This window comes from Hetaerina americana, unplaced genomic scaffold, assembly GCF_022747635.1.
Source record: "Hetaerina americana unplaced genomic scaffold, ioHetAmer1.1.p SCAF_3, whole genome shotgun sequence".
NCBI classification, from domain to species: domain Eukaryota; kingdom Metazoa; phylum Arthropoda; class Insecta; order Odonata; family Calopterygidae; genus Hetaerina; species Hetaerina americana.
The window spans coordinates 67,057,719-67,178,475 of record NW_027286874.1 but is presented as its reverse complement, the minus strand read 5'-3'; the positions used below and the strand labels follow the sequence as shown (position 1 = coordinate 67,178,475).

Below are 120,757 nucleotides of genomic sequence, written 5' to 3'. Positions count from 1 at the left end.
TTCAATCTACAATTTGCAAATAAATGAAATTAGAATAATTACTGAGTATCTTCACGCAAAATCGATGTCCCTCAAAGTTGGGTGCATTTGAAAAGGCCTGGGAGTGCATAATTAGAAATGCTAGTCCATACTTTTGATAACCTACTTCTTGTTAATCTAAAATCCATAAACCCTTATAAAATCTGCAAGCATAAATAGTATCATAGAATAAGCAAGATCTGGGTCATAGTATAGTTGTAATCAATTTTGAGCATGGCATTGATCACAGGTTTCTGGGAGTGGTTTTTTATCAGGAGCAAATAAATTATTTTTACTGATGTGGGCCTTGATAATAAAAGCTTTTAGGGACCCCTGCTAAAGATGATATTTAAGAATGGCCAAAAACTCTATACAAATATTGCTAACTATGGAAAGAAAAACCTGAGCCTTTGGTTCAAAATAATTGCATTGAAAAAATATATTAATAATAATACATTTATTTGTCTGGAGATTTGTTGCATATTCATACATACACAAATATAGGACACGTCAAATATAAATTTCACAATTTTAGAAGAGATACTATATATATATATATATATATATATATATATATATATATATATATATATATATATATATATATATATATACAAACCAATACACTAGTATAATTACATATTAATTGTTTAAGCCGGAATTGACGCATAGCGACAATTCAAGGTATTCATTTACAGAATAGAACATATTATTTTTTAAAAGGTTAAACAGCTTTTTCTTGAAAACAGGTACTTTTGTTTCATATTTGATTTCATGGGGAAGTTTATTGAATAACCTTAAGCCCATTGCTTTGGGCCCATGGGCAGTATTGTGTGTCCTGACAAATGGTTGGTGCAGGTAATTGCAGGTCCTTGTGTAGTGACTATGGTAATTGTGGTTGGACTTGTACTGGGAAATATTACCCTTTGCATGTAAGATGACATTAAATATATAAATATATATATGCAAGGTACTGGTAATAAACCAAGTCTTTTGAAGAGAAGTTTACATGGTGCATCGCAAGGAGCATTGCTCATAATACGTATAATCCTCTTTTGGATTTAATCTACCTAAGAAAGAAATTATTTATTTAAGAAATGAAATCTTATATTCCAGAATAATGCAATGACTATGGTGACCATTATGAAAATGTAAAAAACACTCCTTTAGGACCTTATTCAAAATTTCTAACTTATGTGCCTCATGGTTCCTGATTTCAATATTATCCAGACTCTTTCTGATGGATGAACAGTCTCTCATACTGAGCTGGGAATAGTTGTTACCAGAAAAAATCTAACTAAAACATATTAAATAGTGAATCAGATTTTCTGAATGTTGATCATAAAACTAAACCATATTTCTTTCCTTAAGAAATAATGAGCCTTACCCAAAAGAACAATGTTTAATCTATTATTATGAGTATTATAAACTCTGCCAAACATGGTACTTTGGTCCATCTGAGATGAAAACCAGTATTTTTTAACCATTATACCTTTTGTTTATGTCCAGTAGGCTCAGAGTGATCAGGTTATCCATTGAAAACACCCGTATTGCCATTTTTTATAAGGAGAAAATTGTTTGGTTTGTGTATCAGTTGGTACCCTTAACGTGCTGGCAGCCATTTGCCCACACATGGCACCTGAGTGTATGAAGCCATACTTACTAAGAACATTGTAGGTCAGTGACATTGGGTATTTCTTAAGGCCTTTTCAATATGGGCAATGATAATAGAATGCTGTGATCCTCATCGTAGCCAACATTTTATTGAGAGAGGACACTAAGACTAAGGTATTGACTAAACCATCAAACAAATGTGAGAATAACTGCATTATAGCGTCATATTATTTTACAGCATTAAAATCAATGATATCATATTAGAGAATTCTTCTAATTTAACAAAAAAATAGTTGTAGAAAAGGATAAGAACTTTGACATTGATAGTTTGAATGTAATGCACGTGTATAAAGGGAAAATTGTTATATCCAGGCAAACAGTTAGGACATGGTCAACCATTTTATTTGTACGAATGACCTGAAGCCTTATGCTTATGGTGCGAAAGAAGTCATGTAACACACATGGTAAGTTGAAATATAATGAAGATTTAGAAAGTTGAGCAAATGGCCTTGCAGAAGGGTCATTTCCATTAGTCCATAAATGAAAATTTCTCAAACGTGGTCGCCAACATAATGGTGTAAAGTAACTGAATACACCAGCTGTGGAAACTGTATGGCTATCCTATTTAGGCAATTGTGCCCATCATAGGCATGCTTACTGGATTTAAACGGTTCTCCAATGATGGAAGTGAGTCATAATGAGAAACCTATCAAATGATGTAATTTCCCACCAGATGCATTACAAATAATGCTTTAAGTTGTAACATTAGGGCCTCATAGGGTAAAATTTCAATTGTAGGTTGCAATAAAAAATAAAACCTATTAGAATGCAATTTTTTACTGTAAACAACTTGGTTTGAACATAAATGTGGTGTAAAAAAGGGTGGCTTCGTTCCATACTTGCTAATAGTGTTGGAAAATTCAAATCCTATTTTTAGCTCCCTTAATATGGCTCATCCCCTTTCGATTTATTTGATAAATTACCCGTAGCATAGCAAAGGGGACCAGGAAAAAACTTTTCAAGTTGAGTCATTAGAAAACAAACCAATGACTTTAAACAGGTGAAGATTGTTCACTGATGCCCCCAGAAATCAATTGTTTGAATTATAGAATAATAATCAATCTGGGTTTCACTGCTGGAGGATCAAGTTCACTTTGAATATGCTTTGCACCACATGATATGCAGTTGAGTGCTTTCAATGCACTATTAACAGCTTCCCAAATAATTTGGTACCCCACACATAATGCAGTCTACGAGAAGTACTGTAGTTGTGCCAAGGTAACTCCTGGAACTCCATGGCCTTGATCTGAATTTTCAGCCTACCTGATCAGTATCTCTACAGTAGGATGGGCATGATGAGGCACCCATATGAGGTGTACATGAAATTTATTAAAATTTCTTTATATTTATTTTATTCTTAAAAAAAAACTAGCAGCATATGTTAATTTAGATAATCCTCTGTGGTTCATGGAAGAGTCACACTTGGAAATATCTGGGATGGGAGAATGAAAATACTTAGAAATCATTTGATATTTATTTTTATTGATATAGGAGTACGTTTCCAGGAAAGTTTGGAGGCTACTCACTCATTGAAAACCTACAAGTTTGCATGAGTTTAAAACACTTCTGAAGAATAAATGAAGAGGATGTTAAATCATAAAACTATATTTACTGTCATATGTATTAGTATTTCATGTATTGTCTCATTTCATAATTTTAGTCGGAGTGGAAGTACTGATTGCGCAGCCACACTTATAATTTACAATCTTATGTCATCTGAGATCTTAACAATACACTAACATGATTTAATTTTTAAACATAAGTATTTTTATGGGAACGGTGATGTAACTTTGCACGCGGGCCCTTCGAGTATATTCGTTTGTGGCTATACCAAGAAAGTTCCAACATGTTGAAAATTTTTACTTTAGCTTTTTCATAATATGACATCTTGTAGAAACAATACATTACGTGATTCAGTCATATGAATAACAAATAATCCCCTTCTGAACGCGCTGCTAGATGTCATCCGAGGATGTTTTATACTTTGAGTGAATTGACTAGGGTTTGAGACAAGTACAGAAGCTTAAAAAAGAAACATTAATTTTTCAGATAATAGTTTAATAAATATTTATACATTACTTGTAGGTCGACTCTCACAAATATGGGCTGAACTACACAGTGTTTTTGTCAACTCCTCATTCGATATGTCAATCTGTCTACCCTTTCCCATCAATTCACATAAATAGGCAACCAATACGTGCTTGCAGGTGACCCTGGATCTTTTTCCTAAAACATGAAAATTATAGGCTGGACAGGGGCAATAGTTAATTCCAGGGTATAGTGTATACGTAGAACCAGAACTCCCAGGAACTTGGACTACATAGCGTTGACTAGGTGATCGCAAAAATGCAACCGATGATGATGTGGAGTCCAATAAGTCCAAAGCTTTCTCAAATGAGTTTCCGAACACAGAATGCAGGGCTAATAAAAGATCGTCGCTCACTGGAGTGAAGGAAAGATTTCGAGGAACTATTAAACTCCTATGGATTCAATAAATCTAAATTCAATTAATTTCATGAGCACATACTTTCATCTTTTTCCCTGAACTGTGTTGCAACTTCTCTCAACAACTTTTTCCCGACTGCTGGCATAAGGGGATTAAAAACTTCTCTTTGGGAGGAATTCACTCTTTCTGAAACATGATTAGGTATTGTTCAAGTCACTACTGATATCTTAAAGTAAGCGCTAGCAAATTGCCCTTACTTACGTTCAATCACATCGTCAACGTCCATTGTACACTGAATACAATTTCTACGATTACTATTGGCTTTCAGTGATGTCAATGATATACACGATCTGCTGCCGATCATTTAATTAGTTTTCCCTCCAAAAAGGTTTCGCAATATGATAGTCATTTTTCTCACGCTTATCCAATGAAACGACAGATACTTTTCAAATGTTGTTTCCAGCTGTAAAGTAGTTGTCAATGATGGAAATTTGCTTTGCTGGTGAGTTTTTACTGCATTTATTTGAGATTTCAGGGAAAATTAATAATAGCTATTATCGTTGTGATACCATGACGGTCAAAATAAAACAGTAAACCCGAGTTAGGTATTTTATTAAAAAAATATAGTCAAATTAAATATTACATTACATGGCTCAGTTACATGAATATTAGAACGAAGTGAGTGGAGATGATGTGGTAGCTGAAAGAAAACGTATGTACTGTGAAAACTTTTTATATTTGGCAAAGAACTGTCTAATTAAGTAACTCAATGCCTTTAAATGAATTATTTTGGAAGAATAGTACTTACTTTAATTCCTTAACTTGCTATTTGAATCCGTAGTATAAATTCCACCCTTTATGGCGGTGGGCCGGTGGCTGTTTCACATAATAAGTGTGGACATAGTCGTGCCGAAATGGTACATCTATGATGTAATGATCACTGAAATATTAGAGAGGGTAGTTGTCAGTATAACAATTAATATTCCGAAGGATGCTCCATCAAGGGACGCCATTTTTAAATAGAATCAGTGCGGAAGAAAATTCCGAAAAACAAATAAATATCAGGTTTTCTCCGAATTCAGAATGTAATTATGGGACAATATTCGTTTCGATTATAAATTAACCAAATGCCAATATAATCCCACTTTTACTGCACAAATGGGTCTCGTACCAGCGTGTTTATCGAAGGCGTTGAAGTTGAATTGCGAAAATGTTCAAAAGTTTCAGAAGTATTACACTCTCATCTTTACTATGACAGAGTAATATAATTATGTATTGAATATAAAAAGGTAGGTATTTGGCTTTTTACTCTTACAATATAAAACCATACTACAATGGAACCAAAATTAGAAGTAGGTTATGTATACCTCTGTAATTGTTTGCATGCTTGTGTTATTATTAATTTAATTTCTTATTTAGGCATTTAAAATAAATAAACTATCTTTTCAATGAACATTGACCTTATAAAACCAAGACTTACTATTCTTTATGTGGGTCTGGAGTAGTAGTAGTACCTGCTGCCACTATGGCGATGCAAATAGCCATAAAAATCTAGAATAGTGAAATAAAACATAGCTAATTATAAAATAGTATAGTCTATTTTCTGATATTCAGAATATTAGTTCAAGATATATCATTGAATCAGCAGATAAGAGATTTGATTTCATTTTACAGATTTATCATTGAAGATTCAATCGCAACCATCATCGGCAGTTTTGACAAAAAATGGTTATCCCAAGAATTCCATGAGGACAGATGAGAAATTTGGTGAGTTGATACATTCAATTAAACTTCTATCGACTCTTAAACATTCTTTGCCCGTAATAATGAATGAATATGGAAAAGACATTCCTGCAACACAATTACCACTTCTAATATTTATTGGGCACTTTCTCAGTAATTTCTTTTATTCGGAAACTGCAATTAATGACAACTCGCGGCGCAGTCACAATGCAAAAATTTAATATCTTGGGCTGATTTTCATTTGATATTAATTGCTAAATGCATTGAAACGCATTATTCGACTCTAAATTTTATAATTTTTACAGACTCCTTATATTAAAATTCTGGCTGTAACACCGATGAAAATTAAAACTCCTCGCAAACAGACTTTCCTTTTTTGCCTATGGTACTTTTACAATAGTGAGATAGATAGATTTTTCGTTTTTTATGTCAGGCATCCATGGCCCATGAAAAAACGCATTCATGTTATTTTTTCTGCTCACCATAAACATAAATAAGTTTACGAAGGAAAATAAGGAAAAAATAAATATACAAACAATATGAAAAATAAATTACAAGGCTCATTAATAACTCATTTATAGTGACTATTACAGTATCCAAGAGCTATTACACCGAAGGAGAATTCAAGCTTATAAAGAATGAATCTTTGATTACGTGGTTTCATGTTTTGTCAACAGATGGCATGAAAACTGTGTTCGGTGATAGCGATGTTAAGGGTTATTTTCTTATTTTATTTTTACCCTATCGCTAGTGACTCTAGACTGAAACATCCCTCCGTGAATTTGGTAAATTCAACTCTTCATTTGCGGAATTGACTTTATTAATTTGGCTTTCAACAATGTTAGATCTCAGTCGGTATTTGATACCGTGTGAAAAATTTCCAGTGGATACAATGTACGAATGCTTCAAAATTGAGCGACGTTCAAATAGTAGAACTGCATATCGTCAGTTAAGATCAGTTTAGGTTAGAATCACTAACGGCGAGTTTATTATATGGGCGTAAGCTTTCAACATGTTGAATCTTCAATTTCACCTTGATATTTGAGGTTAAAAACGAAACGGTTTAACAGCTTAAAATTACGTGCACTCTCAAGTACCTGTCCACCCTACTACTACCCCTGCCCTACTCCTACCCTCGTACCTACCTTATCGCTAAGTATATCTTCCCCTAAGGAAGAGGTTTCTGAAATCCTTCCTCGTAGTTTGATTTTTTCGTTTAATATGCGGTTCGCAAGATATTAGATGGAATTTTTGTAACCAGGAGCTTGTTGATCGGGTCGCTTCAGAGCCGTAGACGCCAATGCTTTGATCAATAGCGAAATTGCACCGAATATAAATTGGCCAGTGACCATTAAAATTCTGGTATTCGATCAATTTGATCGATAGGTATTTTTGAAATATTGTGATTTTTAATCGACTGCTGACACATATTGAATTCCTAGCCACGCCGGTGTCTTGCGGTTCTTTGTGATTCTGATTTGCTATTTCATAAGCCGCTATGGGAGAGGTGAAAATGATTCGTTTTTTTGAAACTTTGAATTCGACACGTTATCTCCAGCGAGAGAATATTTAGGATTTATATATTAGGATATTTATGGTGTAACTGGGATACACAATTGGCAGTAGCGTGGCTGGAGTTGATGCCCAAGTCCGGGCGGTCCAAGTCATATGACAACTCACATTCCTAAAATTCGCACACAACATTTGTATCCAAAATTCGTATACAAAAATGCTGGTTTGTGAGATTTCAAAATTATTTCGCGTAAATACGGGGGAAAGGAGCAATTAGAATGACCTCGAAATGGTCGATTGTACCAACGTATTTAATATACACAATGAAGATGGCATTCAATTCATTTAAATTTTAGGCGAATAATATGCAAAATAAATTATCGGCACGTTACAAAGCATATATTAAACGACAGGAAAATGATGAATACAGCCTGAATTGAATTTGTATGCATAATTATTTTTATTTTTACATATATTGAGCCTTCCTTACACCTGGTATTTTCATTTTTACCCTATGTCGGGTAATGCACCTTATTCCCCGACCACTGCAGAATATCAAAAGTATCCTCCTGGGCGGAATGCCTTCATGCTATGGTGCTGTATGAGTGCGGATACGTATGCTGGCGATAATTGCTAGTATGATCTGGATGTCTCTCGAGGAACTTAGGCTTCAGTTCCACACTAAGGCGATTGCCAAGGTGTCTGGGCACTTGCAATTGGGTGTCCATTTAAGTGATGGTGTCGTGTTAAAAATACTTGATGAAATCAACCGCAAGCTACCTCATTTGATTTTCCATTGACAATAATATGGACTGCATAATCGACTGGATAATAATTCCTAGTACCTACAGAACCCAGTCCATTGAGGCAGGGGAGGCAAGGGACACCACACGAAATCATCTTTGAACTAAATCATTCCCAAGTATTTGACTGAAGTCGAAAAGAAGGCACTTAAATGAGTTGAATATGTTAACCACGAGAACTGGAATGTTAAGACGATATAGAGGATAGGTAAATAAGAGAAAATCAAGAGGGAAATGGAAAATGGAAGTACTTGTATTGTGTGAGGTGATATTGAGATTAGGGACTGGGGTGATAGCTACAGTGTAGATAATATATAGCAGGGAGGGGCAAGAAGAGTCGACGTGGAGTAGTCGGTAGCGTTAAATAGGAAACCTCAGAGAGAGGTGTTGATTATAGAGGACATAAAACTTTGTCAGAGATTAAAGCGATTCCGAGGATTCCAGAGGTAATCCAGGTGTAGATAAATGCCAACAAGTATTCACCACCTGGATAAAGAAGTAGATAGCTTTTATGATTAATTAAGAGTAATGTTTGGGAACGTGCCACGATGAAAATAAATTTTCGTGATGGGGGACTTAAACGTAGTTATAAGCGAAGGGAGAGATGGGAGAGGTATGAAAGCTCGTTTTAGGAATATGGAATGACCACTGAGTAAAATAATCGAGTTTTGAGAGAGTTATAATATTCACCAACTCTTCGGTCAAGCACCATCGCAGGTATACCTGTAGGTACACACAAAAAATATCGTGATAGTAATGTGCTAGTTAGATTTCATTCTGGTCCATTATATATTTAGGAACAGCGTCATCAAATCGCAATGATTTCCGGATGCGGTTGGGATTCGTACCATTAGAAATTTAACGAGCATTGCGAGTTTAATCTATTTAAGAAAAAACATTGGAGTTCACAATTATTATTTTCATTCACACTGTTTTTTTGGAAACCCTTTCCATTAATTTATTTTCAGATTACCTTATGTCTGTTTATTCACTGTGTGTGAAACTACTTATACACATGACCGGATCTACGCGAGCACAAGCAAAACAGGCAGCTTAGGGTCTCAGGCTCCTACGTGTTTTCCTCCTCTTCCATAAAGAAGAGTTCTGTGAAGTATCCATACGAATTAAATTCTCTTTTTAAGAGTACATACCTCTATAAGCCACTTATAATACAGAACTAATCAGCTTCCTGGCTTTTATAATTTCCCTTAAACTTTGTTACTTAACATTGAAAATCCTGCCCTGAAAATATATTAACCCTAAAAGCACCTTGAAAGTAATTAATTTCGTGAAGTTCCAAGGTATATGATCTCAGTTTATGGCTGAACAAACGAATTTGAAAAATTTACATTTAAAAAGGATTACCTTAATTGCCTGAGACATGCAAGTTAAATCAAAGATAAAATACTTGCTTTATACGTGTATTCTACCTATGGAATATGCATACCTGGGACTATATAAGTGTCATACCTAACTATAGATATATGCTAATGACATAATGATTCAATTTGCTAATGCAGTCACCATTTTAAATTCCCGAGCTATTCTAGATGTGCTTGCGAAGTGATAACCTATTTAAATATATTTTTACCATGGGGGACAGACATTTTTTCCGGCGATAGACTAATATTAAACGAGTATTAAAGGAATCATGCTATTGCCTTTGCTTTGTCGAACCTTTCATTCACTTCGTTTATCCAAAAACGAAAAAAAATGTTAACTTGTTGAAGGAAATGGTACTTACGAGCGTCTTAGTCACTGCCATCTCTTCACTCACTTATCTCAGCTTCGCCCAACCTTGTCGGCAGTATTGTCACTGTTCGACTGCTGATGCATGCCGGTCTCAGGATTTATAAACCCTTGATTGAAAATGCGATGCTCCTAATAAGGGACCTCCCCTCGTCTTGCTCTCTCTCTCTTTGGAAATCTCGCAAAACCTCGCGACATTGAACTTCTTTCCTCCAAGAAAGGGGTGGTTAAACCGTATTTAGGATTAGGAGAAAGCACCACACAGCTCTAGATTAGGAGATGTCAGCACATAGGCTTGACCTTGACTATGCATCATTTTTGGTTTGGTGAAACGTCGTGAAAACCTCCCATTGGTAGAGTGTGGGAAGGATGAATGAATGAATGAATGCCGTCAAGTTTTGATGCATAGAGCTAAAATATGGAAGGCTTTACTTGGTAACCCAGGGATGACATTTTGGGAATTATATTGCCTAAAATATTTGCGGTTAGCTTACCATTATAGGTAGATGGCATTAAAATTAAGAACAAAATTAACCGTTCCCAACATCTGCACAAATTTCCCTTACGGTCGAACCAAGATATCTTTTTCGGTGATCGGCGACCTGAATGAATGCGAATGCTCGAATGAAGTGAATACTATTGTACTCTATACATCACCTATGTCGCAGGCAAAAAGCTCTGATAGTCGGGAGGCTGTATAGCAGTAGCTAGTCTCCCTCTAAATTGAAATGATACGACATTATTTTCTTTAATCATTAAAGTATGTGCAAGGGCCCATGGATGTGAGTTAACTCTTGATTTTTAAACAATCTTTTAAGTAAAAAATTCATGTAATTCCACTTAATATATTTGTATTGATTGATTAACGTCACGTATTAATTATTTGGAGAGGAAATTAAAAGGATTTAACGGCAATGTTCACCTTTATTCAACATATTTTCTAATTGAGATTTAAAAAAGCTTGGTGAGTTTGTAGAATTTCAGCTCGAACTAAATTCATCGATTCTGCAGTAAGTCAATTTAGTATATTATTTTCATTGACATTCTCCATGCGTAGATAGTTAGTTGTGTGATTTTCGAGGTTTACGAGCATGATTTGTTAAATATATGTCGTTAGGTTTAGCCAATTGGTAAAAATGTTCATTTTTAATGATAAATTACATCGTATGCATTTATATATCAGCCATTTCAAAGGCATGACTGATAAATTGTTTCAATAACTTAAGAATGGAGAGAAACGAAGGGAAACAGGCAATGGAAAATGTCGGTGTCAGGAGCATTGAGGCAATGAAGAGACTGGCAGGGAACGGGATACTTTGGAGAGCTGAAACAAACCAATCCTTGGATTGATAACCCGTGATGATGACCTCAAGCAGGAGAGGCATGGAAGTTTAAGGGTCGGATACAGGTAGGAATATCTCGAGTTCAAACCCCGGGTTATGCCTTTATATGTACATCCCCATAGAAATATCTATTTGGTACGGTTTTCCGGTTAAAATGAGTTAAATTCGCCCGCCCATGCATTTATAGCAGAGGTCTACGCACTCTTACTTATCAGAATCACGTGCGGTTTGTGTGCTGTGGATGATGATGAATATTTTGCACAAGGATATGGATTTTGGACGTCTTTTCACTTGCTTGGTCATCAGAATCTCAGCGATGTCAGTGAATAGGAATTCACAATGCCAATATCTTGTTCGTAATCAACTTTCTTGGAACAGTTTCAATGCAATAATTTCAGAGTTTAAAAATCATTCGCTTTGACTGGGATCCGAACCCAGATCCCTCAATATCCGGTCGAGTGCTTTAGCCACTTAAGCTATTGAGGCGTCCTCTTAAACTCTGAACTTTTGGGGCTTTTAAAGGAATTAGATGTTGTGACGAAATGCCGTACATACAATGTCACAGGCATTTGTATTCGTGCGCGACGCGCCACAGTCCACGAGGTTAAAGCCAACTTTTAAACACATATGGTGTTTATACTTTGACAAATTCCAAAGAAACTGCGGGAGATGCCGCAACGGTAACTTTTAACGGAGTCATCCGCTAATGTGCATTTCAATGCAACAATTTCAGAGTTTAAAAATCATTCGCCTTGACTGGGATGATTTTTAAACTCTGAAAATGTTGCATTGAAATGCACATTAGGGGATGACTCCGTTAAAAGTTACTGTTGCGGCATCTCCCGCAGTTTCTGTGGAAAAAGATGCCCGGCCTTGATGCAGTTATTAGGAGGCTGTCAGGTGATCTAATTCGTCAAATAGCTACTGGGAATTTATCCGAGGAGAATAATTTAGTTTAACTTATTGTTAGAAGTACTAAAGTATTTATAGTATAATCACCTGATTTTGCTGAATGATATAGGGCTGAAGTGGTGAGTCTTCTCATCCTTTCATATTAATATCGACTAAAAAATTAATATGAATTAATTTACTCGCGTGCCAATAAGTGCTCAGTACTTTGATAACACCCCATTGCACGGAATAAAATCGGTTTTCTTGCCACCAAAAACGAAGCCTTCAGTAGAAAACCTCGAGAGCTTTTAATTTATTGATTTGTCTCGTGATTTGGTGGAAATAAACGCAGATTTCCAATATTTTACTTCTATGGAATGCCTGGTGAGACTTTCAGGCGTGGCAACGTAGCACTTGTGACTTGACATCAGTTTGACATTGACGAAAAGACGATTGGCCCAACTTACCTGGTCGATGCTAAATAGATCATCGCATGTTTGTTTTGAACTTTGTCGAGTTTGTTTCCCGGAAAAGCGAAAGCTGTTATTGCCATCAGAGCGCAGGCATTGCACATTCGCTCAGCCACTATCAATAAAATAAAAATAAATATCAGATCCATGCTCACCCCTTTTGAATGTATTATTTAAGTTTCAAACTACCTCCATATTAATGCATGAAAAAATTATCGACAAGAATGTCGCATGCTACATTTGAATGTCTTATCCTCTTAAAGGTGTACTTGTCGAGAGGATAGGGCATTTGATGGTGGCTAAATCGAATTGATGTATCCAGTCACCCTAAGGTAAACTCAAACCAATAGGGTATTTAAGGATAATAGTTCAATCTGCAGGTGTGTGAATATACGTTGCTAAGTACCAAGTGATTTTTGGCATGGTGTATCTTGACTTTCTGGTTGATAACTGTGATGGATTCCGTCGCCTTTGTGTACTTTCCAAACTTTCGCTCCCTCCTGATTTCATTGTTCCCATGCCCATCCTGCCATTATTATTTAGTTTTACTTTAGATTATATTTGGAAGATGCTCTTTAGACAACAATAGGGGAGGTTTTAGTGTTTTTGGCTCTTGTTTTTACTAGTACATTCCTGAAATACTTTACCCATTTCTCCCCGCAATGAACGCCTTAGATAATGATCTCCCCCTGTGGAAGGGAAAAGCAAGCGAAGAGGAGAAATCCAATGAAACTTGTTCTCGGTAGTCGTTAGGGTTGGAGGGAGGAGGCGTGTACTGCTTCGCTAGCACCTTAGCTCCGAATCGCCGTTCGCTTTCACGCACCGAGGGAGAAGTGATCCACATATCACTTAAAAAGCTGGAAGATGAGTACGCACGTCGATTGCCCTTCCCCGACACCTTTGTGGCCAGCATTGGCTCCGGAACGTTAAGTGCTTGATGCGTACCTGGTGATTTGTTCCAGACGTCAACCATGTCCTTTTATTTTTTTCAGCGCAAATAAACAAATAAATATTAAATCTTTGCTGGGTTCTTTTACGATGAGTATTGGCAACTTTTTTTCTTGTATTTTGAAACTTTTCAATTCAAATATGTATTGTATTTTCCATTTTAGGAAACGGAGAATTTTTAATCCAACCGAGGCATTAATTGCACATTGGACTATATTTTTTAATTAATTTCACATTCAATCACAGAGGATTACATCTGGGTTTCATGCGTTTTGCACTCTTGTTACCACTTAAATGAAAAATAAGATTCAAATGCTTGGCGATTTCAAGATTTTTTTTTCGGCACCTTCAAATTGCGACCCCATAAGAAATCAGAACTAGTGATTGAATATAGAAATTACGATGGTAAAATATCCAGAATGATTTACTTGACAGGAAAATCTTAAGTATTGTTTAAGTGCACATTTTTGTCATTAAATATGATTATGACACGAAACGGAAAGTTTAACGATAGTTAAGTTTTTCAAACGACTTGGGGCAGTCAAATTAAAACCGAACACTTACCATACCCCCCCCCCCCCCTACACACACTCCGCTATAAGCTAGAAGCTTGCTTTTTAGGTATCGATACTGCCATCGCCGAGGTAGGAGAACTGCGTAGTGATAACTCACAGGCGCACGCAGATATTAGGTCTTTGTTGGTGCACGGACTGGGTGTTGTAGCGGGTGTTCGGTTTTCATTTGACTGCCCCTCATACATGGTCGTCCTATTATAAATATCAACACATTTCTTTCTTCATTAGACCGTTGAAATTATAATCATTATTACTGGTATTCTACCGTTTAAGGTAGGTTTTGGATGGACACAGACTGGACAGCGATTCTTTGCCTCTCCTAACAAAATACAACGTGATGTCCGACTCTACAATAAGCTTTTATTTAATTTCGAATACTTCCTTCCTTCATATCGTCCAACCGTTCTTTCTAGCTTGCCTAACGTTCTCCCCACTTCCTAAATATTTAACATCCCATAACTAATCAAAATCTCTGCATCCACATTGCCTGCCTCCTTTCACTGTCTCCCAACAATTCTCTCTCCTCCCTCATCATGCCTAGGACTACCTGGTTTGTTTTCCTTTCTATCCGTTTTACCTTTTTCATCCTTCTTTACACCCACATCACAGAACCATTAAATATGCACCTATCTTCTTGCTCCAACGACAAAGTTTTCGAGCCATACAAAATCACTTTCCAAATCAAAGTTTTAATGGGTCTTTTCTTTAAATTTTTACTCAAAGTTCCTGTAATCAATTCCCTCCTCGAGAAAGCTTCTCTGTCTAGCGTCATCCTTCTTTAGATGTCCCTACTGCTTTGACCGTCTTGGTCTAAAACGCTTTTAAGATAGGTAAATTATCCCACCTGCAGTAATTTTGCCTATCTATTTTAACGTTTACATACAGTGAAACAGAATTTAGCATAACTCTATTACCTTCTCCCCTCGGCCATTCCTTGTCCCGAAACTGTAGACTCATACCTCAGTGCCATCTCTCACATCGCCTCCCCTCCCATTCCAAAGACACATCACTATGCAATGATAACTTCCAGGATCACCCGTAATTACTTCCTCTAATTGATCGCATACCATGTCGTCTTCAACCTCCTTATGATTGCTTGGTGGCGTGTAGACCTAAACAATGTCTGAATTCGTTCGCTCAGCTTTAAATTCTAATAATAATACTGTATCACTCACCTGCTCTAATTTACAGGGTTGAAATATAACTTGCGAATTTATCCTGACAGAGAAATTCACTTTTGCACCACCATATTCTAAGCAAAAGGAATTAATTAATAAAGGTCAGTTGATGAAAATTATTTGTCCATGGTACAAAATACAATTTTATTTAAGCCATGCCGGATTGATCTACAATTATATTTTATTTTAATAAATTAATTATTCAAAGTTTATACCTAGCGAACTAATGCTCCGCCAGACGTAGCCTGTTGACAGGAACTTTGAACATTTATATTACAAATATAGTTATAAAGATGAATAGAATTTAATGTAGCTCTGGCTCATGATCTTTAGGCAAAAAATGGACACAGATTAATGATATGTGTAATATTTTTGGAATAAATGCCACAGTTAACCTTTCATCATGATCATTATACAATATCATACTCAGAGTCTCTAAAGAAATTTCGTTTCGAGTAGTATTTAACGTCTAGCTCTCTTAGCGTAGTATTTAACGTCTAGCTCTTTAACGTCTCAGCTCTTATGAATACCTAACTATAGAAATATTTTCATGATATATTCTTGTAGACCAAATATTTTGGTGACAGTGCATAACAATTTTTAGACAAGCAGTTGGTATTGGACAATTTATTATTATCTATATCGTAGTTATTTACTAATTGACTTCAGTGGTTTACTTTGCATTTTTACAATTTTATTCACATAGCATCGCGACCCCAAATATCAATGCCATATTTTATACTAGACCCAATTATAGGGCAGTCAAGTGACCTTTTACACTTAAATGGGTGTAGAGACTTAATATTTTCCAATCTCATAAAAGCGTTACGAAGTTCATTGCATCATTTGTTTACATGAGAATCCCGCTTTAATTTGTTGTCTGCTCTCATACCCCAGTATTTGGTTACACATATTAGTAACACATTTTATTTTTTGGCATTGGAGGCTACAACTATTTCGCACTGAACAGTGGCAGTGGTGGCAACGAATATTAACTTCACGCGGAAAATTTAAATATGATGAATGAATATGTATCAAAACTTTTATATGTATTATTACAATTGTTTTATGTAATTTTTAGCACTTGAAATACATTTTCTTAGCCCGATTAATCTATTGATGAAAAGGCTAAAGAGAATATATATATATATATATATATATATATATATATATATATATATATATATATATATATATATATTTAAGTTTTGCCTGAATGAGATTTAACGCGGGAGACAAGAACCTAATGGTATTTCAAAATGTTAAAATTTTCAAGCCGGTGAAAAATATTTAAAATTTACTCAGTGCCCATAATTTAATAGAATGAATGGTTTCATTGAACGGCACTTGACAACCGGTTCGGTTAAGTTTAATGAATGAACATGATATATTCTTGCAAGAGCCTGGAGTGCAGGTTAATTCCTGTCTTTCTCAAAACGGAAAAAGGAAATCCGGAGAAAGTACAGCCGTTGCAACAAAGTTGATTCCTTGCGTCTTGTGTGCATTCACCTTTTTGGTCCACCTACCTGTATGTTGGATTTTCCTCGCTGTAAAACCGTGATTCAGTTTGCTAAAATTATATTAACGGTGCTTACAATATTTTAATTAATTTTGATGGAATGCTTTTACTGGCTAATTTGTACTTGTTTGGCGAGGATTTTGATGGTAAAAATTACGTCTATAATTAATTCATCATCTCATGAATATTTTCTATGATTAATACGTTCAAGATAAGGTTGAGTGGCCAAATTTTAATATTGCAAAAGGATAACGTAACACCAAACAGTCAATATATGTGTCGCCACTTTGCTTTTAACTTTTATTTGAGCGTAATCAGTTTTCGATTCAATCAAGTAATTACCTATTTTTTTCCTGTTTGAAGAAAATTTTTAAATGTAACTAGAAATCAATTTATGATACAGAAATGCTGTTGACAAATGTACAGTTTTAGATGCTTTCCTCTCTCGTGGGTAATCGTTAAATAAATACTCTTAGTTAAATGATTTACACTGTTTTATTGTTTTCGAAGTAACATTTTCAGGAATATACAATCATCAATTTAAAAAAGTGCGCTATATTTCATACCACACCCAAAAATATTAAAATATTACTGCAGTGATCATTCTTTGGTCCATGCGTAGAAAAATGATGTTTCCTCAAATGGGCCAATGAATGAATGTTCTCTTCCTTATGGTGCTGAATTGCTGGAGGAAATTTTTGCCAATTTTATGAGCAACCGTCGCGAATAATTATGTATGCGTAATTATTTTCGTATGTGAGTGCCACAATATAATAGAGCCTTCCCACATTAGCCTTTTTAATAGGCCAGTAGTAAATACTGATTGAGGATTAAAATGTTAATAGTTGCAAGGCAATGAGAGAAAACAGCTCCATCCATGCAATTGATATGGAAATGATTCCTTGGGAAAGTGACCGCGAATACAGTTGCAGTTCCAATGAATATGGAATATCTTTTAGGTCTTGCGTGAATTTCTCAGCTAAACGTGAACGATGGATTAAACATTACTGCTAAGGAAAAACCTTTGGAAACATCTGGACGGAGATAATCGAAGAGCACTCACGCGGGGATGAAATGAAATAATGAGATTGGTCCCTTGAATGCGACTTCTTTTTGCGTACAGGTAGTATAGGACGCCATAGCTTCTATTTTAACGGCTTCCCAGCACAAGATGAGGCAATAAAACAGGAAAATAATGAAGTATTATTTACAAACAGTCTTAAAATGAAATAACGTGACAACATAAAATAAACAGCAACAACAACAACGGGCTGAAGACACTGTGGTAGCGTGAATCAGAGAGAAACAAAATGTCGGACTAGTTTATTGACACGATGCGTCGATGGAGGAATGATGCCGGTGTGGGCTTTCAGAGATCGTGGCATATCAAGCGGCCACGTTCTTGTTAACAGGATGATGGAGTCGAGGTATTAGTAAGGTTGGATGTTCTCGATGAAGACGTGATGACTGGGCGCGAGGACGCGGGCATTGTGGCGGACTTGCCGCGAAGGCTAACGGTGGTAGTGGCTATCGTGGTGGTCGCCATCGTAGCTGCTCACGTAGTGGCTTGAGCCTCCGTAGCTGCCGAAGCCGCCGCCACCGCTGTGGCCTCCGCCGTAGCCTCCGCCGTAGCCTCCCCCGTAGCCGGAGGCGCCGTAGCCGGTAATACCCCCGTAGTGACCGTGGCCGTGGCCATGGTGGCCATGCCCGGCGTCTTCAACGATCACCGCGGCCCCTCCGGAGTGGCCGCCCTTGAGGTAGCCGTCGTAGCCTCCCCCGTGGCCCTCGTAGACGATGTGCTCGTGGTGGTGATGGTCCTCATGGGGTTGGTGGTGAACCAGAACGACTTTCTTCTCGTGGTGAAGTTCGTTGATGATGTGTGGAACGTGGACCTTAATGTGGACGCTGTAAAGATGAGATAGGTAAGCTGCTGAAATGATTCCGGAATGTAACTGTTTCATCCCGTTTTTGGCCAGGGATTCGTTTCTGAGATTGATGGTGGTAGTAATTAATAGTGCATAGGGGAAACAATCGTCAGCTGAAAGCTCTAATTTATAAGCAACTGGAAAATCGGGCTACTTTGTTGGAGAAGAGGGTAAACAGTATAGAAAATCCAGAGGGATCTGTCCTTGTGACAGAAGACACATAAGAAACCACAGGTTAACGTATTTTATAGTATTAGAGATTTATATTTATATATAGTATTAGAGATTTATATTTATATATAGTATTAGAGATAGAGATTTTTTTTGCTAAAGATACCTTCCACATGGTCACTGAAATCTAGATGGATAAATTAACTCGGTGAAAATTAGATCACTTGCGGGAGATTTCTTTAAATCCTGTCTCTCTTGCTATCATAATTTGATTCAAACGGTTTTTCTACAACGTGGATGATGCTTCAAGAAAATAAAACAATTACTGATGCAATCGATACGACCTAAATTTACGCTGGTGAAGATTCACTAACCTCATCGCTCTTCTTTGCTGGAGAGGTTAGGGCAGCCTAATTAGTTAAAATTTACCGACCTATGACTGGTAAACCGGCAACCATGATGGGCATATAGTACAAAAATAATGAAAGCTAAGCAAAAAATAATTGTCTGAACGAATAATTTTTTTCACCTGGTGAATCTCTTCTTCATGCCATCGTCCATGTTAGTGTGACCAGGTACGTTTACGTCCGGATCAGATTAACTTTGTAGGTATAACAAGTCGGCCCTGGCCCTTTTCTCAAGTGTTCAATTCATTTAGACAACTAGTAAACCAACAGTGCATGTTTTCTACTTCATATATAGCACTGTCATGAAAATCATGAGCAACTTCCCGTATGATGATCGACTGACCTAATCAGATATGACAAGAGCGAGAGGAAGAAGGCGCATTCGGAAGCTCTGATATCCCTCATTTCAAAGCATTTAATCGGTCCATGTAAAAACAGGTCGTTTGAGAGGGAAAGCAAACTGCTTTATAATTTATTTTTTGTTTCAGCTATACCGTTTATTTATTATCTTAGATTTATCATCTTTGTTATTTTACGTTTTTTTAATAAAAAACCTATGTGGAGAAAACTGTATTTGTTAAACAATATGAATGAAATTGTAGCGGGAGCCATATGCCTTGCCAATTAAATGCACGATTGCACATCTTCAATAAGATCCCAAGCAATACCTTTTTATGTCTCAGAGGGCCGCGTTTACTTCTGTTAACAAAATTCTGAGAGAGCATACCTCATAGCATTACATACCTCCCCGACGCCGGTTTCGAATCAGCAATCCTCAGACTAAGCAGTCAGTGCAGTGCCACCAAACTTTGTGACATTTTTGACGAATTGATAGATTTTTCTTTATAATAAATTTTAGGAAATAGGAAATGGGCATCTGATCTATAATAATAGTAAAGGCGTAAAGTAGAGCTCATGTGCATCTGCTCAAAATTTAACACGCTCAATATTTTAGCGCAATACATTCTGGAATGAAATATGAGCGAATGAATGACCTCAATTTTCTTTTAATATGTCTCGAGTGTACCTGCGCAGAGATGGAGTTCTGCATGCATTAAAAGGCAGCGTTTTCTCGCAAAGCTAAATCGAAGAAATGGCTAATAAATTAAAGTTGAATCATAATATTTGTATGTGATTAATACATTTTCATCAAAAAATTGGAAAAAAATCCAAAAATTAGAACTTGGAACGCTCAACTTTTAGAGTATCTTTAGATAGCTCACTCGATCAGTTGTTAATCATTGAAGGTGAAACCATATGATGAGCGAAAAATCGAAGATTGAAAAGTTAACATTGCTGCAATAGTTCTGCTACAGAAATTAATGTTTTATATTATTTATGTTGGATGTAGTTTTTAGATTATTAAAAAACGTTATGTCATCAATTCAGCCCTAAACCCAATATCCTTAGCGACGTTTTATAAGAAATAATGAGACCTAGAAAGTCATGGACAAACTTTACCAATGCGACCCTTAAGACAGGAACAGTTAGAAGCCTCTGGAAGAGAAGAGTATGTCTGAACAAATGCAAGCACACAATAGAGGGGAAAGAACCAGTATAACTAGAAAGCGGTGGTATGGAAGAAATTAGAAGAAGGGAGCGTTTTATCAAATAGCTTGACAACAGTCTTCTTTGTTGTTGACCTCCACGGAGTGAACGGCGTGAAATGTATGCACGCAACTTATTACAAATTCTCGTAACTTGTACTTGTAAAAATTAAGAATACAGTCATAAAGGTAGCAATAATTTTAATCAATTCTGTTAAATTCCAAGAAAATTTTGCGCAATACAATATAGAACTAATGAAATAAAAATAGCAAGACGGAAAAGTAGTGCAAAGCACGCATTTCGATTTATACTTAATTATTAACCGATACTTCACTTCAGTTTTCGAAACAAGTGCACTACAAGTAGAAAGATTTTAACGAACGTATAATACATTTTGCAATACACCGTATCTGTAAGACTTGGTAAATTGAAATTTGCATGTTTAATGAGTTATACATATTATTATTGTATTAATTGAAACTTGCGGTCAGTTTCATTTAAAAACGTTTTGGAGCATGTGCTAAATGCTATGAGTATAGTCATTATTCTGAGGGAATATAAATGCAAGTCTCCTGATTTTGATTAAAACTTGACTAAAATTCTATTTCGATGAAATTTTCCTACGAGTGCACTGAAGGGAAAAATTATAAATAGGAAGGCGAATTGAGAGTAGGCTTGAGTTTCATTCAACAAGATCATTTTGAGATTTAGTCAAAGAAGAAGTTGATGCCGGGTTTTTTCTTGATTCTTGGTATCTTACTTCAGATTTCTCTTATTTGTCTTGCTCTATTACTTGCTGCTGTTGTAGGTGTTATGAAGTGTTTTCAGTGCCGGATTAAGGCATGAGCTTAAGAGGTTGTAGCAGCATGTTGAATGGATTTCCGTACTGCTAGTACATTATTCTTACCTTGTTTACTTGACGATATATGTGATAGCTATATTGCTGAAGCCTTATACTATCGTTAATTGACTTCGGGAAAAATAAATTAACGGTTATGTAGGGATCGGTAGCCGTTTAACCTGACACAATAAGCTTTGCTTAGGTGTAATTGTTTTCATCGGGTGGTCATGAATAGGCATAGATAAAAATTGCGAATGTAATGTTTAAAAAATACCAAAGTTGAGAGTAATATTAAAATAGGATTATTTAGCTGAATGGAATACTAAAGGGCACTGTTTGATTTATACTTACTGTTCTTTCCCTCCAAATGATGCTGAAGTGGCTGAAAATAGCGCCGCTAGTACAACGATTCCCTGAAAATAAACGATTTACCATGTGAGATAAGATATGAAATGGATTTGAGAAGAAATAATTTTTTAAATTTGTTGACTTTCAATGTGAACCGATTGGCTGTAGACTATTTATGTATCACGAGGAATAATGAATTGGAGTTAAGTTGGTGATGCTCTTTTTGAGAATATTTTGAAACCATTACTTGTTCACCAATGAAATCATAAAATGATGAAAAATTTACGTGAGATTGCATTTAAAATTAATTTTTTTGTTACTGTCAGTAGGGATTTATTAAATGTGATAATTTCTAATTGAATGAATCATATCAATAGTCAAGCGAAATTGGAAGCGGAATCAAGTGGCATGAAATAAAGTAATAATTAAGAGAATAGATCACTCTGTTTAAAACATTTTTAATTGGAATGAGAGATAATGCAAACCTGTACTGCTGTCGTCTAAGGTTAATCCTGAATTATTCTCTTAAAAATCGATCTTAACTTACGCTAGAGGACAATAGGTATTATATTCTCCGTGTAACTTATACTTTATATTAATATTAGGAATTATAGTTATAGGAGGCTGCTCCATCCGGCAACCACAATAGTTAAAACGAAGGGAGATAAGGAAGATTGACTAATCAGAAAGACTGTTGGAAAAATAGAAATCATCCTTGGTCTGAATTCAAATATTTTACTTCACGATGTTGTTTTCAATAAATAACGGTTTTTTTAAGATCATAAAACGTTTAGGCTCAATTTTTGTTTTTCTTCATGGAATTTCTTTAGGGGGGGCGGCTTAGGGTATCGTCGTTTAATTGCTGTCGCGTCAAAAACTATAGCTTTACTGTCTCGTGGCGAGCCATTTTCTGACATTCCCTCTTTTCTCGATTTATGAACTGGCATGCCGAAAAACAGCGTTCACGAGTGCGTTTAAATTGTGAGGAGGCCCGCATAGGGAGTTGATGTCTCTTTCAAGAGAGAAGGTCTAGCGCGATAGGATTGTGTCGTGTCCCATGACGGATAGATGCCCACGCTTATGCTATGACTCAGTTAGGTTGGACCGCGATTTCACCCGGTCACCCCCCCTTAACAACACCCCGGGACATCTCCCACCACCCCTTCCTCTCTTTCCTCCCTTCCAGTCCCCCGACCGGTCTCGTGCACACGCTTCACAATCTAGGGCCCGCTCTTCCCCCCCCCAATCGTGAAATCTATGCTGCCCCCGATTCTGATCGAGAGTCTGCCTATGCACCCCCATCAACCCGTCCTCGCAGCCACCAACAGGACATCCTCTTCTCATGAATATCGAATTAACCGGACTTGCGTTGCCGGTTTTCGGCTTTTTTCTTCATCTGATGTGGCCTCTTGACAACGGATACGTAAACTCTGAGAGAATTGGGAAGAAATACGTAGATATCCTGGCATATATGAAGGAATTGAGTCTCGGGAAACCATTAAAGCTACAGAATTACAGTGAGTCCCGATTCCTAATCAAGACTATTTGCTCCGATGCCAATTTCCAGGAAAAGGAGCCGAGATGTGAAAGGTAAAGGATTACTTTTTTGGTGGAAACTCTAATGACTTTGAGGAAGTATCTTCTTATTTTTATCTTGTCGTGTTATTTTTACGATTATGCGAATATTACTTTCCTTGCTATTGCTTTAACTTCGATTTTAAGATTAAAAATACAAGTAAAATTTAACCACAGTGTTGGCTTAAATATACTTTATCATCAAAACAGACCAAAGGAAGGCAAAGTTATATTTTGAAGCAAGGGCATTGTTTTGGTTAAACTTCTCTTGTGCCAACAAAGTTTTTGGCTCAGGTACAATAATTTATTACAAAAAATCTTGTGTTGGTGCAATCTCCTAGTGAAAATGAATCTCCTAGTCTTTGCAGTTCAAAGAGAGATTCAAGGGATGAGTTATCATTAATGTATCCTTATATGAACCGTTATAATCATAGAAAATCTCATTGGTTAGTTACACGTGGTATGTTTAATAGCGGATTCGGAAGGTTAGAGCAAGTATCGACCATTATTTTCCCAAAATAGTTGTTTACTGAAATTTGTCTATTGCATCTCTATTTGAATGTTTTATTAGTGCATACCCGGATAAAATTTCTAGGCATATATCACGTACGTATATGAGTATCATCTTTGGTCGTGACCTCGTGAACACTTTCATGTGGAATTTCACTTTATGGATCGAGGACATGGGAAAATCAGATCGAAGTAGAATTGAAGCCTTCGAAACAAGGAATTGAAGATGGATAAGGAATATAAAATGACCAGACATAAGGTAGTTATAAACGAAGTATAAAAGAGAAAAATTATGCGTAGAGCACTTTAGGGAAAAGAAGAACCGGTTGATTTGTGGACATTTTTTCAATTTCAGTTAATGTAAGTTAAAACATAAGCTTAGTAAAAAAAACCGTTTTAAATTTAATTAGATTAAATTTTCCGTCTATAAATCGGTCATTTAAAGAAAGAAATGAAATGTTTGGCTACATAGGGAATGTCTCCTTACCCATTCCTTTTTACTCATTTTTAGTTTGATAGGTTTATCCAATAGGGTGTATCGTCCAAAAGTCGTTTCTCTCGGTGAAAATTAATTTTGGTAGCAGATGTAAATACTTAAATTACAGCGATGGGAAGCCTTTTGGTAGGCTTAGCATTCACCAAGAAATCAAAAAAGGACACCTATGATCGTCGAATTGCTTTCCAATGCCGTCCTTTTTGGCAAGCTATCAAGTTCTCCCGAAAGTCCTCTGATAAAATTATTTCGACGCGCATGAACGAGAGGGGAAAGCCTTACGGCTGCCTCTATGAAAGTCTCCTTGAATCACGAGGTTTCTTTCAGGAATAAATATTAATTTCACTGGTAGAATCTGGAGCATAAATGATTTGAATACAGTTTCACATTTCTGCGGCGCAAAAAATCTTGTGTAATTCATCAACAATTTTACAGAACTTGCATCGTCTGATGCAGACAAAAAAAAAGTCACAAAGGTGGTGCTCCTCCCCTTGCTTCTAATGGACAATTCTTTTAACTTTCCAAGCGATGTCCGTAACCCGTCAGTCCAGTGAAAGTCCACGCCTCAGTTTCGCTATCTTTCAGAGGCTGCTCTCAAGTGAAAGGGAGAATGTTCAGCTGGTTGCCGGACTTCAAGGACCCGCATGGAATTCGGATGTTATATGACTGCCTACTTACTATAGTTAGTTAGTGAAGACATTTAAAGTGCTGGATGCTTGACACACTCAGTAAGAGTAATATATGAATAATTGATGGAAGAGGCTATTATAGGATTATGTTTGATACATTTTCACCCAGCAGACATTAAGGATTGACATTTCCTAGCGGAATATTCCTTGAGTAGTGAGAATGAGGAATCATATCCTATTTAAATCGACTCTGCGGTCATCTATGTATCGCTAAATTGTTTGAATTGCCTTAGAATTACAGTTGGAACAAAGTTAGAGCAACAGCGAACCCAACTTGGTGATTGATTTTGTTTTGAAAGGTTTTTATTGATATCAATATTATTCCTGATTCACATGTGAGCACTCAGTAGATGAAAGCAACAATACCCGTTATAGGCCTGAGCCTCTTCAGATTAGAATTGACAGTAGTTTAAATGCAAGGTGCAGCAGCTATAATTTGCATACAGTAATATTTTCAACTTCATCGTCACCTGCCGAGGCCTAAGCAAACCTAAAATTTGTCCGAGGGGTGCATGAAACCGGCAAAAACCTTACCCAGGTCGTTTCAACTTGGTGGGGAATTCTCGGTTAATAATGGGAGGAGTGAATGAATAATATTCGTTTGTGGAAGATGTGGGAATTTTGCTGTTATTCTACCATGTGAACTTTTGAGCCCGTAGATTGAAATCCAAATATAACTTAAAGGAGAAAAGTGTGTGGAGTAATGGGAGCGCGAGTAATTTAAAAAGAGATCACAAATTGATCCAAATTTGCTCGCCAAATTCAAGAAATATTTAAAACTTTAATAAGCCACATAGTAACCTTGGAAGAAGTGGAATTATGAGAAAACCAGAATATTATGAGGAATTAATGAATGAAATAATAATCATAACACCGAAATAATGGGAGAAGAGAGGGGTTATATTATACACTTTGAGGTACGATAGCTTGCAGGCGAGAGTTGTGGCGGGAAAATTCATTGGAAAGGAGAAGGAAGACATTGAAAGTGATGATTGGAACAAATTAGTGGGACGTGAGAGCGAAGAAAATTGAAAGCATTATAAGATTAGGGGAAGGAACAAAGTGGTGAGCTTCCTTAAGCCAATCCCACTATTGTTTTTATCTAGAGGAAACTTTGTTAAAAATATCGTTTTACAAATTAAAATTGAAGCAGTTGAATTGTTTCGCTATAGTTTAAAAAAATCATTTTATGTAATTAATTAGTGGTGAATTTCATTAAATTGATCGTTGAAAATCACATAAAAGTTTCTTCTATAAAATACCGCGGATACCTGTGTGGTAATAGTTTGCTCGTCGAATTATTTTTGTCCTACTGGATTACATGCGTCTGGGCAGTATGGGCCATTTCTAAAAGTGCACATGCATTGCACTTAGGTTATATTCAATATTAATTTTTAAAATCAATTTTCCTTCATTCTAACATTTAAAATAGGATGCAAAAGAGAGACAACCATAATTATTGCATGCTACATTTTATGTCCCATATAAATCACATGTCCGATTCACATTACACGCAGTACAGAGAAGTATGACTTTTTAACGATAGTATAAAAGGAGCAATTACCTACCGCTCGTCGAAACGTGTATGCTTTCCTCTTTGAAATGCTCTCAGGGGAAAAAATTGTACCAACTGGGTTTGGAGAAACGGCTGTTTTACTTATGAAGCCACAGGTGTCGTTAGAAAAAGGAAATAGGTCTAGAAAATTTCTACAGAATTGATTCAAAGCTCAATTGATTTTGTAAGCTAAATAGTAGTTATATAGAGTAATAAATTGTAGATATAAATAGTAGAATAAAAAATCTAACCTCAAACTCATTCGAAATGATGGTGAAAGATATTTAAAGACGCCCGATCTGTGTTCAATAAAAATGTCTTGGTAGAATACAATCCCGTAATTTGTGTAGGAAAATATACTTCGTATATGCTCATCAAAAATCTCTGAAAAATTAACCAAATTGTAAGAATTTAGGATATTTTAGTTCATATTGAAATGTAATGAAATAATTGACTTTGTAATTCCACACACTTTATTTAAAAAACACACGACCCAGGTTTCGACGTTGAACGTCATCATCAGGTCAGATCAACGTCATCATCAGGGACCTGATGATGACGTTCAACGTCGAAACCTGGGTCGTGTGTTTTTTAAATAAAGTGTGTGGAATTACAAAGTCAATTATTTCATTACATTTCAATATGTTATGCAAATTCCACAAAGTTACGCCTGAGACAACAAATTTTAGTTCATGATGAATGTAATCATTTACGAATTCTTAGAGCTGAATGACATTAGAACTCTTCAGAATACTATAGTTTTGAGCAGTTCTCATATTCACGTCAGGAGTTCACTCTCGATTAATATATCAGTCGGGCATATTTGGTATAGCTGCGTAGAGAATAGTTCATCTCTTTAATGCCAGGAAATATTAAAAACCACTACAATAGCCTTATTAATGGCGGCTCTCATCATGGGTTTCGCATTTTTTCGTTTTTCGTGATATAAGAAAAAGCAAAAATATTTCTTTTCGGGAAATGTAATTTTTCGTCGCATATTGTTCCAATATTCCATTTTATCGAATATCTTAATCCTAAATTACATTGAAACCCGTATTCATTTATAGTTGGTTCCTGATGCACTTACGTTCGGAAATCACTCATTCTAAATACGAGCCCAGGTGATTTGATTCTTTAAATACCCCAGTTCAATGGAACGAAATTTTAAGTTCCTTAATCTGAAAGAATTTCACGTATTTGATTTGAAAAAAAATACTAAGCAATCAATCCCATCACTCTCCCGACTAATAATTGAGTTTGGCGTTCAGACTTAGAAGTCCCTTGATTCCACCCGCTAAGGAAACGTCTGAAATACTCTGTATTCGTGCACCCCGAATGATTGACGGCTCCTCTGCGGTGGAAACTCACCGTTAATCTGTAGTCCATTTCGAAGACCTCACTTACTCCCTGGAACCAAATCACTCCTCGTCCTCGGTCGCTCTTTTTGCACCCCAGCAGGATTTACCGCCAATGAGGAGGTGGTAGTCGACGGATCGCGATGCGTTCTTGTTCCTCGACTCAGAAACCGTCTCGTATCGTCCACCAATGTGTTGGATGTGCAGTGCGAACTGTGGAGTTGTGCCTGACACTTCAACCGGCGGTCCCCCTTTATATATACAAGCACACACACACGAGCGCGCGGCGTGTCCCCCAACCCCGCTCCCTTCCGGAAAGAGCTCGCGATTCCTCCGACGGATGCAGGGAAGCGAGAGAGAGGGGAGGAGAGAGAGAAGGGTGGGACGAAGAGGAAAGGGGAGACGTGTTTTCTTCATTTCCCCCCATCCCCCGGTCTGTCGAGACAACTCGGGAGCGTGCGAAGGGCTTGATGAACTCACGGACGTGTGTGTGGGATGGGAGAGGGCGGTCGGCCGAGGGGCCGGAAGGTAGGGGATGCTGCAAAATCGGGCTCTCCTCCGAAGGAGAGAGGTACGTTGAGAGGGAGGGGGTTGGAGGGTGCGTGGAGGGGGCCGATGAAGAGGTTTAAGGGAGAGTGGGGTAGTTGGAACGTATAATGAGTTTCCACGAGGGAGATGGGGGCGGGGGATGCGGAGAGGGAGGTGTGGCCGCCGCGCTCTGCCCGACCCTGACCCTGAGCAACGAGCCGCTCGTGAGAGTGAGTTTTCCCCTCGCGCTCTGGGGGAAGGTGGCAGAGAGGGAGAGCCGTTGCGTGATGGTGGGAGAGGGAATGAGGGGTGAGGTTAGGCGGAAGCGGGGGAAGGGAGGAAGTGAAGGAAAGAGAGATGGATGGTGGAAGTAAAGATGTGGGCTCAGGAGGCGGGATGCGAGGGGCGGAGACAAGGGATGGTGTGCGGCAGGCGTGGGCGGTGGGTTTTGGGCATGGGGGAAGTTGTATAGGGTGAGGTCGTGGAATCAGCAGGATTAAGGGAGCGAGGGGCCTCGTTTGGGCGCGTTTCCAGAGGTTTTATCAGTCTGAGAAAATTTACCTGCCTTGATGCGACGGGTTGGACGGATTAATGGTGGATAATGTGTACACTACAGCAATGGGGAGGATGAGGGAGGTTGTGAGGTTGAGGTAGCGGATCAACGTGGGAGATCTTGGTAGGCTCGAGACTGAATACAAGATTTGTATAAAAAGTATCGGTGACAATATTTTCCTGACGTGTGCGAGAGGTGCTGGATTCGGACCGTTATGTAAGTGTGCGCAGGTTCGCAGATCGTATTGGCATTGATAAGATGATACTGCAAACCATGGTCATTGAAAATTTGGTGTTGCGAAAGATCTGCGTTAAACTCATCCCGAAGGTCATGACGGACAACAAAAGCAAAGTCGAGTGTCCGCTAGCGAAGACCTGCAACGGTATCGCGACGATTCCCCAACCCCCTTAAAGTCTCGACTTGACACAAGCAGACTATTTCCTCTTTCCAAAAGTGAAATCCTCCCTCAAAGGGCAACACCATCGGCCCCTAAGTGCCGTCAAAGAAGCTTGCACGCGTGCGTACCTTAAGGACCTTCCGGAATCCGCCTATCGGGAAAAAGTCTGTCGACGCTCAAGGGATGTACTTAGAATAATTTTGAGGCATGTAGCAATATCTGAACTAAATCTATTTCACTGAAAATTTTCCCGATATGTTTTGTACAAACTATGTATAATATGTGTTTCTGTGAGTTCCCAAGACTTATTGTTTTCCGCTATTAAGCATAAATTAACAATTATAACGACATATTGAAGTAGGGAAAATAATGTTAATTTCTTCTGAATTTTACGAGGAGGCACTAGATTTTAAATATGCGTTCAATTATGAAAGTGACCATACGCTTTTTGTCATACAATAAAATTTATTTTTTTGATTAATATATATCAGTGGCAAAGAACTTTTACTATGCACTAAACTCTGTATGTTTGGAACATTCGGGAAGGTAAGAGTTTAGATGAAATGAGCTCTCAGAGCCCAATCAAACTGACTTTCTGGTTTCATACTGGTTTTATAAGGAACAAGTCTTTTAAACCGTGATAATTCAGTTTACGAACAACATTATTGGTTCATGCGAAGAGTTTCAATTCTATTTTTATGGCACTTTTAAGATAAACCTAACGTCTTGTGATGTAGGTGTCCTCTCTGCTACAAACAACCTTACATCCCGAACAGTTGTGTACATAAAAATAACCCCAAGTTGGTCATTCCTCTAATAACTATTCATCAAACCTTCACCTTATTTACTTTTAATGCCTCCCTGGTATTCAATTTTGAACGAATGACCCCGAATCAAGAGAATTTTGGTTGTTTTGACAGAAAATGTCGATAAACCTTTCGCATTAAAATCAATGTTATTCCCCTAAATGTTTCTACTGCCCTCCCTGCATGATCGTCTCTTGTTAAAGTTGACTGAAATGTTTTGGCTTTCGTTGTCCATTAAGCAAAACCAAAACGTAATTCTATCATTTGAGAGATTACCGCTAGATTTGGTGGATATTCATTCAAGTTACTCGCAGAACCTATTATCTTTTCGTTTTGTGGCCATGTTTTAGTTTTCACTTCGTTTTCCTAATATATAACTTAAAAAATCTCCTCACATTATAAGAATATTTTTGCTTTTTCCTGTTCACAAATCTCTCATCTCTTTAGGATGAATTCTTTCTTTAAATCAAATATGGGGACAGAGTGAGGGGAGGAGAAAGGGAGAGTTTTCGGAGCGTAGCATATATGTCGCTAGATTGCCGAGCAAGTTTATCTGGATTCTGAAAGAAGAACCTTAGGCGAAAGGGAGAGTGGAAGGCGGTGGTGGTAGGGCAAGGGGGCAACGCCCTGGAGACAAAGGGAAATGAGCGATAGACTACGTGAATGCGGCTACGCATTCAAGGGGCGAGAGTTTGGCGGCCAGGAAGGCAAGAAGGGTTTGTGTCGCGAGCCTTCGATCTTCCTCTTCTCCCCTGCCTCATCTCGCCTCACGCATCTCACATTCGCGCCACCCCACTTCACAGTCGAAGGAACTCGACGATTTGAATTTTGGCACGCGACCGAGGCGTCGATGAGAGTCGAGGAGGAGGCCGAGTTAGAAATGTCCGCCAGCGGATTGACCGGAGGTGGAAATCGTTACGGATTCTTGCGGATGCATTGGCCTGGGCCTTAATGGGATGGTGCACTTTTTATTCTTTTACGCCTTTGAACTCCATGCCAATTGATCGGTTTCGTCGAGGGGAAATTTCACCGTTGCCGTGCGAGGGCAATCAAATTTTCGTTTTTGTCGACGCCTTGGCTAGGGGAAGTTATCGAGTCGCATGGGGTTTGAATTTTTGCCTATTAAGTTGGTGTTTGCTCGTGGAATAGACGATTCGGCAGTAAATTCATTAATTATTTAACGTATTAACTGGGATACTATGTATTTGGTACTATTTTTTCAATCTTTTCGGACTAAATATTTAAACTGTTGTCGCATTTATTTTGATTTTTTGCCGTCGCAGTATTAATAGATTAGAGGAATTCGGAGCACATTTGGTAGTTATGGTCATAATTGATATTATGAGATTTCACAGCAAGTAAAATTTTGTAATCATCTAAATTTGCACGAATTTTGTTCTTATGCTAAAAGCGTAGAAATAATTATCTCGGTTATTTATCTACATGGGGTTTCAAAAAACCTATTTTAGGATCAATGTTAATCCCTCTTATGCTGCTAACATAATTTTAATAAATAAAAATTACATCATATTTATATCCTTATGATACATGATATTATTTTCATGACATAATTTCAATTGTTGTAACCTAATAGTAGTAATTATTTCCATTATAAATTTAGCCCAAGGTTTTTCAGTATCGTACGATTTCGCAGTGACAACTTTTCATTCATGGCCTATGGGATCTAATAACATCCACCTTATAGTCATAAAAACACTTCCAATTACTTTTTAAGTTAATGATATCTTTGGAACACATTTTTGTACAGTATAACTGAGGTAATTGCGTTTCACTTAGCTCCAGAGTTCAGAGAGAGATTCTCGAGGGAGCGGAAAGAATAGAATTCTCTGGTATTTCCGGCAATAATGAGGCATTGTTCCGCGCGCCTTCAATGAAAGTGTTTATTGCTTATTATCCAACTTTCAATTGGAGAAATTTTTCAGATATGAAACAACACTAATGATGAAGAAAGATTTCATCAGCTTTTTAAGACTTCATTAGCGAAATTTTTATATGCACATGGAAAGAGCCGTGGGTCACTTGATTCTTTCACCGGCGACCTTTGTCGGCGTTAAGTTTTCGTTTCCCTGGAGTTTTGATGTTTTTCTCATATGCGGGTGATACAGTGTACCCTATAGCAGTGATTTTAATACAGAATTGTTCTAGATTCATTCATTGAATGAAATCAACTTGATATGATATATGCGCCTTGGCCTTTGGTTCATATTCATAATTAGAATTAGACCCGCATATAAATTATTAGCTTAGAATAATATGATTATCACAACTGAAAACCTTAATTTCATCTTTAGTGTTTTTATGATTTCATACTTTTCATTGGATAATTGTTAAAAATCACTCAATGTAATATTTTAGGCATGTCGTCTTCGTTACCATTCATTTACAATTCAATAGTTTATTCATTCATTCATCGACGAAAAACCTTTGAAAGGTACCCATTAATTTATCAATAATGAAATGATTAGGATGAATGCATTAGACCTGAGTATTTTAATGTTGCGTATCATTACCAATGATGTACATTCAGTACATTAAGCCTCAAAGGTTTCATGGTGATTCAGAAAAATCCTCTGAAATAATATTTTGAGTTGGTGCTATCAGTTACAAAAGCTTAAATGACGCCCAACTTGGGAAGTTGCTTGAAGTATTTAATTTTAGCATTAATATCTTTAAGTTTTTCGCACCGCACATGGCTGTTACTGTATTTATTACGAGGATTCCCGGAAAGAGATGCCCTTAAGGGTTTGGAAGGGAGTAAGCGGTGTACGGTTATTAGCAGATGCATGTGGGAATGACCCTTGATGGGGGTGGCATGTTTCAACTTCTCTAACTCATTCTCCTCACTGACCCAGCTCTTTCTAAGCTTACGCGTCGAGAGATTTGTCTTTCGTTGTGAGAGCGAGCATCGTTTTGTATTTCACGTGATTCTTGTCTAATCAACACATTGCATCTGCACGATTGGATATTTATTTGTACCTGGGGTCAAGTGTATATATTGTCAAAGGTTCCGATCGCATGGATCAGTTGTTATTCAACATATCCTGAAGAAATGGGGTTTATTTCTCCTTTAATGCCCGGAATTGCAAGTACTCGACTCCGATTTCTAAATTCACTTGCTTGACTGGTATAGCTGACCAAGTAGGGCACTGTGTCGCTACTTCTATCACGAAGAAGCTTGTGGAAATGGATAATTTGCCTACATTTACTCATGTTGTAGGTTCCAGGAACGTGTTTAGGAAGGCAACGAGAAAAGGGAAGTGAAAATGTCTTTACTGGCAAGCAACCTCAGAATCCGATGTATATTTTCACTAAAGAGTGAATATAAACAAACGGAATCGAATTTGTTAAATTACTCACTCATCAGATGATTTGTATTGCATTTCCATAAAATTTTATTAAAAATCAGAACTATTGAATGAAATAATAAATTTATTATAAGACAATTTTGCATCAAGCTTAATATAGATCAGCGTTCGGAATTGAAAAATTTGTAATGGGTATTTTGGCCCAATATTAATTTCAATTCACTCTTACGCAATTGCGTTAAGCTAGCATGGTTTCTATTTAAGATTGAATTAATCGCTAGACATTATATAAATATTGTTTAGTTTATTTATAAGCGCTCGTAAAACCTACCCTAAAAGAGTGATCTTTAATTTTTATTATCTCAGACGAGGAATGAAATAAAATATTTTACATCATCTTCAAGGTAAATTAATGAAAATATAAAAAAAAATATTTGTGTAGGGTATAGTAGTGTTGCCAGATTTTGTGATAAATCGTTGAAAATTAGCCATTGGTTGAACTAAGGTTATGGAATAAATAAGGGAGTTCCTCTCGATGCAGATTTATTTTGAACGCATTTATTTTTTCAATGCTTTTAAACCATAAAACGTATTAAAACTAGCGCTCCCCTTCATTCATTCATATTAAATTGTACTTTAATTTTAAATTGTACTGGATACGCGTAATAATGAATTTTAAGGTCAATATGTCCCTTTTAAGTGAATTCATTTTAAGATGGAGTAGTTTTAATCGACGCTAGTGAATCTTTCTTTAAATGACTGTGTCTTCTAAGGAAGATGGCATAAAATGTAAGTTTTTAAGAATTAGGATGTCGTATTTTCTCATAGGTAATCACTTTTCAGCAAAACTTAAAGTTTATTTATATGCTATTTTGATGTCGTGTGAATGCAAAATGTACTGTACATGAAAAATGTTCTTAGCAGTTTTTTTACTGCTTCAAAAGCCGCTCAGTTCCAGTTTTGGTATTGTATACTGCAGTTAATTCTTGCTGTTATATAGAGGAGAGAAATTAATTTTTGTTCTATTTACGTTTCCAGCGTCGCCAATTTCATTAAATTGAATGAAATAGTAATTCTGCGAACGCCGAAAAGCAATTACTAGACAAAATTGCAGTTGGTATCCGTTTTATGTCAAAAATAGTAGTAATTGTGCGAGTGGTTTTTTCAAGTTTGCCGACGAATGAAATTATAAACGCCTTAACTCTATAACCACAGCTTTCTTCAGTGGAAAGCAGAAATAGAATCCGCGAGCAGGTAACCTTGACAATCGCGGCGGTCACTCTTGAATACAACACCGTCAAATGCGAAAAAAAATTATGCGTGAATGCAATGCTTTCTAAAATTCAACCCATTCAGGAGAGTCGGCGAGAGAAATAATATTTGTTGCCATTAATGTTTCCAGCGTTAAATATTATATTTGAGCCTTTTATTAATTATAAAGATAAAACAGAAGGTAAGGGTTTAGACCATTTTATGGTTTTTTTCTGGCAACTGATAGTTATTTAGATACAGTTTGATCGGAAGAAAGTCCTCGCTTCGTTTGGAGATTTGCACTTTGGATGCAAAATTGAGTTTTTTAATTTTGAATTGACAGATTAAATCATCAACCCTTGGGCAAAAAGTCGCAACATTTACAAAGGAGGTGGTTCCGTGATTTGGCTGATGAAAAAATAAAATATCTAAACTCTTGGTTCCTCATTTACCCATGTGGTAAATTTTCTCACTCTACCCAAACTGTGCATTTGGTGGGTGGGCCAAATATCTTTCACATGGAGTAAAATACTAAGAAGAAGGTTTCAAGTTTTTTGTTGGGATCAATTACTTGATGAAAAATTGAACGTATAAAGCAAGGAAATGATCAAGAGCATAGAAAAAGTAAAATTCCCGCCTCATCAGATAATCCTTTATCGTCTTATTTATCTTTATTCACTCATTTTCATTTGGTGTTGCATTATCACAATAAACACCATAAATTACATTACACTAAGACATGAGTTTGTTGATACTCTTACTTGGGTGCTCTAGGGCAAAGATGGAGGTAACGCCTGACGGGCAATACGCTGCATTGAAAGTTTGCTTTCGCCTGAACCAGCCATCAGGGGAGGCGCTTTGCCTAAGTAAACATTAAAACCGCTGCTGTCATCGCGCGAGAAGTTCGTCAAATTACGTTAAGATAACTACCAAAAATGCAGAAAATTTCATTGAATGTCACCCCCAAGTTTGGTAACAGAAAATTATTTCATGAGACGTGTTTATAGATGAAGGGATTTTTGCGTGAGTGTGTGCGCTGCTGTGGGTGTAATTTTGCATGTTGTTGTTTTGCATGTGGTATTGTTCCTTTTTACGGTTGGTGACCTAACATCCCCCGCCACACGCCCTTGCGGCGGCTTGCGGGTCATTATGTAGATGTAGGTGTATACACCGTGGGTTCCGACACTGCTCACAGCCGAGCAACAGGACGTTTGTGGGCCGGTTCGTTTGAGATTCAAGTGAATATTACATACATATGAGGAGATTGTTTTGAAGGTTTTGACTGCATATAATATTTTGATCTTGAGAGCAAACAGCCAAGCTTAGGGTGGAAATCTCCGACGTCATCAACATCAAGCAAGGCAAAGTGGTGGTTTGTGCCGGGAAAGTTATGGTCATATTTCGATATTCAGTGAAAGTAGTATCAGGTTAGGGTATATGAGGCATATTATTGAGATATACTGAAAATTTTTCAAAGCCATATGAATCGCAGAGGGATTGAAATTTCAAAGAAACATGCTGCTGCATAAGGCTTGGCCGCATATTGCAAAATATTCTGCTGAATATCTCGCAAAAATCAATGTGGAGTGTATTCCACACACATCTTACACTCCAGACCTTCCTGCATGAGACTTTTTTCCGTTTATTAATGTGAAGAATTTACCTTTGTGGAAAATCTTCAAGGAATAAATTTTCCTTCAGTAGAAGTGGTGAAGGTGAGGCAACTTTGAAAAGCCTAGTAGAAATGACTTCTATCATGTCTTTCAAGACTGGAAAAAAGTCGTAAAAGTGCATTGCATCCGATGGAAAGAAGAACCATTAAAATTTGGAGGATTAGTGTAGGCATGCTGGCAAAAATCGTGACCATTTTTTATTTAATTGCCCTCTTAGATTATAACACAATGATTACACTTCTCCTTTTCGGTCATTGTGTTCCAACTTCACCGAATCACGAATGACATTACGCAATTAGCCCTCATAGAACACCTCAAGTGCACATACAGTAATGTGATTGTCTCTTCAGGTTCCTGGGTGACAACTATTATAAAACTCACCCTCTATAATGATCGCATATTCCAAATATAATTGTATCCAGAGAACTACTCGCAGAAGTGTTCACATGCATAATCCTTGGAGGACAATACTTTATTCATAGGGAATTATTGATTCAAATGGTTTTCTTTGTGTTGCCAATGAAATTTCTCATTTTATTTTGATTTCACAAGAGTATATATAGCCTTCTTTTTAATGACTCTTTGTCTGTTTTATTACTCAAGGGAAGCAGCATGTTTGTTTGTTCACCTTAATGGTCAAATGAACCTCTTCACAGTCGGTGTTAAGTTGCCATCTTAAGTGGCAAAAGCGAATTGAGAGAAAGGGTTGTTATCGGCTTGCCACCTGGTTTTTTCAATGGTTCTTAGTTTTCCCTCCTACTTGGTTCCATGGCAATCAATCATTTTCTAATCATATCCTTCGATCCATATATATAGTTATTTTATAGTTAAAAGTGCTCGTTGTCCCGGTGGGCTAGACTGCCTGCAAGATAGTCAGTATATATCAGAAACCAAAAGAGATATAGCTGAAGAACATCGTTTGCAAGAAATGTTTCATGTTTGGACCTTCTCAATGATTGTTTCAAAAACATTCGTAGCTCTGTAAGAAATCTTTGCTAAATCAGTTCAGTTCTCAATCAAAAATCAGTTCTCTTTTTCTTGTTTTTTTATTGACTGTTTTGTGTTTATCTGTTATTCTTTCACCTATCATCTGATGTGTGTAAGAAGCAATTTGGGATCCAAAGATGCTTAACTTCACAGCGAGAAAAGTACATGATTCTCTATTACTTGCAGCGAAAGTAATTGATTTATAAAGCATCCCTCTGTGATCTTGATGCCACCCGCCGTGCTTGTTGTAAGAATAAGAGATTCATTTGTAGAGGCACGACACGGCGTTCGCCTGATGCATAATAGAGATCGAAATTGCAAAAATTTAGTCAGCGGCCCAAAATTAAACCTTTGCACAGGAGGAGCTAATCATTGATAATACGCGCATCCTTAAACGGGTAGTGGATTCAGGTTCCTCCTTTATGGTCCGAGAGGTCCGCTTAGTGACTCATGCAACCGAAAGGGTCAATTTAATTTCAGCGGAACCCCGCGCGTTTGAGCGGAACTTTGTGTGTTATCAGCCCATTAGCAGATAATTACAGTAATAAGTCGGAGGAGAAATGGACGAAGAAATGTTAGCTTCCTGCTTATGGGGAAAACAAGGCCATTCTGGGGTTGTTTGGAGTTCGAGGAGTTGGGAATAGTCTCAACTCGTCCTCACCCAAGGAATCTGGCCGCGTCCAGGCGTTCCCAATGCATCATTGAGATTGAAGCGGCTCAATATCTTCTTCCTCCGGCAAAAAATCCGTTTGAATGCCCGCGGTTATTTTCGGGTTCGACGCCTTGGCACGCTCGTAGGACGAGATCAGCGAATAATTCGGAAAATTATTGGCATCCCAACATCATGTGGCCAGCTGTTCGTCCGACTGATCCCATAACCTGTCCGACTCCCTGGTGATTTTCTCGTCCATATGCAGATCACGCTCATAGAATGGCGCATCGGATGTTGCTATCGAATCTAGATGCAAAAGCTACGCATTTATTTTCCACCTGAAACAATTTTCGTTATTTATCACATATTTTCTCAGAGTTACTATTGAAATCAATCTGTTTTTTTTTACTTTCCTCATTTCTAAGATTTTTGCAAGCTTCGATTTCATTTTATAAAATTTCACGGAAAGGTTGGTAATATTGCGCTCTATGGCTCGCTTATTTTTCGTTAATTTGCATACATGGCGGAATTCAAAGGGATGTGATATTACTCAACTTATGGGGCCCAAAACCCAGATAATTTTCATAAAATTCGTGAGCAATAGATGCTCAAACGTGAAAAATAATTCCATGGATATTAATTGGAACAATATGGAAAGTAATTATTTCATAAAGAAGCACCGACTTGGTAAAAGATCATCGGCGAGTTTCATTAAGGTTGCCACAGCTTTTTTATGGCTGTAAAATTATTTTCATTTTACTCTCTTCTTGATGAAATCCAAGCCAAGAATAATCTGTGGGCTGTGAAATTAACTAGTTTTTTTTTAAATTCAGGAATATGAACTGTATACTTGCGACCATTTTAACTATTGAAATGGCGCTTGCGTTTCTGAAATTTTTTATTCACTCATTCATATCAACGAGGGTATCTGGGAGACAGTGTATTAAATATTTGTACAATTTGTGCTCGCACAGTAATAAGAAGAAACAAATTTGGTTTAATAAGTAAGCCCGGAATGTTGCTACATGAGTTGAAATAAATACAAACACATTTTTTCGAACCTATCATATGCATTTTGTGGGCTAATGAGCGAAATCATGTGCATACATCTACATAATAGCCCGCAAGCCGCTGCAAGGGCGTATGGCGGGCGGGGGTACCATTTGGAGCACGCAATAGGAGCACGACGTTGTTTCTAAATGCTACGCCATCCTCCGGAAACAAGCGGTCTCCTGGGATTATGGGTAAGGGAAGATGGGAGTAGTGCTTGCCGACCTTAGGCAGCGTTAGGCGCACTCACGTACTTATCTCGCTCGTCAGGTGGAAAACTAGGGAGCGCGGAGGGTTTTATCATGGAATCGGTGGGAAGGAGGTCGGGAATGTTTGTTAGGGAGCGGCGCTTTGGGTGGGAGTAGTGGAATGGTAAGGAGGAGTTGTGGGGTTGGGCTGTCATTAACCACAAAAAGTATAGCATAAATAAACTTTGTGCGACCGAATGGGTGAAAGCTTTCCTTTCATTTTTCTCTTCGAAAGTCGTGCAAACGAACATGGCGTGGCAGTGTAGGTGAAGGTGTGCGTAGGCTGGCGATTCGGGTGGCACGGGGGGGGGTGAGGGGAGAGAGGGGAGAGAGGGGGAATGGAGGGAGGGAAGGGCAGATAGGTGGCGGAGGGTTGCGCTTCAAAAGGCCAAATGTTAAGGGCATCGGCTGTCTTTTTGTGTGCATCGGCGTGTGAAGAATGACCTTTTTTAGCGAGCACGAGGGTTGTTTACAGTCCTTGTGGAGGACGTGTAGACTTGAGTTTTTTTAGGTTTTATGTCCCGAAAAACCTCCTTGGTATTTTTGTGCAAGACATGTCACCTAGTATATAGTTTTCTTCTGCGTTTAGTGAAGGTAATGTGTCATTTAAGGAACTTCATCAGGGTTTGTTTTGAAATAAGAATTCGAAGGGTCTCTTTTTTAGCCTGATAGAGGCTGGCGCCAACCGGTATGTAATTGATAAATGAAATTTTTCGCTCGAGCAAAGTTTTGGCATAATGCGAATTATAATGTTATCATTTCGTTTCGACGTTTAATACAGAATATAGTATGTTCAGTGGGTTAATATACCAGCATACAATGTGTCATACGCTGTGTATGAACATATTTGACGGCAACGGTATTCCCAAGAGCCAGATGATCTCTCTTATATCAAGTCCAATCCCTCAACCACAAATGTAAATTTTTCTGACCATTACTTTGACAGGTTAAAAGGGACAGCTCAAATGGTGTTTGGGTCTTAAAAATGAATTACTTTAAAGATAAATCTCAATGATAATAACACCAATAATAAATTGGAATGTCTCAAGCTCTTTTATAACTTACACTAGACATTGGTGACTAAATGTACCGATCGATCCGTAATAATGGCGTTGGTTAAATAGGATTTATGGAGCTATCGTTTGTATGCGTAATTTGAAAATATTCATACCATATAAGGAAGGGAGGGTATAATATATATTCGGAGATGAAGAGGGGCTTGCTGTAGAGTAGAATATTGGCTTGTGTTTTGTTAGGAGAGACAAGAGAATTATTAGGGAAGTTGTGTCTATCCAAAACCTACCTTAACCGATAGATTACCACAAAAAAAGAAATGTCACACTGCCGGGAAGAGGCCATAGAAATACAATTGGGTAATAGAATGTACCATGAGTAAATTTGAGTTTGATGAAGCACTAGGGACATCAAGAGATCTAAGTGAAATAATGAAGTTGTTATTAAAAATTATACTTTTTTACATACTAAGAGTCAATTTTGTCATGACTATGAATTATTCGTTTTTAAGTAATTATGGTTTGAAAATATACTATCTAGTTCTCATAATAAATTACGCAGATTAATGCACATTAAAATAATGGAACAAGAGAAATGTAGGCAGCGATCACAAAATATTTGTTTCCTAAAAGGGTAGGTCCGAAGTGCCAATAGTCATTCTTTACAAATCATGACGTAGGATAAAAGATCTTTAAGCGCGCAAGCAGCAAGGTGAACCTTTCGAGAAGTCTGGCGAAAGCTAGCATCAATCTGAAGACAATGCTATATGCACTCACAATGCGCAAAATTCTATTCCATAGACATGCATGTTTGATGATTTATGTGGGATAAATGAAGATGGGGTGGGTGGAACTAGGTCAGATGAATCCCCCAGCCGTATTTTATGTTCATATTTTTTATTTTATGAAGTCTTTATGGATATTTATTCTTCTCTCATTTTTTATGTTGTCCATAAGTTTTGTTTTCTCCCTATTTGTCTTAATATGTTACCTTCAAGACATGTTTTCTTTGCTTAGTCGCGTGGCCATACATGTACATAAAAATGAATGAATAAAGACAGTAGAGGTGAAAAGTGCGTAGTATTATTGGTTTACAATCAATAAATCAAAACGAGGCCAATTAGAAACATCCTAGGGGCATCAGTATAGGAAATTCCATCGGAGATAATCGACCCCATCTGGTTGAGCATGCAAGGCCGGATCAATAACTAATTTTAAATTGCCTTAGTTTTAATTTCCGCATTTTCTCGTCGCAGAATTTTGGTAAGCAAACGTAAGAGTAGACAAAAATTTAAATTCATCTAAATTTTTTATGAATACATGCAGTAGGGGGTATCAAATCAAAAGAAAGTAAGGTAACTGGTCATTATTAGCATTTTGTATCATTTAATATTCGGGGAGTTCGGCTTTTGGTGCGTGAAATCTTCTGCTGTTGTGGCCATCAATTATTCAAGAGTACGAGAATTCCTCACATCGGTCAGTAAAGCAATTGCCGTTCCTCACATCTGACCTTGTGAGTTAATTGGTTTTATCTGTGGTTATAGCATGTTCATTTTATTTAACTATAAATACGGATATAACAAGTTTGGCTCAGTATAATACTTAGGTGTTAATTTTACTCACGATCCCTTTTGCGGAAGCATACAAGGGGAATGTGTGAAAAAATCAGCAGAAAATTTGAATTTGTTAAAGGAACACTGGGGAAATTCGATGAGAGGGTAAAACGAAGATGCCATCTTCAACAGTTATGCCTCATTTGGAATCTGCTGCTAGTATATGGGACTAACACGAGAACGTCTCGATTTCCATATTAAATCGTGTACAGTAAGAGGCGCTAGATTTTTTAAACATTGTTATAGTAAAATTAGAAGCGCCTTTATATTGTTAATACAGAGAAACTGTCAGGGACTCAGTCGAATTCCAATTGTTGAAATTGGATTAAATATATTGTATATTGAATAAAGAATCTCTTTTGCGATGTTTTTAAAAATGTATTGCTATTTCCGTCGAACTAAGACAGGAAAGTTCCTGAACATAACATTAGAGAGATCAATAGTAGAATTGACGGGTTTAAAATGCCATTTTTTCACGAGCAGTAAAGGATCCAAATAAATAAAAAATATGGTACTAGAAAACTATCTTTATAAATGTTAGCTAACCTGTGATTTGAGATCATAATTAGATATAATCATTATTTAATTGTTCTTGCTAGCAGCTCCTCGGACATGCGAAGGGAAGTATTTTACGCGTACACACCACTGCAAATAAGCTGCCGTAAAGTAGTTACATCATTTGAGTTATTCAACATTTTTATTAATAACTGGCATTCAGGCAACTTTTATTTTTGATGTTGCATGAGTAGTGTCAAGTCAACCCTTGCGACACACCCTATTGGCGTCTTTCGGGGTGTCATGTAGATGGAGAAACAGTTGAAGTGACCGTCATCATTCCTAGAATGCGGATAACTTAAACAAACACAAACGAGAAACTTAATATCGTTCGAATTTCTCTAAAGTATCCAATCAATCTCTGAAATGTATAGCATCAGGTTTGGCAATATTAGAACATTAACGGACCCCTTACCTTTGGTGTCGCCGGACTCCGAGGCCGGACTGCTGCTAGTGCATTTCCTTTGTTTGGGAAACGGATCGGTTCTGGAGCGGGCTTAATTTACTTCGGCGGTCACTTCCTTAAGTGACGAGGAGAGAACGGATTCAAAGATTCCATTCTAGTGAAAGTGTCATGGCCAAGTTTAAAGGGCCCCATGATTCGTGTGGCGGTTCTGGGGGGAGGGGGTGGAGAGGGGGCGCAGTGGAGAGCGGACGTGAACATAACAGGGGATGACGGAGCGTTTTCGGAGTAGAGGACGCGATGCCGAGGAAGCTGCCCTTACCATTTTTAATGATGAATCCTCGGCATCTTTCGCTTTCATTCCCATTTTCACTCTCATTCATTCGTCACTGGGATTTCACTCGCTTTCATCGCCCCGATACACCAGTTAATCCTTTTTTTTTAATTTGGTCAGGGCAGTGTTTTCCCCTTCTTCGGTCGCACCACGCAGGTGAGATTTTCCAGATCATATGAGCTTACTTATTTTTTCCCAGTTTTTTATCATTTTATTCACCTATGCCGGTCAGCCATTGCGAATCCTCATTCCGAACCTTCACTCAGATCTATTCCGGTCGTATTTATGTGAGTTCGCCAAGCTGAAATAATGACCGCGCTCTATCAATTTCACGGCTAATCTGTTCCGAGTGGTCAGCATTGATAGAATTCCGTACGCAATCCCGAGTTTCTATGTTTTTATTCCTATAGCTTTTCCGCTCTTTTACCTTGTATACTTTTCTCCCACGCACGATTGGAGAACCAACTGGAAACAAAAGAAGCAAAGGCACGTACGCTTTAGGAGGAACTTACTAACCCAGTACTAATGAACTCATGTAATTTTCCATGCCTTCCATATTTAATTCTCAAGAGTCGATCACTTCTTATCATCGCTCCTAAAGTTATCTATTGACTTAATTTCTTCTACGTGTACTTAAAGGTTAAATGAAGGACTTGCTAATTCAGAAAAATGGTGAAAAATGTTTTAAGATTAGGTCTTAATGGGTACATTATTTGCGCTGGATCAGTTCCGGTAAGCAAGAAAACTAATGCCTTACGGGCTAAATGACTTTCATCAGACCAATTATTCGCCTGAGTGGACATTAAGGTGCATTATCATAAGAGAGGGATGTAAGTTCAGGGTATCAAATGTAATTTCTAGGAAAACACATTGATTGGAAAGTGGCATTTACATTTTTGTCGAACGTATATTTTTGTCAAACATATATTTTTGTCAAAGATACATTTTTGTCTCGTGGTTATCGTAACTTAAAATCTAACAACCTCGTTATAACCGTATGTTGCATCACATTTGCTCTCCGTGGTGAAATTAAGAAAATATGTTATTAGTAAATATAAGTTCCTTTATATGTGATATTACGCCCTTTCCAAGCATGGACGACGAAGTTAATACTACCTGTCTCAAGGCCGTTGGTCACGAGGCGTTGAAAGCAATTCAAAAATCCATGCCCTCAATACCTATAATAAAATTGTAAATTTGTATTTTAAAGGATGTTTAAATAGCCTCATCAAACAAATTTCATGAAGAATGCCGCGTCGAAATCGAAGGTTGAAACAAAGGGACGAACCATAAAAGAATTCCTGAACGTGGGATATTTACTCAATGGAATTTTTTCTAAAATTATCTGGGAAAAAGGCGCCTACATTTTCTTGACTCTTTGCTTAGCTTACCAATATGCATTGTTGTTGAGTTTTTTTCGTTTTCAGGTGTGTGCATAGCAAAAAAGTGAGTCCAAGTATTAGGGAAATTGTCAAGAAAATCTCCATTTCTCGCTCCACATGCTTCAGTGAATGGGGTAGTTTTTAATTTAACAATTTTTGTGCCTTGTCAACATCAGAGTGTATAAAAGAATACTTATATAAAACTTAATTGACATGTGCTTACTTTAAATTTGAATGCTCTCCATTTATAGTAGCCATGATAAATGAAGTGGGGTTAAGCAAGGAGAGGAGGGTAATACATCTTTTTTTTGGTTTCCTTGAGCACGTACAACACACACCATCACTACTCATGGTAGTAACGAAGAATTTTATAAAACTCCCCTACCAGAAGTGTACATTGAAATGAGGGTTACATCCATGAAGTGAAATTATAATTCGTCATACATTTACCTAATGGAACATATAATCCTTTCTTCAGCTATCTACCATTGAATAAATGGTTAAACTTTCTCTTAATTATAATCGTCATCCAGTTGAAATTTTATTTTTAATTAAATTGGTGTATGTCATAGGATACTTCCTTTCCAAAGATCTGGGTCGTGAATAGTTTAAGAGGGATAAAAATAATGTTTCTACTGGTGGAAAAATGGGTTTCGAAATGGATGTGGTGGATTTACTAATTGGAACTAGCTTGCAGAAATGATTCGGTGATATTTTGCCAAAAAAGATCAAGGATATCCTTGGAATTCATATATTAACTAATCCATTAAAAATATGCGTATTAATACAATTTCTAAAAGGTAAAAATAAAAAGTAATATGTTCTTATAATTAACAGATGCAGTTAATCGCCAAATGGGCAACTTTACTCGAATTGCGTAACTAATTCTTACCGAGATACTACCTGACAGTGGACAATAATATGCTCCTAGTATTTCGTATGAATTTTTTGCGTATTGTAAAATTATGTCAGCTGTAGAAATAAACTAAGAAAATTAGTAGTATTGCGTATGATTAATATTGTTAAAAACAAGATCTCATATAGATTAATAGAAAGTCATCTATAAGCGTAGGAAAAGAACATATGTAAACATATTTTTAATTATACGTGGGCATATATAAATGAATTCAAATAATAGTTTAACATATTATAAATAGAAAGGAGAAAATTGATTTTTTCATGAGTTCTTTTTAGAAACTCGGCCGTTCAATTATCGAGTGTGCTCTATTTGGTATTATGGGAGGACAAGAATGCAGGATGTTTTTATATAATATTGAAAAAAACAAACTTAAATATGTATGCTTCTTTGGCCAATCTTCGGGCTTTGTTAATCACCCGATAATGTTTAGGCTAAGAGCGTAAACTCAGGATGAATCGGTTAGAAGTCGGGAATAGCTCAATTTATTCAAAACTTAGGGAAAAATCGGGACAAAGGCTCGATACTTTTTTATATCGGAAATCTGTTATGCTAATCGGATATATAATACGAAAATCGGTGGTACCCGATGAGAAATATGTTCCTTTTAGTTGTGAGATCAGTTCGTGCTCGCCGTAGGCCATCCCATGTGTGTCCCAAAAAAAAATAAAATTATGGTAGGATTCATTTCGGTGGTACCGTTGGCACGCGAAGAGATGAGAGATGATCCACGAAAATACCTTATCGGATTTCATGGTTTCGGGGGAGAGAGAACTCGGGAGCAAGATAGCGTACTCTTCAGGGAAACCGGGACAAAGTCGGGAATGGGAATCCATAAAACTAGTGGTCACACTGTAACCGCTTACCAATTAAGGGGGAAAATCATGTTTGAATTCCGCTTTGGTTCAGTTTTCTCCTTCAACAGATTCTGAGTCTTGCAAATAAACAGAATACTCAAGTATTACGTCGCCCGCTGTTTCAAAAGCTGCCATCCTGACATGAAGCTTCCTTCGACGCCGCTTGAGAAGTAAGTCAGGTATTAGATTGATGAGTGTGATGAAATCGGACTAGTTCCCCTTTATCGTAACGATCAGTGGACAACGCGAATTGGAAAGTTTAGGAGTTCGTGAAAAAAATGTACCAGCGAATTCCCTTACGAATTGGGAAGCTTGCCCGTGGCAAGTGTAACCAGCATCTTATAAACGACTCTTCAACAACATTCGAAAGAGCATACGTGCTGAGGCCAAGCTAGTGCAGAACTGAACAGGGAACTTTGCATTTCATGGTCCAAGATCAAGAATTGTTGTTCATCATGTAACGGAAAAAGTGAATGGCGTACTAGCGGTGTATGCACCTAAACTATTAATCATTAACTAGATTTGTAATATTATATTCACTCAAGCTCGAGAATCTACGGGTGTTAAATTTGATGTCTTAGGGAGATATTTTTTTGGGAAATGATGGAAGTAATTAAAAATTTTCAAATAGTTCCGATCATTCCGCGGAAACATTGAAATATTTCCTTTTTGTGGTATCTCATCAACAGATTTTCGTACGCACAGGCGTCGAGGTGATAACTCACAAATTTTTGGAATATTACATCCGATTTTGAGTGCATATTTTCAAATAAAACTCGACTCCTTTACTTATCTGAGACAGCGTAGGAATCCTTCGAACGCGCGCATGTGCTTCGAATTCAAGAGCGCCATCCGTGAATGCAGACTAAGAAAACTCGTCATGCAACTTCAACGCGTAGTAGGACAAGTTCACGGGCATGCACTTTCTCCGCGCCACCTCAAACTAGGTCTTACTCCCTATTTACACTTATTTTAAGTGGGTTTTTGTGTGCAAGCTTCTCTTATTCCCGAGCACAAGATTCATCATAGAAAGTGATATATTCAGATTCATTCCTGACGGCATACGCGTTTAGTGAAAAGTTCCCTTTCTCGTGACTGCATTCGTGATTTGCCAAAAACAATACGACACAATGGAAATGCTGCTGACGGTGACTGAGATGAATAGTCAAAAGACGTAAATCTGGCACCAATCCCTAGTTAAATGTGTATGATTTAGAAAGGGAAAATTTAAAAGTGATCATGGATTCGATACCACAGGGTTTCAAATATCAGATTGCGTTTAAATGCAAAGTTTAAAAATTTGAATCATTCTAGGGATGGTAAACACCAGTTGTGGCTCCAGATTCTTGGTATTACAAGGATGCAGCAAGGAAGCAGTGGTAGGAGATATCCTCAAATTTGAGCATTCAGACGAAGCATTCACAGATTTATTATTTCATATAGCATTTTATTTATTCATTAAGAGCGTACCCTGTTGTTTTTTGCACGCAGCTGTCCACGGGACATAAAAGTAAAATATACAAATAAACGATAGGTCTCTGATGATTGCATTCGTTGATTATCATTCTGATGATAAACCAATGATAAAATTCAGAAAAAAATGACTCAACATTACATCGCATTTATTCACTTGCCACTTCCGTTATTTTATCATGATAGTTCATTAATTCCTTGGGATAACTGAAAATCCGTTCTTATCGTCGTATCCCTCTCATATCAATCCTTATACTCTTCATTCAATCACTTTCTTCAACATACTAAAAGTGGCAAATATCATCGTGGCTAACTTTTGTTACCACTTCCATAATTCACCTTCATTTTGTCTCTCGTAAAATCTAGGGCCGTTCGCCTGTATTCTAAAACAAGTAATTTCTAATTTTCTCCAAATCCTCCGCGCAAAACATTCTAACGTGCTCTCCAAGCATCCTCCTGCCTGTGAATACAAGATTCTGAGCCAAAGAAACCCGTTACTAACTTACTTCATCTCTCTGCCTTAGTTTTAGTCATTGATGTTGTCATCATTATCGCTCACGTTAGTCTCATGTCAGGCTCAGATTAATGCTCAGGTCAGGCTCATCATGTCAGGTTAATCTGACTGTCTTCACTTTTCGGATTCAACGGATTTCACTTTCATGTGAAATCCTTTTCAAATCATAAAAAAATGTTCTGCATGTTCAAATTTTTTTATTTCCACTTTTATATTCAAATTGCATTGTTATTTTTTATGAATTATGTCTTATATCTCATGATCGTTCACAATTTAAGGGGTTTTCTCTTTGAGCATTGTCTTGTAGAAAAAACTCCCATTCCCTCACGAACGTAACTTGGCCAAAAGAGGAAACCGTCTTCTAACACTCCAGAAAAACTGAGAGCATGTTAAGTAGTTTACAAATGGAAGAGTTAATGGAGTAAATTATTAGTCCCAAAAAAATATACCCGGACACGAGTCTCATATTCATGTCAACGTTCATTTTAAGGAATTATTTTCATGCCAAGAAAAAAATCGTGGCTCATTATATTCGATTGTTTTACATTTTTATGCCACCTCTACGACATAATCCAATCTCTTACTGCGGACTAGACTCAACTTAAGTTGATTATGTTTTGTGAGAGAATAATTCGGGAAATGTGTAAGCTAATAAAATGCTTTGTTGATTAATTCATACATGAACATTTATCTAGATTGAACTAATTCGTATCAAGTTATGTTCACATGAAGGAAAAAATTAATTATTTTACTTGGATTTATGTTTAAATGAAGATAAAAGTAATTTTCAAAAGCTATTATGACGCATTGTATAAATGTTGACTGGAATTTCTTCTGCACGCTAAGAATGTTGTGGTAAAAGTTTACCTATTTTTTTTAGTTTCAACTGCGATAAAAAGTAGCCACTAACCTTTTGAGCCGGTCGCCAACAGGGTATTTGGGAACTTCTTAGCTTGATAGAATAGTTACAACAAAAAGGGAGATGTTGGAATACGTGAAAATTCGCAATAACACAACATTTGCATTCGGCATTCATTTCGATATTACAGAGATTTCTACTTCGTTCTAGTGAAGTGCTTGACTCATCGTCTTTTTCTTAAAAGGTCAAACATTGGCTTTTCCCTACTGAAATGGAACGAAAGTGATTTCTCTTGTACTCCTTCCTTAGTGATCGAGGGATTCTTTTACGCATGCAATAGACCGAAGCGAGGTTGAGAACCAGTCATTACTGCCTCCGCTCGCTTCAAAGTCGGCAATTATATGCATCCATGCGCCTCTTCCCGAGAAATCTCATAGACGTTCCCACTGGTGAATTGAAACGTCAAGGATTCACATGCAAGTTTCTCTACGTACATTTATTACCTCCTTTAAAAATTGAATCAGGACAGAAGAAATTCCATGCGAAAAAACCATTTCGGTCTCTTCGTTTCTCGTGTAATTTGATTCGAGACAAAAGTTCTTGAGTCACCTTCTTTCCGATCACTAAACGGAGAAAGGTCGAGCCGAGTTGGAAAGAATTTATAGGGTGCTGTCAAAATCTGTTGGAGTTTTTTCCATTTCAAGAACTCATTCTGTAAGGTGTATTTCTTGGAATAATTGAAACACTTATAGAACACAAAAAACTTTAATGGATGATCAAAGTTTAAGTTAAAAGGAATGCGGAGGAAAAAGGCCGGCACTGTTAACGTTAAAATTCACTTTTTAGAGACAGATCAGTGCTTTTATTTCATATTTCCACATATATGATAAATTTTATAGACATTTATTCAAATTTTAAAACTAAATGCATACCATCATGTATGTATTTCATAAATGAAACCATTCATTGATCAATCTCTGCGAAGGGTTGAGTTTTAGCTTATATATATATATAATATATATATATATATATATATATATATATATATATATATATATATATATATATATATATATATATATATATATATATACGAGGGTGGTCTGAAACGTTTCCGACCTAAGAAAATATCAGAAAATTTCGGAAAAAATGTCTTGTATCTTTGTTAGGTGGGAAAGTTTTCAGACCACCCTTGTCTATAGTATTATCATGATAATAAGTGGCTTTGTGTAAGAGGATAGCCATGCATACATTAGAAAATACTTATCATGAGGAAATGAGGCAGACCAGCAGATCGAGCCTTGACACCGGAACTTGCCGGAGGTTCGGCCGACCGTTGTCTCCCACCCGAAGACAATGGTCAACCCTTCCCGACACTCTCCCGAGAAGAGCCCGGCCTCGCATCCCTCCCCCCCACCTCCCTTCCACCCTCTTCCTCACTCCATCCCTTCACCCTCACCCACACTTCACCCCTACCCTCACCCGCCCGTGAGCGATTTTACTTTCCTTCCTCTCCCTCTTCATTTTCCTTTCTTCCCTTCCGGGGACACATTTCTGCAACAGGCCCCGACGCGGTCTTTTTTCTGCTCCCGGCGTGCACGCCGTTTCGAGAAAGCGCGAGTGGATCGGACTGGGTAAGGTTAGTAGGGCGGCCGGGTCGGGAGAGGGAGGACGAAAGCGGACTGCTCGGCGAAAGGGAGGGAGGGAGGGCGAGAGACGGTCGGCTGGGAGTGTGTGGTGGGAGGGTGCGGGATGAGCGAAGTAGGGGAGGACGCCGCATGCAGCTGCCTTGCGGGATTGCGGCGCGGTGCGGGGTCGCCACGATGAGAATCTCACGTGAGAGCTGGGGGAGAGGGAGTGACTCCGAAGGGTTGTCCGTGGTAGGGGGAGGCGGGAGGACTTGTTAAGACTGCGATGAAGGTCTCTCTTTCTCTCTCGATGATTCCAGGGATAGCCGTTCGCATGTCCGATAAGCTCTACAAAAAGGTCGGGAGAGAATTTTTCTGCTCTGCCCCGAGGAAGGGAGTGGCGGGCCGTTTCATGTGGTTATCACGCAGTTCCAGTCCGTGACAGGGCGTCCGCTCCGTACGTGTCGAGAACTAGACACTCGGAACCGAAACCTTCATCGTGATTGCGTGTCGGACTAGATGTGATAATGCAACAAGAGGTAATGGTATGAAATGGAACTAATAACGTGCCCATAAAAACAGCACTTACATAGGAATCATTCGTCATACCCGTTGGAATAAAAGCTTCGCGTGAGTTGGAAAACTGGAGTTTTGATCGATCCTTGCGATTAGGATTAAAATATTTCAAGGTGGCTCCACGAAGATTAACAGATGAAACTGAAGACAATAAACGGGACTCGAATCAGCATAGATCAGTCGCGGCATCAGCTTTTATAAGTTGGCGTAAGATACTCCGAGGGTTTGGCTCATGTCACCCCACCTAGTAATTCTCCAGGGAAAATTACATCATGACACAGATTCATACTCAAAGCTGAGCGCACCACTCGGGGTTTTCATTTTGGGTGAGGAAGGTACCGCAGTCTTATCGTAATTTTTGATTCGGATCGTCAATAAAAAGATGCAATCCAACCAAAAAGGTCTTATATTAAAACTGTTACCGAAGTTTTATAATTCAGATTCTAATGTCTACCTAATTCATATTTAAAGTTAACTTTAATAGAATTTAAAATTTAGAGACATGTGGTAGAACTTGACCTAGATTAGTTTGAACGAAAGAGCATTAGAGTAGGATTGCATTGTCATGAACAGGACTAAGAATGTACTGCAAAGAGTTATATGTTAGAATAAGTGTATAAGCATAATAATATTCAGCAGAATTCGAACTTACGGTAAAAAGTTTCTGTAAGTTAACTTACTGTAAACGTCATCACGTCGCTAATTCAGACAAAATTGAACGGTGGACAGTGGCTTTTTCTGATCAGATATTCATTATCTCAGTAAACTGTGGTCATGTTACCCATATAAGAGTGTTTCAGGGGCAGATGTTAGGATACTAGAATAACGATCGGGTTCAACTGAAGGGTTCATCTTAGTAGAGTTGAAAGGGTCGAAATATAAGTTTATCATTTTATTATGAAGCACTATTTACGACTTCTTACGAGTTTTCATAAATATATCATTCGTCTACCATGAGAAAACAGACGAATGAGAGAATGCACGCTAATATTTAGGCTGGCATGAAGGATTATCTCCAAGTTCTCGGGGTCTCTCAGTAGTCTCGATTATCAAGCACACATCCTAAAACATTCCCCGAGTTGAGATACGGGTCACAATGTCGTCCATGGGAAAATGAAAACAATTCTTTTTCCATGACATGAACGAGCCAGCAACAAAACGAGTTTGTCAGAATTCAGGGAGGAGCATGGGCGTTCTTTTATTTGGGCATCACTTCGGAATAAATGATTGAGGTCATTTTAATATTTAAATCTGATTTATGATGATCTTTACATTGGCTTTTGAATGATCAGGTTTTACCACTCTAAGCGTTTTATCTATGGGAGAAAATAATCTTTCCGCTCAGGAGCTGGTCACTGCTCTTCTTGTTTCTGGTTTTCGGATGGGTAGCTTGAAAAAAATTGGTGTGAGGTGCTCTTAGAGAAAGCGATGGATATTTTTATCTAAAATTCTGGTGCTCTTTTAGGGAGATGTTTGTTTTCCATCTGGTCGGTTAGCGGAAGTGGAATACGCGTCGTCATTTTTTTCCTTTTCAGGCGTAAATAAAAACTTATAAGGCAAAACTTCGGAAGAAATCGTAATTGATTGCATCGAGAGACATTGAAACTGGTTCATACGCGCAGAATAGTCGTCAATATATCATAATACAGCATTAGGTCAGGAAGAGAACGCATAGATTTATTTATCATTAGCTTTGTCGAAGAGGAATTCCATAGGAATTCCAATTTTTCGTACCATAAAGAGCTTATTTTTTCATACAGTATCAGCTTATTTTTCAAAACTTTATTTTCCCGGAAATAATCATGCAAAATATATATTGAGGGTGTAGTGATTGCATTGATGAGAGGGAAAGATAATGTAATTCCTTTTAAAAATAATTACTGGGTTGAGCAATTGGGAAATCTTTTTTTCTCAACATTTCTCAATTTTCTACGTAAAATAATCTTTTCATATGATTTTTTTTTAATTTTTAGTATTTGTTCCATAATGGAAACTTTAAGTGGGTGTACAGTAAACGTAGAGAGAGTGACGTAATGGCGTCTTCAATTTTTTATCTTTGCATACCAAGATATCATTTGTAAATGAGTAATTTTTCTACTTTCTAAGTCATTGTAAGCTGTCATGATCCCTTCTTTACTCAGTCAGCAGGGCGCTCACCGGCCAACTAAGAAATGATGCCATCTAGAGTTTCGGCTAGACATAAAATTATTGCTCTGACGCAGTTCTGTTTTCATCAGAAGGACGAAATGTAGCATTTTGAGTATCCCAGGGGAGATCCTCTGCAACTTCTTTCAGCCACGTTTTATTCATATGTAATATTATATTCATGTATAGTCTGTTATTTTAAAATCTGAAATAAGATTGCGGATTCACCACGAAAATCACAAGGTCTTGCTTTACGAGGTCCACCATGGGAAGCTGCTCATGATGCGTGAGTATCAAGTAGTCTTTCCGGATCCGGCGACCCCGTCTTACTCGCATGTTTCATCCACCTCCTCGTCGCATCTACGATTAGTGATTTTCTATTTTATATTGCTGGCTAATTAATACGGAAGTTGAACTACCGTAACAAATGTTTTAGCTTTGATATACCTAGTCCACCTAACCTAAATATTGCCGCATTTCTAGAGCGGAAAGTGCTAAATGGAGAAATAAACATTTCAGTCCGTTATGAAGGACTTTTTCGTTTTTTGCAACGTTTTTGGTAATAATTTTCTTATAATCATTCATATATTTTTTCCCATAAAAATATCGTTCTATACTAACGAAAGACATGATTCAGATAAGGGAAAAAATTGGCGATCGATTTTACATTTTAGGACAAAGTCCTAGCGTCTGACCGTCCAAATGTATCAAATTATGATTATACTTCTAGTATACCATTGAGATCGTACACTTGTCTTTGAACTTTATTCAATTAAGTGGTATTTTTATGGAAATATTTAACAAACAGAGTGAAGGGCTAGAAAAAAATAAACATTTAGATCTGCTGTATTTTCTGAACTACATATTTATCTAGAGTAAGGTTACCGTTACCTATAAGTCACTTTACGGCATTATGGTATCTGAGTGAATGGAGTATTCAACAACAAACGGGGGCTACTGATTTAGCCTGGGGTGATTTCTCAGGATATAACACGGCAAAAGGTAATCTAAGCGATGTAATTTTCTGGGCAAACACGAGATACCCCAATTGCCATAGGAAAAGGCTTTACCTTCCTAACTTCAACACAAGTTTCACGCGCCGTAGGTCATAGTATCGTAACATCACACTTCTTCTACACTAAGCCTCAGCCTATATATCAGCCACACATTTTTTTATCAATTATTAAGCCATAACGTCTTAATCAGAGGAGTGTGATTTTTTAACCACGGACTAATTTGTTAGTGTACCAACTTTTCGCCTACGCAACTTGGGTAAATTTGATAATAAAAGCTCTCTAAGACCTATCCATGCGATAAAATTAACCTTATGCTCTAGCTTTGAAAGTTTCGTCCGGGTTTTGGCGGGATCGGGATATTACGGTGACTAACATATTGACTTCTCACTCAGAGCGCCTTGGTTCGAATCCCGACGGTTACAGATATTTTTCAGTGGTATCCTGATCCCTACTTGAGGTGCTTTATGGAGGGTACTTCGAGTTAATACGCCGTCCGTCGGATGGGATACTAAGCTGCGGATCCCTTGGCGCCTTTCGTTAAGAGCAGTCTAATGTCGACCCCAGGCTTCTCTACAACCTTCCTATCCCACCCACCCCTAATGGCGAAAATGACCTCAGCTGACGGTCGCCTCATATAAAAACTACCGACTACGGGGTTTTTGATGTAATTTGATGCTGTCGATCCGGCGATGTAGGATAGAAAAACTGCACAGACCGATGTCAAGAGGTATCTCAAAGTGTTTCTGCGGTTCTTGTTACAAATATGATGGATGCGGATCCTTGCGGTCTCTGTGTTGTATTCCGAAGACTTGATTGCCGCCTTAAGAATTTATAGTAAATTTTTGAACGCTGGGCGTAGAGTGCGTGTCCATAAGACAGTCTCCTGCTTCGGGATTCAAAGAAAGATGACTTTTGTGAATTTTTTTGCAGTATTTTTAAAGATTTCCTTTGTATTAAAAAAAGACTATCATCATGAAGAAAGGCAATTTGCTGGATCATTCCTACAAAATGAGTAGAAATGGCTTGAATTCCCCATTGGCAGTCACCGCCGTCATGATCACATTTCTTCGAATATTGCTAAACCACTTCAAAATTTTGCGAAAAAAGCGTTCTTTTGGTTTTTCAAAGTATTCCCTTAGGTTCAAAAATTAAAAAAATTAATTTGCTAGGTTCATGCATCATACGCAACTTTCACCAAATCAAGACTAATAAATTGCATTCATTAATGCCTTAGGAGTTGTAAGAAATCGTTTTGATCGCTAAAAACCGCGTTTTTTATCATACTTATATGAATAAGTTAATAGAGTTATATTTTAATTTGATACTTTTGTGAAGATACCTTGGTATATTGCAATATTTTGAATTCCCCATTCATTAGATACCGACATATGTTGTAAAACTCGCACATTTTCGTAAAGGTGACTTTTTGTTTAAAATTTTACATACATTTAAGATGAACCTGAACTTTGGAATGTAACAGTATTTTATTTAAAAATTAATCACAAGTATTAAAAAAAACATTGAGAAGACGATGAAAAGTACTACTTTTCCTGATTATTTTAAGCACCTAATTTGCCTTACTATTTCGGTTGAGTACTATAGATGATCTTTCAACCTTGATCAATGCTTCTGCTATCAGGAAACACATTAAATTCTTGGGCGCTTGACAATTGATGGCACATCGTTCCGCCATGAGCAAGTGAAACGGCGGGCGGTATCTCTTGGAACTAAAATGTGTATTTGTTCTCAAGTTAGTTAAAGAAAATATTTTGAGATCCTCCATTAGCAATCTGTAGGCAAAAATGTGATGGAAATTATGAAAATAAATTAGATTAGAAGGCATGATAAATGATCAGATAAGAGTGCCTGCAGGAACTTGAGAGGGATTTCTAATTAAAACAGATATCCAATTACCCTTGGGAGCGAAAGGTACATTAATTCGAAAGCACGTTCAAAATAACATTTTCTGGGTAAAATGTGAATAAATGTATTTAGGGCAGGCATTATGACACTGTGTTGGTGTCACTGTTAAAATTTATTTCCCAGACTCGCTTAGAAAGTAGATTATGACTTTTCTAGTCCCTTAGATACTGTTAAATACCCAGTTTACTTAGTTTCAGAATGAAGCCAGATGGTAAAAATTTGATATTTCACCGTTTCGTATTCAACATTTGACCGATAAGTGCCCCGGGTTTGCTGCTAAAAATTTCCAAATTCCAATCTCTCCGCCACACGTTAAATTTGGGACGATGTAAAAAATTACGAAAAACCGGTTACTGAGGCAAAAAGTTCAACTCATCGTTTCCTCTCTTGAGTGATACCAGCAATACCAATATTTGACGAAAAAGTTTAAAAAATTATCGGTTGATTATATATGAAACCCCCTGTGAGGTGCCAAAATACATTTTAAAAATACTATAATAGAGATCCCTAGACCATCTCAAAGTATATTTCATTTAGAGTGATGGTTCAGAGCCAGGCTATGTTATTTCCCCCGGAATAAAAAATAATAAATACTGTGAACCTGCCTAAAGCGGAATCTCCCTGAGAAAGAACCTGTCAAAGCCAGGAGTATGGTTATCCTAAAGTATAATATGCGTTTCATTCTCAAATCCTCTCCGAAATGCAGAACCTGGAAAGGTGGATTGCAAACATTCAATATAACAATTATTGCATCTGCGAATCAGTTACGTTTAAGATGAAATCTGAGTATCCCGGAAGAAAAAACTTGATCTTTTGCGTATCCATCTTTTGCAGGATTTATCGTATATTATCTTTGTCTCACATATCACATATTTATCATTTCATGGCCCATTGATAACTAAACTAATTCAATATTTTAATTGTTTTTTCGAAGTCCTAATAATCACTTTCCTTAGTTTTATTCATGTACCTAAACCTAAAATAAGGGATGATGTGTAGCGATAAAAATAGTGATTTGGCGATTATGAATTCTTAGAAAGCAAGTGCAAACAGCAAACACTTTAAAAACAAAATTCTTTTACCACTGTCATGGTAGATGAAAGCGTACCACATCGACAGCAGTTGAAGCACTTACGTACACGTAGGCTGTAGAGCATTGTAAGAATAAAAATTAATATTTGTTTCACATTTGGAATATTTCCTCAGAAACACGGCCCCAATTCTCTCCACATCTATGCCAGATGAATTTGCGAATGCGCTGTAAGAATATTCGTTAAAAGAAAGTATGCAGGAAACTCATTAGTGATCAACTCTCCTTGTCGAAATAGTGCTTCCAAACTCACCAGGCAGAGAGTATATGCTCTTTGACGACTATAAGAATGCTCTTGCTTGGATCTTTAAACTTAAGAATCATTCCTTTCAACCCATTAGGACGTGAAAATATTTTATTTAGGAAATTTAGCCATTTAGGAATACATATATTTCGCGCATTCCCTATCGGGGTGCCGGAGGAACCGCCGTAGCTTTTTTGGTCCTCGGCCTAAACATAATATCGACTCGATTGAATAAAATCCATTTATTAGTGCAGATGTAGGGCATAATTTGTGTTACCGCACCACATCTTTTTATCGTGAATACAGATACTCATTTTAAAAACTGTCCATGCCTCTTACCTACTCGCTCTTTCCTGGAACACTTTTTCGGGGATCAGAATGGCTCGGAAGTTACGGTTGATATCTTCCATACCAGGACATTTGGGCCTTGTCCCTCCGATATTTCGGATTTTTCGGTAATGTTGTGATCCTTAATTGGATGTTAGTCGAAGGGTTACTAAAGAGTACCTTTCTGTCAATCTTGTTTGGCAGTAAACTGTTGAATCCTTCTAGTAGGTCAAGGTAAATTGACAGGCTGACCGATCAGTGGAATCATTTTTCCTTCCCTAAATTTATGATCACTATAGTATAAAACATGGCATACGACGATTCGAAAACTCCCCGAAATGTTGCCTAATTTCAATAGTCACCTCCTGCGCTAATGGCTGACTTATTACCACATGTCTTTATGGTGGCTGGACGGCTAAAATGTGGATTTAATTCTAGTTATGATTCGATGAATTCCGTCGGCGAACTTTTCTCCGAGAGTTCCTTCCACTACTCCAAATATTCCTACGTATCCCAATTACGCGCCCATCTAATGCCACAAGTGACCTCATTTGCCAATCACCTTCCTTTATAATTACTACAACTAGTACGACTTTCTCTTAATTAATCTCCTTTTATTGCACTAGATTTGGTTTTCCTCAATGACTTCAAAAAGGCATTGACGCGGAAACACAAATCTACTGTTTCCTTCGCGTGCCTACCGAGGCGCCCACTCCTATGGTGCAGATCCAATGCCACCGCAAATACTATCTGGGAATTGAACGAGAGGAAAGGGCAGAGAGAGAAAGAGAGGCGCGAGGAGAGTGAGAGGGAGTACCCCATTGAGTTCGAACGAGGGAGAGAGTGAGAAGAGTAGAGAGGGGATAGGGACGATTTTTAATGGCCATAAAACTCCGAGAGCTGGCGCCACAACTCGGATAGTTATTCGCGAACTACGTGAATAAGGTAGCGGTGTAGAACTTCTTTATCGGACATTTCAAAACAGCTGATATGAAGCGCTGAGTGTCACCGATTCCGAAGCTAACCTTTCCAAGTATAACCAAATTTTATCACACTGAAGGGTGTAAAAACTTGGTATATATAGTATATACACATATACTATATGTGTGTGTGTGTATATATATATATATATATATATATATATATATATATATATATATACACACACATACATATCAAATCCCGTTCTACGAGTGAAAATTCAATGAAAAATTTGCAAATAGTGGCACCTTTATGGCTCTTGTACACTTTTTCAGTGAAATCAAGGCTATACTTAAAAAGAATTAGTGCAATATAATGTATTTTAGAAAAATAAACATAAATGAACTGAAAACAAAAGCATTAAAGAGTTACAATTTGTTAAAACTTGCATTTAAAAAATTAATAAAAGACTGCCTAGGACAAAAAAAAACCCTCCGGTCGGTGAATGAGTGGTAATAGTCGGTAATTTTTCTATGTATCCCGCTTCCATTGAATGGCCGTGGCTTTGAGAGGTAACCTTATCTGGGAGTTGGGGTCACTGCCGCTCATCGTTCATTGCCACGTTTCTCCGTCGCCATCGCAATGTGCCGCAAAATCATCCGAGTTAAGTCGATTCGTGCAAACCATTCGCGTTAATTGAATAAAACTTCTTGGCCTAGCAGAGACTTTCACACCGGATAATCTAGAGGTGACATATGCTTTGTATTTCTAGATTCCTGGAAACTGTTTTATTACCGCAGTAGCATGCCCCGCTAATTACAAGCAACCACTTTTAGTTCAACGTATTTCCGACCCCGTACCATGCTGTCCATATTGTATTAGCTTCTCATACCTCGACCGCGTACATACTATGCACAAGAAATCGTTACAATAGGAGACCGTTTCAACAGACACTTCAACATCCCATTGGCTCTCAATGTCTCCTGAATCGTATTCTCATGCCTTCCAATTTCTCTATGTGGGAGCATTTTCCCTGGCATTTTCATTCCCAGCTCTCGTCGTTTGTTTTCCTTCACTCTATTTCATTTTCTTCATTCTTCCTCTCACGCTAATTTTAAAATCCTCCTATCAAGAAAAATTGTTTTCAGGGAGGAGTACAGAAAGGTACCTTCAGATGTTTTCACTCATGTCGTTTTTTCTCTTTTTGGAGACATCAATACGTATTTCGGTGTGCGATGGAATTTATTTCTGCGGGGAAATCGGTCGCATTGCGCCGCCTCACGGAACGATCGAGACGGAGGCACTCCGTCAAAGGTGAAGGCCGGAGGGTGTGCTTGAACCGCTCCGCTTAGCGGTCCCGTTGCATCTTTGCAACTCGAGTAACTGCGGAGTGCAACGTACGCTTCGCTCGGGGAGAATGAAACCTCCGTCCGAGATTCCTCGTTCCCGCCCGCCTCCCCATTCTCGCCAGTGGTCGACCTACTTATATGCCCCCCTCCGCCCATCTTCTCCCTTCCCTTCACATTCCGCAAACCCCTCGCCCGTCTCACGCTTCGCAGTTCGTTCCTCCCGCTTGCAGAGTCGGCGAGCCTTCGTGGACATTGGCCTTCAATCGGCCCGAGAGCGAGGTAGTCGATGCGTCCTCCTATCGAGCGGGCAAGAGCTGCAGTTGCACCGCAGTAGAATCGCATTCGCGGACGGAGACCAACCCGTCGCCGCCTGGATATCGCTTGTACAGGAAGTCGGAGGGTGCAAGGACTGCGCGATGTTAGAATTTGATGTCACGGTGCAATGCACATCGCGAAGGCGTCGAAGTATATCAACTGTGGGATATGGCGACCTTCGTGTCGCGAATCGAATCGCAAGGTTATACGAAGTCACGACATTATGCATTGTGTCGATTTGCACACCCAATCCTCTCTTTGTAAACGACGTCAATATAAGAGCTGTATCTACGTACGTATTTACATTTTTTGAAAGCGATGAGAACTACCTAAACGAGATGATCAGATTTATTCGGGAAACCCGTTGAGAAATAATGTCTCCTCTCTTACGGTGCTGCGAAAATGAGTTCGAATAAGATGTGCACATTTATTGTAAAATATTTTATACTTTCAGCTAAAAATGTGAACATAAAAGAATTAATCGGGGATTTCCCACACAATAATTAAGGCACTTTTGATTTTTCGTGCAAAAGGTGTAGCCTCAGGGTACCTGCATCGTTTATGAAAATCACAATAGGAGCCTCATTTAAAAGCAAAATTCTCATCTGAAAACTGAATTTTTGTGGGTTTTATCCACTAATCCATATTTTCAAAATTACCCAAAATGTGGTAAATCATCAAATAAATTAGCTGAGTCTTAGTTATGGCGTTTTTTTTTCAATTTTAAGGCCGAGGGAGGGAGGCGGGAGAACGTTTTTGCATTGTAGTTATAACGTCTTCAACAGAATTGTTGACGGATTTTAAAGCTAAAAGAACCCTTCGGTCAATAAAATGAAATTTCCCCGGGCTACCTGGGTGTTTTCAGGTTCAGCCGGTAGCCGAACGCCTCCGCTCGTGGTCGGACCTGTAATTACCTTCCGAGGGGGATAAACGAATTCAGCTCCGAGATCGTGATGTGACGTGGCATTAAAGCTGAAGGGAAAGTGGTAATTAGGCGCTTATTAGTTGGAGCCCATTCTATTTTCCCTCGTCGTATTTCTTTTGTTTTGGAAAGGTTTTTACGCAGTGCTCTAAGTGGAGGAACCTCCGAGACGGTTTTCCGGTTGTACTTCTTATCGGGTGACCGCCTGGGATCTGTGGAGAGGTTGTGTTATTCTTCCGATTAACATTTCTTCGTCGGGTATCGAAGACGATCCCACGCTCGCACAGTCTATCGTGATGGGGGAGAGTGGCGAGGGAAAGGTTTACGGGGTTAAAGGTTAGGGAAAGAGTGGGAAATTTAAGAGTGAGAGTATCTGCAGTTTGGGAGAGAGCGTATTGGAGTAGTTTGGAGTGAATGGGTTCACCAAAGTTGTCATGCTGTGAAATTGTTTTTTCAAAGACTCGTAGAAAATGGAATTTCAGGTGCGAGAAAACTTGGGAGATTCTAATAAAATTTTGATTTCACTTTCCGAGTCTTCTGCGAAGAATCATTACACGTAAGTGATATCCTTGAATAATAGTTCAATTGGGATTTGCCTACCTCAACATTCAAATTTATCTCATATCATAGGCGCTTTTCCTTGCCATAGTTTTTTTCCTGGGTTTACGTATGTCACACAAGTAAGATTATTTTAAATGGTGAGATAAAATTACAAGTATTTAGTGCTTAATTTTTATAGACATATTAACGTGAATAATATTTGAACGGTCAATGAAATTTCCAGGGAAAAAATATTCTTGAAATTAATGTATGAAAATAAGCGTGTTAAGCAGTAGTAGCCCTAGTAGCATTAGTTTATGAAAAAGATTTTCAAGATGTCAATTTTTTCTAATCATTTACCGGAAATAGGTGATAGAATGAAATGCTGAAAAATTATGACTGGGAATCTAGCGATGACGCCCAGTGTTCTTTATTGGCTGAAAGTTGAATGGGGCAATTGTATATTCTAGTTAAAATAAAAGAAATGCCTTAACTGAAATTCCTGGTAAGAGAATTAAGTACTTTTTCTTAATCTAAACAATTAAACGCTTAAATGACTTAATCCCTGATCCGCAAATTTGTGATGACTTTCATTAATTGAATAAAGAATGGCTCGTATTCGGAAACCCAGGTTACATCACTAGTGATGACGTCCAAATAATCAGGTTCATTTTCAATGCGTTGTAAAAGATCACTTATAATTTCCGCTCGGTTGGTCTTTCGTGACACGGTCGGCGTGCAGAGGTTTACAGTAACTGACGTCCTGCCGCTTCCACCGCTTTGAGAGCGGTACAGCTTAGCGTTCCCCCACCTACTTTAAGTGGTTTGATCCCACTCCGACCAATAAGAGCATATATGCATGCGTATATATATGTGTGTGTATACATATAGATGCAGTCACTAATATACATATATATATGTATGTATATATTATATATATGTATATATTATATATATATATATATATATCTATATATATATATATATATATATATATATATATATATATATATATATATATAGTATATACACACACACACACACACACATATTTTAGTGATATTGGGCGTGAAGAAAGTTTTATTGTGGCTGTGCTTTTATGAGCATTTTGTTTGAAGAACTATTTATCTATTAAATATCTATTTTTCTGTCGAGCCATTATTTAAAATTTTTTTTAATTCATTGCGAATATGATTGAATTGCAAATACTGAAAAACTACATTTTAATCAATATCAGAAGTGTTCATCTATGGCTGATTTATTGCAACTCCCCTCTCCTTTATCTTCTCTGTATACCTCTTTATTTATTCATAGGTTCCTTATCTGACTCATATCTTTTCATCTGAATGGAATGTTTTCACCTGTAGCAATTTCCATCTATCTATGATTATCCACAGGGGACTGTTTTTCCTTAGCGTATGTTTGATAAGTTTCTTCCTTTCTCGTTATAGCGTTTTCAAAAAATTCTTTTGCTTCATACTCCTTGTAAGACTTCTTTATTGGTGATTTACTGAGTTTATATACAGGTATGCTCCCAATGATTCCCTCAGTTAATTCAAAATTACAAAACCACATCTCCACCGCTTCCCATCTTCTCTTTTCTGCTGCTCTTAACGCATGAGTATAACTTATATGTATCGTATATGGCCCACCTAACAATAACAGCCTACTCCTTAAATATGTTTTCATTTTTTATTTTCTACCAAATTATGTTTATTTTGGCTGTAGGATTTTTTCCGAATGTGACTATTTTAGCATATTCTGTTTGCGCCTTTTTGCTTCTTTAATCACTTTTCAACATACTTCTTAGGTGGAAAGATTATTTTTGTACCAGGTTTGCTGTACACATCTCAAGATGCAATTGTCTTTTTCCATAATTTATTATTTTGACTATTTTTAGGGGATTTAAATGGCATGGTTTCATGTTTTCAGAACATATGGCTCCTGACCAGGGGGCCGTTAATCAAAATCTGGGGCAATTTATCTACAACACTTACTTTCAGATCTTCGTAGGAAACCGCATGCGACTCAGGGAAAGGGCGACCTCTTCCCTCTGCCCATTAGGATTTAATTTCACACGGTTTAGGGTATTGTTCAAAGTGAGTTCTATCCTCGTCTATCAGATTAAACTTTGGGATCGATTGCTGCGCAATACTAAATTAAATGACAATGTCATTAATTGTGTAATAATATCCGCGATCATTCGGCGCCAAATACTCAATATCTTTCTTGTTATTTGCTCTTCACTATTCTACACTGCAGCTGCATTTAATCATTTTAAAATTTTCTTTGTATGACTTAGTAATCACTATTTTGGCGCTGCAGATCATTCCTATTTACCTCAGAATAATCCACGTCCTATTTCAGTTTACATGATCAAAGATTTCTCTAGATTGATTAACGAAATTGAAGCTGACAACTCGCTTTGCATTCACATCTCTATTTTAACTCACAGGAATAGAATAGCTGCTCTCATTCATATGCTTTCCTTAAAGCCAAATGAATCTTAACCATGAAAATTGAAACCTTCTGAGCCCTTCTTTTTTAAATCATACGATCAAAAACTTTCAAAGCATGTGTAGTTTAGTTTAAGGCTAAAAGAAGTTTCAGCATTGACTGCTCTCTTAGTTTTTCGTATATTGAGACAATTAAGCTTTCCTGGAACTCGATTTCCATGCTTACTCCTTAATGATTTCCACAAGTCATTTTTTCAATACCCTCAGGGTGTTTTCCCCGCGTAATATGCATATATAATAAATCTGAGGGAAAATATAGAAGGGTGAGATACCTGTATTTTCACTCTTAGTTCACTAATGTGAATAAATCCGAGTACCAAGTACATGCAATCCTAAACGGCGTTATATTTCGGGGTAGGCAAGTTTAAAAGTCGAATGTCAGGTGTTCCAGAAAACGTATTCCCTTTCACTAAATTCTGCCATTTTAGCCGCACGCACTTCATTCTCCTCGGTCTCATTCCCGCATTGATTCACAGAGGTCCTTATTTTCCTGAGGCTGAAAATAAAAAAAATGCTTGTACTGAGATTATCTTCGATTGTTGTTGAAAAAATTACTTTGTGAAACTTCGAGCTGCATTTATTTTTGTTGCACAACCGGTTTCGCCCGTTACGCCATCATCAGATACAGTTTATAAATCAATTCTGTGTGCATGAGAATTTACCTCATGATGCCATAAAGGCAGAAACAGGTCGTGTAACTAACATAAAAGTCTAGCAATATTTTTCTAATTTTGATATATTTACGAATGCAGAATTTCTACCCATGCCATTATTACTTTACCCCTTCTCTAATCGATTTTTTCAACAAGAAGAGAAACAGCTCAGCACAATTTATGCTATTAATACTTGTCTGTTGTCTGCACATCCATCCATATTCTTTCAGAAACCACTAATTCCTCATCCTAACTCTCCTTATTTAACCACAAAAACTCCTCTAGTACACCATACTTAAACGTATATGGTACGATATACATTTCTACTTATCCTGGGATGCAGAAATTTCACTTCCAATGATTAAGTAGGTGGTAGCGATATACTATACAGTCATTTTTCGCAGTCTAAGCCAAACAATATTTTGATGCACATACTCCACCTGCTATCAACAATCTTTATGCAGGCGTTCGATTCCTCTTAATCTTTTCTCTTTTTTAATACCTTTCGCAAACATCCTACTAAAATATAAAAATTTCATAATAATAATAACATACGCTCTTATTCAATTACTTCACCGTTTACCCCCATGTGTAATCATTTTTCTCATACTCCATAAATAAAACAAATAGTGTCGTTTCGGAACAATTTATCATATTTTTAATTCTCTGTGATAAATTGTTAATATACCTGTGATAACTTATTAGTATATTAACTTGGACTCTCGGTGGTTTTTTCGGGATCTCAGCCAGCAATTCTAATTTTGTATAATATAAAATAATGGGAGAGTGATGAACATACACATATATGGCTTCAACGAAAAGTCAAACTTCCCTTTTCTCTACGCAGATAATTGGGATTAAAATACCATCATCATACCAATATCGTTTTATCTTACATTTGATTATATTAAATCACGGAAAGGTAATGCATACTTGTAATTGAGTTTTAAACCGTATATATGATGTGATTAGCATCCTTAATGAGGTTAAAATATATTAGTTTTGTTGCACTCGCTGTTAACTCGTTCTTTGTAAATTAGCTGCATTAGTTGCTTAATTAATTTTACATGTAGGTACTATTAAATTTTATTTTTATTTTGTGCCAATATCCCTTGTCCAAAAAGTAATACCTGCCACTGTGATTTTTGCCATTATATGATCTAAGATGGTGATGTCAGATAGAGGAATTAATACCCTATGGCGATTTTTTGGCAGTTATTTTTCTAAGGCTGTAATTTGAGTACTCCTAATTACTTAACTTTAAATATTCCGGAATTATCCTACTGAAATTACTCTAAGAGATGTTTAATAGATGTAATGCGGAATGAAAATTCACCATGTTATCTCCATATCCCTCGTTTCTTCTTACAAAATACTGATCTGACGAAGGAGTGGTAGCATTTCCCTTGGAATCTACGAGATCATTTGCAAAGGAGCTTATTCACCCATTGAATGATATCTACAATATGCATCAATCTCGTGGCCAAGCTGCGGGGAATATCGGAACTCATTTGGCAGTCAGCTCAACGGAAAGATCATTTGCGCAGACTAATGATCCCTCCAGATTCTTCGATGTTATTCCTATCCGCGGTGAGGGCGTTGTAATAAGTGCGCGAGGCGGAGCAAAGGCGACGAGAAAGAAAATATAGGGAAAATATGACGAATGAAGGAGCACAGGCTAGCGTTAACGTTAAGTATTGTAAGTAAGTTTGCTGGTATGTTGTCTGTTCTTTAAGGTAAAGTAAAGATAGCCGTCCGGTGAAAGTGGCTCACAGGGCGGCTAGTTGGTTAGTTGATTAGTCACGGACGACATAGCGTGGTTATGTGAAACTTGGGCGGGGGGGGGGGGCGAAGTTCCTCCGTGGCAACCCATTTTATCTACCATTACGCAAATTCATTATCTTGCTAGGATGTTTCTGCAAAATATTTTACCAAATAAAACACAAAATATCGCCATATGTTTCCCAATGTGTGGCTTTTTCCGAATCACCATGGTTTGTGCTTTTTTCTCGTAAATAGGGCAGAAAATTTATCGATATCGCCCCGGCGGCATAATGCCAGCATCAACAACCATCGAAAGATGTTTCTTTTTTCATTTCCGTGCTTTCCTTTTATGTAGATTCAGCTCGCTTATCTACTTCCTTCGAAAAGACGCGGCTGGCGTCGTTGCTCGGTCGGGGGGAAGGGGGGGGGGGCAAGCTGATGGAAGGATTATGTTTGTCGAGAATTCCTTCCTGCCCTCCTTCGTTTTCGTGGGCGAGGATGGATGTTCAAAATCCCGCTGCGAGGGACAGCGGAAGCGGATTGCGATCAGTAGGAAGGTGATGCGAACTAGGAGTGAGCAGAAGGACGCCCGGGCCACCCAGCGAAAGGCGTTGAACGGCCTTAATATTCCGATACCGATATGTCTCTCCACTCGAAGTGTTTACGGCAAATGGTTTGCCGAGGTAATTTGAAAGCCCATGTCACTCAGCATCTGCTCTAACCTTCCACCTTTTCTCTCTGATGGTATCCTTCGAACGAGAGTATAGTGACACGTCTTATTTCATGACCCATTTGACGGAGAAACCTCATGGTGAAAGAGGCAATTTGGTAAGGTGCATGTGGGAGGCGGTACGGTAGTGGGAGGGAATAAATAATTTGATACTAATATTCGGTTTCCAGCTGGGATGGAAGTTGGATAAAAACGGGGAAAGTGACTACTGCAACATTGAAACACTTTCATTACGAGTCATCCCAGGAATTTTTTCCTTGGGAAGCCCATGAACTTGCTTCTTTTATCTTCCTTCGGTTATTTCCTTATATATTCAGCTATAAGGTTTTTGCATATGTGTGTTGCATTTTTTATGTTAAGTATTTTTCGAATATTTATGAATAACACTGATAATAATTTTAAAAATATGATATTTCTAGTTTTTATTAACAAAAATGTCTCAATTCATGTTCAAGTGTGAGACACCATTTCAATTAAAACTTTTAATATGCTACGGACTTCATCAATTCAGATTGTTTATTGTTGATTCGAAAGAAAAGGCAGTGTTTAATAATTCCAATACTGAACGAAATAAACGAAAAAAGTGTTCTTTGGCTGTAGTTAAGGAGGCCTTAACTACAAGAAAAATGAATATTTATCTGCTTGATGCATTTTAAGCATGCTGTAAGTTGCATGATGCATCGCTGTCTCACTTTTTCAGTTCGGAGGATGATGTAGCCGAAAATATAGATAACCTAGGTTTAAATCGATAGTCAAGGCTACAAAAAAAGGTGGGATTCTATTGTCTTGTTTAATAATTGACGCACGCATTATTCTTGTTAAATCACGAAAAACTGACTTCATTTGTTAGATTATTTGGCAAAAATGTAATGAAAATTTTAAATATGTTAAAATTGAGCAAAAAGACATAATTCTCATTTTCCATCGTAATCTCTACTAATAAGTTTTATCGTGGTGGCATAGCGGGTAGTGTATCAATATGATGACCGGAGAGAAAATTCCGGCTCAATATCGAGGGTTGCCCCCGGGCATGGGTTTCATGAAATACTGTGAACGGATTCAACTACAGGTGGCGCAAGAAAAGACATTGGTTGCTATTCTGAATTCATGTTTTCACACACCTTTGCCTCGTTTATAAAACCAGTCCTCGAGCTGCTGTAATTTAACCAAAAATTGCTGGTAGTATTCCCAGAAAATAAGGTTCTCTCTTTGTGGTGAATTTCTCCCAAGCATAAAAAGTTCACAAACACTATTCACGCTATTCTCCCTGCGACATGAAATTCTTCTCCTGATTTTGCAATTGAGATTGATTGGCTGATTTTTCCATCGGAGTTTATGAAGATACCTCTTCGTTGGCCGATTAAATGTGTTTGGAGTTGGGAAGAGATGAGGAAAATTAGCTACCCTCCGGGTAATCCGGACGTCCACCGATTTCCCGGAACTCAAAAATACCCTATTGCGATATAAATTTATGATTCTGAGATGAATAACTGCCATTGTTAAATTACCATAAAAACCATAAACACAGTAATCAACCCGAATGTCGGTTTGGTAGGTAATGATAGAGTTCACCCAGTACTAAGCCCGACGGCGTGTGAAATACACGGGTTTTTGACATAGTTAGATAACATGAAACGTTTATGGTAAAATATATTTCTCGGAATTAAACTATCTGCAATTAACTTTTAAAATAACCTTTCATTTGATAAACTAATTTTATATGAAAAAATGCACATGCTCAACAATGCGCACAGAAATTCTGTCCTCGAAAATAATCTCCTAACCTTCATCTATTGTTTGTTCTCCACTACGATATACTTGGTGTTAGAAAATGGGGTTCTAATATTTGCTGTAGAAGGGCACGCTAATACTTGGCAATCCGCATTTATTATAACGCATGGTTAGAATAATTTAATGTGAATTAACGTGAAAAATGGATTGTATGCAATGGTTTTGTTATTAAACGTCAAAATCACGATAAAACAACTGATTTTTTTCGTTCTACCATTCATACTTATTCACCGTAGAGAGCTGTATTAAATCGAGGAGAGATTTCAATGACTAGAGTTATTTCAATTTTATACTCATAAAATGAAAATTAATTCTGAAAACAGAATGATCTCAATAACGAAGAACCTACTATATAAACGCCTCATTCAGATAATATCAATAAAAATAAAGGTAAAAATGATTTTTCGAATTGCAACTCATATCACAAACAGTTTAACGATGCTTTTTATAAAATGATATTACATGGCACCATTGAGAGCAAAATCAAAGCATTTATTTTTTCGTGGTATTTGATTGGATAGAACGTTTGATGATGAATGAATCTCTCTCCAAATACGGGTGACGCATATGAATAAGCCTATAAGCTTATGCTAAGGCTGATTAACCTAAATTTCTAGGAAGTCTCTGACAGAATAGAGAAAGAAACTGGCCACTCGAATGATTTTTACAAGCTATATCTTTAAATAGGTAGAAAGTGATTTCTACACTCCTCTGTTAAACTAAGCTTCGGGCCAACGACTGCGGCTGCTCTGTTGCTTATGTTCTCTAATAGCCATCAATCTTGGGATTGATTTGACACCGCTCTCAATTCTTCTCTCATCATTGCTAGTGGCTGCATGTGTTCATATTTTTTCGCTTTCATGCTTTCAACTTGCATGCATCTCATTCGGTGCCTTTCTTAAAGCTCTCTTTGTCACTTTGCCTTCCAATACCAATTTCCTTTTTCTATATGCCTGATGAATTTATACCTTCTTCTTCCTAGCACTTTCTGTTAATTTTATTATGTACCTGTTTTCCTTAGAACTCTCCGGCAGTACAAATTTTCCATCGTCCCCCGTTTTTTACCTTTGCTCGCATTTCTTCTAAAATCGTAGGGTAATCTTTTTTTAATGGTCTTATTTAAAGTCTTGAATATTAGTTGGCAGTTATGTGTTGCTAAATATCCTCGACTGTATCTGTTCCAAAGATAATTTTTATTGCATTTGACTTGATTCCTGAATTCCTGATTGCAGTACTATAGCTGCCTAAAAATGAATATGCACTAGTCGAAAGTATCGCGAGAAGAATTATGCCTTTAGTTTTTTTCATCTTTCCATTTTTACCATCCATATTTTGTAAATATTAATTTTTCTTGGGCGATTGCATTCCAATATATCAGGGTACAGATTTCTTCTTTCTTTATATTTTCATTACTCTCTCAGTATTCTCTTCCTCTACTGATACACTTATTCCACTACCAATACACCTCTTCCACTATACGCACACCTCTGTCACTCTCGATACACCTCTTCCATATTCGATACACCCCTTCCACTACCGATTCACCTCTCCCGCTGAGTCATCATCACACGTGTCTCGTATAGCTATTTTTTTTATCTATAATGGATATGGGCTACGTCGGTATTTTTGTCATTGCAGTCCTTTCATTGTACTATAGGAAGGTTTTCCCTCTCATCTCTGATATCATTAGAAGTACTACCAGCTTACATGGAAATCAGTTCGCAGATCCTGTGCATGGCATTTATTTAATACTTCAAATGGCTCCTTACTGGAACCATGTCATTTTATTATCACCAAATTATCTAGGCCCATTTTTCGTATTGCCACTAACAGACTTTCAGAAGTCTTCAGTTCCTAATTTATTTGAGCCTCAATCATGTTTCAACTTTTAAGGAGATGTTATGCATGTTATTTTATATGAAGTCGTATTTACTCTCTCCTGTGAATTCTACTCGAAAATTCGATTGAATAACTATTTTATATCTGATATACTCTCCGAAGTATCTAAGTCTCCATCACATCTTTCAACGTCCGTGTGGAAGAATAATGCAGGAGTTTCCTCTTTCCTTCCATCTTACAGTACTATAGCGACTGAATTAATTTCCACGTCTGCAGTGAAATGGATATTGCTATACGGCGGATCACCCCTCCACTTTCATTTTTGTGGAGGGTTGCTGCCAATTTCGCAGATAATTGCGAGTACATCGGTTGGCAACCCTCATTTGCATAGTCAAAGGCTTTCGCTTCATGTTTGCGTTTACCTTACCCAGGGACAAGTGTCTACGCTCTTCGAATACGGCTTATTATCGTCAAAAGTCATTTACTCGTCGAGTAGACTCCCATATTCCGCAGTAAATTATATATCCGGAGGCCAACTCACTAACCACAACTCGGTGTCATCTCCAAAGAGCCAAAATTACGAGTTTTGATGCTTAAATCAATCATTTGTTTTTTTTGGGTCATCTTTCAATAAAATTGTTCGTATTATTCTCGAGAAGTACATTTTTGTAACGCATGATCTGAAAAATTTTACGTCCTTTGGAAATGATCGCGATTTCGGGTATTTGATTACTCTTAACGATGCGTTGAAGAGTTCGTGGATTTTCTTATTATTAAGATATATTGACACTTAATATCACGGAACTTGCAATTTTCCAGCAATTCCAAAACAACTAGCTTCGAAAGCTTATCTCCAAATAACCCTTCTACGATCTCATTGAAATCTTTTTAGACAGACTTGCTATGATCTCGACTAAAATCTCGGAGAACTGGTAAATTCAAGAACAAAAACGAAAACGCATCAATTGTGTTCTCCATTCAAGATTGATGGTAAAAATGGGTTCACAAAATTGGAAATGAAGAAAGCTATTGAAGAAATTCATCATATTTATCTGATATCAATATTTACTGGTCAATATATAGTGCAAGGTGAAAAATAATAGCATGTTCACCCCGTTTAAAATAATTGTCATAGTCTTTTCTAATTTCATATACTAATAATGTCATTTACTAATTTTAATGTCAATAACTAATTTTCTACATTGGCGCTGGCTACAGCGTGTTCCCTACACGACAGTTTTGTCAGTCGAAATTTTCAGCCAGGACCGGAATTGATACACTGGTAAATTTTTCTTTGCAAGTTTCAAGAAATAAAGACTGAATTGTAGAATGAATGTTGTACTATATTGTGAATTATTGGTCGTGCGGGGTGAATAAGGTTGCTGGATCAGGTGACCTCGATTTGGGGTTCAAATTTCTATTTTATAATCGAATGCTGCAATTATTTTTCTCATACTACGCTAGGTGAAAGAGTACCCAGTAAATATTATTGGTTGACATTAATATTTACGTTTAATAAACTAAATTTACCTCCAAAAATGCACAGTATTTAAGATTAGTTAAGTATACCGACGCTTTTTTCAATATTTTCATGCCAAAATCCCCAATAAAATCATAAAACCCCTAATTTACCAAGTTAATTTGCCCAACTTGTGAGTTCCACCTCTGGAGTGGAGAGTTGCCTATGGGACGAATGACCGAATGGCACAAACTATGCGTGAACTTTCATTATCAGGAATAAATAGTAGTATGGATTATCTCTGGGTGTACCTACAACAAAATCAATAGGAATTTATCAAAGTACTATTGAAATATACGTATAGGTTAATCTTTAAATCATTTCTGTATTTCTTACAGTGGCGAGTGGATACGTTACCAAATTCCGTAGTTCAGTTCTAAATGGTGGATCAGATGGTGGATTCGTATTATTGGGATATCTGTTAGTTGTATTATGTACTGAGAGAGAGGAATCCAGATTGAAAGCGAAGGAGAATAGAAAAATCCAATTGTAACCGTGATATATCATTCTTACATATGAAATTCATGCTAATACCCAATACATGCAATTTCAATTGAATATAATTTACTGCTCATCATAAGGGTGTGGTGGAAATATGCACACACGAGTGAATAAGGGAAATAAGAGATAAAATGAACGTTCTCGGCCGTTCCGTGATTGAAACACTTTAAATTGAAAAGATAGTAAATTTAAGAAAAATGAATTGTGTATAATTTTACCAAGTGTTCTTTAACTTTTTAAAGGTAAAACTTACCGAATTATAAAATGGAAACTTTCCCAAATCGCATTTAATTTCCCATTTTCACAGATACGAGCAACTTCTACCTTATCTTGGCTAGCTTTGCTTGTTCTTGCGTGAGTTTCTAATATCTTGAACCTCCAAACGTTTGGAGGGGATTAATTTTTACGTTTTTTAATATCAACTGCCAAACTTTCACATTTTTGACGGATTAATATGTTTTTCATGAAAAAAGAAAAATTAAAGATATCATCACAAAAGATACACATTCATTCTCAAAACAAGTAACGGGCACTTTTACGGATTGCAGTAAATTCTACCCTTCGTCGCACTAGTTCATATTTACCAGCTGCTATTTTTATTTGTGATCAAAAATCGCACGAAGTAATATTGATTTCCGGTATTTATTTTAAAGCGTTCGATTTTCTCTTCATTTATGTCGTAGGTCAACCAAACAAATAGATGAGATATTTCTCCACGTTGCTCTATTAAATTTATCTGTCTCATATGACATATGTCATTACATCAATATTAAGTTTACAACCCATTGGACAACATAGCCAATCTATTTGGTAGCAGTACTCTAGAAGAATGAATTAATTAGCTATAGCTACCCCATACTCCATGTCATTCTGACGATTCCCACTGTGAAAAATGGGTAGACTATCCAAGAAATTAGTGAGATAACTCTTTTTCACTTAATTATAAATGGTGCACTTCGATGATATGGAAGGCATTTAACGCCGAGGATAACAAAATGGAATAAAAAATGTAGTTTTGGAACCTGTGGTAGATGGGAGAACATTAGGAACGGAAGTAGGGAGAGGAGAAGAATGGGTATATTGGACAGAATGAAGACAGGTAGAATGTCTATGGCATTGAAGAAGTATTTCTCATATTGTTAGACGTTACGTTGTCTTATTGAGCAAGGTTAAGATGTGTGGGGATATTAAGTTTTTGTCTTTTCAAAATCTACCTTAAATGATAGATTACCAAATTATCGTCGTATTTTAGCTATGGGACCTTTATCAAGTAACACAATGAAGGGAAATAGTACTTGTATGTACGAGCTTTTTTAGAATTTATTTGATATCTCGACTTTGATTTTACTTCAATAACTGGTGGGTGACTGATGATCGATGGTTAAGGAATTAGTACTCACCATTTCTTTAACAATCAATCTCAGTTGGTTAAAAACTAAACATTTTAGGTGGATCGTTATCATATTTGAATAGGGCTTGTTATAAATTTCTGTTTAAGTTTATAAAACTGCGTTGTATTTTATGTTGAAAATTTGTTATTAGATTGCCGTAATTTTCATTTAAGGGAAATTAGGAACACAGATTAAGACAATTTTAAGTTTTAAGAATCTCTCTCTCTCACTTAAATGAAACAGTCTCCCGATAGGTTTCAACTTCTTATCCTCCATCGGACTCGGTCTTGATCATCATCTTTAATTTACCGGCAACTTCTAATATTTCTTATCCCATCAAGCACCTTAAACCCTCTTCTTCCCCTTTCTCTCTTTCCTTCAATTTTTCCCTCTATGGTCCTTTTAAGCAAGAGATTTCGGTGACTTCTCAATATTCTCTTTTAATGTGTGCGCCTCTCTCTCTCTCAATGTGTTCGTCTCATTGAAATAGCAAATTTAATAGACAGGGGTAAATGAAACCGCGATCGTATGCGTGCAACGAAGGGTTTACTATGCCCACTCTCACCTAATCCATAAAAGTCATTGATAAAAGTGTTTAACATCATGCCTAAAAGATTTATTCTGGAGTGAAACATGATCCAAATTTCCTCTGTAAAAGCATGATAAATCTTTAACTACAATAAATATCCCCCACAAATTATGAACATCTTTGCAAATGGATGTATAACTATTAAAGTCAGTCAGAAAATCATTCATGCTAAAATTAAGATGAATAATTGTGTAGAAAATACCATTCTGGGCGAATAAAAATGATTTTATTTTCCATAATACCAAAGTAAAATCTGACTTCGATAATGATTGCATATGTTTCACGTTAATTTGATACACTTTTCAGCAAAATTAAATGTTTTGAATTAATAAGCTCCCCTCAGTTGAAGTTCTGCAATGTTCATACACGGAAGGTTTACCTCGAGGCATTTTTAATATATTATTTGACGAAAAAAATCAACACAATGAGTCATACTAATGCAGCTAGTGGGATAAAAAACAATGTCTGTTTTTCATGATTCGATTTTTCACTTTTTTGTGGAAGTGACAAGAGCAGGTTATATTTTGTCTGGAAATTATTCCGTAAAGTAGGTTCATACGATATATATTAACTGTAAACTTAGGTGTATAAAAGTGTGCAAAGGATTGATGCATGCGAAATTAATTAGTATGAAAAGTCATCTCAAATGCAGGAGAATGTCTTTAGCATGAGCGAAAATGTCGCTAATATTCAAACGCCGCGATAATTACGTAAATAAGGACAATTATTTACAAATATTACTCCTGTTGTTCCTACATAACCCATATTTACTTTAGCCCATATTTACTGGTCCTATACCTCTCAGCCGTTCCATTTCTGTTATAGCGAGACGGATTCACCTTCCTGCTGTTACGTTGACATTTAGTTATGCCTAAAAGAAGACGGCGCGGTAAAGTTACACTAAGCTTGACAATCTGTCAGAGGGTTCAAGGGAGGCGAGCATCTTTCCTAGGTGTACGGAGAAATACTAGAGAACTCCTGATCTAAGGTCATCATGAAGAGGTAGTGTGATGCCCAATAGTTCAGAGAACATTCCGAAATGTATAGAAAATCCATTTTCATGCTAGGAATAAAATAAAATAACTTATCACCGACGTAGTTCGCATCAAACTCATATCAGAAGATTAGTAAGAATAGGTTCTGTAAAAATGTGAATGGAATCGTTCTGTGGATATCACCTTATAATTATAGTGCAAAAACAGGGGAGCGCAATCCCTGCCTTTAGGCGAGTAGTGGTGTGTTGACGACCGGATGAGTCGTTTCTCATGGTTGTTACCTTCGATGTCCACCTTATCAAATCTTTTTATCCATCATAAATATAATATAAGATTTCATTGATATGCCAACTACTCCCAAAAAAAATAACAATAGACATTCATTAATAGTAATCCTTTTATTTGCATTTTCGTGTTCAACTTGATGTTGAACACGAAAATGCAATATTTTCTCAGTGCGAAATCTCTTATAATGATGAAAAATGCAATACCTTCATGACATTTATAAAGTATTTCTATAAAATATGAAGGAGAAAATTTAAGTCGAATATTTGAGTCGCTTTCCTGAGCAAAATAAAATATTCAGAGATAAATACCTGAATAATACTTTTCTTCTGGAATGAAAAATCATGAAAAGTTGGAAATTAGATTTATTGACCTTAATTACTAATTTAATTATGTAATATATAATGCTGTGTTTCCTGTTGTGAAATATAGAGAAAAGGCTGACATTTTTTATTTTTCTGAATTTTCCCCACCTATCGTAATAAAATTTTAAAAAAGTGCCCTCATATTCTGTCATTATACAATTTTAACTTCTTATTTCATTGGCGGACTCCAGAGGAACCCTCTGGGCGATTTTCTTTTTGAAATTTCGTCGGGAGAAAAGAAAGTCATATTACCACTATATACCTGTATCTTGTATTTTAGTCCCGTGAACTCTTAGATTATTTGCTAGCGACTTTTACTAACCATTTTAAATTTTAAAGTTGAAATAACATCAAAGGGAGCAAGTACGTATCACCGTTGAAATAATCACAGCTGAATTGGTATTGAAATGATAGTTGTATCCTATATTAACTGGTATAGGAATTGGGAATATTCTAGAATTTCTTTCAGTAGTAAACATACGGTTTTACTATGCATTCGTTTTCCATAAAATATTTTCAAACGTTGTTAGAGTAAACGTCTAATTTTCCGTTTCTATCGCGTCCCTGATTTAAATTTCCCTTAAATGTGGATGTTCATTCGATCTCCCTCCTATTTGGCATTCAGGGAAGAAGATTGATGAGAACAGAATGCAAACCTCGTAGGAGTATCTTCAGTCAATTACGTTTTAGAAGATAAAGCATGCGGTCTTAGCTCCTGCCAATCTGAAATTTTTTCAATTACATTACGTAAAACTAAAAATTTCTTGATATTTCATTGATGATTTTTCAGCTATTCAGCTTTTTATTTATAAGAAGTGTTATATACCATTAGATAATCCCATTTGTTTACCGGTCGGTTATTCAGGTGAATACATGCAAAAACTAAATTTCTTGGCTAGCTTATGATCTAAAACATACGTTAGTTGCCTCAATATTTTTTCCTTCATGGCAAGAGGCGGGCGTACACATTTTCTGGTAGGCATGCGGGGGAAACACTATTTATATATATATATATATATTTATATATATATATATATATATATATATATATATATATATATATATATATATATGCGTAATTTTGATGTTTCAACGGCACGACCGTTATATTTCTGCGTCACCGAAGAGCGTTCTTTTTGAAGATATATATATATATATATATATATATCTTATATATATATATATATATATATATATATATATATCTTCAAAAAGAACGCTCTTCGGTGACGCAGAAATATAACGGTCGTGCCGTTGAAACATCAAAATTACGCATGTGTGTCCTTTCTTTTGTTCTCTATGTTTTAAAAATCTATATACCCCGTATATATATATATATATATATATATATATATATATATATATATTGATATCCCACGCAGCTGAAGTTTTTCTCAGGATCACAAACAATAGGATAGAGAGTAGGGCAAATGGTTACTTAGGGGATGATCAGTTTGGGTTTAGGAAGGGGAGAGGTACGCGTGATGCCATTGCAGTAATGAGATTATTAATCGAGAGGAATATAGAACACAACCAGGAGGTATATGCCTGTTTCGTAGGTTTTGAAAGAGCGTTTGATAGAGTGAATTGGGAAAAACTAATGAGTATTCTGCAGAAAATAGGAATAGATTGGAGGGAAAGGAGGCTAATCCGCAACCTGTACATGTCTCAGACTGCTCAGGTGCGAGTGGGGAACGGGGAGTCGCGTTGGGCAGTGTTAGGAAGAGGTGTAAGGCAGGGTTGCCCATTATCACCGTTGCTGTTCAACCTGTATGCAGAGGAAATGATTAAAGAGGCATGGGAAGAACTGGAGGTAGGAATGAAGGTGGGCGGCGAATTCGTGAAATCAGTTAGGTTTGCTGATGACCAAGCTTTAGTTTGTCAGTCAGCCAAGGGGCTGCAAGCATTGCTGAGTGAATTGGAAATTCAGTGCGACAGGTATGGGATGAGAATCAATATTAATAAAACAAAGGTTATTGCGATTTTCTAGAAAGAAAAAGGCTAAGCTTAACATTAAAATAGGAGGGCAAAAACTAGAGCAGGTAGAACAGTTTACGTATCTCGGTAGTGTTTTGGACCAACACGGTCAAAGTAGTAAGGACGTAAGAAAAAGAATTGCGCTAGGCAAAGAGGCTTTCACAAGGAGGAGGGAGTTGATGACGGGGACCTTGAGAAAGGATATTAAGAAAAGACTCGTAAAAACTTTAATATGGAGCGTAGCTATGTACGGCGCGGAAACGTGGTCATTGAAGCAGGAGGATAGACGTAGACTGGAGGCTTTTGAAATGTTGGTGTGGAGAAGAATGGAGAAGGTGAAATGGACAGAGAAGAAAACAAACGAGGAAGTACTTGGTATGGTGGGCGAAGATAGGGGTTTGTTGGGAGCAATCCTATGGAGGCAGGAAAAGTGGCTGAAGGTGGTATTGACCGGTAGCGGGATGTTGAAGACTGTGATAGAGGGGAGAATGTTAGGCAAACGAGGAAAGGGAAGGAACAGGATAGGGATGTTAGACGGGATGAAGGGAGGAAGAAAGTACTCAGATCTGAAGAGAGACCTGATGTACAGTTGGATGTTGTGTTTTGCTAGGGGTCACAATTTATTTAATTAGTAATTACGTCCATCCAAAAACCTACCTTAACCGGTAGACCTCAAATGTTAACAAAAAACTTTCTGACGAAATGTGTACGCTTTTCCATCCCTTAATCAACCCTACAGTTTTAAGAAATCATTCTGCCAAATAGGGATGGATGGAAGAGGGGGAGCATGGCATTGGGGAATACTTTTGGCTTTAATAAAGTGTAAAATATTACCTCATATACTCCACTACTTTTGAGTACCTACTCTTTCCAAGCACACTATAGCTGTCTGTAGGGTTCGTTGGGATATTGAAATTTTATCGATCAACTGCTGCTTCCAATATAACCAAACGCATGCACGGTTTCAATTATTTTGCTGTTTAAACTGACTAATCCTTTTCATTCTTCCTAAAAAAAACCAAAATAATTTCGCTTTAACACTCCAAAAAACCTTTTTAACCTTAATTACTATTATCATTACTAATTTTAACTAACTTACCTATGTCGTTGAAGCAGGTTAATAGATGTAGATTTAGGTGGGATGCTTTTGAAATGTTGGTGTGGAGAAGGATGGAGAAGATTAAGGAGGCAGAAAAGAAATGAGGTAATGCTAGTTATGGTGTTGGAGGAGAGGGAATCGCTGGGAATAATCTCCAAATGAGAGAAAAAAATGAATGCAAAACATATTCATTGGCAATGGAATGTAGAAGATTTTGATAGAGGGGAGAATGGCAAACGAGGAAGGGGCGAGAATGGGATAGGGGTGTTGGACGGGATGGAGGAAGGAAGTATACGGAGATGAAGAGGGGCTTGTTGTTGAGTAGGATGTTGGATTGTGTTTATTTAGGAGAGACAAGATATCTATTTGGTGGCTGTGTCCATCCAAAACCTACCTAAATCGTTAGATTTCCCATAGTAAAAAAAGTAAAAATAATATTAATGATCCTCAATCGCTAGGAGGAACATTCATATATCTTCAGTCCTTACACCTACCATATACTCGTATGTTCCACTCGTACCCATAAAAAATCCAATAAATCCGTTAGACATCCTTGTTTCACACGGGTGCTTAATTTCAAACCAGTTTCTCAATGCCTTACTCCCTCTTACGCTTGCGGTATTATTTTTATTTTATGCATTAATATCATTCATTCCATTTCCTTTACATCCTCTGAAAACTTTCTATAAATTCCGTCGTTTGACGCTGTCGAACGCCATCTCTATATAAACAACCCAGAGTAAATATACTTACGCAGTATTTCTCAAGTAGCCGATCAAGAGAAAAAGCATGATCCTTGCATTCTCTACCAAGCATTGAACTACATTAAACTCTACAGATTTCGTTTTCTCTTATCATCCGTATACATTTATTTAACCCCTTACCAAATATTTTATCGGTGTAATCAAAAGACTGGTTATATATAATTGTCTCAAAAATTCCGTTAGACTCCACATTCTTCCATAAAAATCTACGAATATTGCATTTGTATACAAAATATATATGTCATCATTCCCACAGATATATGGGCAGTAAGTAACTTATTCATTTCTTCATCAATTCACTAGCTACATACGAGGGTCATCCGGAAAGTAGTACCCGTTCGTGCCGCATGAAGTGCTGACGACGCGAGTAGCCGCTGGACGAGGTCAGATAGCTTCAATGGCTTGTCTGCCTTCTCTGAGCCAAGTTGCGTGACGCTAGCATTGCCTGTGTTGTTTCTGTGATTGTTTACAATGTTTAAAAAAATTGAGAACGCCGCCAGTTGTGAAGTGAGGGCAGTGATTAAATTCCTCAATGCAAGAAACGTTCGCCCATGTGATATTCATCGCCAATTAAAGGAGGTGTATGGAGACAATGTAATGGACGAGTCGTCTGTTCGGCGGTGGTGTCGCAACTTGTACATGGGGAGGGGGAACACACACGACGATGAGCGTTCGGGGAGACCGTCTGTCATTACAGACCAACTGGTGAGCTCAGTTGACGAATTCGTGAGGAACGATCGGCGCGTCACAATTGATGACATCTGTGAGCATTTTCCCAATGTTTCTCGAACAATTGTTCATGAAATTGTTAAACACCATCTGCATTATGCAAAAATTTGTGCAAGATGGGTCCCTCGCGTATCTCAATGAGCTGGCGGCGAAGGACTATGCAGCAGGAATACAGAAACTTGTCACACGTTATGACAAATGCCTTAATTTGCTTGGAGATTATGTTGAGAAGTAGTTTAAAGTATCCTCTTTCAAAGAAAATTTTTTATGTTTGTTAATATTTACTTTTGTGTCTTTATTTCACGAACGGGTACTAATTTCCGGATGACCCTCGTAATTTACGCTTGCAGATTTTCCATAGTTCAAAGTTATTACTTCTGTGATAATTTTGAACAATGAAAACTAACTAAAATAATCTCATTTTCAATTACCGAAATCAATTTCCCCGTAGCCATTTTCAGCTTACTTTATGGCATAGTTCATATTGCCATAATTTATAGCATAAAGTATAATACGTATTTCTGTAATCAATCCGTATTTTTGAAGTGCCTACGTCATGAATCTTTTCAATTTAGATTAAAACTCTGTACTAAAATGAAAGTTAGTTAATCAATATGTTATTTCATACTGTCATATTTCTTCTTTGACCCAACCGCCTTCTCTCGCTCCCAGCTACTTTATTGTTTTTAGGTAATGTTTAATAAAATAAAAGTTCACTGCTAAAAATTAAATTGCCCGTGGCATGTATCTGTCTTTGTGCATCTTAGTCAAAATTAAATTTTGATTGATTGATTTAGCTCAGCTGCGATAGTATTTAATTTATCAATCTATTAAAAAAACCTCAAGCATAGGAATCTCAAATTATTTCAAGCGTAATGGCCCCCTGCCCCATATATCACTTCTAAATATTTTTGGAGAAAGCTTGAGTTTTTCGACTCCGGGTTCCCTTTTGCTCATGTGGCGTTCACTGGAAACCAGTTGCATATTAATTACAATGAGCACTCAATTTACCTTCTTCATTTCCTTTTACCACTCAATGCAATTCAGTTTTTATTCGCAATGCTGTAGGTGCTCTTGTGAAAGTTTTCGGTCGTGAGCCGTATCGTGATCCTTTCTATTTGCGTACAAACCGATTTTGGGAATGGGTCTTCAAAGCATTTTACTCAGTTTCGCCTTAAATATCTCTGGGTATCTCGTTCCATTGATTCGGAATTTTTCTTTCAATTTCCGCTATCTTTGCTAAAATCACTGACCTCTATTAGAATTCTAACATCGGGCTTATTTTCGCAGACCTGACGTCTAATTAATAAAAAGCATATTAGTGCAACTAATTGATATCTGCACACACTTGTTGAGAAGCATCAATTAAATTTATGCTGGGATTTAAGATATCGGAACCTTGCTCCCAGTCCAAGGGGTTGGGTCATTCATCCTTTATGGACAGAATTTGCAGGTGAAACATTGACCTAGGACGAATATTTCTGGAAGAAATCTACTTTACACCTACTAAATTATATCTAGGCCATGTATTCTGCTAGCCTTTTGGGTAATACACCTGGGACAGGACAAGAGTGGCTTCTTGGGATGCCAAGGAAAAACGGGCCACGAGAAAACGATAATGTCTAGTTTTAAGGCCATCGCATAGTTTTTTTTAATGCTGTTGCAGACTCTCCTTTGGGTATGAGACCTCTTAATCGTTACCAGGAGTACTATCTAAGGGTATAAAAATTAACATTGGTTACAGAAAGTACCATGGATAACGGAATGAACCTTGGGTGGTTTACAGTTTTGAATAACTGGTGGCGTGTAAGATCGTGAAGCAGGAGAGTAATTAAACTTCTACTTATGACCTTCTCACGCAGATGTGTACTTCCCATGATTTATTTTAATTACGGGGATGGTTTAATTGTTTTAGAGCTATCTAAAACTGCTCAAAACTTCTCACGCACTTAAAATTTCTTGAAGATAATAAAAAAAAAGAATAGATAACAAAGTTGCAGATTTGTCAAGTGAACTTTCTCTGGAGGTCAATTTATTTTTTTTTTGATATTATAACGATCGCGCCTGCAGATTCGCCTCATTCCAAATTTGGAGTCACGAAATCGTACTCATCCCGGTTCTACCTCGCATTCATTACCGCTCCCTAATTCTCTCATTATAATTAACTATCGCTCCTGTGAAGATTTCACTGTGCCCATGATGGCTGGTTAGAAATGCGGGTATGCGGCAATGGCGGGAAATGCTTGAGGCATCTCATAAATAATAAATTTCATTATTTAATTTAAATCGACATTTTTTCTTTAATTTATAATAAGATTACGTACATAAGGATGTGCATGAACTTCGTTGACGGTTATTCTCTCGTAAAAAGTTTTAGAAAGTGGAGTATTAAAATGTTTTCTCAGATCATACATAGTCAAAATGCTTTGTATTCAAAGTTGCATTTTTTGTGCCCGGAGACAGCGGTCGTCAGGTGAGATGGGTGAGCACATTATAACAACCATTTTAAAGTACGCTGACAATAATGTTGAAGCAGACAAGGCCGAGCTAAAAATTAAGCATATGCGATACAAATAGTCACAATGATGTTAAAAAAATCCTTGTTCCAAACATCATAAGGCACTTAATAGAGGGAGTTAACGGGTTTCATCCGATTATTATTCGTAAACTTATATACTAATTAGGAACGATATCAGGTGATGCTTCATAGCAAGGAAACAAGAAATTTTTTTGAAATTTCATAATGAAAAATATGTAAACGAATACTTAAAAAATATTGGTGACGGGATGCAATGTAGCCCCTCAGAATTTTGTGATTCTCACGGACATTAAGAGATCACCTTTTGGACCTCCATAGCCAACATTACGATCAGTAAGAGAGGTCCATTGGGGACTTAATATAGCCAATGCTACTAAAATCAGACGAATTGCGTTTGATTACGACTTTCAAGCCGTGCATCATCTACTTCCCGGCCGTAACGTATTTGAGAGGAACGCTTCTCCTCGAAGCGAGAGGTTCAAGCCACAACAAAGCTTCCGCCGGTGGGTGCACTGGCGCAAAAACTCACCCATTCAATCCCCCCTCACCGTGGCTAAACTTCCCACCCCCCACTTCGCGACCCCCAACGGCGGGCTCTTACTCTCTCTTTCTAGGCTCGCTCTGTGAGGGCGCGATGTTGCTCCCCTTCCGATACCGAGGCGAGCGGAAAAAAAGGTTTGCGACGACATAGCATCCTTTTATCTCACTTCTCACCTCAGAGGTTCTTTTGTGTGTGTGAGGGAAAGTGGGATGCTGCTCTGCTCGCAGGCAAGGTGGACACGAGGGAAGGAGGGGGCGAGGAAGAATGGAAGGGGCAGGAGGCTAGGGTTAATGGGAGAAGGTGTACGCGGAGAAAGGGGCGAAGGTCCCGTATCGACCCTCCGAATCGGGTTCACCTTGCAAGCGTGGAGGCTTTCGGGGAAAATACCGATAGTGTTTGGTGTATTGGTGTTCCTAATTCGGTCAACAAGTTTTTGGGCCAATGCCTTAAATTTATCGCAAATTGAACTTCGTTCTTTGATTTTTATGATAATTTCAGCTTAGAGTGAGAAAGTAGTCACTCAACAAAGATCACAGAAGAGGGCTTTGGTGAGCGACTAAAACTAGTCATACAAAGAAACAGTCATTTCTTGTCATTTCAATAGGAGAAAATTGAAATATTACGATCAAATAATTATTCCAGTGCAAGAATATCTTGAGGGCGCAATGCTGGTGGATTATATCTCAGTGAGATAAGAGAAGAGCAGAGTCTTTTTTTCTTATTGTAAGTCTAGAGCCATTACATGACCTTCTATACGATGCCGAAAAAACAGTTCTGTCCGCGTGAGGTTTTTCGTCTCGAGTCAATTTCATTTTTTGGAACAAACCTCTAGAAGAATATAATCAACGTATTTGAGTATTTTAATTTCTTATTTTTCCTTATATCTAAAAGTGTGAATAGGGAAGAAATGTTAATCTGGAAAACATATAATCCATATCAAACATATTTGTGGTTTTCATGATCATGATCGATTCCTATCGTGAATTCGATATAAAATGATTATGAATAGTCTGAGTGTGAATGTATGTAAATAATAAAATATATAATTATTGCAACTTTTGATTAATTATATTCTCTTGCCGAATGCTTGGAGATCGATGAGGGAATAAGCACCTGAATATTTGAAACGACCCATTGAAAACAGCTACCGTTTCGTGCAGCATTTTACTGCAACATCACAGCATATATTAAAAATGAAACTTACCTTTCAATCGATCAGTATTTAAAATCAGTGTACCACCTACAGATATTGAACCTTTTTTAATCCGGCTTTGAAACCAAAATCTATGGAACATCACTGCAAAAATATACATGATCTATAAAGAGAATTATCCCAATAAACTTGTCAATAGTGTTTTCAATTACCAATTCAAGTTCAATTTCAAATACCTTGAGCTGCAAATTCATTAGGACAAGGTAGGCACTTGTCCCTACCGTTCATATCCACGGAGGAAACACCGATATATTTTTCAGTGCCAAGGAACGAATTTTAAAGCACTTCGTGCCCGCACCGTGGGGCCCAGCCCCCCATTTTGCCTACTGTCGGCTCTCCTCTCCGCTGTATGAGGGACCTCTTCGAACCAAGGGCAAGGCTCCGAGCTCAAGAGCTTCCTCCTTGGGCCATTCCCGCAAAGCAAGCCTCCGACTCTTTTCCTTCCGGTCTTTTGACGGCGCGGCAAGCCTCCCGCCCCTCGCTGCCCGCACCCGCTCCCCCACACGCCCACTCGTTCCCGCGGATCATCCGCCGTCGTCGCCGAACCGTAGTGGCTCTCTGTGACCGTCGACTCGTGACGGGGTGATCTTCGCGAGGCCATCCTCCCGCGGCCCACATGTGAACGCGCGCCTGTGTGCATTTCCGAGAGAGACCCCTCCCCTTCCGTCTCCTCCATACGTGGCGAATTTTTCAGCGATGGGAAGGGCACATCCGCGGTCGGTAAATTGTGGTGTGGGGGGTACACCGGTCTGGGATGGCGAGAAAGAGAGAGTAAGGACTCGGGAAATAGTGGTTTTGAAGATCTTTACTTCCCAGGAGCCTCACACGGGTAAGGGAGAGGGTTGGTCGGTTTGTGTGTGTGTGTTGCTGTTGGTGAAAGGTTGACTCTCGGTGTCAGGGGTGAGTCAGGCTTTTGAAGATGGGTAAGGGCGAGTAAGTTGCGATGGGAAAGAGGTGGGAGTGGAGGGGAGAAACTTTTTCGAGAAGATCGGATTTTGTATGCGACCCAGTGGGAGAGGGGAGGGGAAGTTTGGGGATTGATGGACCATATTCGCCCTTCTCTCCACCTTCACTTCCCATCCGAGGTTCCCCTGTATATAAGTGGGGTAAGGATGGTCGAGAGAGCATACTCACTGTGCGCCTTCGGTCGAGGATAGTTGTATCTTGGAGAGTCACAGAGATGGTGTCGAAGGAAGCGGTATGTCACTTCCTCAAAGTTTTTCTTCCACGGCTTTTCCTCTCGCTGTGGATTACATCTGCGTTAAGTGTGATTAAAATGTACATTTGCGCTTCGTATTTGCTGTTGTGGTTTAGCTTAGAGTCGTGTTCAACGATTTTAGAGGAGTTACAATCTTACATACTTCGTTCGGCCTTTTAGACATTTTATTGTGGAATATAGCCCAATACTTCCGGCAAATTTGAAGCCCGTCGGGATCTACATTTTAAAAATACTGAAATAATCGGCTTCCATTTCGAATAACTTGCTTGTGCAGTTCTCTCTAAATCATTGCGCCCAGCTAAAAGCTGTGCCACTCAACAATTTACTTATTAGTCGAAAACTCAACCAATGGAAGGGCACTATTTTAAAAAATTCAGTTAATAATACTAACATTTATACCATAGGAAATGAAATGGTAGTTCACTATATTAGTTCATGATTTTTCCGATACCCCAGGATATGGGGTGCATTAGAAACATTTGCGAATAGAAAGCTGTGAACTGTGTAAAAATCAAAGATTATTTTGTTTAACTTTATCTTTGCTATTTTTAGTATTTATCATCTAGCATATATCTCGCGACCTTTAAACCCCATCGATAAAAATCGTTTTCTCTTTTCGTGTTTTTGATTTAATGCTGTCATCTTATTTTTTTAATCTCATAATCAAATTATTCTCTTTCAGTTGTTGTCTGTGATATTAGTCGTCTTATTGTCCAGTATTTGTGAAGCGGGCGGTGGTCATGGCCATGGAGGGTGAGTATTTCACATCACATTCATATAATATTAGGTTTTTATGCTTAGTAACCAGCTCTGATTTTGAATTTATTGTTATTATAGGTATTTTATGTTCTAGAATTAGGTTTCAAACGTTGTCCACTGAAAAATATTAAACGTACTTATGGGACTTATAAAACAGTCCTACCTTATGTAAAACTTCTCATCAATATTTTCTTCTTCAGCTCCTCAATACTTTCTACTCCCCTCCTCGTATCCTTCATGATTATCCTTGTTTATTTCGGTTGCTCTCATAGCTAAAATTATCCCTTCTAACTCAGCTTTTTCCCTAAATATTCTGCTATCACACATTGCTTCCTCATACAACTTTTTCTGTCATATTCGGATTTCCCCGACAACTTCCTCTCTTTCTTTACCACATTCTACACTTCGTATATTCAGCTTATTTTCCCGCTTTCCATGCTTACATTTGAAAAGCCGATCCGTTCGATTTACACTCATCCAGTTTCCTCAATAAATACTTATTGTTGCTGGGCATACGACCCACGGATAGACCGTTTTGGGTATATACAACGCTCTTCACCAAATTAATTTTAAAAAATTTTATTTCTTCACCTTTTCTGTTTTAAACTTATCTTTTTCAAATGTATTCATTCTCCTAATTATCTCATTACTTTTCCCTTCTTTTTCATTTTAAGTGTACTCTATTTCTGTACTATTTTACATTTCCCTTATTGTTTTTATAATTTGAAAAAGCATTTCAATAACATAAATAATATCCTCAGGGAATCTTGTCCCCACCATGTTCTATAGAATCATAATTTTCGAGTGGAAAATGAATGTCTAAAAATTCGATTTTTTACCTGACATTTACTAAACACAAAAATGTTGGAAACCTTAATCATTAGTGCTTAGTAACTATATAACTATAACTATTTTCTTAATTTACCTGTCGTAAAAATTTTGGAGATTAGAGTGCGTATGTGCCTGTCACTAAGGGACTTTATTTCAAGCTTATGATTTTCAAAACTCAAAGCATGAGGTGAAATCAACTGACCGCTTCGATTTTGTCGCATATGAAACGAATTATTCTTGTCCTCATGAAAATAACCAAAAACCTAAACTTTGGAATAGTATTCTTCTCACGGGAAATACGATTAGAGGATAATGAATTTGACCCCATTTTCAAATGATTAAAAGGCGGGCATTAAAGCAACGAAATTTCCCTCAGAATCGGGGCTAGGCCCTCGCGGTGGGGGGGCCGGCGGCGGTGGTCCAATGTCTCACGCCTTATAATCGGTGGCCGGATATTTTCCCAGGAAAAAGATCGTGATCCACGTACCGTACTTTATCAAGAACATCCACCACACCAAGACCATTGTGAAGCACGTGAAGGTCAAGGGGCATGGTGACGACGGGGGCGGGGGATACGGAGGTGGAGGCGGTGACTTCGGCGGAGGCGGCCACGACATTATTGCCTACGGAGGCGGGGGACACGGGGGCGGCTTCGGTGGAGGCGGAGGTCACGGGGGCGGCTTCGGTGGGGGCGGAGGTCACGGAGGTGGTTTCGGTGGGGGCGGAGGTCACGGAGGTGGTTTCGGTGGGGGCGGAGGACACGGTGGTGGCTTCGGCGGTGGCGGAGGTCACGGGGGCGGCCATGGCGGGGGCGGAGGCAAAGGTCACGGTGGTGGCGGCGGCGGCGGAGGTGGAGTAATCGTTGTGGGGCCTCCAGTTGAACAGGAACTTCACGTGGACCACGGGATCGTCCACCTCGATGGAGGTGGCGGGGGAGGCCACGGAGGGGGCGGCGGACACGGAGGCGGCGGCGGCGGACACGGAGGCGGCGGCGGCGGACACGGAGGGGGCTACGGTGGAGGTCACGGAGGCGGCGGTGGAGGCTATGGAGGAGGTAGTGGCAAGGGCTTCGGCGGCGGCGGCGGTGGGCACGGGGGTGGAGGCCACGATGATGGCGGTTACGGTGGTGGATTCGGCGATGGCGGTCATGGAGGCGGTGGACACGGCTTGTTGGATTTCATCACTGGAAGTGGTCACGGAGGCGGAGGAGGTGGCTATGGAGGCGGAGGAGGTGGATACGGAGGTGGAGGTCACGGAGGAGGTGGCTATGGGGGCGGAGGCCACGGAGGAGGTGGATATGGGGGCGGCTTTGGGGATGGTGGTCTCGGGGATGGTCATGGAGGAGGCGGCGGCTATGGGGGTGGAGGCCATGGGGGAGGATACGGAGGCGGGTTCGGAGGAGGCTTCGTAGGCAGTTACGGAGGGGGCGGTGGTCACGGAGGCGGGCACGGAGGAGGCGGTGGCTACGGAGGCGGCGGTGGTCACGGAGGTGGTTTCGGAGGAGGTCACGGAGGCGGTGGCGGTCACGGAGGCGGTGGCGGTCACGGAGGCGGCGGTGGGCATGGAAGCTACATAGTCGAGGGTCCCGGCGGTGGAGGAGGGCATGGCGGCGGTGGGGGAGGGCATGGCGGCGGAGGTTACGGCGGAGGAGGTGGCGGAGGCTACGGGTACGGGTCAAGTGGTTACAGTACAATTGATTGGGAGAGCGTAGGAGGCTATGGTGGAGGTGGTGGAGGAGGTGGCAGTGGGGGCGGACACGGAGGTTATCACTGAAAAAGAATAGGCAGCCGTTCGTCTTCATTGCTGGACAATTGACGTACCACAAGTGACATTCTTCTCAACTGTATTCAACCGACCGTGAGCGGTCAAGATCCACGGTCTTGTTTCCCTCCGCCGCGATTATTGTGCGTCCCATCATCAAACTGTTGGAGTAATGAGAAATTTATAGAGAGAAACATTCTCAGTTGCCGTGCGAGACATTATTTTGTGAATGTGCATATTGTTGTTACATATTTTTCCATGACGTTGTTTTTGTTTTTTTATTGTTGCATATTATCTTCTGTACATAACTCCCAATGCCGTTTTCTATTTTCAATGAAAATAAAGACCTTATTTTACAAGCACTGTAATAATTATACCCAAAAAGTGAGTGATACTTATCATTTCAACTTCTGTCAGGTTCAAATCCATTACTCTTCGATTTTTATGATATGAAAAAATGGCAGAACGTTTAACATGGTCGAAAGGGCTTTTAATTCACGACCATCTTTTTAATGAACTCAATAACCTAGATAAAGTGTTGTATATGTATCCTTTCAAGCTTTACTTGCTATTTAAAATGTAATTTACAAAACTTAGATAAAATCCGCGAATTTTAAGAAAATATATACGCTGCAAAGATTTAACTTGACCGTTTTTTGTCACCAAATACTTTCACCCAAATGGGTTAAATTGCATGCTATTTTCTAGACCAAAACGATAGTCTATTAAGTATAATTAGTTCGTTATTAATTAGACTATCTAGGAACACCCGCGATTATTTCCTCTACCTGATCGTATACCCTACCAACTTCTTCCACCCTATGATTGCTTGGTGGCATGTACATATACCATAGCGATGACCAAGTTCGTAGGTTCCGCTTTTAATTCTACTGATAATATTCTATCAGTCACTTGCTCTATGTTTACCACGCTTCCTCCTGCCTTTTGGTTTAATGTTATTTACACCCCTCGTTGGCTCTTTTCCCTTAAGATGTAGATTTCTCTATGAATTACACTCCAGTCATCCTCGATATTCTTCTATTTCACCTCGCACCGCCCTAAAACGTCTACGAGCTCTATGCTAAAAGTAGTTGGACTTATTTTCTCTTGGATAGACGGACGGACGGGCAGCGGTTTCTTTGGCTGGGTTCGAGAGAGGAGAGTCTCAGGAAAGGATGGAGGCTGGTGGCAGTTGGCTCCCAACCTTTGTGGAGCGCGGATCGTTCCCTTGCGAAACCTTTGTAACGTGACCTTGTTACACTCCGTCCTGAACCGGTTATCGGACCAGCGCTACGCCATCAAATTCTGCGTGAAACTGGGCAAAACCGGGAAAGAGACTCATCACTCATGGAGTTATCACCCTAAGCTGCTCAAGGTAGCTTATGGTGATAACGCCATGGGTAGCTCGGGTGTTTTTATAAGTGGCGCAAGTTTTTTTCGGGATGGTAGAGAATATTATTTTGCTCTCTCCATCACTCGTTTTATATATTCTATTTTTCCTGTCTTCAATATTGTCCTAACATTGCAATTTCCTTTTCTTAATAAGTCGGTTTTCTTCTACATATTCTGCGCTGCTGCTGTCGGTTTTGCTTTGCAAGGATTTCGTGGCGATTGCCACGCAAGGCGATTGAGTAGAGTGCCGTAGTTGCCAGGACTCATTTTCTCTCTACTGCCCATCACAAGCATCTTGGGATTAAAAATTGAGGTGATTTCCCGTTGCCTTCCTCAATAGTGCTTTATAATGACACTCAATGGCCAACCCACTAGGGTCAGACGCCTTTCCAACGGCCTCATGGAGGAACAGACGCGACGTGGACTGCCATTTGTCTGGCTCCTACTCTTTGACCTATCTGGCATGAGTGACCCTGCCAGGAGCAATTATCATTGCTCCCGCCAGCACAGCTTTAGGGGTCATCGGGACTACACAAACTCTTCTTCCACGTCAAGGTTGTGGTTCATGGGGAGTAGCTTACCCTATATACTTTGAGAAATAAGTGAAATCTCTATCATACTTCAAATGGCAATCTGCGAACCATGACTCCCTTAAAGGTACATTATTCGATTGGGGAAACAAATATTTTATTCGTAGAATAGTAATCGCTGCTATATTTATTTTCCATTATTCGAACCACGACTCCCTTAAAGGTACATTATTCGATTGGGGAAACAAAAAATTTATTCGTAGAATATTACTCGCTGCTATATTTATTTTCCATTATTTAAGGTATTCCAGAGGATTGTTTGTCCAAATTATTCTATATATTTATCAATCTTCCAGATTTTGTTTCGGCAATTTACTGAGTACTTTATGATTTAAATTAATATTTTCGTAAACAAATGAATAAAATATCATATTTATAAAATTTTTCCTTCTCCATTGAAATAATTCGTGATATTATTGATAAATGTCACCGTGACCTCTTTACTTGCAATCATTCCATATGTAACAGGATATTTTGAAATATCAAATAAATTAATGAATGGCAAAACCTAAATATAAATATTCTCTTGCTTTAGGTAAAACTACATTTGTTTATAAATGAACCAGCTAAACTCAATATACTTAGTCATACTCAGCGATTAAATATATATTTTAAAATCAAGTTGTAGTGAAAAATACTGTTTATGAGGTAAGTTAGGAATGTAATTAGGAAAATCGATACAAAGTTGTAAAAATTTGTTTCACACATGGGAACAATTTTTTGGCATAGGAAAAATGGAACACTCAAAATGCAAACATCAATGGTCCGAGGAGGGCTCAAATATATTGTACGCATGGATGTTCTTTGATTGCTAACGTTTTCATCCTTCCCAGCAGTTAGTAGAACCTTCAATCTTTGGATTAACCGCTGAGTTAATGAATTCACCCATCTATTCCGGACGTTAATGCAGCCACCTGCGATATTTCATTTTTGAAATCAATTGCACTTGTTATTCTAAAAGGAGACCTACACTCAGCAAAACCTGCCTGCCATTATGGCTAATATTCTTACCACCTAAATAAGCCCATGGGAACGCATCAATTTGAGCAGTGGAATAAAATAGGGAGATGCCGTTGAGTGATAAACAGGTTGGCCCACCATTAGAGCTCTTCCCATTTTCCAGGCTGTCTTTGTAATCTCTTCACTCCAACTCAAGAGCGTGTAATACTTGGCTGTGGATTCGAGACGGCGTAACACTCTCAATTCATGTCCATGTCTCGTCCCTCTTTCTTGAAATAACCGTAGGAGAGTACATGCAGCTTTTGAACCAACCTGTTCTCGCACTTTCTCTTGACAATTCTTCTGACTTCACGTGATAAATGGCCTCCAAACGCGATTATCCCAGAGTTCACTGCCGCTAATTTCACATCAGTCTCATATAGGCGTATATTTGCTGAGCCAGACGACTATGTGCAAAGAGATGGAATTTAAATTGAATGCGTCAGCATCCCCAAGCACAATGGAAGTCTTGCAACGACTATCTTTATTCACATCTGCCGCTTCATCTGGCTTTCGCCCGGTTTTCTTCGCACCCGATGGTTTCGTTTGTCAGGAGAGCAACCCGACGAATGGAAATGGAGCACTTCTGAAGATCCAAGGCACTGGCTATCTTGACTGTCGATTGGCAAATGTCGAGATTAGATGCGTATATTCTGAGATGAATCTTAAAATCGTGTTAAGCGAGAAATGGGTGATTGAAGCGAGGTTCTTGACAATTGGACATAACATTTAGTTAACACTTCTACAGTCCGTACTTACCAACAGAAAAACCGTCAAACAAATATTTTGAATGGGACTAATTCCCTTGTTGGGTGTTGAATGGTGATAGTGAAAGAATCTGATGAAATGGCGAAACAAAACTATTTGAAAACCTACTAAATGCATGCAAGTTAAGATTCTTTGAAGATTAAACCAAATAGTTGTGTATTAAATTTTAATGTATTGAATGAAGGGATCCGGACGAAAAATTGTCTCAGTTGGCTAAGCGATACGTGTGCATATTAAGTCACCATAATGTTCATTAATTCTACCCTAATCTTGAATTTGGAAGACATAATGCGATACATACTCCATACAGATCGCATTTAGCATGCATGAAATATAATCCATTTAAAATTTTGGGTAATGCAATCCTTAAAAAAATGTTTTCACGCGGAAAGTAATGACATTGAATTCATATTAGTGTTTTAAACCGAAATGAATGTGCATACTAGATCCGAGGAATAATCTGATTAATATGTAATTTTTGCAATTACAACATTTTCTGTATTTTTGGGGGGTAAGGTTATTATCTTAATTGACCCCAGTTTTCTCACTAAATCATCGCGGTTATTTTTGTCCGCATGAAGTGAACATTAGACAAAAATAAACGGTTAAAAGTTCAAATTAGTTGTAAGTCAAATTGTTTCGTTGAACTGTGAAGTAAAATCACAAGGAATCAAATTAATCAGAATGAGTTAGGAAAATACTGCATGAACATGAGATTCTTACTCTGTCAAATTAACTGAGAGTAAACTTAAAGTTTCGCTAACGGCAACTTGAATTCGCAATGTTAAGTGAAAATTTCATTTTCATATGACCGATAGTAAAATTTGAGTATTTAAATGGATAATTAGCTAGGTATGACCGTGACTGAGACCATCATGCTCACTCTTCCATTTAATTAATATTCCCGTATTTGATACAGCGTAATGCGTATGAAAGTATTATTAAAAGGACGTACCAAAGTCAAATAAATATGGTATGGCCAAAAGGAGATTAAAAACATCTACTAATTCACTTTTATGTCACCAGAAATGGATAATAGAATTAAAATGTGGTAGAATAAAATTAAATTATAATCGACGAAAATGAGGATTGCTGGAGACTAGTAAGAATAAAAAAATGGATTGAACGAGTGAATAATGGATGAGTCTTTTGAAGAGTGGGTGAAGAAAGGTGTCTATAAGTGTCACTGACAAGAAGAAGCGGAAAACTAATTGGATACTTTCTGAGGCACTGTAATTTACTTTATTGCATGATGATTGGGTGCGGGGAAAGGGATAACTCCACAGGAAGGGCAAGGGTGACTTGCGAGAAGTAGATGATGGAGGACATAAGTGCAAGAAGCTAAGAAGGAATGAAGAGATTGGCAGGTGATGGATTGGCTTGGAAGGCTACTCCGTGATAATCTTTGATGATGTCTAATATTATTATTGAAAAATATGAATATTCTGTGCTATAGAAAATAAAGAGAAAAATATATAGCTCGAAAAAATCTATATGCTTCAAGTACAGGACCATATTGACCTGTATGAGGAATTGTATTGGAACCCAGGTAGTCACGAAAAGACGTCAGATAAACCTGTAAATGCTCTACAGATGAAACCAACTAAATTTCAGGATGAAATGGAAAATGAGCTATTATTTGGGTGTAGGTTTAACGGTCACATTTTCATGACAAAAATTTTGCTTCAGTGAAAAAATTGAACATATATGAAATCAAAAACGTGTTTGAAAAACAAAAATATCAAGCAAGATATCAAGAAAAATATCAATATCATAACAAGCACTGCATTCTTTAATGGTAGTCCCATGCAGTCTTGCGGAAAGGGAAACCATTTATGCATTGTCTATTAAATATCAATATAACATGAAATTAAATTTTTGTACAGAAAGTAAAAAAATATGGGTTTTGTTTATTGAATAATCATCATTGAAGTTCTTAATTCCAGCTGGCTTAGCCTGATGGTTGAAGTGACTATCAGTCCGCAGTAAAACCTTTTGTTAACCCAAAAGCTGAAGAATTAAGGGATCTCTATTCGACGCACTACAAGGATATAGAGTAGCATAGAAAAAGTGACAAAGCGGCAGATTTTGATGCCAATTGGTAGGGAGTTACAAGGTCTACAGACTTACACGAAAGACTTTGCTTGCTGGAGCTGTCAGTTGTGGTATTAGGTAATGACATTTCCCTCTCATGTTGCCCTGGGTGCGTTTCGCATCTTTGTTGAGCATTATCGAGAGCAAATTTTACATTATTTTAGTTCGGAAAGAGATTTGAGCCCCTGCATTTTCTTAAGTCAAATATTAATAATGTAATTTACCCTCTAAATTATTCTACCAACTCTTATCCATTTCTGATGTCCTGACCTTTTTCGCTAGTCTTTTCTATAGACTTAAGATAACATTTTTCCCAGGAACAATAAGGGATTAGGATAACACTATCCAATTGTGCGAGGGGGGGAAAGTATTTTTCTTTTTTCATTCTCACTTAACACATCTCACTTAACTTTATTTGTCCTTTTTATTGCTTACAGCTCCTCAAGTTTTCGTATAGATGGTTCACTTTGATACCATAGGGAAAATACCTGTAGTAACCATGATTTTTATCATTTGAATAAATTAAATATTCGAGTATGTACACTAATAATTAAGAAAAACTTAATTTTTGATGTTCCATGTCTGGTGTGAAAACATCCCTTGCCACAAACCCTAGTGGCGGGTTGCAGGGTACCATGTAGACGTAGATCTTGATATCTCCTTTTATAACTGTTTTGTTCCATGTTTTTCTTCGTAAACAATTTCTCCACTTTTTTGGGTCGGCCTTTACTTAATTGACGTGGTAGTCTCAAGCTCATTTTGAGAAAAGTTATGGATTTCTCCATAGATTACATTATTAGAAATACTTTATCCGACTTCATATTAGTTTAAATATTTTCATTGTGCCATTAAAAGGACACGAAGGAAGAGATGACAGAAAGAAATAAAGCACAAAAATAAAAGTATTGAGAAGAAGTTGCTTGTGCATGGCGAACTTTGTCGCTCAAATTTTAGCACATCTCAATTAGAATGCTTATTATATTTATGGAGTTACTGCGATGATACCACACCGCCCGAAAACGTTTTAAATGACCAAAATAAGAACTAAATGTCCTGAACCCTTGACTGTATTTTTTAAAATGAACAATTAATTGACTGACTTTTAAGAACGGTCTAACTTAATTGAAAATGTTTCATATCCTTTCAATAGCCTTAAAAGATGTTTATTCTTCTGTATAATTTTGTCCTCTTAGTGAGATGATCGAAGCAAGAGTATTATCGACTAAGCATCGCTCTTTTAATATTTTGGATACATCATTTCTGGTTCCATGGAATAAATTAATGTATTTTCTTTCGCAATTTGCTTCAAAATAAATGTTTAACTTAGTAATACACTAAATTAAAATAAGTTTCCCAAACGCTCCTGGATAGCTGAACATTTAAGAGGCAGGGAAGTTGAATGAAAGGAAGAACGAGGCTCGTCACACTCACCGTCTCACTGCTTTTAAAGGTTAGAGGGTATGGCTCACTTCGTATTTTGAGGCGTACGCTGAGAGAAATTCTGAGCAGAAGATGCAAAGGGAAGGGAAGCTGCCCTTTCCCCGTGCTGCTTACGGTTTCCCAGAGAAATCTGGTACTCATAAAATCACAGCATGGCTTATTGTTACTTTCTCGAGATATACCCCTTGATTGAACGCATCGTCTTCTGATTAGTCACCATGGTCTCTTATCATTAAGGCTATCACACTACAGCATGAATCTAGAACTACTTATTATATAAAATTTGTGCGATAGCAATGTACTCTTTTAGGCAATACCTGAACATGAATTGTTGAACTATTCCAATGAAATTCATTTTCCAGTCATATTTCTCTATGAGTGCTGTTATTAGGAGACGGCACGTTTCATATCCATGGTTCACGCTTTTTCGAATAACTTTTTAATGTAATAATTTGCTCGATATAGGTGAATTCAAGATATTAGACTATAAGCTTCTCATTATTACGCGTAAAAACTTTAAAGCGTATTTTTTCTAAACTTTCCCGTGAGTAACTGCAAATAGATGTTATTTTACCTTATTTCAATAACAAAATACTTGATTTGAAACTTGGCTACTTCTAATTAATATAGACGTTTGTTGATGGCCACCTTTCTCAAGAAGTAGTTAAGGTAATAGCCATAAGATCTTACTCAAATTTTAACCTTATACCACGACATTCTCCTAGTATTAAAAATAGGATACGCCAATTTGAAGTCAGCAGTCAGCTAGTCTGATCACTTTCATTGTTCTATTCCGGCCATTCGCACGATAAGTAAAGGATGAGAGGTAACCATAAGAAATTGAAGGTAATACGATTCTCAAGAAATTGGATGTCTAAGATAGCCACTAAAGTTGGGGGACATAAACTAGAATAGGTAAAACAGTTCACTTATTTTCAAAAGTGTTTTAGATGAGAATGACCAGAGTGATTGGTAAATAAAAAAAATTGATAAAGTATAAAGTATTAATTATAAAGAGGCAGGAGCTGGCGATAGGTCTCTTAAGTAATGATGCATAGAAAAGACTGTTGAAAACTTTCATGAGTTTCGTATGGCTGGAACTTGATTGTTGAGACAGGGTTAAATTAGCCTTTGAGATGTGGGTATGGAGGAGAATGGGAGAGTGTGAGCCAAGGGAATGTTTAAAGCGTTAATAGAAGGAAGAATGCAGCGAAATTGAGGTAGAGGGTGGAAAAGAATAGGAAATTAGAATGGAATTAAGGAGGGTAGAAAATATGCAGTGTTGCAGAACGAGTTATTGCGAAATATAGTATGGGGTTTAAAGATATTTTATGTCATGTTGGTTTGGACTTATAATAACAGTTGTGTGTAGTCCCAGGGTCCAAAACAGACGTACCCTAAACTTGTATATGACTACAAGGGTTATTTTTTAAGTTAGGTCCATTTCGCTATAAAAAAATTTGTTCCTTAGAAAAGGCTGTTATTGACGGTTTTACTTTCTTGCATACTGACTACACCTTTCTACCCAAACGGCGGTCTTGGGTTCCTTGTATTCTTCAAACCGTTATCCACCAAGCCAAAGTTTCAAGTTCAAGAAGAGGTCTCCAGGTGCAAGGTCGAGACCAGGGATAGCGATCCAATGACGATGGTCCACTCAACGTTTTTTGGTCTTTGTACCGGTCGGTATTCATTTTTGGTACCCACGTTGCAAACAATTTGTAATATCCGAGCTTTCCATATCAATCTTGTAAAAAGTGGTCCATTCAATAAAAGGAAATGTATCCGCCAGAGCAATAATAGCCAATCATCAATCAGATCGCAGTTCTTGGTTTACTTGTTGAACGATTTAATCGGTCTGGATACTGGGCCTGCACTCCCCTCTTCATCGTACACATTTGCGCAGCCTTAATTGAAGTCTTGACACCATTACCTAGCCTTTCCTTCTCTCTTTACTGCAGGTCCTCAAATTAGCCACAACTTGCAATGAATTTGAAGAGTATATAATCCTCTTGCTCACAAAAATCGAATCACGGCACATACTTCGCAGCTAATGAAAGCAACGATTTTCGCGGACATTGCTGTATGCATTCAGCGACCGGCAAACGAATACCCAGTCAAAATCATTTCTTTGATGACTTTGGAAATTATCAATAGATGGCCCCGCTTGCGCACAACTCTGCTCTGACCCGCCAATATTTAAATAGAAGAAAACGGCCCTTACTGTTCGAAAATGTCTCGTAGTACTTATAATTATACTAATTTCGGCCACTTTAAGTTCTTCCTAGATCCTAATTTTTATATTGGATAATTGATACTACAACAGCAATGGGGAAAGTGACACGTACCTCAGTTGTAATTCGCTTGAAGAATGACACCAAATCAGAAATGAAACCGAATCAGAAATGAAACCAAATCAGAAAATGGTGAGATAATGAGAGCCAACCTATCAGGAAGATCGCGTCATGGTTCTCGAGCATGTTAATGCGGAATTTTTCTGCGACAGTTTATATTTTTATGGAGGAAGTTGCAATATTTCCATTAATTCCACCAAACGGCACATTCTGTCGAATAGGTTTGAGTCGAGGTAAAATTTCAAAACTCCTTTTGCCGTCACTGTCTCCCTGATTTCCAACAGCTCTGATGTTTGCGGGATACGGATAAAGAAAAACCATTGCGCCAATATATTTCGAGCTTTTAGTTTCAAGAATAAAATAGTCTTCTCTTTTTCCTGGCAGCTAACTAACATTTTTATTACTGTGTTTATTAAAAAATGCTTCTATTTCCTCCGCCACGTTAATTTAACTCTGTTGTTGTTTTACTATTTTGCTCCTTTGCCCAGAGTTAAAATTTTCTTTCTCCGCGCACAATTTTTGGCAATGCTAATATTCGACGATTACAAATTGTAGCTAATACATTCTATCCTGAGATTTCTCATTCTTGACCCAGTAAGTTGCCCATCATAGCGTTGAAACGTTGTTTTAATGCAATTGTGCCAACGAAAGTCGGTATTTGCTGATTTTTCACTCTCCGGTTGGCCACGAGGTAAATTTTATGATAACTGGCTAACTGAATATCAGACATCTTACCAGGCTAATGAAAGCTCTAAAAATTATTTAGAGTTTAATATGTAAACGAAACATTACATAACTCAGTTCTAAAAGCATACAGTTCTACAACATACCTGCATCTGTAGCATTAATTTTTAATTTATATTTTTTCTGGTTTTAAATGATGTTTCTTTCTTTATTTTTTGAAACTTTCTTTCTTTTTAATAACGGATTGTAGGTATACCATTCATATTATGTCTTTTGGTGTACTCGTGCTATGAGAATATTATTCAGCCTTTTAGTAATCACGAAAGGGTGAATAATCATGGGCTGGAGACTTACAAATACTAAAGACTCAATTTTTCAAGGCTGAAGAAATATAGAACAATTAATAAGTTGTTTTATGTATTGAATTAGGAAATATTTTCTGTTTTTTTTCTGGGCTTGACTTTTTATTGATTTTAATGATCTTCATTTTCATTTTTTGTTATTTTTTTCACCATTTTGATATTATTTATGCGATTCTCGTACGTATTCCGGGCAGAGGCAATAATGACAGCAGGGCGAGTTTTCCTTGTTTGCAATGAATATTTGAGGTTTTCTTTTATTTCTTCAAATGGGTTCCTCAATTAGGTCCTTCGTAGTTTTTCTAGCGCAACGCCTTACCACACAATCAACAATAATTACCGTCATACAAAAACCCAATTTCGAGAGGCCGACGGAGGCAGCCGCTAGTATTTCCCGATCTCATATTTTGAAATGAGTTCAGGCTGTACTTTTTGGAGCTCATGAGATGAGGAAAAGGTTTGGTTCTGCACGCGAGCTCATTCATTGGAGTTTCCAGTTTTTTGTTTTATCCAGCGAACATTTTAAGCTGCTTAAAAGAACGCCTTTGAAAAGAGACATACCCGTTTGACGTTCCTTTTTGCAAATCTTGAAAGGCCAAAGACCAAGAATGCATTTTATTGTGGAAGAAATTGTTTATTTGTCAGAGTGTATCTAGACGTATCACATATGCTTCCCAATTATGGGAGTCCTTCGAGGGAAGTCAATTCCTTCAAAGGCAAAATATTAATACTAAATCATGAATATGAAATTTTTATAAGACAAATGAAAAAACTAAAAGAAAGCCGCAGAACACATGCCATAAGAACGTATAAAAGTGGTTAATGAAATGAATTTTGTCTGGTTGGTGTTTTGTAAATTTTACAATGATGTGATGTATTGTACATACATATATACACATTGTGCAATATATATACAATGCATATGTATTGTACATACGTATGCCTCTTATCTCGCTTATTATTTCTTTGGTTATTTGCGAACCTATCTGAGATGTATATTGCAATAATAAGTGGGTATTTATTTTATCTGTTGCGAGAAAAAAGTTTTAAACAGCTTACGCTCGACAATAGTAATACTAAATAAAAAAATACTAACAAACAACATTGGCCATTGGCGTTTTTCTCGGAAATCTTAACCCTTTGAAAGGCTCCCTTCATACAAGTAACTTTCTCTCGGTCCTATTGTTCATTCCGAAGGACTTGTCATCAGAGATGGGTGGAAATGTCCAGTAATTTTGAATTAGCATACTATAGTAGAGCTTACTCTAGATATGTATTACGGTATCTATCATCGCAAGTTACAATATTTCTGGGTGACAAATATGCTCATGTGTCTTACTATTCATAATGTACTTTGTAATAGGTAATTATTTTGAACCAATTTATGACACGCTCGCCCAATTTTATTTTCGCGGACATTCGGTGAACACTTGAGTAATCGCCAACCCAAGAATTTAGAGCCGATGGCGGTACATGGTCAGTCTATCGGAGACCCACGGGTATCCGGAAACGTACAGGTATCTGTATCTCTCAGATACTGTGGTCCACAGACTTCCGCGACCAAAAAGGCGTGATCGGAAAAGAGAATTTTGGGCCGAGATGAATTAACCACAGGATTCGGGCGCTGCTCTCCGCACCTCCGAAAAAAAGAAGGATTTTATTCCGGAATCACAGGTTCGGAGCAAGGCGTGGTGGGCACCCTCCCTGCAACCGATCGGCCCTCCCTGCTTCAGTTCTCGGTCTCATCGTTCGAGTATTACCATCAAAGCCCGTCGACCCCGTGAAAACCTTTGCCAGAGCCGTCGCGCTCCCACGTCCGTCGCTTTACTGCACTTAACATCGCCCCGAGCTATAATTCATGCTTCGTAAACAACAAAGGAGAAGGGTTTGGGAGAGATTGAAAAAAAGAACAAAATGCCGGATAAAGACTCGTGCTGAAAGTATTTGCACACTCGCGATTTTCTTGAACTCTCGGGAGAGATTGGGAGACTACCAAACCCCCCCCCCCCCGCCGGTGTCCTCGCCGCCACCCCATCTCCAACCAGCTGGAGTCGACAAAAAAGTAAATATCCCGGCCCCGGATGTGCAATCTTCGCACGGGGTGGGGAAGGAACTTTCCAGCCTCGAACTACCACCGACTAAGTACTTCCTCTTCGCGGTGAACCCTCCAACCTTGCCCGTGACCATAGTTTTTTTTCTAAAAAAAAGGTGAGACAGCCCAGTATCCAAAGACCCGCGATTACCTGAACTTAACGATCTGGAGAGCGAGCGCGTTCCCCCATCCACGGCCCCGGAGATGTCGATCCATTTTCCTCGGTAGGTCGAGATATCCGATCTCTGTACCCACGTACCCGATGGCTTTGCGCGCAAATGTGTGTATGTGTGTGTGCGCGCGCGCGCTGCTATGTGAGCCTGTGGAGATTCCCTTCACTCGTTCGACGCCTCTCCATCCATCTCGATCCCATCTCGCCGAAGAGCGAAGACGCAGGGCGGGGATGTGACGGGGATGGCGAAAGACGTCAGGGTGGGGCGAGGGCAGCGGCGAGAGGGCGAAAGGGTGGGGGGTGGAGAGGGTTCGAGGAAAAAGTTGGGCGAAAATGGGGGAGCGTTTCGGTCCGAGGGCGGGGGTTGGTGGGGTGATTGAACGGAGGGTTGGGAGGACAATGCGTACGTCACGGCTTGTCCACGGCGAATGGAAAGGTGGTGAAAGGGTTTGCTTCTTCGCGGACGGGCGGCTGAGAGGGGAGGGGGCAGAACATTAGGGGACGAAAGGGTGAAGGGCGATTGTCCAGGGGGTAATTTTCGACGGGGAGCTCGGGCATCGCCCCACACCCTCTCGAGTCCCTTCTCCCTCGAGGGTGCTCTATATAAAGTGCCGCACGTCTACTAGGAAGCATCATTCGGGAAACCATTACCGCAGGTCGAGGATCTAGGATCTCCAAGCAAGAAGAAGTTTCTGTGCTGAATCCCTCGAATCATCCAAAGACCAGGATTATAAATTGGATTCGATATTTGCCAGTTTCTCTGGCAGGCAAGGATGGATCTGAAGGACGTGGTGCGTGGTTTGCATCAAAGAAAATCTGCAAAAAAAATCGACCGGAGGTTCTTGTAGAGTTACTCGTATTAAAATGTTTATTTCGGAAGCACTGCAGAGCCTAAGTGACCGAGGTTTTCGAATGTTTAACTTCTAGAAAGAGTAATTTCACGGCATGGAAATTTTCACGAATTAATATCTCTTCAATGGAGAAGCGCATTTCCCTTTCGTGCATTTAAAGAAGTTAATATCGGAATGATGGCAGATTATATTGCTGGTCACCACTCATCATTGACCCGTTTGATTGCCAGACGCGAAAACTTTCTACACTCGCCCCTTCTCTTCCCTTTTCTTGGTTGTCATACGGGAAAGATTCGAGTAATTAATTGCAAGGGAAATGGTAGGCGACATATTCATGTCCTTCAAATGAGTTGCTGGATGGTGTTAATTGTATAATTGTTTTTTTCTTTTTATTACGGCTAACTAGCACAAGGGTTCGTCTTACCAAACCTTGCCCCTTCACTCTTTTTCTAGTTTTTCTTTAGTTAGAATTTTTTTTTAATTGAATGCAGTAATAGTATTTGACTCCCAGTTTACTTATCATGAACGCCATTAAATGTTTCCTTATCCATTTTTCTAAAGTAATAATGTGCCAATATAGTTGATTTTCAAGAAATGTGAAGGTTATTTCAAACAATTAACTGTCTTTTTCTTATTTGCTCTAGGTTGTTTGGGCATTCTTCATTCTATGCGTGTCTAGCGTCGGCGATGCAGGTGGAGGGGGTGGAAAAGGTGGAAAGTAAGTCCTTGTATATTTACTCTTAATTCGATTTCTGTGCTGAATTTTAACAGAAATTGTTTATACATCTTAATTACGAGATATTTTGGCTAAGGAAACCTCCTAAGGTTGATTCTATTTATGTATCAATGGAGACGCTGAAATTAGAGATTCAGCGTTTTAATTAGGTCCCTCAAACAATTCACCAAGGCAAAATGTTCAATTTTTCTCCAAAAATTAAGTGCACAGATATGGTTACGAATGTAACCATTATGAGAGGAAACCTCTTTTAGGTAACACATCGAAAATCCAGGAAATATATAACGTTAGGCACTCTTATTTGTTGTGTCAGGCGTAACTTCATGGAATATATAAGTACACAACATATTCAGATAAAAGAAATGATATTGCAATTCCACACGAAATTTATTTTGACGTCATCATCGCATAACATCAAAGTATTATGACGTCTCTGATGATAACGTCCAACGTCGAAACTTAGGTTGTACTTTGATAAAGTTCGTGTGGAATAATAGCTTCTTCTTTCATTTCAATATGTTAGCCATATAATTTTAGGCATTTTTAAAATAACAATTTTATTTGAAACTCTTTTAAAAACCGGTAATTGATAAGCTGTGAAACTAAACTACGTCATAATAACTATGAATGCTGCAGATTCTCGCCAAGCACGTTTATTTGGACAGTTGTGGTCTATTTAAGACATTTATGTGAGTATTCATATTCGGCATTACTTGGCTCGTCTACCGGCAATTAAGTTGTATGCTTTATTGTTTTCAGGTTCAGTTGAATGTAGTACACACCCTTAAATATACATAAAACGAAGACTAAAAAATATTTGATTCATTTCCGTGCGACTGATGATTTTTTTCACTGGAAAGGAAGGTATTTCCAGAAGAAGGAATATTTTAAGTTTCAGTTCCAACGAGTGGAGCTTAGTTTTTGAATATAATATCTTGGAATACTTTGACGTCGCAAATCGTGTTTTATGTCTGACTAAGGCACGCTCACCATTATTTAATTGCAGAATAACTCATCCATGTTGTACTAAACAGGTGGAATGGCTATGGTGAAAAGCTTCTATTTCGTTACTCTAAATCTTTACCTCTCGTTCAACATTTCACTGTTAATCTAGAAAGGCGCGACGAACATGTGAAGTAATGTGGGCGAACCGTAACTTCGCGATGATATACGTGCATGTAATGATATCGCCAGATGTAAACCTGAAAAGTTTCTGCAAGAGGAAATAGATCGAATAATTCCTCATAGCGTGGACGGATTAATTTTCGACAGGCGGTCGCCTCGTGGGCGGATCCCCACATTCGAAAAATATCTGATTTCCTTCGAATCGACAGCGTGAATTTCCTGCATTGCAGGAAGAAGTTCGTGATCCACGTCCCGTACTTCATAAAGAACGTGCACCACACGCACACCATCGTCAAGCACGTTAAGGTGAAGGACCACGGCGGCGGCGGCCACGGAGGAGGCCACAGCGTCGGGATTGTCTACGGCCCTCCCATCCACGAAGATATCCACGTTGACCACGGCGCCATATCTGTGGGGGGAGGAGGTCACGGTGGTGGTGGAGGTGGCCACGGTGGTGGAGGATACGGTGGTGGAGGTGGTCACGGCGGAGGTGGTCACGGTGGAGGTAGTCACGGTGGAGGTGGGGGTCACAGTGGAGGAGGTTATATTATTGGAGGTGGTCATGGTGGAGGTCACGGCGGAGGTCACGGCGGAGGTTACGGAGGAGGAGGGGGTCACGGCGGCGGTCACATCGAACACCATGGAGGTGGAGGGTACGGAGGAGGAGGCGGAGGTCACAGTGGAGGAGGCGGAGGTCACAGTGGAGGAGGCGGAGGTCATGGTGGAGGTGGCGGAGGCCACAGTGGAGGTGGTCACGATTACGGGTGGAGCAGCTCTGGCTGGGACTCCAGCGGTGGCGGCGGGGGATACGGAGGCTGGCACCGATAAGGGGGGGTGTGCAACTTCTGAGAGGAGGGCTTCATTCCCACCTCGGACTCTTTCAGACATGTCTCTTTCTTCTAACCCCATTTCTTATGCCTGGTTGAACATGAACCCTCTCTGTGATTTCCCGCTTGTCGTTCAGTGATTGTGGTCCCAGGAATGACATCCTAGCCAAGGAAAGGTTGTGTGTTCCTGAGGAGTATCAAGTGAGCCGACATGCGGATAAGCGCCATATTGTGATATGAATTTTCAATTCTATTAGGTTGTATATTTATTTTCGAGGTTACAATTACGATTGATATTCTCTGCTCAGTGAAGCTGATTTTTTTATGCATCCAATAATTTGGAAGATTTTGTTTTTATCATTCTATTGTTTTTGTTTGTTACCGTTTTAAATAAATACTTTTACAAAATACTCCGAAATGATTTATTTTATGATAGTTCGTAAGTGGGTACTAATCCTTGAGACATGAGGGCCTAGCAAGTTAAGTTTTCTTCCGTAAGCCTCAATTTCATCCAAATAAAGACTTCTATCTATCTGCCTATAGGCCGAAGAATCATGGATGACTACCCACGCGATATCAATGGATAAGTGAAGCTTTACAGATGTTGCATGACTTCAAAGCTACTAGATATTCCCGAAAAGTCGCCAATTGTTTAAGAAATTCTCATGCATTTAAATTCGCGAGCCCCTATAGGAAATCAGGGGGCTGCTGGTGGTGGAGTGGGTAGGGCGCTTGGCTATTAATCGGAGGGAGCGGGTTCGATTCTGCGTGAAGCCTCTCAACACCCTCAGCTTAGCCATACCTGTGTGGTTGCTCAGGTTACCAGATCTTTTTGGAAACTACTGGTGGAACATGGAAAGGAACTGTCCCCATTTGAAAAACATGAATTCTGGACGCGGTACAGTAGACTTAGCAGGCAGTGAACTCGATCTGCATCGTAACAACCTCCGGGTATAGGGAATTGGCCAAATTCACTAATGCCTGATATGTGAAGTCTAGAAAAAGTATCAATCCACTTTGCCTTATTATTTGCCTTATTATATGCACAACCTTGAAGTTTAATCAGAGATTACCTCTGCTATCTCTTATTAAAATCTATCTCGTTTATAATAATTTCACTTAGAGGTTTTCGCCTTTCTTCATTGCGAAACCAAAATCTATCCCTTAATGCTCGTGACATATAGTTCCTTAGCTAGGGTAAAAATTAATATTTATAAATTGACTCCTCAAATGCGTTTAGATAGTTATCCTGCGCAATTAATACCCTAAGTTCGAGCTTCAAGTGTTAAACTAAAAGGGTTTGGAAAAATTGTTTTCACTAACTATTTATGTGAAGCATTAATGATGGCATACGAGATGTAATGACTGCTCGTAGATGTAATTCTTTATTCGATAATTCGTGCTCTGAAGATAATTTTCACGTGCTTTAATAAGCTACGTGGCGTCGAGAAAGACTTGTAGTTATTGTTTTAATGATATTAAGCCTACTAGATTTCATTAATGACATTGGAACGTTACGCATTCATATTTCTTAAAGTTGATATTTTTGATTGTTAATCCATCAAATATTAATCGGCACGACGCCATGTGTAGGGTAACTAGGACGAAGAGATTAGAAAGGTTGCACTTCTACTGATTGTGTGTTTCTTTATCATTGTGTTACCGTCTTACATTGTGATACGTAAAATGGAATCCTTGAGAATATACGTGTATCTGTCCGCCATTATGTTTCTCTTATTTTATCACCATGGTGCACATGCAAATACTGTGCATATTATGCCTCTAATGCCGATGATTAAATTTTAAGGATTTCCGAGATGGTTTGTAAACATCCGCAGAATTTTCTATGTGAAGTCCAACTAAAGAGGTTTACTCTATCTTCAAAATCCAGTTACAAAGTTTTCAGTTATGAGTTTCTAAAATCTTAACTTCTTCAAGGCAGCACCACGTGTTCTGTGCATGTGTCTAACCCCATTTAGAGTTAATATGATATTGACACCGTTATTTGTTACTCATGTGAACACCTCTACTATGTTGTGTATAGGTACTATATGTTCCCCTCTTCCCATTTAAATCTTCATTAAAGCAAATATTTTGTATTTAGTTAATTTCAGAACCGATTCTGTGGTCCATGTTTTTATTATGTGTATTCGACTTGATAGCATTTCACTTGCAATAAAATTACGGTATTTTAGTGAAGAGTCTAATACTTAAAAATTTAGAACCACGATGTATCTTTATTATGAATTAGAATCGGGACGGGTTTCGGCCAATTTATTTCGAAATTAACTACTGGTTTAATTCATATGTTATATTTTGAAATTTTGAAGATATTGACCACCTTCGGATGCGACCAAAAGGCATATTTGCAAATTTACGAAGGAGCCAATATTTTTATATCGACTGTTCAATGCAACCTGGCTTACCCATTAACTTTCATTAAAGAAACATGAAGGGTATCATTGGACATTGAATTAGTGCTTTTAAATATTTTCTTTTAAATTATTCTTAGTTAAATCACACTTGCTTGAAAATGTAATTATTTGACTTCATTTTATTCAATTTTAGAGATAACATTTTAGATAGAATTTTGGGCAAATTATTCAATCATTATTTTCATTGGAATAATTTGAGCTTTTGTTCTGGTTTTGCTCGCTTTCTGTTTATTGAGATGATATATATAACCATCACCTACTAAACCGACCTTCGGGTTGATTACTGTGTTTATGGTTATATATATATATATATATATATATATATATATATATATATATATATATATATATATATATATATATATATACCACACACTCAGCATAAATGATATTTGATGATCTTACCTTCGAATGCTGTAATTTAACCTCGTGTTGTTGACCAGACTTTCCACTCCTTTTCCTGAACTGATAATGCTATCTCTACATTATCTTTTCAGTCGCTTTTTCTCTTTACCTGAAACTCTCTAGCCAGCAATAAATTAGTTCCCAAAGCTTAATGTACTACACGCCCTTGCTTACCTGAATCGAGGCACGCCTTTTGAACGCTTTCATTATAACGGTTGTCCTGAGTTTTTTATTTAAGTTTCGAACTTCGGAGGCATTCTGTTGGACTGAATCGGATCCAAGTATTTTCTTTCCGTTTCTTTCACGGCTTTTCCTTTGGGATACGGCTACTGTCTTCTATGAAACTATTAGTATTGAACCTTCGTCCTTTCTTTCCATAGAGAAAGAGTATTTTTCTCAGACATTATTTAATTATTCTGCGTGGCTGAAGGATTTTCTATGGCCATTAACATATCATGACTTTATTTTAAGCGAAAAGCACAAAATTATAATTTCTATTTACAGATTATTCTCTTATTCCAAATATCAGCTTAGTTATTGGTATGCTCCGGAAAGTTACGAATTTGGTCTTTTAGAGTTAGTTAATAGATTTCATTACTGCTACCATCGTTGGTCGATTGCTTAAAGGGTTGGTAGAGAGTGAAAAAATCTTGTTTAGAATTTTGTTGCTGGCATTTTTTCATTGAATGGCTATTAAAATATCAGGAAAGTTGTCATCAAATGCTGCAAAGAATATACTTAATTTAAGAGTAATAGGAAATTTTAATTTTCACTTTCGCGGGTATTTAGTTGGGGTTATTAGCATACCTTCATCAGTCACCAGATGTATAAACTTTGTATATATTTTTCACTAGTAATTTTTCTTAATTTTTTGTACATTTTGTTAGAAATTCTCATATGGCTGTATTATAAAAATTGGTTAAATTGTTTCTCATACGATTTCAGTATTTATAGCATTTTCTTGCGTAAATACACCAGCGCAGTTGTAAGTCTTTCACCGTCATAAGTTAAAATAAACCACTAAGTTCAATTTTCTTCGCGGCTTCTAAAATATTTTACGCTCTCATTCCCTTGCTTAAGCCCTATTTTATTTTCCCTTGACTGTGAGAATGGAAATGCTTTCATTCTTTCGCCGAGCTCAGGAACAATTCAACACTGGGCGTTGTGTGAAGATACTTTCCCTTCGGGGTGATCGAACCTTCGAGCCAATGCTTCCAGCCCTGACCGACACAAAACTCCGCTGTTGAGGAACGGGGTGAATTTCAAATCGCTGATCAGATACGAGGCTCCACAAGATGATATCCAAAACCACGCGGAAATTAGGTGTGGGTACGTGTCCGCCTCAGCTCATTTAGAATGGGCACGTACTCATTTGATGCAAACGTTAAACTTTGCTTTTCATATTTTCCTTAACTTGCCTGGATTTTGATGAAAATTTGATTGCTTAAATTAAATTGGGTGAACCTTTCTAGAATTGCCCATCGAGCTCCAGAAAGACCTCAGCAAATTCGACCAAGTTGAGGCATTTCTCTAGCATTGGATATAAGTTTTTTCATCCATGTTAGGAATCTTTAAAATTTGAATTATCACTCATTTCTACTTTCCTCCAAGTGGTATCACATTAAACTCGCGAGAGACGCAAAATTTCGATTGGTGCAAGAATTATTTGGAGTGTAGAATAAACCTGGACTATTTCGTGATGGTGACGTAGACATAGGAATAAAGACGCTTAGTTACACTGCTAAGCTGCTCGAAGGATTCAAAATTATCCCAGCGCTATTTTATGTGAACTGATTCTGCTTCCAAGTAAAGTATTTGGGATTCTAAAAGTTGTGTTTTCCAGTTGAAGTTTTGGAAAGGGAGGAAGAGGTTAAGTAAGAGTGAGAGAAATATATAACTATTTATGAGCAATGCGATTTAATCATTTGCAATAGTTTAGTGAGTCACGAACATTGGCTATCAAAACACGTTTATGGTTGATCTTAAAGGACATGTTTGATTCATTAATCAATATATTCTAAATCAATTCCCCTGAAAAAATTATATCAAACAGTTAAACATATTTTTCTACTTAAGTGCTTTCAATATAGTTTATTTTTAATATCCACATTTAATTAATTGTTACTTATTTAAAGGTAAGTATTTCAGTAGTTTTGTTTGTGTAGCTGTACGTTCATAATGGTCCCTGGTATATATATGCTATTATTTTGAATGTTTAAATATTTAAATTATTAATATTTGCTAATGTCTTCTTCTTCAGAGAATGTATTTCACAATAAAATTGTTAAGTATTTGTCATGTCTTTAGTTTTTATGAGCCAGAATCTCTTACCTCGGAATGCCAAAATCATAATATTATATCATTCTTACTATTATCCCTACAAAAAATATTTTTTGCTACAGTAAATATTTTTTTTAATTGCCTGTTTAAATATGCTATCTGAACGATGAACAATATATGTATATTGCTTTCGAATTTATTTATTTTCGAAAAATGAAATCCCGTTAAACTATTTTCTTCTCTGAAGGTTTCCATGGAATCGCTGGGAGTCGACATGAGTTCGGGGAAGGCTTTCAAGGGATAGTGAACCATAGAACTTCCTTTTTACCCCATAGAACTTTCTACGAATGCCATCAGGTAAGACAATTATTTTCTCTGAATCATGCGTAAAATTATGTGGTGCAGTGTACATTTTTGTGGTCTATTGACTTTCAGCGGCTTTTACCTTAGGCCTCTACCAACCCATCATTCGGATAACACTATCTGCTGTAAAGTGAGGCAGTTATAGTGCAGATCATTAAGGAAAGGTCGTAAAGTTTGCATTATTTTTATTAAAATTTCCAGATATTTTTAATAACATTGAAGAACGCTTGCAAAAGATAATGAAAATGTACATTATGATGAAATTGACAGGTGACAATGGGAGGAAATGGGCAAAAAAGACTAGCATTTTCACTCGATGTACAGCGCCAAAACACTTTCGCCCGTTCCTGAAATGTAAAGCCATAATTCATCATTAGGAAAATGTCTCGAAATCGGACATGCATTAAGAAATTGGATTATTTGATCGTTCGATTTTTTTACGATTCTGATTTCGCTCTTTTAAAATTTTCCGATTTAAAGTAAATCTAGACAGATAGCAACGCCATTTGGATGGGATTAAGAAAATGGTGATAAAATCGGGAATCATTGGCAGTAAAATTAACTTTTTATAAATACTCTTAAAAACCTTTTGACACAGGTGAGCATAAAAATAGACCACGAATTCTAAAATAAGTCTTAGGGTGCTCGTAGAGAAAGATTAATACCATGAAAGGGTTTATTGTATCTGGCTTCAATTGGTGGAATTTTTAATGTTAAATAAGCTCAAAATTCTCTTAGTTTTCCACAGTAATTTAATTTTTTTATGGCCTGAGTTTCAGGTTTTACACGATTAATAGTACCGTGGAAAATCCAAGTGAGTATTGCGATAATTTACTATTAAAAGAAAATGTTTGTGCGAGAAGGCTTTTCTCATTGTGAGTCGGTTGGTCCATAGGGATTCAGAATTCTGAACGAGAATCATATCGTTATACTTAATTTATATGGGAGGACGATCAGTTTATTTTATCAATACATTTTTAGTTTAATAGTTATATTGATAATAGAATTAAATATTTTTGCAATGAAATTATCGATTCTTACATGTTAATTATGAGAGCTCTAACATTAGGATCATATTTTGGTTTGGACCGTAAACACTTCATAAAATTGTTTTATTAAACGATTTACAAAATTGAGATTTTTTATGAGATCAGTGCCAATATGTGGCTGTTGAATGAATACTTCATGTAAGCATCTTTAGTCAGGATATGATGATGATTATCCTGTTTCTCCGCACCCAAGACGGTCGCGTCACAAGAAAGCAAAGCAATTCCAGCCGATTTAATTATTAAAAAACATGTTATAATAACGATGCCTAGCCTCAAAATTACATTGTACTTTACAGTTTTGCATTCGGATTCAAGATTTCCGTAGCACTTATAGTGATAGACAACATTTTCTGAGAGGATACTTCACCATAAGTGCAGAACGTAATATCTATTCAAAGTAGGCTAAGTGCCCGGATGATGCCATCCAACCGTTTAAATTCTGAATACACACATTTAAGAGTCTAACGGAAATCTTTGTTCAGTTTTGTCCCCTCACCTAAGTGGCCCTCTTGGAGGATCAGGTACTGTTTCAGTAGTGGTGAACGTCCACCTCGTGTTGTCCGTGTTCTCCCTCGTGCTCGTCGTTCACCTTCTTGTGGCTCTGCTTCAAGTAATGGTGGGTTTGGTGGCCTCCAGTGGTGTACGTGTGATGGTGCGCCCATCCGTGTCCTCCGTGATCATCGTGATCTATACCGTGCTCGTCGTGACCCGATCCGTGACCATGTTCATCATGACCGTGACCATGTTCTTCAACGGCATAGCCATGTCCATCATGAGCTCCGTGACCTCCGCCGTGACCTCCCCCGTGACCTCCCCCGTGACCTCCCCCGTGACCTCCCCCGTGACCTCCCCCGTGACCTCCCCCGTGACCTCCCCCATGTCCGCCACCGTGACCCCCTACATGATGACTCACGACATGATGACTCATGCCGTGATGACCCATGCCGTGATGACCCCCACCATGATGACCCCCACCATGACCCCCACCATGGTGTGCCCCGCCGTGGTGTGCCCCGCCGTGGTGTGCCCCGCCGTGGTGGGCCCCGCCGTGGTGGGCCCCTCCCTGATGGCTTCCTCCGAAACCCTTAGCGTGGCTACCGTGAACGTGAACTACCGTTATCCCGTGACCACCGTGACCTCCTCCATAACCGTGTCCTCCCCCATGGCCTCCCCCATGACCTTTACCATGACCTCCCCCATGGCCTCCCTCATGACCTTTACCATGGCCTCCCCCATGGCCTCCGTGACCTCCTCCGTGATCTCCTCCATGGCCACCTCCGTGACCACCGTGACCATGTCCTCCATGATGGTGATGTATGTGATGCACAATAGTATGAGTATGGGTGTGTTTCTTAACGTGGTACGGAACGTAGAATATGAATTTCCTGGAATGAAAAAATGGTGTGACGTGGGTTGATCCATCCTCCCGAAAATCTTAGCACCGGATTCAATGACTTTTATGGCATTCCCCTACTCACTTGTGCTTACCCCCTCCGCCTCCCCCTCCGCCGTTACTCAGTTTTGCAACTGCAACCACGAGCAGGAGTACTGCCAGCTGTTGAGAGAACAGATACACACTTTACTCCCACGGGAAAAAAAGGAACTCGCGTTTCGGCCTGGGTAAACCGTATTTAGAAAGCTTAGCTCTTAAAGATCTGAAATAAACAATTGTTTTACTCAATGCTTGATATTTTTTTTATATGATGATTCGGGTTGACGATTGGTAATTGATCTACATTGAATTAGAATAGATTTCGGAGGAGTAAAATGCTTGTATTATTCATCATATTGCGAGCATATGAAAAGAACGATCGGCCTCGTTGAGAATCAGCACACCTAGTTCCGCACGCACTTGGAAGATTACCTATGCCAAGTCCTTACCAGACAGAGCACCCCGCTGGGAGTGGTCTGTAAAACCAGCATTTCAATGTGAATACCCTTGAGAACTCTGACCATTTAGGGTTCAGGAAAATCTTAGAACTTTTGGGGGGATCAGATTTGCGGGTTATGAGAGTGTTACTCTTCGCCGGAGCTATCGAGAAGATCAAATTGTGCCGCGCCTGGGCCGATGCTCCCCTATGTGTTGTACTAAATGGGTATGAGATAGCAATGCCACATCGGTGACAGGTACAAGGAGTGAACGTGAAAATCAAAGTTAAAATCTAAGGCACTTGAAATTTTTCGAAAAGGAAAAATCTTAGAAATTCAAAGAAATTACGGGGGATGCCGTGACAGTAACTTTAAACAGATTCATCCGCTAATACGCATTGCAACACAATAATTTCAAATTGAAAAAAGCATTCACCTTCACCGTGATCCTTTTCAAGGGGGATGAATTTTACATTGTGAAAGTATTACATTAAAACTATTACAGTTGACAATCATTATCTTTTCATGGAAATGCGATTGGCCATGGGTTGATATCTTATGGCAAAATGCAAATTGTACTATGATCCTCCCGTTTTGAAATGATGAGTTTTACGGCTGAGAATACTGTTACGGCACTTATAAATAAATGTTGTCAGTGACAATCATCCTCAATACAAATAAATAAATGTAAGTATTGCTTTAGTGTTAAGCGTACTTCACTTCAGCGCCTAAGTCTCATCTCCAGACACTTACATGTAGTGCGCACCTGAAGAGTATGGCAAGACGCCCTATTTATGAAGACTGGGAAAAAAACAGTTGTTTTGGTTAATCTGTTTCATCCAACTATCTCTACACGATGGATTTAGATAAGTTACTAGAAAAAAATATCGTTTTATTGAAAAATAAAAACGCAAATTTACTATTTACTTTAACGCCTTTTTTTGGAAAAATGTGTTTACTTTTCATGATAGAGTAATCATTAATCTTCAGTGTGGCTGACATAAGAAATGATAACTTTCCTTCTAACTAATCCTACGGTGAACCTGTGAATCGAATTTGAAAATTATACAGTTTCCAAGGATCTAATAAATTACACAGTTTAAAAAATAATTTTTATCCGTCATATTTAAAAAATATTTATATCAGTCAGAAACATTATGCTCATTTTCCTCACATCAATATTTTTGCCATTTAAGGCAGAAATTTAAATACTATGGCGGACCACTACCTACAGTACGTGATAACGCGTAGCCCGGTCCAATAAGCTTAGCTGATCAATCCGATTTTTACTTCACACCCTGCTGTCTGTCCGGGCATCCAACCGAGACCAAAGATTATGGTTTAATGCGAAATTTGTGCAGTGAGTTTCCGTTACTGGCCTGTTCATCTCAAAAGGTATATTGTAGTTAGCTGATGCATTGACATATTTAATTCCATCCTCATGAGTAGATGTGTCATCTTGGGCTGTTTTACTTTGTTTTGAACTTAAAGTTATAATGACCTGTTTGGACTAAAATACCACTTGTGTTTTTCTGAAAGAGGAGACGTAGATAATAACCACGCCTGTCAGCCAAACCCGACAAATATAATTCACATGCAAAGCAAGGTGAGCCGAAACACATAAATGTTATCGGTTTGTATTGACAGACGATTTAATGAGTGATTTCCCTAAATTTCTTGCTTTCCTCCCGCTTCACCCTAGATGAGATCCTTTCCACGGACCTTTGGATATGTGTTCCTATTCAAATAAATTTTTGAACTGAAAAGCCAGAATATTGCTGCCTGCGCAGTTTCTCTGACGCTTAATGACCTCCTGCTCGTTCGCAGTACGATATTTTGTCGGAATAATTTTCTCCACCATTAATATGCAAAACGTATTGAAGATGACAGTTGATTCCGAGGATCATGAGCGAAGTAAATCAATAGCAGTGATTTCGTTTCACTCTTTGCTCTTATCGATGGTCTTTTCTTTCCGAGAATGTCAGTTTCCACAGCAGAAGGGAGAAATTTTAACTACTTCAATTAGGAGAAATCGGACCCATATCTCAGAAATTATGCATCCTCCATAAGAGAGGGAGAGTATAATAACTGGACATGAAATATCTATATAGATCTGATGGTAAATCGGCAATGGCTGGCACCAGCTGCTTCGATGACCAATTTACACTTCCCCGTCAGTAAACGACGTTATTCGAAGCTACGGGAGACGGCGAGCCACTCTTTAACTCCATCCACAGGACGCACAATGTGACGTCGATATCCAATCCTTAAAGTAGCCACGGGATGTTATCACTCACCGCCCTTCCGATCCCCATCATCCTCGGGATGTCACAGGTCCTCGGAGAGACCAACAAAGCGAATGACAGATCCCACGGGCCGTCCACTACCTTTTATAGGGTTGTCGACACTGGCGCAATATTCAGCACTATGGATGACGCTTTGTTGGTCTTTTCACTATCGGGTTTTTTTTGCCACCTTCCCGCCTGCCGCCTTTCTTCCTTCCACAGTAGCCCTCCACAGGCTTCCCAAGTTTTTAAGTCCTTCCGAGGGAACGCATTGCGGTCCTAGGGGAAACGGAGCCTTTCCTAGGGTTGGACGGCGGATGGTGGTGGTGGAGAGGGGGATGATGGAAAAAGTCGATCCGTGGGGATTTTTAACATCGTTGTTTTTATTTCGCCTTCTCCAACCAATCCCCATCCACGCTCGTCCCCCGTTGCACAGCATGGGGAAGCCGTCCTGGCACAACCGAGGTTCACCATCAGGCCTCCCTCTCCTCTCGACTCCAACCACGCCCCCGTTCTCTCATTGTTCTCGCCGAATTCCTTCGGGAAGGGGTAAGAGAGGAGAGTTTACCTGTGTTTGGCCACAACTTGTGTCCGGTGGTTGGAGGAGGGGGCTGGGGAAGGGGAGGGTTGGGATTCGGGGCGACGGAGGCGGGAGATGGGTTGGGAATTGACACGGACCAGTGGACCCGATCGCTTTGAGGCCATCAAATAGGGGATTCGTTTGAAGGGATGGGGCCGTGGGGAGGCTGAGGAGGTAGGGCGTGGGGGAGTGGGTGGAGCAGTGTTGTGAGGTGGAAAGAGAAATTAGCCGTGGGGAGAGTCGCGAAGAAGATCCGGCGGCGAGGGCAGAGGAGTGTGACACGGGACGGCATTCCCTGGATATTCTGAATGATCGTTTTCGATCTGTTACGTAAACCCGTCCCTTGATGGGAACATCTGGTCGTTATGACTGACAAATAATAGACTCGGAAAATTTGCCGTTTTTCAGGAAAAATAACATCGTGTTCCGGAAGTCGAGAGAATGATCCTACTTTTGCTCAGAATGTAAGGTACTCGGCAAATTGAAGAGGTAGATATATGGTGCGCGATTTCAATTAATTAATATTTTTAATTATCAGATCTAATATTAATATCATAGTCACAGCTCAGAAGGTACCAACCACTTATATGAAGGAATTGGGTGCAATATATTCTGAATTTTGTCATTTAGATAGGCAGTTGGAGATTCTCTTTAAAACAAGCAACCAATGAGAATATGTATTGTATGAATATGTATTGTATTGTATGAATAACCACTCTTTAGCTAGTATTAAACTTTAATCAGGGAAAAAATATGATTTCAGTTGTATACATTTTTAAAACTTTTCTATAATTGTAGTGTAAATTAAAATTCCCCATTTTGAAACGTTAGGTATTGGCAATGGAAATATTATATTATGATATTTTTGGTACATTTTTATTCGTGTGACATTCAAATTATGAGAACCATTTATACAGCTGCACAAAGAACATACTTCGAAATTTATAAACTATGAATTTAAGCTCAAATATTGGCAATTGTCGAGTATAGTTTAGAGTTAGTTTAGTTAGTTAGTTAGTTTAGAGTTGAATTCCAGATGGACGGCAGTATTTAACCTGGATTCAATCCCGTAAATGAGTTTCTTCATTTACATCATGCATCTTCTTCCATATTAACCCCCCTTGTCGATTTGCAAGATCAAAATTAATCATGCTTCATTACCTGTGAGGCAATTAAAATTTCGACTCACGAGTAAAAGGTTCCTCCTTGTCACTAGCCCTCTATAGCAACATGTTTCCCTGCAAGCTACCATCAAATCACCCCCTGTCACACTACAGTAGTTTGCCAGGGGGTGATTCCGATTCAGGCTTGAAAATTAATGCTGCTTTTTAGTTACCATTAGAAAAGTTTAATATCTTTAATTATTGAAATTATTTCACAACAGATCTTATTACTTGCGCTTCGGTGTCAAAGTTTAAAATTCTCGGCTATTCATGAGAGACGAGCTTCTTTTAAGCGGAAGAATAACATAAGAGTTAGGTAAAATAACCACCAAGTCATTTAGTATTACACAATTTTTTTATTTGGGCATTCTTTACAGATGTTCTCATCCCTTAGCGCCTGTGAAAAATGTAGCATTTTACCCTTTTGATTCCTCAGTTGTCGTCTCTACTTTTATTTTTAGTAACCATCGCACAGTATTGCAACAGCGCTAATTCTTAAAAACATTATTGGGAAATAGGCCTGTTTCTAATTTATGGAAGATATTTCATCCGTAATTCAACCTTCCGTCCATGTATGATTCCCAAACTAATTCCTCTAGCAATATAGATACCCTACAAAGGGTTAAATGGAAGAAGGGACCTTATGGTCTCAATTTCGCCCGAATAAAGACGTTTATCTATTTAAGTTATCATAGCGTTTTATGCATTCAGCTCCTCTTCGCTACACACGATCTATTTCGGCAATCAAACTGACCCCATATATGAAGAGTATATTCAAAATGAAGCCTAATCTAATGAAAGATAGC

General features: G+C 38.2%; 4 protein-coding genes across 4 annotated transcripts; 2 read left to right on the top strand and 2 right to left on the bottom strand.

Moving 5' to 3' along the window:
• Positions 1-17,350: 17,350 nt before the first annotated feature.
• On the bottom strand, positions 17,351-28,504 carry LOC139690606 (uncharacterized). Its single transcript, XM_071588088.1, has 3 exons — positions 28,300-28,504; positions 22,113-22,174; positions 17,351-18,774 (listed from the first exon to the last, which is right to left on the bottom strand). The coding sequence occupies exons 1-3, from the start codon at positions 28,315-28,317 to the stop codon at positions 18,381-18,383; spliced, it is 474 nt and encodes a 157-aa protein (XP_071444189.1). The 5' UTR covers positions 28,318-28,504; the 3' UTR covers positions 17,351-18,380.
• A 438-nt stretch (positions 28,505-28,942) lies between these two features.
• On the top strand, positions 28,943-91,054 carry LOC139690420 (uncharacterized). The gene is made up of 3 exons (XM_071587870.1): positions 28,943-29,044; positions 88,374-88,444; positions 89,746-91,054. The coding sequence occupies exons 1-3, from the start codon at positions 28,943-28,945 to the stop codon at positions 91,052-91,054; spliced, it is 1,482 nt and encodes a 493-aa protein (XP_071443971.1).
• Positions 91,055-104,756: 13,702 nt separating this feature from the next.
• LOC139690419 (uncharacterized) lies at positions 104,757-107,523 on the top strand. The gene is made up of 3 exons (XM_071587869.1): positions 104,757-104,774; positions 105,479-105,552; positions 106,926-107,523. The coding sequence occupies exons 1-3, from the start codon at positions 104,757-104,759 to the stop codon at positions 107,521-107,523; spliced, it is 690 nt and encodes a 229-aa protein (XP_071443970.1).
• Positions 107,524-114,583: 7,060 nt separating this feature from the next.
• Positions 114,584-116,010, bottom strand: LOC139690418 (uncharacterized). Its single transcript, XM_071587868.1, has 3 exons — positions 115,936-116,010; positions 115,533-115,609; positions 114,584-115,439 (listed from the first exon to the last, which is right to left on the bottom strand). The coding sequence occupies exons 1-3, from the start codon at positions 116,008-116,010 to the stop codon at positions 114,584-114,586; spliced, it is 1,008 nt and encodes a 335-aa protein (XP_071443969.1).
• Positions 116,011-120,757: the final 4,747 nt, after the last annotated feature.

Excerpts from the sequence above, each read along its gene's own strand:
- LOC139690606 (XM_071588088.1), bottom strand. Across the intron at positions 18,775-22,112 it reads TCATTTGGAGGGAAAGAACA|CGTCCACATTAAGGTCCACG; the intron begins GTAAGTATAAAT and ends TCATCTTTACAG.
- LOC139690420 (XM_071587870.1), top strand. The coding sequence starts at position 28,943 with ATGAGTTTCCACGAGGGAGATGGGGGCGGGGGATGCGGAGAGGGAGGT. Across the intron at positions 29,045-88,373 it reads GCAACGAGCCGCTCGTGAGA|TTGTTGTCTGTGATATTAGT; the intron begins GTGAGTTTTCCC and ends ATTCTCTTTCAG. Across the intron at positions 88,445-89,745 it reads GGTGGTCATGGCCATGGAGG|GAAAAAGATCGTGATCCACG; the intron begins GTGAGTATTTCA and ends ATATTTTCCCAG.
- LOC139690419 (XM_071587869.1), top strand. Across the intron at positions 105,553-106,925 it reads GGGGGTGGAAAAGGTGGAAA|GAAGAAGTTCGTGATCCACG; the intron begins GTAAGTCCTTGT and ends CCTGCATTGCAG.
- LOC139690418 (XM_071587868.1), bottom strand. The coding sequence starts at position 116,010 with ATGGTCAGAGTTCTCAAGGGTATTCACATTGAAATGCTGGTTTTACAG. Across the intron at positions 115,610-115,935 it reads CCAGCGGGGTGCTCTGTCTG|CTGGCAGTACTCCTGCTCGT; the intron begins GTAAGGACTTGG and ends TTCTCTCAACAG. Across the intron at positions 115,440-115,532 it reads GGCGGAGGGGGTAAGCACAA|GAAATTCATATTCTACGTTC; the intron begins GTGAGTAGGGGA and ends TTTTCATTCCAG.